This window comes from Bufo gargarizans, chromosome 3, assembly GCF_014858855.1.
Source record: "Bufo gargarizans isolate SCDJY-AF-19 chromosome 3, ASM1485885v1, whole genome shotgun sequence".
Taxonomy (NCBI): Eukaryota; Metazoa; Chordata; class Amphibia; order Anura; family Bufonidae; genus Bufo; species Bufo gargarizans.
This window is the reverse complement of record NC_058082.1, coordinates 402,284,386-402,428,564: the sequence shown is the minus strand read 5'-3', so window position 1 is coordinate 402,428,564 and position 144,179 is coordinate 402,284,386. Positions and strand designations below refer to the sequence as shown.

The 144,179-nt window shown below is 45.9% G+C and overlaps 2 protein-coding genes across 2 annotated transcripts; both read right to left on the bottom strand.

The window, feature by feature from the left end:
* Nucleotides 1-3,079: 3,079 nt before the first annotated feature.
* GPR37L1 (G protein-coupled receptor 37 like 1) lies at nucleotides 3,080-7,855 on the bottom strand. The gene is made up of 2 exons (XM_044287671.1): nucleotides 7,225-7,855; nucleotides 3,080-4,441 (listed from the first exon to the last, which is right to left on the bottom strand). The coding sequence occupies exons 1-2, from the start codon at nucleotides 7,798-7,800 to the stop codon at nucleotides 3,671-3,673; spliced, it is 1,347 nt and encodes a 448-aa protein (XP_044143606.1). The 5' UTR covers nucleotides 7,801-7,855; the 3' UTR covers nucleotides 3,080-3,670.
* Nucleotides 7,856-46,843: 38,988 nt separating this feature from the next.
* TBC1D22B (TBC1 domain family member 22B) lies at nucleotides 46,844-137,144 on the bottom strand. Its single transcript, XM_044288325.1, has 13 exons — nucleotides 136,944-137,144; nucleotides 136,063-136,107; nucleotides 124,524-124,798; nucleotides 122,097-122,276; nucleotides 120,968-121,038; nucleotides 109,859-109,987; nucleotides 102,250-102,315; nucleotides 95,616-95,730; nucleotides 82,066-82,172; nucleotides 76,714-76,789; nucleotides 69,186-69,313; nucleotides 67,456-67,551; nucleotides 46,844-47,707 (listed from the first exon to the last, which is right to left on the bottom strand). Exons 1-13 carry the CDS (start codon nucleotides 136,994-136,996, stop codon nucleotides 47,579-47,581), a joined length of 1,470 nt encoding a protein of 489 aa, XP_044144260.1. The 5' UTR covers nucleotides 136,997-137,144; the 3' UTR covers nucleotides 46,844-47,578.
* Nucleotides 137,145-144,179: the final 7,035 nt, after the last annotated feature.

The window sequence follows — 144,179 nt, the reverse complement described above, 5'->3', positions numbered from 1 at the left end:
CACCCTTAGGCCTCATTCAGACGGCCGTATGCTGTCTGCAAAAATGCGGAACATTTTTTTTTGTGGACTGGTCCTCAAAAAAACTATTTGCATTCCGCATTTTTGCAGACCCATAGACTTCAATGGGGCCACGTCCTGATTTTCACTGACAAGCATAGGACATCTTTTATTTGTTTTGTGGAGCCGTAGAACGGAATAAAAAGGGACCCATAAGGGCTCATGCCCACGAGTGTAAGCGATCAGTGCCCATGCTGCGGAGCGCAAATTGCAGTCCGCAATGCATGAGCACGACCGTGGGGCAGCCGCATGCGGATCACGGACCCATTCACTTGAATGGGGTCCATGATCCGCATCCGACTGTCCACACCGCAAAAAGTAGTGCATGCACTACTTTTTTGGCGGAACGGAAGCACAGAACCCCACGAAAGCACTCCATAGTGCTTCCGTTCCGTGGTTCTGTTCCGTTCAGTAAATGGACCCGCATCTGTGGGCATGAGCCCTAAGAGTGAATAGATTTGCATCTAATCCGCAAAAAAAAAAAAAGAAGATCAGCATCTTTGCGGACAGCATACGGCCGTCTGAATGAGCCCTAAAAGTGATAGGCCAGTTTTAAATAAATAAAGTTAAACATAATGAAATAAAATAGAAAATCGGCTTATTAGTCTTGGGCCAGCCATGTTTGATACATTTTTTTGTTCTGCCATAACTTTCGTGTTTTGTTGGACCGAGAAGGTTATATAGCTGAGCTTCCATCAATCCATGTTCAGACATTGTGGATGTATTGCGGTTCAGATTCCAATTTACAGTTAGGAAGAGCTATAGATCATTAGCTGATTGCTTCCCTCTCATTGCCTTGTGGATATTTACATCACAACTGCGCAGGGCATTAAGTGTCGAGAGCACATTACCAGTTATACAAGCAATGGAACCCTTTTTTATTGTCAAATTTCGGGGCACTATATGTATGGCACTAAATAATAAAAAAAAAACTTACACTTAATAGTCACAGCTGTTTTACGCTGGGGTTACATGGCCATCTTGGACACCACATTTAACTGAATGGCCGCAGTGCTACACAGAGATTGTTGGTTGTGTGACAGATATTGCGGTGTAGTCCCAGCCTAACCAACTTGTACCAAGCGTCTGCTCATTAAGAAAATACTTTCTGTATTGAGGAGTTAATGACCCCATAAATGCAGAACTAATGGAATTATGTGTAAATTAGGCCATATTTGCACTGTTCACAGGTGTAATCTTGCGAAGGGCCCAAAAGTACAACATCCCTTTAAATGGAGTTTACCTATAGTCAGCTATATTTAGCATATATAGCTAACGCTAAAGTAGTGCTGTGCATCCAAACTGGTAATCTACATGCACGTTACAGTACATACAGTGGGAATCGGCTTCTCAGCATGTACTGCGTGTGCACCGCACCACTGACGAGGGTGACATTTGGGTGCAGCCACTCATTAACAGAGCGGAAAGGGATCAGTGATGTTGCAGGCAGAGGGGATGGACTAAGAATTGAAGATTGAAACTGCCCAAAGTTCTTTGGCGAATGAAGCTGTAGTGCACCACGGTACTGTAGCATTAGTTATATATGGAAAATAAAGGTTAGAGGCCTCCTTTATACTGCTCTCAGCACTAACCACGTAGGGTGCTGCATTCCAAAGGATTAGCAGTATGGCACAAGTGTCATCTGAATGGCAGGAGTCTCAGAAACCTTTATTTCTAGTAGATTTGTATTCGTGTTAGGTAGATGCCTTCTACAGCACCAGATCAGATACAATATGCCCAGAATTTGCCACTTTTTAATTTATTTGCAAATTTGGCATGAGCTGAATGTGAGCATGGATTCTATTTCTCACTAACCATAGTAGTTGATAATGATGGGCTTTATTGCCTCAGTTATACGGCCACAGTACGTAGTTCAGCTGTATACAATGTCATGTAATGGGATTTTATATTTCTAAATCTGTTTAAAAACGTTGGTCAAGAGGGCTTTGCTGAATGTAAACGGAGAGTATATAAGGGTACATTCACATGCAGCAGATTGGTTGCAGAAATGTCTGTGACTGGCCCATGTATCTGAATGAGCTTTGTCTTGTGCTCGCTGTAGAAACAATCCCATTCAAAAGCATGAAACAGATTTTCAGTCACAGAAATAAAGGCAACAACTCTGACGTCTGTTAATGTACCCTTAGGCCTCTTTCATGCGGGCGTCGCGTGTGAGGGCCGGATAGGATGTGGGTGCGTGAGTACAAATCGGCATGTTTGGTACCCAGACCCGAACCCGGACTTCTTCACAGAAGTGCGGGTTTGGGTTAGGTATTCTGTAGATTTTATTATTTTCCCTTATAACATGGGTATGAGGGAAAATAATAGCATTCTTAATACAGAATGCTTAGTAAATAGGGATGGAGGGGTTAAAAAAAATTCAATAATTTAACTCACCTTAATCCACTTGTTCTCTTCTGTCTTCTTCTTTGATGACCAGGAGGAAAAGGACCTGTGGTGACGTCACTGCGCTCATCACACGGTCCATCACCATGGTGATGGACCATGTGACGGACCATGTCATGAGCACCGTGACATCACCACAGGTCCTTTTCCTCCTGGTCAACAAAGAAAAAGACAGAAGAGAAGCCGGGCTGCACAAAAAAGTGAATGAGGTGAGTTAAATTATAATTTTTTTAACCCCTCCATTCCTCTTTTACTAACCATTCTGTATTAAGAATGCTATTATTTTCCCTTATAACCATGTTATAAGGGAAAATAATAATGATCGGGTCCCCATCCCGATCGTCTCCTAGAAACCATGCGTGGAAATCGCACCGCATCCGCACTTGCTTTCGGATGCTTGCGATTTTCACGCAGCCCCATTAACTTCTATGGGGCCTGCGTTGTGTGAAAAAAACGCACAATATAGAGCATGCTGCGATCTTCATGCAACGCACAAGTGATGCGTGAAAATCACAGCTCATGTGCACAGCCCCATAGAAATGAATGGGTCCGGATTCAGTGCGGGTGCAATGCATTCACCTCACGCATTGCACCCGCGCGGAAATCTCACCCGTGTGAAAGAGACCTTAGGCTGCGTTCACATCACTTATAGGAACAGAAAAATTTAAATATCGGAAGAGCCGGAGCAATTCATGATGTAAAGAAAGAGGCACTCATTTTCTATAAGAGGGTCCATCACCCCACATCCATCATTGGACCCGACACAACAGAGCAGCATGCTGTGATGTTTTCTCTGCCATTTTACCAGAATCTGCGACTGAGACTTTTAACAGAACCTCAAATGCAGATGTGAATGAAGTCGAAGGGGTATTTTTAGTGGTCCGCTTTCTAGCGACCCCTAGTTTGTCTTGTATTGTGTCCAGCACTAACTTTGCACTTCACTTTTTTATCCCTTCAGATTAATCTAATAACAATAATAATGATACTAACCAAATACTGACCAGGTGAAAGTGTCCTAACTCTGAGAACATTCCTCACATTTTGCCCCACTGGACAAACCCCTTTATCCCCTCCCCAACATCTGCCATACATGTATGGTGAAACCTGCTTTGACTATTTTGTCTTCAGTTGTCCTCTAGTTTCCATCTACTACATATTCCCTTCTTGTTAGGACAGGACTACCAGTCTCTATATCATTTCCTTTAATTTAGCAGGGGGTGCCCAGCTGTAGTGCTGAATCACTTGCGCTGTTTGGGGGGTTAAGGGGTTCCAGTTTTGCACTGCTCTCATCCGCATTAGGTGCAGCTCCTGCTTTAGCGTCATCATCGCAGCAACAACAGCAACAATCCAGGAAAGCCTGTCCTAGTGGTTTGGAGACACATAGGAGGAGGACAGGTGTTACTGCAGACTTCAAGAATAAGAAAAACTGAGTGATAAGTGCCAAGAGATTCTCGGGCAGATCCAGACTGGTATAGGCCACCAAGATATTGGTGATATTTTCAGGGAGGATGCACACTCCGTATACAATAGCTAGACCTGCCACTATCCAGCTCAGCTGACGTTGACACTGGCTATTTTTCATGTTCTTTGTGTTCCCAACAATTCGCAGAGTCACCAGTAGCGATGTCATAGTAAAAAGGAGGGGAAGGCAAAAGTAGCAGCCAAGGAACCACCACATTCGGGCATGCTTGTATGTCAGAATTAAGGAGCGCAAAACTGGGAGCAGATCAGGAGAAGGATGCATCACACAGGAATCACTGATTAACCCTGATAATGGAGAACGCTCCTGGTTCAGCTGCCACAAAAATATCTCCGGGAGAGCAAGAGTCAAGGATCCAAGCCAGATAACTGATACCTTTCCCAGGATGGATTGGCACTGCTCCACTGGTCTTGGAGGTAACTGGGCTGAAGTTATTGACTGGAAACGATCTATACACAGTGCACACAAAGAGAATGTCGTAACCCCAAGGGAAGAAACCTGCACCAAAAGATAAAGACAAAATTAACCATTTGCCAGAAAGTTTGTTTTCAGTAGATTTTGAACCTGGGGGATAAGTATCGATCACCCTTTACATGGATGTGCGAACAGCACGGCGCTCTCTAGCAGTCAACAATGTAGGCTTCATACAAAACAATCCAGGCCTAAAGGGGTTCTGAACTATTAAAAATGACATATCCCTAGTTTAAAAGGAATCTGTCAACCTGATTTTGAACCATTAACTTCAGTGACACATGGGTACTACTGAAGATATGGAGTCTAGATCACAATTTTTTGCCTACTGCCTCCCATTCCCCCGCATTGCATTGTCAGGACTGCGGAGCATGCGCACAGGAGTCCCCTGCATTATGTTAGAGAGCACAGCAGTTCAAATTGTGTATTTCAGTGCAGCTTTGAGTGCTGACAGCGGGTGAAAGGGGGCCGTAGGAAATAAAAAAATATACTACTCATGTTTTACTGTAGATAATAGTCCAAAACTGCGGTGACAGATTCCCTTTATAGGAAAATGCAGCACAGGCAGCATACTATAGACCAGGCTTGGCCAACCTGCGGCTCTCCAGCTGTTGTAAAACTCCCACCATGCCCTGCTGTAGGCTGATAGTTGTAGACTGTCCGGGCACGATGGGAGTTGTAGTCTTGCAACAGCTGGAGAGCCTCAGGTTGGCCATCCCTGCTATAGACCAAGAGTAGCTGAACGTTTTGTAGGAAAACCTCTGCGTATTCGGGACTTAGGAGTCCAGTGGGCAGTCCTGTCCTCCCTAGTGATTCGCATAATATCTGTTCAGCTCCTTGTACTCTACAACATGCTGTCCACAGATGGGACTGCATTTTCTAAGTTACAGGTTCCATTTAAAAGATAAAAGGGCCGCATTGCTTTTAATGCACTGTGGCTGGTATTACCCCTGAGATTTATTTAAAAGGGATTGTGCCACCATTGAATGCTAATAGTAAATTTAATATAATGCAGCATGAAAAACAAGTTACTTTTGTAATTACTTTCTCTTAGAAAAATAATGCAGTTGTGAGATATTCTCTTTGATGCATTATAATGCCCCCCTTTCCCTCATGTTTAATTTGTATAGTAATCTGCAAATCCACTTACTGAGGTGGTCACACATGCTCGGATCCATCCATCAACTGCCACCATTCATATTTTAGAGGCTGTGATAGTTAAAAGGAGAGAGCTGCAACAGAAAGGAAATGCCTCTTTGGAAAGGACACACCGCCTTAGAAAGGACCCATCCTCTGGGCTGCCAGCTTAAAAAAAAATCTAGCCAGCAAGTGACTCAATAGACAATGGGGGCTCTGGTCCCAAGTGAGCTACAGGGCTGATCCTAGCTTTGATAGAAAGAAATGGCCATGTACTATATGATGTCTGACTTTGTAAAGGGGTATTCCAGTTATGAGAAGTCATCCCCTATCCACAGGATAGGTCATAACAGATCCATGAACGGAGCGGCAGATCGGGCCTGCGCATTGTCGCACCTGCTGCTCCATTCATTTCTACTGGAGTCCTGGAGACAGCCAGGTACAGTACTCTGCTATTTGCAGCACTCTCATAGAGAAGAATGGAACAGAAGTTGACATGCCCAACCTACCACTCCATTTCAGGGGGACCCAAGGGGTAGAGGGTACCCATTCTTGTGATCGGAGGGGATCCCAGTAGTAGGACACCCACCAATATAATAGTTATCCCCTATCCTGCGGATAAGAGATCATTTCTCACAGCCTGAATACCCCTTTAAGACTACTACATCCCTTTGTTTTCTTGACCTATGAGGATCTCACCAGTTTGATCCCACAGATCATACATTTATAAACATTTCCTTTGGGGTCCATTTACACATCTGCATCTTGGGTCCCGGGTGGACCCATTCATTTTCAATGGGGACGGAAAAGATGCGGACAGCACACAGTGTGGTGTCCGCATTTCCGGTCCGCAGCCCGAACTTCCGGTCCGCGGCTCCACAAAAAAATAGAACATGTCATATTCTTGTCCGCATCTGCGGACAAGAATAGGCAATCCTATTGGGGTGCCGACCTGGTGTTTTGCGGATCAGCAAAACACTGCGGATGTGTGAATGGACCCTTACATATTAGAAGACTTTTCCAGTTTCTCAATATTGATGACCTATCTTCAGGACAGGTCCTCAAACATCCATCAATTGTGAAACAGAGAATGCAAAATATCAAGCTGGCAAACTGTACAGAAGAAGTCACAACACAGCACCTGCAAAAAATGTGAGACCCAGCAGCCCAACAGCACCCCTGTCGCCAGGATTATACCCTGTGACACTGGGCCACATCAACCGACAAGCAACAACATGCACCATGTGAACTGATCACAAAAGGATCGCCTTTACATGCGGTCTCAGAAAACAGACTGGGACCAAGTACCGTAGGTATTGTTTTAAAATATCAAGGTGGCATGAAGGCACTAATAATCCAGGGGGTCTGAGATGACAAGCAGTATCTATAGGGACAACAAACAGCTTCAACCAATAAACATCTAGATTTTGTCTGAAATTTGTTTGGATGTGTTATCCCTGTTATCATTATGATCACAGCACTTAACATTTAATAAGACTATGTGTTATACAGGAATATGAATATTACATTAAGTGATTATGGCTAAGAGGATGGGAAATCGAAAAATTTACAACTATCAGAAATAAAAGTTTGTGGTTGCTGTATACAATATTACTTCTGTTGTATTGGGTTTTCTCTTTGCATATACATAAATGTAGAAGAAAATCTCTCACCTCCATGTATGGTACAATACGACACGAGAAGACCCCCAGAAGTCTTCGATGTGTGATCTCCTGGAAGACAACTACAGGCAGACAGAAGAAAAGAAGCAGAAAGTCCCACAGTGCAACACCAGCCAGGATGGAATCCCAGGCACTCTTCATAGACATGCTGTGCCACACAATGCACATGATAGACAGGTTGCCAACAATGCCCACAGCAAATACCACTAGTGATAACAGAAGCACTCCATAAGCACTGATTGAGTTCTCACTCAGAGGATACAGTGAGTTTATCAGCTTCGGTCCCCAGGTAGGTGACTGTGAGGAGTCATTTTGCATCCGATTCATGTCTGGTAATGCAGTGGTTGGTGAATAGATAAGTCTTGGGTATCCTAAATTCCTAGCATCAGTTTTGGATCCTTCTCCCTGTGACCCTCTCCTGACTCTAGGTTTGGCAGCCGCATGCTTAATCCTCTGTACAGCAGTTGTGTTTCTGGATTCTTCGATGCAATCACTGTTCTTAATATTTGAAAAATGTAAAAACAGAAAAACCAGAAAAGAATCAAATAAAACTCTTGAAAGTTTCATACTTTCGACAGGCAAAAATACTCTTCTTTAGAGGAGAGAGGAGAGGGCTGAGATCAAGCAGAGATACTGTTGAGAGAACGTCTATAGAGTAACACAAAGAAGCACTTATTCTTCTGTGAATGCTCAACAATGTCTTGCCCACATGACCTGAGACTGTGCCAGACACTTTCCTCATTCCCTATTTACATACATTGTGTACCAGCCTCGGCCTTCTGCTCTCTGGCACCTCCTAGTGGTGTAACTTAAATGAGTTGCTTGTAACCCACAGTGAGGCACTTAAACAGTATGCAAAGTAAATAAACATTATACATAGTCGACGTGCTACCGTGACACAGCAACATCTGAAATAACGAGAACAAAATGTCACGTGAAGAGTAACATAGTGTTCTAGTGTATACAGCAAACAATTAAAATGTGTTCAAGGATAAAGACAGTTATGGAAATATATGGTTATTTAGCAGAGTTAAAGAGGTTCTCTGGGAATTATTTAAAATGGCCGCCGGCAGCCTGCCCTAAAATATGAGCAGGACTGGTTGCTACCACTTGCAGATAAGATAACCCGGGGGAGGGGGTTCACCACACACTACGCTCTAGCACCCTCATATACTACATATTGGTGAGTTTTCCTGTCAGGCTGCTCAGCCATGATGAGTGAAGCGAGGCACTGCTTCCTCACTCACCTAGGCAGCTCTGCAAGTGGAGGCGACCCGTCCTGCCCACAATCTAGGACAGGTTGCACTTGAAACCCATTTAATACACTGGATACAACAATCACAGCAAGAGATGAAAGAACCACTACAAACTAGGTTGATTTGTCTCTTGGAGAAGAGGAGAGCATGCCAGTTATACATATGTAGCAGGGATAGCAATTGTTTCATTATGCTACATATCATGAAATTCACTAAAGTTGAAAACAGGAAATTGATCATACCCAGTTTTGATTGGAGCATGTATGCCACTTTTTGGACTGTTACCTCACTCATACCATGTGTGAGAACACTACCCTCTTATGTGAGGGATTTAACAAAAGTTTTTAATACAGTGGTTCAAGTTACAATATTAATTGGTTCCAGTACAATCATTGTATGTTGAAACCATTGGAACTTGAGTAATCGGTTCCAAAGCCCCAAAATGTCATCCAAGATAAAATAAAGAAGATTTAAGACAAATACGTAGATAACTAAGACAGATAAAACAAGTTCTTAAATATACAAGTCAGGAACTAGCAACTAATACATCTATCTTACCAGAGAGGTTACCTTGATTGGTTGGATCTGAGTCTAAGGCATTGTAAGTTAAGTCTAGTTTAAATTGACAATAGGTCATAAAAGACTATTGTATGTTGAAAATATTGTATCCTGAGGCCATTATATAACTACATCTGATATATCTTTTGAGGACAACATGCATGGTTGATTGCCGATGTTGAGTCCCTCTACACATGCAAGAGGAATGGGTTAGAGACAGTCATTTTTTCCCTTTCAACGCAAAATCTGTATATGCATTTGATAAAATTATTCAGGAGAGAGGGACCACAGTGGGGGTAATCTGTGCTCCATGTATGTAAACCTCGCTATAGATAGACTTATGGGAGAGGAATATTGCTAATTCAGAAATATCTGCAAATGCATCATTATATGTCTTAGTAAATTCCTTTCTGGCTGCTTAGGCCGGGTTCACATCTGCACTGTGAATTCCAGCACTCTGATCTGATCACTGTATCCAGCATATATGCTGGGTTTCAGCCGGACAAAAAATACTGCGCAAATCATTTTTTCTCCTACCAAAAGCTGATATATATACCTGAAAGCGGCTGGATCTTTGCCCGATCCCATTATAGTGAATGGGTATCTGGCAGTGTATTGTCTCTTGTGGAACGGACATACAGATACGGAAAACATATGGATGTCTAGCATGTAGAGTTGAGCGGACACCTGGATGTTCGGGTTCGAGAAGTTCGGCCGAACTTCCCGGAAATGTTCGGGTTCGGGATCCGAACCCGATTCGAACTTTGTCCCGAACCCGATTGAAGTCAATGGGGACCCGAACTTTTCGGCACTAAAAAGGCTGCAAAACAGCCCAGGAAAGGGCTAGAGGGCAAAAGGCAGCAACATGTAGGTAAATCCCCTGCAAACAAATGTGGATAGGGAAATGAATAAAAATAAAAATAAAATAAATAAAAATTAACCAATATCAATTGGAGAAAGGTCCCGTAGCAGAGAATCAGGCTTCACGTCACCCACCACTGGAACAGTCCATTCTCAAATATTTAGGCCCCGGCACCCAGGCAGAGGAGAGAGGTCCCGTAACAGAGAATCTGGCTTCATGTCAGCAGAGAATCAGTCTGCATGTCATAGCAGAGAATGAGGCTTCACGTCAGCCACCACTGCAACAGTCCATTGTCATATATTTAGGCCCAGCACCCAGGCAGAGGAGAGAGGTCCCGTAACAGAGAATCTGGCTTCATGTCAGCAGAGAATCAGTCTGCATGTCATAGCAGAGAATCAGGCTTCACGTCAGCCACCACTGCAACAGTCCATTGTCATATATTTAGGCCCAGCACCCAGGCAGAGGAGAGAGGTCCCGTAACAGAGAATCTGGCTTCATGTCAGCAGAGAATCAGTCTGCATGTCATAGCAGAGAATCAGGCTTCACGTCAGCCACCACTGCAACAGTCCATTGTCAGATATTTAGGCCCAGCACCCAGGCAGAGGAGAGAGGTCCCGTAACAGAGAATCTGGCTTCATGTCAGCAGAGAATCAGTCTGCATGTCATAGCAGAGAATCAGGCTTCACGTCACCCAACATTGGAACAGTCCATTGGCATATATTTAGGCCCAGGCACCCAGGCAGAGGAGAGAGGTCCCGTAACAGAGAATCTGTCTTCATGTCAGCAGAGAATCAGTCTGCATGTCATAGCAGAGAATCAGGCTTCACGTCAGCCACCACTGCAACAGTCCATTGTCATATATTTAGGCCCAGCACCCAGGCAGAGGAGAGAGGTCCCGTAACAGAGAATCTGGCTTCATGTCAGCAGAGAATCAGTCTGCATGTCATAGCAGAGAATCAGGCTTCACGTCAGCCACCACTGCAACAGTCCATTGTCAGATATTTAGGCCCAGCACCCAGGCAGAGGAGAGAGGTTCCGTAACAGAGGATCTGGCTTCATGTCAGCAGAGAATTAGTCTGCATGTCATAGCAGAGAATCAGGCTTCACGTCACCCAACATTGGAACAGTCCATTGGCATATATTTAGGCCCCGGCACCCAGACAGAGGAGAGGTTCATTCAACTTTGGGTAGCCTCGCAATATAATGGTAAAATGAAAATAAAAATAGGATTGAATGAGGAAGTGCCCTGGAGTACAATAATATATGGTTAAGGGGAGGTAGTTAATGTCTTGTGGGATCCATGCCTGGTTCATTTTTATGAACGTCAGCTTGTCCACATTGGCTGTAGACAGGCGGCTGCATTTGTCTGTAATGACGCCCCCTGCCGTGCTGAATACACGTTCAGACAAAACGCTGGCCGCCGGGCAGGCCAGCACCTCCAAGGCATAAAAGGCTAGCTCTGGCCACGTGGACAATTTAGAGACCCAGAAGTTGAATGGGGCCGAACCATCAGTCAGTACGTGGAGGGGTGTGCACACGTACTGTTCCACCATGTTAGTAAAATGTTGCCTCCTGCTAACACGTTGCGTATCAGGTGGTGGTGCAGTTAGCTGTGGCGTGTTGACAAAACTTTTCCACATCTCTGCCATGCTAACCCTGCCCTCAGAGGAGCTGGCCGTGACACAGCTGCCTTGGCGACCTCTTGCTCCTCCTCTGCCTTGGCCTTGGGCTTCCACTTGTTCCCCTGTGACATTTGGGAATGCTCTCAGTAGCGCGTCTACCAACGTGCGCTTGTACTCGCGCATCTTCCTATCACGCTCCAGTGCAGGAAGTAAGGTGGGCACATTGTCTTTGTACCGTGGATCCAGCAGGGTGGCAACCCAGTAGTCCGCACACGTTAAAATGTGGGCAACTCTGCTGTCGTTGCGCAGGCACTGCAGCATATAGTCGCTCATGTGTGCCAGGCTGCCCAGGGGTAAGGACAAGCTGTCCTCTGTGGGAGGCGTATCGTCATCGTCCTGCCTTTCCCCCCAGCCACGCACCAGTGATGGGCCCGAGCTGCGTTGGGTGCCACCCCACTGTGACCATGCTTCATCCTCATCCTCCTCCACCTCCTCCTCATCCTCGTCCTCCTCGTCCTCCAGTAGTGGGCCCTGGCTGGCCACATTTGTACCTGGCCTCTGCTGTTGCAAAAAACCTCCCTCTGAGTCACTTCGAAGAGACTGGCCTGAAAGTGCTAAAAATGACCCCTCTTCCTCCTCCTCCTCCTGGGCCACCTCCTCTTCCATCATCGCCCTAAGTGTTTTCTCAAGGAGACATAGAAGTGGTATTGTAACGCTGATAACGGCGTCATTGCCACTGGCCATGTTGGTGGAGTACTCGAAACAGCGGAACAGGGCACACAGGTCTCGCATGGAGGCCCAGTCATTGGTGGTGAAGTGGTGCTGTTCCGTAGTGCGACTGACCCGTGCGTGCTGCAGCTGAAACTCCACTATGGCCTGCTGCTGCTCGCACAGTCTGTCCAGCATGTGCAAGGTGGAGTTCCACCTGGTGGGCACGTCGCATATGAGGCGGTGAGCGGGAAGGCCGAAGTTACGCTGTAGCGCAGACAGGCGAGCAGCGGCAGGATGTGAACGCCGGAAGCTCTGACATGTCGGGGTAGTTGTGAATGAACTTCTGCACCACCAAATTCAGCACATGCGCCAAGCAAGGGATGTGCGTCAAACCGGCTAGTCCCAGAGCTGCAACGAGATTTCGCCCATTATCACACACCACCAGGCCGGGCTTGAGGCTCACCGGCAGCAACCACTCGTCGGTCTGTTGTTCTATACCCCGCCACAACTCCTGTGCGGTGTGGGGCCTGTCCCCCAAACATATGAGTTTCAGAATGGCCTGCTGACGTTTACCCCGGGCTGTGCTGAAGTTGGTGGTGAAGGTGTGTGGCTGACTGGATGAGCAGGTGGAAGAAGAGGAGGAGGAAGCCGAGAAGGAGGAGGTGGCAACAGGAGGCAAAGAATGTTGCCCTGCGATCCTTGGCGGCGGAAGGACGTGCGCCAAACAGCTCTCCGCCTGGGGCCCAGCTGCCACTACATTTACCCAGTGTGCAGTTAGGGAGATATAGCGTCCCTGGCCGTGCTTACTGGTCCACGTATCTGTGGTTAGGTGGACCTTGCCACAGATGGCGTTGGGCAGTGCACACTTGATTTTATCGGATACTTGGTTGTGCAGGGAAGGCACAGCTCTCTTGGAGAAGTAGTGCCGGCTAGGAACAACATACTGTGGGACAGCAAGCGACATGAGCTGTTTGAAGCTGTCTGTGTCCACCAGCCTAAATGACAGCATTTCATAGGCCAGTAGTTTAGAAATGCTGGCATTCAGGGCCAGGGATCGAGGGTGGCTAGGTGGGAATTTATGCTTTCTCTCAAATGTTTGTGAGATGGAGAGCTGAACGCTGCCGTGTGACATGGTTGAGATGCTTGGTGACAGAGGTGGTGGTGTTGGTGGTACATCCCCTGTTTGCTGGGCGGCAGGTGCCAACGTTCCTCCAGAGGCGGAGGAAGAGGCCGAGGCGGCGGCAGCAGCAGAAGAGGCCGAGGCGGCAGCAGCAGAAGAGGTAGCAGGGGGAGCCTGAGTGACTTCCTTGTTTTCAAGGTGTTTACTCCACTGCAGTTCATGCTTTGCATGCAGGTGCCTGGTCATGCAGGTTGTGCTAAGGTTCAGAACGTTAATGCCTCGCTTCAGGCTCTGATGGCACAGCGTGCAAACCACTCGGGTCTTGTCGTCAGCACATTGTTTGAAGAAGTGCCATGCCAGGGAACTCCTTGAAGCTGCCTTTGGGGTGCTCGGTCCCAGATGGCGGCGGTCAGTAGCAGGCGGAGTCTCTTGGCGGCAGGTGTTCTGCTTTTGCCCACTGCTCCCTCTTTTGCTACGCTGTTGGCTCGGTCTCACCACTGCCTCTTCCTCCGAACTGTGAAAGTCAGTGGCACGACCTTCATTCCATGTGGGGTCTAGGACCTCATCGTCCCCTGCATCGTCTTCCACCCAGTCTTGATCCCTGACCTCCTGTTCAGTCTGCACACTGCAGAAAGATGCAGCAGTTGGCACCTGTGTTTCATCATCATCAGAGACATGCTGAGGTGGTATTCCCATGTCCTCATCATCAGGAAACATAAGTGGTTGTGCGTCAGTGCATTCTATGTCTTCCACCGCTGGGGAAGGGCTGGGTGGATGCCCTTGGGAAACCCTGCCAGCGGAGTCTTCAAACAACATAAGAGACTGCTGCATAACTTGAGGCTCAGACAGTTTCCCTGGTATGCATGGGGGTGATGTGACAAACTGATGGGCTTGGTTTTCAGGCGCCATCTGTGCGCTTTCTGCAGAAGACTGGGTGGGAGATAATGTGAACGTGCTGGATCCACTGTCGGCCACCCAATTGACTAATGCCTGTACCTGCTCAGGCCTTACCATCCTTAGAACGGCATTGGGCCCCACCAAATATCGCTGTAAATTATGGCGGCTACTGGGACCTGAGGTAGTTGGTACACTAGGACGTGTGGCTGTGGCAGAACGGCCACGTCCTCTCCCAGCACCAGAGGGTCCACTAACACCACCACGACCATGTCCGCGTCCTTTACTAGATGTTTTCCTCATTGTTATCGTTCACCACAACAACAAAAATATTATTTGACCCAATGTATTGAATTCAAATTCAGGCCTTTTTTTAAAGACAACTAACACTATCTGGCTATCTATTTAGGTACCGTATTACACTAATACAGGCACAGCAGTAACCACAGATTTAGCTGACTATAAATTTGAGGCCTATTATTTAGGCGCTGGGTGACAGGTTTAGGTTTACTGACAGAATTAGACTTGGAAATGCACAGTAGCGTGTGTGTGAAGTTATTCAGAATGACCCTATGTGCACCTTGAATCTGATATACCCTTTTAGGGATAGATTTAAAATAGCTCTGATACAGCAGAAACCACTAAATTAGAAATTGCTAAATTGGGAATTGTATTTCAACCCAGAACAAAAACTATGCTTTGACGGACACTAAATAACTTGACCAGCCACACCAGTAACGACAGATTTAGCTGACTATAAATTTGAGGCCTATTCTTTAGGCGCTGGGTGACAGGTATAGGTTTACTGACAGAATTAGACTTGGAAATGCACAGTAGCGTGTGTGTGTGAAGTTATTCAGAATGACCCTATGTGCACCTTGAATCTGATATACCCTTTTAGGGATAAATTTAAAGTAGGCCTGATACAGCAGAAACCACTAAATTTTTAAATTGCTAAATTGGGAATTGTATTTCAACCCAGAACAAAAACTGTGCTTTGACGGACACTAAATAACTTGACCAGCCACACCAGTAACGATAGATTTAGCTGGATATAAACTTGAGGCCTAGTATTTAGGCGCTGGGTGACAGGTATAGGTTTACTGACAGAATTAGACTTGGAAATGCACAGTAGCGTGTGTGAAGTTATTCAGAATGACCCTATGTGCACCTTAAATCTGATATACTCTTTTAGGGATAAATTTAAAGTAGGCCTGATACAGCAGAAACCACTAAATTAGGAAATTGCTAAATTGGGAATTGTATTTCAACCCAGAACAAAAACTGTGCTTTGACGGACACTAAATAACTTGACCAGCCACACCAGTAACGACAGATTTAGCTGGATATAAACTTGAGGCCTAGTATTTAGGCGCTGGGTGACAGGTATACGTTTACTGACAGAATTAGACTGGGATATGGCCAAAAAATAACCACACTATTGATGGTTAAATGCACTTGGTGTGACAGCTTGACCAACCACACTACTGAGGGTTAAATGCACTTGGTGACAGGCGCAGCTTGCCCCTGATGTAGTATATGGCCAAAAAATAAACAGACTATTGCTGGTTAAATGCACTTGGTGTGACAGCTTCACCCTGATGTAGGATTTAGCCAAAAAACAACCACACCATTGAGGGTTAAATGCACTTGGTGACAGCTTGCCCCTGATGTAGTATATGGCCAAAAAATAAACAGACTATTGCTGGTTAAATGCACTTGGTGTGACAGCTTTACCCTGATGTAGGATTTAGCCAAAAAACAACCACACCATTGAGGGTTAAATGCACTTGGTGACAGGCTCAGCTTGCCCCTGATGTAGTATATGGCCAAAAAATAACCAGACTATTGCTGGTTAAATGCACTTGGTGTGACAGCTTCACCCTGATGTAGGATTTAGCCAAAAAACAACCACACCAGGGTTAAATGCACTTGTTGGCAGCTTGTGCTGGCACACCACAAGACACAAAATGGCCGCCGATCACCCCAGAAAAAAGTGACTGAAAAACGCTCTGGGCAGCCTAAAAACAGTGAGCAATTCAATAGCAGCAGTTCAATCACCCACAGCTGTAGATCGATCTCTGAATGAAGTCCTTTGGAGGAGTTAATCACTGCCTAATCTCGCCCTAACGTCGCAGCTGCAACCTCTCCCTATGCTGATCAGAGCAGAGTGATGTGCGGCGCTACGTGACTCCAGCTTAAATAGAGGCTGGGTCACATGGTGCTCTGGCCAATCACAGCCATGCCAATAGTAGGCATGGCTGTGACGGCCTCTTGGGGCAAGTAGTACGACGCTTGTTGATTGGTTGCTTTGCAGCCTTTCAAAAAGCGCCAAGAAAGCGACGAACACCGAACCCGAACCCGGACTTTTACGAAAATGTCCGGGTTCGGGTCCGTGTCACGGACACCCCAAAATTCGGTACGAACCCGAACTATACAGTTCGGGTTCGCTCATCCCTACTATCATGTTCTTTGCGCATCCGTATGTCCATTCTGCAAAAGGTATAAGATGTCCTACACTTTGCTGCAAAATGTGACACATGAACCCACTGAATTGGTCGCTAAATACATTAAATATAGATATGAAAATGGAAAATCCAAAATAACACCAACAAAATTATTTAAAAATATGTTAAACATAAAAGCGTGATTTTAATACTGCTAATGTGCTATTAGTATCTAAGCATTAGATATACATTACTTAGTATCTTTTTTCCATGGCTGTGACGCTCTGCGCTGTGATTGGACAGCGCTACAGCCAGGGGAGAAGGAGACGCCCACAGAGAAAGACTGCATCTCCTCCCTATTGCTCCGATGCTCAGTATTAGCATACTGACCGCAAAATTTGTGGATGGCCATAACGGGGCACAGGAGCGCTAATGTAAAATACCAGGCAGGGTGACAGAACAGCGGGGGGGTACCCCGCAAGTACAGATATTTATCTTACTTACTACAAACCCATGAAAGATCCTCTTTAAATATATGTGTGAAAGTATGTGTGAAATGAAAAGAAAATGATACATGGTTTTAAAAAAAAATTATAAATAAAAATCTGAAAAGTGTGGCATGCATTTGTATTTCAGCCCCCTGTACTCTGATACCCCTATATAAAATCCAGTGTGACTAATTGCCATTAGAAGACATCTACTGTATTTTTCGCCCTATAAGACGCACCGGCCCATAAGACACACCTGGGTTTTTGAGGAGGAAAATAAGAAAAAAAAAAAATTTGAACCAAAAGGTGTGCAGCATGCGGTCGGCGGTGTATCAGTGTAAACTGCAGCATTTGCCCCATGAGACGCACTGCCATTTCCCCCCCACTTTTTTGGGGGGGAGTGCGTCTTATAGGGCGAAAAATATGGTAATTAGTAAGTACAGTCCACCTGTGTGTAATTTATTCTCAGTATAACTGCAACTGTTTTGTGACGGCCTCAGAGGTTTGTTAGAGAACATTAGTGATCAAATAACATCAGGAAAACTAAGGAACACACCAGACAGGTCAGGGATAAAGTTGTGGAGAAATGTAAAGCAGGGTTAGGTTATAAAAATATATCCCAATCTCTGAACATCTCACGGACCACTGTTCACTCCATCAGCCGAAAATGGAAGAAGTATGTGTCACGGACGTAGCGAGACATATGGACGTCCCCGCGACAGTGAGTGGCAGGAGATCTTTGAGACTGGCAACATGGGTTTTGATTTGATATGTTTACCTTGTGAATCAATAGGCATCTGTGTTGCTTCTGGTACTGGCCACACCCTTAACCTCCAGGTCTTGCTATTGTGGTCATGTAACTTTCCCTATTTATAGTTGTTTCTCCCACAATGCTATGCAGTTTATAGCTTCAGTTGGACCTGTGGATAGATGGTGTTTGCATCTCGGCTGAGTTCTTGGTGCTGCCATAGCTTCTTGGAAGTGTTTCCTTTCCCTTTGTATTTTGGCCTTTCTGTCTGTTGCATTTCCTTGTTGTTTTGTATTAGGTCTTAGGAAGGAACAGGATGTCTCATTCCTGTCATTAGTACCAGGGTCCTTTAGGGTTAGATAGGACTTTAGGTATTCCTGTGTATGAACTCACCTACCTCTGGGTTCTTTTCATATTGGTAGTCAGTCAGGGCTTTGATTAGGGTTTTCACTAGGAGGTGTCCACTTCCTTCTCTATTCTCTAGTTTTTAGGCCTTATTTCCTTTCCCCTTTCCCTCCTATGTTTGGTGTGGGGAGCGTGACAGTATGACACAGCTGCAAACCTTCCAAGACATAGCTGACTGTCCACCTAAACTGGCAGCCCAGTCAAGGAGAGCAATAATTAGAGAAGCAGCCAAGAGGCCCATTGTCACTCTGGAGAAGCTGCAGAGATCCACAGCTCTGGTGGGAGAATCTGTCCATAGGACAACTATTAGTTGTGTACTCCACAAATCTGGCCTTTATGGAAGAGTGGTAAGAAGAAAGCTATTTTTTAAAGCAAGCCATAAAAAGTTTTGCAGTTTGCCACAAGCCATGGAGGGTACACAGCAAACACGTAGAAGAAGGTGCTCTGGTCAGATGAGATCAAAGTTTAACTTTTTGGCCTAAATGCAAAATGATATGTAGGACGGGAAACTATGACTGCACATCACCCTGAACACACCCTGAAACATGGTGGTAGCAGCATCATGTTGTGGGGATGCTTTTCCTCAGCAGGGACAGAGAAGCTGCTCTGAGTTGATGGGAAGATGGATAGAGCTAAATACAGGACAATCTTGGTGGAATACCTGTTATAGGCTGCAAAAGACTTGGGACTGAGGCCCAGGAGGACCACGACCCCAAACATACAGCCAGAGCTACAATGAAATGGTTTAGCGCTTTAGATCAAAGCATATTAATGTGTTAGAAGGTCAAGACCTAAATCCCATTAAGAATCTGTGGCAAGACTTATTAATTACTAAGTTTTAAAGACTACAATTACTGTTCACAGCCAGTTGAGAGTGCCTTCCACATGGACGAGTGGGCCCAGAGAATGCCACTAAAACATTCCTCAGACCATAACACTGCCACCACTAGCTTCCTTTCTTCCAGCAATGGTTGCAGGGTGTTTGTTCTCTGATGTTTCTCACCCTGAGATACCAATGTCTAGCCGTTCAATGGAGTAGAAATTATGGCTCATTGGGGGTCCAATTCTGATACTGCTGTGAAAACTGAAGCCTTTTCTGCTAACTTTGTTAGCAGAGGTGGAGTGACCATACGTCTGCTTTGGAGCCCCATACGCAGTAGGGTTCACTAAACTGTTGATTTAGAGACACGTCTCATTTGGCAGTGAGCTGCTCCACTGTAGGCTGTTGATCTGCCCTTGAGCACCTTCATAGCTGACGTTGATCTCTCACAAAAATGGTACATGGTGCTCTGCAGTTTCCATGTCGCTTAGGCTCACACTTCAGTTATTTGATCAGTTATTTTAAGCCAAAAACAGGAGTGAAGCCAACTCAGAAATAAAGTATAATAGAAAAATATCCACCTGTTCTGTGTTTTTGATCCACACCTAGTTTCAGCTCACAATACCTGATGGAAAAAACTGACCAAATAACTGGTGTGAACGCAGCCTTATTTACAATAGTTTCTCAACTCATGATACATTACTACTACAACAGCACACGAAAAGTTCACAAACTGCACAATTTCAGAAGTACTGCCACCCTTGGCCTGTATTGGCCTGTAAAAATCACTAATAATCCCTCTGATAAATTGCCCTTTTTACCCATGACAACAACAAAGGATATGTGTGTAGACAGCCTATTGCACACCTTATATGCTCAGCAAGCCAGCTCACGACACGTGACTTCCTTCATGAGGTATGCTATGCTGACATAGAAAGTAGAAAGTGGTCATAATAATGTGACTCGACCAGGGACGGACATACCGCATGTGCAGCCGGTTCTACGGAGGAGGAGGGGAGGAGCACTATGGAGGCCCTATTTTAAATACTGACACAAATGGGGGGCACCATGGAGGGGTTAGTACTATTGGGGCCCTATTTTATATACTGGCACACATGGGGGACACTATGAAGGGGAAGGAGCACTATGGCGGCCCTATCTTAGTTACTGGCACACATGGGGGGCACTATATAGGGGAAAGAACACTATGTGGTGCCCTATCTTATATACTGGAAGACATTGGGGGCACTATGGAGGGGGAGGAGCACTATGGGGACCCTATCTCATATACTGGCACACATGGGGGCCACTATGAAGAATGGGGGTAAAGGAGCACTATTGGGTTCATTATAAAGGGGCATTATACTGGCATACATTATGGGGGCATTTTATACTGGCACATTGTCAGTCACCATAGGGACAAGGCGAGGTGCACTTTTGGTGCACGATATAGGAGTATTTTATACTGGCGCAAATTATAGGGCACTGTGGGGGCATTGGCTCAACTGGGGGCACTAAGAGTTTTTTGGGCACACAGTAGGAGTATTGGCATAGATTATGAGGGTACTATGGGGACATTGGCTCCACAGGGGGCACAAAGAGGAGGTATTTTTTATACTGCCACAAAACAGGGCACTTTTATGTACTGGCGCACATTATAAGGGGGCATTTTTCTACTGTTACACAAAGAGTTATAAAAATAATTATTACTATCAGGGGGCATTATGGTGGGCTTTATTACAGTTGAGGGACTATGAGGAACTTGAATACTAGTATGAGCACTCTAGGAGCATTATTACTTCTGGGAAACAGTGGAAACATTATTACTGTAGGGGCACCATCACTACTACGTGTTGTCTGGTAGATAATTATTTCTATTGGTGGGATTTTAGGGAGCACTGTTACTTTGGTGGGCACCCTGGCACGGTATCAGCTTAGCACAATTATTTTTGGGGAACATTATGTTTACACTATTAGTGTCAGGGACACTGTTTCCTGGGCGCAGTTATTTTTTAGGACACTGTGTGCCAATAATTATTGAAGGGGAACTATCTGTGTGTAACTTGTATATGGAGCACAGCAGGCACAATATTAGAGGGGTGTTGATTAGGTGGGAGGATGATGGAAAACTAGGAAACTAAGATGTCTGTCTGCCAAACCCTGCAGAAAGAAGAGATGACAGAAAGAAATAATCATGGCGGTGTGGTCTGAAAGTAGAAGATGAGGACAGAGAACATCTACATCAAAGAAGACGTCACTGGATGTAAGAGGTATGTGGACCTGTATTAGGCTACCTTCACATCTAAGTTAGTGATTCTGGCAGGCTATTCCAGCAGAGAACAACCTGACGAAATGCTCTAGCAGTGCTGGATGCAGACAGAATGTCCGCCGGCCCCATTAACTATAATGGGGTCTGGCAGAGATCCGGCCACAATCTGGCAAAAATGCAGAGAATCAGCGGGAAACAAACCGCTGCATGCCTGAGTTTGTGTCCGGCCAATTCCTTGCATTCTTTGCCGAATCAGGTGGCCGAAGCGTAGTGCTGCAGGTGTTAAAGTAGCCTTAACCTGTATGTTTTGTATTGCTATAAGTAATGTTAGGACGGAATTGGTTATGTTGAGAACTTGTCTTGGAGGGGAGAGGGCCCAGCCACATTCTTTGTTCAGGGGCCCTCTGCTGTCTGTGTCCGCCCCTGGACTCGACTTTATATAAGTTATGGCTTCTGTTTCAGATTACATGGCTTACTCAAATGGTGCCTATGGATGCTAGTTCACCAATGTAATAGCCCCTTGAATTCCCATTAGATAGGCCAGTAAAAGGAATGTGCCATATGATTATCCCTTTTCCATGGGCAGAAAGAGTGGACAATGGTTGGGAAAGAGAAAGTTTATTCCCAATAATTTCCTGCACTTAAAATCTGCAATTACGGATACTGTATGGGGATGTATAATTGTCACTATGCTAGTTCATCCCCATACGTTGTTTGTTGCCAGCACATCCCAGGGAGATATGCTGCATACAAATGTGGATTTTAAGCATCACTTTTACACAGACCAATTATCAGGACCGAGCATTCCTAGGGATGTTTGTTCCTGATAATTGTTCTGATTCTCAGCCTGTGTAAAACTCTCTAAGGGTAGTTTCACACTGGTCCAGCCAGGTCCATAAATATTGGGACATCAACACATTTCAAAATATTTTGGCTCTATATACTGTGAGACAGTGGCAGGTCTCACACAGGTTAGAGGCAAGGAAGGGGTGGATAGTTCGGTCCACACCCCTATTCCACCACAGGTGAGACCAGCTGGAAGTAATCAGGCTGGCACAAAGCACCTCCCAGGGTGTCAGCAAGGGGGGAGTGTGTTGCCTGTGGACAGAGGCCTGGAGGCTCTGTGTGGTCCAAGCCAGGAGGGCTGAGAGACCACTATTCCCCCATGTGTGCTGAGGCACTGGACTGGAGGCAGTGGGCGTACTGTGCTCTGTACAGCCAGGAGGCTGTGGGACATTGGCTGAGAAAGCCGCACGTGTTCACAGGGTGTGAACAAGGACTTAGGTGAGTCAGGAAACTCTGTGTTAGTTAGAGCCTAGCCGGGCAAGTGTTTATTATTTTATGTGGATGTCACATGTGTTAGGTGAAGCTGCGACTTCATGATAACCTGAATTGGTTGGAGTGTGCACAATAAATGCACGGTTTGGACCTGAAACCTGGTGTCCTAAAGTCGTATCTGTGAGAATGACCCCCAAATAAGAGGCGATCCCTTACAATTGGTGTCGGATGCGGGCAAGTTGTCCATGAGAGAAGGGCAACGGTCGGTTGCTAGGGGCAACGCTGAGACTGCAGGTGCTGCTAAAAGATGTTTTTTGCCGTGTGTGGCGTTAAAGGAACGGAAGCTTTTTTTTGTCCAGTGGAGCAGGTGCTGCTCATAAGAGTGTGAACTATTTTGTTGTGGTGCAAGTAAAACTGCAGTGAATTAAAGAGCCAGTAGCCCAGCAAAAGTGGACTTGTGGCTGAAAGCTTTACCTGCTACCATGGGTCTCGGGGAAGAGTACGTCCGGCAGCGCTGGCGCATACAGCAGGCAGAAGAAATGGCCATAGCAATTGGCTACACTAAAAATGAATTGGCGAAATTTGATGCAGAGCGAGAGGCTTTGGAGGCACAGTTGCAGCTGGCCTTGAGAAATGGGTTCTCAACACTGTATGGACCCTGTACAAAGTTCCAAGAGGATGGTGATGTCAGAAGATCCGATACAGAAAGATCCTGCGAGTTGGTGATTGGGGGAATCCCGCTGGGGGTCACTCTAGATGTCAGATGTCACCGTGTCTCTGACCTTTATAACAGACTATGGCCCTGTGCAATGGGAGCTCTTAAAATGTGAGACCCTGGAAGTGGAGTTTGTGCTTGGCAAAGACTTCCCATTATTTTGGCAGCTGTGGAGCGGAGAAAATGCTAAAATTGTGTACCTGGAGAATCTGATGAACAGCAGATATATGGCGTTGCCAAGGGCAACCGTCGGGAAGAAAAGGAGGTGGAGAGCGGTGCGGTTCTCAGGAGTGCATATCTTCCCTGCGACTGTGTCCGGAGTCCTAGAAAGGAAGTGCGGAGGTGCAGTAAAGCAGTTGCTAGGAGCAACCACAACCTTGATGAGTCCGCGGGAGAGGATGTCACTGCTTTACCAGACTGGTTGATTACAAAGGGTAAGACTGTTCCTGTTATTAACTATGTGGCAGAGCCAGTGACAGTGAGCCGGCGGCAGGGGATATCTGCTGGGCCGGTAGGTAATAAGTCACACAGAGAAAAAACTGTGTCTGAACAGGCGGATAAGCCTGCTGTGATTGCTCCCTCGCAGAAACCTGCAGAGGAGAAGGTTTCTGTGTTACCTCAGTTGCCCATGACCAAAGCTAGTTTTGGGATGACAAGGATCCGGGATCCCATGCTTGCCCGGGTAAGAGGTAGCACAATATTGAAACCTGAGACTGGTAAAATAATAAAGGTGCTGGACAGTCGTGCGGAGAAGGACTGTCCGCTGATTTTCACTGAGCGTGAGACTCCAATGAGAACAGAGACTGATGAACTTGATGTTACAGATAAGCTTATGCATGAGGGAGTGTTGGGGTGTACTTTTCCCTTATGCTGGGAGTTGTGGAGTAATGGAGACACTTCTGCAGAGAGTGCAAAAACTCCTGCAGAACCTGTACCTGTCCCTTTAAGGGAGCTGCACTTTGACCTGCATGGGGAAAGAATATTGACCATTGGAAACAATGGTGCTGGTCAAATGCAAAGTGATGGTGACAAAAGTGCGGAAATGCATAAGGAAAATGTGATGTCATATGAAATATGTGATAATGGCATGCCTTTTCCTTTGCAGGCTGTGATTGGGGAAAAAGCTCCCCCTGTTGGTAAACATGTGTCTGATATAAAAGTGTTGATAAATGTTGAAGAAACACCGCTAGGAGACCCCATTGTAGACAATGAGGCGGGGCAAGAAGGTGTACCACACGGACCAGAGGTGGATGTGCAGTCTCCACAGGTTTCTATGATTAATAAAATGTCCCAGGTGGGGATTGACTCAGGGGTGCCCCTAGAGGCCAGGGTTAATAATGACTCGAGCAGTATAAGTGGCCTATGTGCCGTGACAGTTAGCAACTCCGAGAGTGAGACTACCCTGTCAAGACCCAGCAAAACTAAAGTGGTTACTAGTAGCGAGTCTAGCGACCAGATGACAGTTATATCTGACGAGACGAGAGTTCAGTCGGGTGACAGCCTAGTGTCTGAAGCTCATATCCTGACAGTTGTAGATGACCTGACAGGACAGTACAGCTACAAAGTTGAAGATGTTTTTGCTTGCTCTGCACAGTCCCTAGATACACTAGAGATAGGGCTAGCGGTTCTCAGAGCAACTGCAGGAATCTCCAGAGGAGTCACAGAAAGAGATGAATGAACTGAAGGAACTAGAGTCACTAATAGAAGCGGAAATTCTCCAACTTCAAGAGGAACTTGCAGCTTCTGATCGATCCAGACTTCATGCAGAGCAGGAAAGAGATGAGCTGGCTGATGAGGTTCTAAACAGCGCCTCAGAAAAATCTGCTCTTTTGGAGGAGAAAAGACATTTGGAAGCCAGGATGGCTCAACTTGATCAAGAGTTATGTGATCACAAGGTGGACCTGGACCACCAGAGACAAACTGTATCTAGATTGAAGAAGAAACAAAAGAAGTTTGACCAGCTCTTGGTTGAAGAGAAATACATATCGGCTCGATATGCCGAAGAACGTGACCGAGCGGAGGCTGATGCTCGGGAGAAAGAGTCCAAGGCCCTCTCCTTAGCTAGAGCCCTTGAAGAAGTGCTTGAGGAGCGAAATGAATTAGAGAGGCTGAACAAGCAACTCGGAGCAGAGATGGAAGCTCTCATGAGCTCAAAAGATGCCATCTATGAGGTGGAGAAGCCTAAGCGTGCTCCTGCACAGCAGGTGGAAAAAAGTGAGAAACCAGAAGAGGAAGATCCTCTGGAAGGTTCCAAGAAGTCAGAGCCTGGTAAGAGTGGGTCTGAAAATGGTGGTGCCAGGGTGCTGGCCAAGGCAGAGAAGGTGGAAAAGGTATCGGCTGAACCAGTTGATGGGGCTGATGTCGATGCAGAGGCCAAGAGTCTCATGACAGTGTGTAACCAGGACCAGGTCGCAAAAGACGTCCCCTCCGCCTACAAGGCCTTCCAAGTAGCCAGCTGCCTGCTGGGGAAGAAATATGAGGAGATGGACGACCAGTATGAAGATCCGGGCTATTACAATGGGCTGTCTCTCCTGACTCCTCCCCAAAAGGAGAACAGTGTCCTGGGTGAGCCTCTGGAGAAAATGACAGAAGACGAGAAGTCTGCTGAAGACCCTGGTGCCTCCTGCCTCGATGAGAAAGAGGGGGAGGGGTTAACAGGGCAAGTGTATGGTGCCATGTCCGAGAAGGATGAGAAGGCGGTCAAAGAGACTGGAGACTTCAAGAAGACAAAGACTGAAAAAGTTAAGGCCGATGTGTTGGTTGACGTGAAGTCCCCAGGTGCTACAGAGACCAAAGTTGAGCCAAAGGGAGCCGCGGCCGAAGTGGCAAAAGCCGCTAAAGAAGCAGAGGTCTCTAAAACTGCCATAGTAGCTGGGGTAACTACTGCTGGAAAGAAGGAAGAAGTGACCCAGATGCACGTAAAAGAAGCAAGTAGGGGCAAGCATGCTCTGCTGAAGGAGAAATGCAAAGCAAAGGAGAAAGTGTCGGGATATGCCCATGACTGGGAACAGTTCAGGCAAGAGCTGCAGCAGTCCAAGAAAGGACGTGAGGCGCATGTACAGGAGCCAGAGGATCTAAAAAGAGAAAGAGATCAAAATATACGACAGCGCATCATTATCACTCGGGAAAAAGTAGGAAAAGAGTATCTGGTCATGAGATGGGCACATGAGGCCTTTAGGCAGTTTCGGTTGGGCAAGATGTTGGTTTTGGTGATAAACCAAGCTCTGCTGGCGTGGGTCTGGCAGAACAAAGGGAAGGTACGTGTCACCGAGGTTCCTGGCTTCGGTGAAATAAGAACCGGTAATTTTCTGTGTCAGCGGCAGCTAGTGCTCGCTGACACAGTGTTACTTAGTGTGGCTGTAAAGCCAATCTGGGCCGGTTCTTATTGGGAGCAGCCAAAGAGCAGAGTGGGTGGCTGTTCCCCACGTCCAAGCCAGGTGGATGCCCTCTCACCAGCCTCCCGTGGTTATGCAGGTGTTCACCCTAACGGGCTTGAACAAAGGGGGGGGGGGGATATGTGAGACAGTGACAGGTCTCACACAGGTTAGAGGCAAGGAAGGGGTGGATAGTTCGGTCCACACCCCTATTCCTCCACAGGTGAGAACAGCTGGAAGTAATCAGGCTGGCACAAAGCACCTCCCAGGGTGTCAGCAAGGGGGGAGTGTGTTGCCTGTGGACAGAGGCCTGGAGGCTCTGTGTGGTCCAAGCCAGGAGGGCTGAGAGACCACTATTCCCCCATGTGTGCTGAGGCACTGGACTGGAGGCAGTGGGCTTACTGTGCTCTGTACAGCCAGGAGGCTGTGGGACATTGGCTGAGAAAGCCGCACGTGTTCACAGGGTGTGAACAAGGACTTAGGTGAGTCAGGAAACTCTGTGTTAGTTAGAGCCTAGCCGGGCAAGTGTTTATTATTTTATGTGGATGTCACATGTGTTAGGTGAAGCTGCGACTTCATGATAACCTGAATTGCTTGGAGTGTGCACAATAAATGCACGGTTTGGACCTGAAACCTGGTGTCCTAAAGTCGTATCTGTGAGAATGACCCCCAAATAAGAGGCGATCCCTTACAATACCATCACAATGAATTTGAAATGAAACTAACTAGATGTGCTTTAACTGCAGACTGTCAGCTTTAATGTGAGGGTATTTACATCTAAATCAGGTGAACGGTGTAGGAATTGCAACAGTTTGCATATGTGCCTCCCACTTGTTAAGGGACCAAAAGTAATGGGAAAATTGGCTTCTCAGCTGTTCCATGACCAGGTATGTGTTATTCCCTCATTATCCCCAATTACAATGAGCAGATAAAAGGTCCAGAGTTCTGTTCAAGTGTGCTTTTTGCATTTGGAATCTGTTGCTGTCAACTCTCAAGATGAGATCCAAAGAGCGGTTACTATCAGTGAAGCAAGCCATCATTAGGCTGAAAAAAAACAAAACAAACCCATCAGAGAGATAGCAAAAACATTAGGCGTGGCCAAAACAACTGTTTGGAACATTCTTAAAAAGAGCTAAGGAACACCAAAAGACCCGGAAGACCACAGAAAACAACTGCGGTGGATGACCGAATTTTTTTTTCCCTGATGAAGAAAACCCCACTTCAAAACATTTGGCCAGATCAAGAACACTCTCCAGGAGGTAGGTGTATGTGTGTTAAAGTCAACAATCAAGAGAAGACTTCACAAGAGTGAATACAGAGGGTTCACCACAAGATGTCAACCATTGATGAGCCTCAAAAACAGGAAGGCCAGATTACAGTTTGCCAAACAACATCTAAAAAAGCCTTCACAGTTCTGGAACAACATCCTATGGACAGATGAGACCAAGATCAACTTGTACCAGAGTGATGGGAAGAGAAGAGTATGGAGAAGAAAAGGAACTGCTCATGATCATAAGCATACCACCTCATCAGTGAAGCATGGTGGTGGTAGTGTCATGGCATGGGCATGTATGGCTGCCAATAGGAATGGTTCTCTTGTATTTATTGATGATGTGACTGCTGACAAAAGCAGCAGGATGAATTCTGAAGTGTTTTGGGCAATATTATCTGCTCATATTCAGCCAAATGCTTCAGAACTCATTGGACGGAGCTTCACAGTGCAGAGGGACAATGAAGCAAAGCATACTGCAAAAGCAACCAAAGAGTTTTTAAAGGGTAAGAAGTGGAATGTTACGCAATGGCCAAGTCCTGAATCCGATTGGGCATGCATTTCACTTGCTGAAGACAAAACTGAAGGGGAAATGCCCCAAGAACAAGCAGGAACTGAAGACAGTTGCGGTAGTGGCCTGGCAGAGCATCACCAGGGATGAAACCCAGCGTCTGGTGAGGTCTATGCATTCCAGACTTCAGGCTGTAATTGACTGCAAAGGATTTGCAACCAAGTATTAAAAAGTGAAAGTTTGATTTATGATTATTATCCATTACTTTGGGCCTTTAGAAAAGTGGGAGGCACATATGCAAACTGTTGTAATTCCTACACCGTTCACCTGATTTGGATGCAGATATTCCCATAAAGCAGTTAAAGCACATCTTGTTTGTTTCATTTCAAATCCATTGTGATGGTGTACAGTGCCAAAAAATAATTAGGTGTAAGGCAGCTCTCACCTGCTCCACGACACACTCTGGACACGGACACCGCTCCTGGACGTGGTAATGAATGAAATAACTTGAAAGGAGAGAAAAGTCCAGCTCAGTTCAGGTGTAAATACGTGGCTTCTTTATTTCAGAGGTTATAAAAATTCCATACAGCAAGGTGCAAAGCTGTGATGCGTTTCAGACCTCTATAACATGAGGGTCCTTCTTCATGACAAACAAAGAAAGTAATGGGAGCACCCTCTGATAAATCCCTGTCCAATCGCAGATTGATATTTATCACCTGGGAGAGGGAGGTATCAGGGGGAGGTCCCGCAATGTCCTCAATTAAAAAATACAAAAAATGGCTTGATAATTAAAATTGTGGAAGAGAATAGTGCGTTCATAGATATTTTTACATGTACAAATGTATATATCTCGATACAAATGCAGCAAACAGAAGCATAGAAAGAAACACAGTAATAAATGCGTACACAGGGCAGAAAATAATAGTTTCAGCAAATTTGGTATTGCAAGATGAGATCATGGCATTTATTAAGACCACTTGGCTGACGGGATCCCAATTGAAAGATCCAAAAGGCCTCTCTATTCAGAAGTTTTCTTCTGTGGTCACCACCTCTCGGTGGTAAAAAGACCCTCTCTATACCCTGCACTTTCAGGCCAGATGTATACCCTGCATGCAATACCGCGAAGTGTAGACTAGCAGCTGAAACGTTGTGGCTCTTATAATGAGGTATGTCAGATATATGCTATAAATCACATAAAAAAAATGCACCAAACGGATATGCCACTGACTATACTAGCTAGTCATACAAGCAGATATTAAAAGCTGAGACTTTTGCCAATATATTCCTGTCAGGAACATATCGGAGCCCATCATGCACCCCGTCACGGTCTCTCAGCATGGCAAGGGTCCTGCCACTACGCTAACTATGCTGTGAACATGGTCTGAAGGTGATGAAATCCAGCTCACAGCTAAACTTCCACACAGCCGCATAGCAGGACAACTAATGCAATGTGAACAAAGCAAGACTGTAATGCACACCCATATCAGACCGTGTGATTGAGGTTACCAGGTGCAAAAGAATGTTTAAATGCCAGGTAAAGGCACATTCAATACATGTAAAATAAAATCACAGAAAAATAATGGCAAATATGGGGGAACTGCTCAAACCCCAAACACTGTAGCGTGTTTTTCATTGGGGAAGAAGTCCCACCGCATGTGGACCGCAGCAAACGACCATCCCCAGCAAAAAATGCGTACAATGGAGGATGCCGGCGCGGTCCACATGCACCACAAAGGCATCCTACACAAAACGGAGCATTGTGCGAATGAAAATATAATTATATAAATCACAGAAAAAAATGCACCAAACGGATATGCCACTGACTATACTAGCTAGTCATACAAGCAGATATTAAAAGCTGAGACTTTTGCCAATATATTCCTGTCAGTAACATATCAGAGGCCATCATGCACCACGTCACGGTCTCTCAGCATGGCAAGGGTCCTACCACTACGCTACCTATGGTGTGAACACGGTCTGAAGGTGATGAAATCCAGCACACAGCCAAGCTTCCTCACAGCCGCATAGCAGGACAACTAATGCATAATGAAATGTGAATGAAGCAAGACTGTATGCCACACCCATATCAGACCGTGTGATGGAGGTTACCAGGGGCAAAAGAATGTTTAAATGCCAGGTAAAGTCACATTCAATACATATAAAACAAAATCACAGAAATATAGTGGCAAACTGCTCAAACCCTAAACACTGTCGCATGTTTCTCATTGGGGGAGAAGTCCCACTGCATGTGGACCGCAGAAAACAACCATCCCCAGCAAAAAATGCGTACAATGGAGGATGCCGGCGCGGTCCACATGCACCACTAAGGCATCCTACACAAAACGGAGCATTGTGCAGATGAAAATATAATTATATAAATCACAGAAGAAATGCACCAAACGGATATGCCACTGACTATACTAGCTAGTCATACAAGCAGATATTAAAAGCTGAGACTTTTGCCAATATATTCCTGTCAGTAACATATCAGAGGCCATCATGCACCACGTCACGGTCTCTCAGCATGGCAAGGGTCCTACCACTACGCTAACTATGGTGTGAACACGGTCTGAAGGTGATGAAATCCAGCACACAGCCAAGCTTCCTCACAGCCGCATAGCAGGACAACTAATGCATAATGAAATGTGAATGAAGCAAGACTGTATGCCACACCCATATCAGACCGTGTGATGGAGGTTACCAGGGGCAAAAGAATGTTTAAATGCCAGGTAAAGTCACATTCAATACATATAAAACAAAATCACAGAAATATAGTGGCAAACTGCTCAAACCCTAAACACTGTCGCATGTTTCTCATTGGGGGAGAAGTCCCACTGCATGTGGACCGCAGAAAACAACCATCCCCAGCAAAAAATGCGTACAATGGAGGATGCCGGCGCGGTCCACATGCACCACTAAGGCATCCTACACAAAACGGAGCATTGTGCGGATGAAAATATAATTATATAAATCACAGAAGAAATGCACCAAACGGATATGCCACTGACTATACTAGCTAGTCATACAAGCAGATATTAAAAGCTGAGACTTTTGCCAATATATTCCTGTCAGTAACATATCAGAGGCCATCATGCACCACGTCACGGTCTCTCAGCATGGCAAGGGTCCTACCACTACGCTAACTATGGTGTGAACACGGTCTGAAGGTGATGAAATCCAGCACACAGCCAAGCTTCCTCACAGCCGCATAGCAGGACAACTAATGCATAATGAAATGTGAATGAAGCAAGACTGTATGCCACACCCATATCAGACCGTGTGATGGAGGTTACCAGGGGCAAAAGAATGTTTAAATGCCAGGTAAAGTCACATTCAATACATATAAAACAAAATCACAGAAATATAGTGGCAAACTGCTCAAACCCTAAACACTGTCGCATGTTTCTCATTGGGGGAGAAGTCCCACTGCATGTGGACCGCAGAAAACAACCATCCCCAGCAAAAAATGCGTACAATGGAGGATGCCGGCGCGGTCCACATGCACCACTAAGGCATCCTACACAAAACGGAGCATTGTGCGGATGAAAATATAATTATATAAATCACAGAAGAAATGCACCAAACGGATATGCCACTGACTATACTAGCTAGTCATACAAGCAGATATTAAAAGCTGAGACTTTTGCCAATATATTCCTGTCAGTAACATATCAGAGGCCATCATGCACCACGTCACGGTCTCTCAGCATGGCAAGGGTCCTACCACTACGCTAACTATGGTGTGAACACGGTCTGAAGGTGATGAAATCCAGCACACAGCCAAGCTTCCTCACAGCCGCATAGCAGGACAACTAATGCATAATGAAATGTGAATGAAGCAAGACTGTATGCCACACCCATATCAGACCGTGTGATGGAGGTTACCAGGGGCAAAAGAATGTTTAAATGCCAGGTAAAGTCACATTCAATACATATAAAACAAAATCACAGAAATATAGTGGCAAACTGCTCAAACCCTAAACACTGTCGCATGTTTCTCATTGGGGGAGAAGTCCCACTGCATGTGGACCGCAGAAAACAACTATCCCCAGCAAAAAATGCGTACAATGGAGGATGCCGGCGCGGTCCACATGCACCACTAAGGCATCCTACACAAAACGGAGCATTGTGCGGATGAAAATATAATTATATAAATCACAGAAGAAATGCACCAAACGGATATGCCACTGACTATACTGGCTAGTCATACAAGCAGATATTAAAAGCTGAGACTTTTGCCAATATATTCCTGTCAGGAACATATCGGAGCCCATCATGCACCACGCCACGTCACATGTCAGAAATATGCTTGCGTATTCTGTTCTTCAGGGGATTAATTGTGCAGCCTACATACTGTAGTGAGCATATTTCACAGGTGATCAGGTATACCAGATATTTAGTATTGCAGTTAATGTATGATTGTATGTTAAATGTTTTACCATCTGCTGTGGACCTGACAACCTTATCAGTGATCATATGCTCACAACAAATGCATTTGCGGTGTCCGCATTTAAAGCTGCCTTTAAATTTAAGCCATGTTGGTTGTTTGGGTTTTTCCTCAGTGAAAAAACTTGGACTAATTAAATTACCTACAGTGGAAGCTCTTCTTGCAACACACTTTATACCATCGGATACCACATTTGTCCACTCTCCGTCGAAATTCAAAACATGAAACAATTTTTTCATGATTTTGCAGATCTCTGGAAATTCCTGACTATACTGTGTTACAAAGTAGGTGGTATGTTTGCCCGTACTGGGAGCGCTGGCACAGGCATGATCATTACGAAGCCTCGGAAACACCAATTGGTTTCTATCCATATCTGAGACAGATCTATTAGCTCTTTTTATGTTGCCAGGTGTGTATGCCCTGCGCAACAACCTAGTTTGTATTTCAGAGACTTCCTTGTTGTACGTATCGATGTCCGAACAATTGCGACGTGCCCGTATCAGCTCTCCCTTTGGAATATTACGGATAATGTGGGGTGGATGGCATGAGTGTGCACATAGCGTGGTGTTACCAGCTAGTTCTTTGCGGTATGTAGATGTATTAACCCTACCAGTTAGGCGGTTGCCCCAAAAAATGGAATTTCTGTGGTCTGAACATGAAAAATAAATTGTATGGAATCCAAACAAGAATTGAAATAAGTATCCAGCTCTGGTATGGACGCCACATCCCCAGACCATACCATAAGCAGGTCATCGATGTAACATCCATACCAGAGCAGGCAATACATAAAAGGAGAGGTGTCGATGAGGAGAAAGCAACCCTCCCACCATGCCATAAATATATTGGCAATGGAGGGAGAGAACTTAGCCCCCATCGACACCGCTGACAACTGCAGAAAAAAAGTATTATCAAATCAAAAATACTTTTTGAATTTCGATGGGGAGTGGACAAATGTGGTACCGATGGCATGAGGTGTGTTGCAAGAAGAGCTCCCACTGTAGGTAATTTAATTAGTCCGAGTTTTTTCACTGAGGAAAAACCCAAACAACCAGCATGGCTTAAATTTAAAGGCAGCTTTAAATGCGGACACCGCAAATGCATTTGTTGTGAGTATATGATCACTTATAAGGTTTTCAGGTCCACAGCAGATGGTAAAACATTTAACATACAATCATACATTAACTGCAATACTAAATATCTGGTATACCTGATCACCTGTGAAATATGCTCGCTACAGTATGTAGGCTGCACAATTAATCCCCTGAAGAACAGAATACGCAAGCATATTTCTGACATACCTCATTATAAGAGCCGCAACGTTTCAGCTGCTAGTCTACACTTCGCGTTATTGCATGCAGGGGATACATCTGGCCTGAAAGTGCAGGATATAGAGAGGGTCTTTTTACCACCGAGAGGTGGTGACCACAGAAGAAAACTTCTGACTAGAGAGGCCTTTTGGATCTTTCAATTGGGATCCCGTCAGCCAAGTGGTCTTAATAAATGCCATGATCTCCTCTTGCAATACCAAAGTTGCTGAAACTATTATTATTTTCTGCCCTGTGTACGCATTTATTACTGTGTTTCTTTCTATGTTTCTGTTTGCTGGCCTTTGTATTGAGATATATACATTTGTACATGTAAAAATATCTATGAACGCACTATTCTCTTCCACAATTTTAATTATCAAGCCATTTTTTGTATTTTTTAATTGAGGACATTGCGGGACCTCCCTCTAAAACCTCCCTCTCCCAGGTGATATATATCAATCTGCGATTGGACAGGGATTTATCAGAGGGTGCTCCCATTACTTTCTGTGTTTGTCATAAAAAAGGACCCTCATGTTATAGAGGTCTGAAACGCGTCACTGCTTTGCAATTTGCTTTATGGAAATTTTATAACCGCTGAAATAAAGAAGCCACGTATTTGCACCTGAACTGAGCTGGACTTTTCTCTCCTTTCAAGTTATTTCATAGTGCCAAAAATGTTAGAATTGTGTCGATGTCCCAATATTTATGGAACTAACTGTATATTTGTAAATATCTCCCTGCATTTTCATAGTTCAGCTTTCGTCTATTTGTTTAACCACTGTTCAATCAGTGCTTTTCATAAGATTTTTCCCAGAAAATTTACTTGGCTGTCTGAGAGGCCTTGGTTGGGGTATTATTTCTCTTTATAGAGGGCACACAGTATGCTTGAGTATTGTAAGCCAATCAGCTTTCCTCTGGGTATGACAAAAATGTATGAAATTTAGCACATCTTACATCTGCTAGCATCAGATAGGCTTAGAAAAGCTACTTTGAATATCTTTCCCAGAAACCCAGAGATACTTGGCTCTCTCTCTCTCTCTCTCTCATCCCATAGTCTTTATAGAAAAAATATAAGCCCTGGGAGACCAGAGAAAATTATATACTAATGTTCAGGGCAACTGGAGCATATTTGATTCAGGAAGAATCGATTTGTAACAGAGTAATTTTTTTTCAACAATTTGGCGAATTAGACACAAAATTAATTTCAAGAAATTTGCTCATCTCTAATGTAAATGCAACTCTTACCTCTCCTAATGAGCAGGCAATTATCAGGAAGAATGGTCCCTTCCTGATAATTGCCTGCTCAGTCAGGCAGTGTAATTCTGCTGTAAGGAGTTGCACAAGACGGATAACTTTATTTTTTTTTATAGGATTCAAAAGGTTAAAAAAAGGGTCAATGAGGTTACAAAGACTTTAATGGCAAGGGTGATAATGGTGACTGTTCTGTGCTATAACCTGTTAAGAAAAAAAAAGCAACTTGGAAATAAAAGCACATTCCACCAATGCAATATCTTGGGCAAACACATATAATCTTCCTATCGATTTTATCTTTAAAGCAGAATTTCAGAGCATACAGAATACATTAATCAGACTAACAAAGCTGTTAATATCCCATGTAGTATCCAAATGGAGCACGTTAGCACTTCATGATGGCAAAGGGGGCTGATGTGTGGGCTCCTTCTGCCCGTTTACACTCCATCTCATGTTTAGTTGGGCTTTAAAATAAAGAGCTCTGTAAGATGACAAATGCTCTTAGAGGTGTTTTCTGAGACTTTTCTGAGACGTATCCTCAGGATAGGTAATCAGTATCTGATCAGCTATTTGAGAAGGCATTGGTGCTCAGCCCCTTTCACTTCAATGGGGCTGAGCTGTGCCTAGGCCATGTGAACAATGAACGTACAGGTTTTGGACCCCCACTAATCAGATACTGATGACCTATCCAGAGGGTAGGTCATCAGTATAAAAGTCTCAGAAAACCCCTTTAAATCGATGCATACAAAGAACCCTGTAACAATATATAATTAATCAGTGTGAACTTAGGCAGGAACATGCACCACTGTGCAGATTAGAAAAGTACTGTGTTTTTCTTCCTGTTGTAGAAATATTAATAGTTGTAATCTGCTTGCATCAAACTTTGTGTAAGGCAATGTGAACCCCCTTTCCCTCAGCCGCAGTCAGCGGCAGACACAGGTGTTACCATCTTGCTTGAATTCTGAGCAACTCCTCCTTCCCCCTGCCCAGTCTGTTTCTTTAATTTACTGACAAAAGGTGTAAAAGGGGCTGGCCACAACAAGGATGCAGGAAGTGATGACATACAGGAAGTGAGACTTGTCAAAGGACAGGGGGGCCTCAACGTGGCTGAACAGTGCAATGCACACACCCCATCCCTGTATAAGGAAGGATGAGTCATGTCCATTGTCTGATCAGCCAGGTGGCCGCCCATCCCCCACCACTGTCAGCATGGATCCCATTCAATACTGCTCAAAGCGACCAGTATCGAGTGAAGATCATTCTACTGGTTCTTATAGGTTTGAGATTATCTGCGAGACATTGCTACGGCTATTGTCAGTATACGGTACGAGTATACCGACAAGGCAGATATGCATGTCTTAAAAGCAGATATGTATCCAGAAAGGGATAGCGAAGCCGCAGCAGAGGTATAATATGTATCTCTCGTTATGCAGACTTCACTTCTCTAATGTGTATAGACATTTGAAGGGAAGAAGCCCAGTGCATTGCACTTAGTGCTCACAAACCAGCAAATGCCCCCCTACACACTGAGAACATGTCTCCAAGCCCATGAGAAGGTTTTCATACTGACTGTTTTACCACTGGTCCCGATTCAACCCAAGTACCCTCTGCTAGAGCGTTCTTTGCTCCCCAGTGTCCCTCGATGAATCTCGATCTTCTTCTTGTCTACGAAAAGTCCTGAATCCATAAAACAAAACAGATGATGGAAAACAGAAAGTCAATCTTGACACGTAGCTTCTTTTCTTCGGGAGGTGACTTAGGAGGTGGCGTTTCGCATTGGTCGCCGGCTGGTTTGGGATCCTCTGCATCTGGTCCATGGTTTGGTCTTCAGGGCGTCTTGTCTGTTCGAGCTTCGGTAACTCGGTCGATTAGACATCAGGAACATCTCACTCCGGCGTATAGAAGGAATGGAAACAAAAAAAATTTCCTATTTCCTATTACATGTCCTATTTTCTTTTGCCCGGATCCAATGGAAAACCAATGAGCCCCAAGACCTCTCAAAGCTTTAAAAAGGATTCTGACCCTCACTAGTCATAGCTCCGCCTCTGCCCTGCTTCTGTCAGTATGGGCCTGACCCTTGTCAATGGTGCCTGCTAGCCAGGCATAACCGTATACCTTCCGCACAACTGGAGGATCCCCACGGGTCGCCTAGCTGCCCGGACACCCATACAGGATTAACAAGCAAGGAGCAGGAGCCAGAGCTAATATTAAACCTATAGCTGATATTACCCTCTAGGAATGTAAAACCAGTGCTATCCATAAATGTCTCCTTGTGGCCCTTGCTAGTTTGATGTGCGTTTCCCTCCCTAAACATTAAACTAAACAAATAAACAAAAGTGATACTCTTCATTCTTTGACGTAGTTGAGTAGCTTCTTGCAATGACTGGTGTGGATCCAGTTGTCTCGTCCCTCGAACTTCAGAGAGGTTGGCATCATTAGCAGCACCTGGAATGGCCCAAGATATCTCGTCTCTAGTCCCGTCCTCGGGTGTTTCTTTAGCACGACCCAATCACCTGGTTGACTAGAATCAACACTGGTTATTGAGTCTGGGTCCGGGAGAAACTCCCAAACCCGGTGGTAGACATCGGGTGATAACCCGTGGGGCTGCCTGGGGGCATACCTGATGGAAAAAAAGGGTTACAGCGGAACATTCAGGCCATGGATCGCGTTATTTTTACCTTCTTTGGAAAAATCTGACCCAAGTACCATCAAAGAAAAGGCAGTCATGACGATTCTCAACGTAATTCCCTACTAGGTTAGAAATTGATTGACATTTGAGAGGTTATAATGGTTAGTAAAAAGTTTGAAGATCGTTGTTTTCTGCACCACTTCCCCCCTTCTCATCGTCCTTAAAACCAGGACGAAGAGAAGCTGGATTAAACATGGTGCATCATCTCAAGGTTAGATGGAGAGATGAGGGAGGGATGAGAGGGAGAGATAGAGAAAGAGAAAAGCGCTTCTAATGGACTCTGCAGTCTTAGGGGGACGGGAGTACATGACAGTGTTACTTCGCACTGTCTGGCTCTTTTGAATGCCCTGCTGCTGGAGCTTGATGGATTCGTGCAGCCACAGTTATGCCTTCTGGAGGCAATCATGGCTTTGGAGTCTAGTGGGGAATTCACGGACAAACTTTTCCCAATCCAGACCTCAAAGGTCCCTTCTTTGGGGATGGTCCACTCTGAACCTACAGTCCGTTGGTGCCAATCTTTGAGGGGCTTAACAACCCCTCCTCCATAGATGGATTTTATGTACTGATTGGCTGTCCTATAGTCAGAAGTGGTACCCTTCTGTTCCCTAGATTTCCCTAAACCCATGCTTGAGCCTTCTAAAAGTAGATGTGTCCCCCTCCAGTGTCCCGCGACCTACGCTTGGACTGTCCCGCGACACATGCTTGGACGGCTGCTACTCCCCTTCGTTCGCCTCTGAGTTGCCCTAGGGCAGGCATGTCTAAACTGCGGCCCTCCAGCTGTTCCAAAACTACAACTCCCAGCATGCCTGGATAGCTTACAGCTATTAGGGCATGCTGGGAGTTGTAGTTTTGCAACAGCTGGAGGGCCGCAGTTTGGACATGCCTGCCCTAGGGTTTCTGGCACCGACACACGGACTCCGTTCACCCTAGTTAGACCTCAGGAAAAGGAGTAATCAGTGTGAGGAAAAGGGCTCTCGCCGACACACGGCGGCCCTCAGAGTCTCCTAATGAGATATACCAGCCTCGGTTTTGGCTCTGAATAGTGACCTGACCACAGGATAGGGCTTCCAATTGACCTGGAGTGGAAAAAGGGGTGCACAGAGAACACACGGTACCTTCTGTGGGGACGAGGGGGTGCACAGGAAACAAACACACAGTACTCCTGTGGGGAATGGGGTTACTCACACAGCTATTGGTAGGCCTGGGTGATAATATATCACCTTGTCTCCTTAAAAAAAAGCTCATCAACTCCCTTTCCTTTGCCGCACAAAGCCCTTTTTGCAGTGACTGATCAAAAACCTCTCGCTCAGCAGCAACCCTTGAATTCAGACAGTAGTTCCCACACAATATCATGAGACCCACAGTACTCCTAACCAAATCTACAGAGAAGAGAGAGGGAAAGAAAGAGAAAGAGAAAAGCACCAAAATATGAAAAAGGAAAAAAATTCATAATAGACTAAAAATAAAAATGGGTTGGTAAATAAGGAAAAACTGAAAAAAAAAATTCAATAAAAACCTAAAAAATAAAAATGGATTAGTAAAAGAAGAAAAATGTAAATTAATCAAAGTAATACCCCCAAAAAATAGACAAAAATAACCGAATATGAAAAAGGAAAAACTTGATTACAATAAAGAGGAAAAAAGGCCTCCCTATAATATCATAAATGAGGGCAAACAGAGAACCAATCATATAAACCTAAAAATGTTGCTAGAAAAACAACCATAGAATGCCCAATAAAAATATAAATACTTTATTAAATCATCAATTGATCAACTCACTGCACAGCCCAATGGAGAGTTAATGTGTAATAATAAAGCCCCAAATAGTAATACTCCAGAGCACATAATCACATAACATCCATTTGATAAATCCAGATGAATATGCCCCTATACAACAGATCATGAATAGCAGGCTGAAAAATAACAAACTCTTACACAGAAGTACCCACTGGGAACGTGAACATACCCACAGACATGATGAAGGGCTGAGACACCGAACACAAGGCAGACAAGAACCCCGACGCGCGTTTCGCCTCAGCTTCGTCGGGAGGTTAATGAGAATGTGGCCATGGCTCCCCCTTTATACCCCTCATGTAGCTACACATATGTAGATAATTGATATAACTCAGCTGATACCTATTAATCGAGCACTTGTGCCCGATGATGCACGCCGAGGACATTGTGGAGGCGCCGCATTCATCAGGAGGAGGGGTGGAACGCAAACGTGCGTTCCAGCCCGCCTCCCAAGGAAACACAGCGGCGTCCCTACGTGACCCGGCGCACAGCGCATCCTGGCCAAGTGCTGTATCAACTCATCCGGCAGACCTGCCATACGGCTCTGAAAGTGTCGGAGCCCATTCAAGTATATGGGAAATGGTTTTAACCCTGAATGGAGTATACATGGGGTATATAAGGTCCAGAAATGCCACAGGACCGCTGAGTATACATAGCTAATAACAAGGAGAATGAAAAAGAAGAAAATGGGGGAAAAAAGGAAGGAAGGAAAGAAAAGGAGAGATCAGCAAGAATTAAACAAAAAATCCGCACCATATGTTTAGATTATGGGTACACGTATCTATGGTCACATAGTCATGCAAAAAGTCTTATTAATGCATAAGTAATATCATGATTCTATGGAAAATTAAATACCAAGATTTCTAACAGTAACACTATAATTCCACAGTTCCATGATTTCATACAAGTTTACAAGAATTTGACATGATACATTTATACATAGAGAATAACATGATTTTATATGAATTGGATCCCATGATTTTTAGCAATAAATTTATATATCCATGACACCATGATTCCATACAAAATTATAACAATTTATCACCAACAAACATTATGTGCATGATTATGTGATATAATATATATTTCCTCTAAGACATGATGTGTGTATATCAATTATGTGTATGTATAGAAGAGAACAATAATTTTCCAAAGACAAAAGTGATATTACTCTCATACCAATATTATAAAAGACAAATTTAAGTGACCCATTCAATAATTCATTCTATAGAAGTGTAAATCCTATTAAATAGAAGTCGCGTCCTATCCAGCCCATTTAAAAGAAATCTGCATAGACCATATGGAGTTCTACTCTCACATAAATATTATCAGAGCGAATTACAGTGACCCATTCAATTAATCGCGTTTTATAAAAGATCCCACAGCCATTCAAAAGAAAAAAAATCATAATTAGTGTGGAGCATTGCAGGGGATGATCGATGGACCCGAGTGCAACTGGGTCCACCTAAACATAGTGGGTCCAGTGCAGTCGGGCCCATCGTCATACCCCAACAATACTGGACACACACATAGTCAGTTATCCCAAATCCATAATTGTGAAAAAATCACCATCTATACTCGTACAAAAGACCATAATAATCGACACAGTCTTCTAATATGGGCTGTATTGCAACCTACAGTGACATGTCCTGTGCAAAAATATTAACGGAGTGAAAACTCCAAAATCCATAATAATAAATATACATAAAACTAATAATTCATACTAAGGGGTGGTAGATGTGCCCAAATCCGGCTGGGTACCATCAATGGTGGTTATACCAGCCCAGTCAGGCACATCATCACCCAAGATGTGCAAAAATCCTTAAAAGGTATCATGTTTCAGTTACAACCTATGTGACTCTACTACCATTGAGTCAATTCATCAGAGGAGAAAAGGATCACAATAATCTAGCCCATATGTCATAGCAGATTCCTTGTCAGATAATCATGACTCTAAACACATAAATGAAAGAATACCCAGAGTATGTATATTTAAAGTCCCATATGTCCCTCCTTTCAAGTGCATATGTCATGATTCATCTTTATGTTGATGTCTTCTTTTTGATTTTTCATCATCAAATTTCTGGCCCATGTAGGAGCTGCTCCTCTACTCGCACACCTCCACTCCTCATACCATGACCACACGAAAGCTAAATAGAATAAAAAGCTGTTAAAATCACTGAAGAATTCAGTAACAGCGCTACCCTAAATAAAGGATTTGAAACTCAAAGCCTCATTTAATCCATGAGGAGTCACCGTATTGAGCAGAACCATCCACTTTGTCTCTTTTTGGAGGAGGCAGCGTTTTATGTTGCCCCCTCTAATCCCCAAACGTACACGGTCTATCCCTTTAAAGAGAATGCCCCTAGGGTTGCAGCCATGCACCTCCCTAAAATGTTTTGCCACTGGTTTTAGCTTCCTAAGCTTATCACACTCCGTAATCTCGGCAGCCGCCTTAATATCACGAATGTGTTCCAGGACTCTCGTCTTGAGTGCCCTCGTGGTCATACCTATATAGATCAGCCCACAGGGGCACTCAGCACGATGCGGCACCTGAGGGGTTAATTGTGCGGATCACAGCCCCCTGTAAGAGATCGGGTGCTGCCAGGCAGCAGTCATGTCCACAGTTCGTAGTATATTCTAAATTGAAGCGTCCCCATCACTATGGGAACGCCTCTGTTAGAATATACTGTCGGATCTGAGTTTTCACGAAATGAAAACTCAGCTCTGAAAAATCTTTTATGCAGACGGATCTTCGGATCCGTCTGTATGAAAGTAGCCTACGGACACGGATGACAATCTTGTGTGCATCCGTGTTTTTTCACTGACCCATTGACTTGAATGGGTCCGTGAACCGTTGTCCGTCCAAAAAATAGGACAGGTCCTATTTTTTTGACGGACAGGAAACACGGGTGCGGATGAACAACGGTGCATCTTCCGAGTTTTCAACTGACCCATTGAAAGTCAATGGGTCTGCAGAAAATCACAGAAAATGGACGCACACAACGGTCGTGTGCATGAGGCCTAAGGAAAAGGATATTACCATATGCCAGTTATTTTTGCTTTTTGAAAATTAAGCTGTGTCTCCTTTAAGTTCTGCTGATAACGGGAAAAAAAAATATCTTCCTAACTGTGCTCGCCATACTGTTGTAGAAATATTAATAGTTGTAATCTGCTCACATCAAACTTTGTGTAAGGCAATGTGAACCCCCTTTCCCTCAGCCGCAGTCAGAGGCAGACACAGGTGTTACCATCTTGCTTGAATTCTGAGCACTCCTCCTTCCCCCTGCCCAGTCAGTTTCTTTAATTTACTGACAAAAGGTGTAAAAGGGGCTGGCCCGCAACAAGGATGCAGGAAGTGATGACATGCAGGAAGTGATGACATACAGGAAGTGAGACTTGTCAAATGACAGGGGGGGTCCTTAACATTGCTGGACAGTGCGCTGCACACACCCCATCCCTGTATAAGGAAGGATGAGTCATGTCTAGGGCTGCACGATATGGGAATTTTGTGCGATTGCGATTAGGGCCCTAAAAATTGCGATAACGATATGCGATATTTTAAAGGAATTGTGCTAGAGGTCTATTTGCTTGGATTTTCCCATATGAGCCGCTGACGCGGCTGGGTATGACGCTGTTATATGGGGGATCTGTGGAGGACGCTGTGTTGTGGGGGATCTGTGGAGGACGCTGTGTTGTGGGGGATCTGTGGAGGACGCTGTGTTGTGGGGGATCTGTGGAGGACGCTGTTATATGGGGGATCTGTGGAGGACGCTGTTATATGGGGGATCTGTGGAGGACGCTGTTATATGGGGGATCTGTGGAGGACGCTGTTATATGGGGGATCTGTGGAGGACGCTGTTATATGGGGGATCAGTGGAGGACGCTGTGTTGTGGGGGATCAGTGGAGGACGCTGTTATATGGGGGATCAGTGGAGGACGCTGTTATATGGGGGATCAGTGGAGGACGCTGTTATATGGGGGATCAGTGGAGGACGCTGTTATATGGGGGATCAGTGGAGGACGCTGTTATATGGGGGATCAGTGGAGCACGCTGTTATATGGGGGATCAGTGGAGGACGCGGTTATATGGGGGATCAGTGGAGGACGCTGTTATATGGGGGATCAGTGGAGGACGCTGTTATATGGGGGATCTGTGGAGGGCGCTGTTATATGGGGGATCAGTGGAGGACGCTGTTATATGGGGGATCAGTGGAGGACGCTGTTATATGGGGGATCAGTGGAGGACGCTGTTATATGGGGATCAGTGGAGGGCGCTGTTATATGGGGGATCAGTGGAGGGCGCTGTTATATGGGGGATCTGTGGAGGGCGCTGTTATATGGGGGATCTGTGGAGGGCGCTGTTATATGGGAGATCTGTGGAGGGCGCTGTTATATGGGGGATCTGTGGAGGGCACTGTTATGGGGGACCTGTGGATGGCACTGTTATAGGGGATGTGTGGAGGACACATAGGGCCATGAGGGGGGCCAGCTTAAGACATATAGCATCTTATGCTGGTCCCCTCATGTGTCCTAAACTGGGCACATTACACGCAAAGGGCAGTTAAGTGTTTTACTAGTGTGTGTGTGTGGGTGAAACAATCTCTCTCCTAACAGGTCCGGCCTCTGTACTCACTATGAATGCAATGCACTGCAGCGAGCTGGCCGGCCGGCGCGTGACTGACGTCACTTAGTAACGCTCCTGCTTCCTGAAGTGGGAGGGCGCCGGCCGGCCACCTCGCTTCCGCTCGCTGCAGAGCATTGCATTCATAGTGAGTACAGAGGCCGGACCTGTTAGGAGAGAGATTGTTTCACACACACTAGTAAAACACTTTACACGCAAAAGGCAGTTATGTGCGCGGGGCCCCTTTTATATATAATCGCGGCATTTTCCGGTCGGCCAAATCGCCATATCGCATTTGCCGATTATCGCGATTCGATTATTTTTTCGATTTATCGTGCAGCCCTAGTCATGTCCATTGTCTGATCAGCCAGGTGGCCGCCCATCCCCCACCACTGTCAGCATGGATCCCATTCAATACTGCTCAAAGCGACCAGTATCGAGTGAAGATCATTCTACTTGTTGTTATAGGTTTGAGATTATCTGCGAGACATTGCTACGGCTATTGTCAGTATACGGTACGAGTATACCGACAAGGCAGATATGCATGTCTTAAAAGCAGATATGTATCCAGAAATGGATAGCGAAGCCACAGCAGAGGTATAATATGTATCTCTCGTTATGCAGACTTCACTTCTCTAATGTGTATAGAGATTTGAAGGGAAGAAGCCCAGTGCATTGCACTTAGTGCTCATAAACCGGCAAACGCCCCCCTACACACTGAGAACACGTCTCCAAGCCCATAAGAAGGTTTTCATAATGACGGTTTTACCATTGGTCCCGATTCAACCCAAGTACCCTCTGCTAGAGCGTTCTTTGGCTAAATCCGACACACGGAGACAGATGACAATCTATAAAAACACACACATCCTAAGATAAAATGTCTGCATAATAAAATTTCCACAACACATCTTAATGTGTCTGAACTGGAATACCAAAGTGAGATGAGTGTTTATTTTTTTAGTACAAGATGTTTAAAGTCATTAGCATTTATTACGAATAGTTATGCTTTCCATTTGGATAGAATAGCAACAGAGGCCTTGAAGCTAGTGTGAATAGTGCTTAAAGAGGACCTTTCATCATGTTAACTCTAGTCTAATTAGTATCCTACCTTATAGGGCGGCCCCCACTGATAGCTTGGCACACTTTTTTTTTCTTCTAATGAAGGTTCATCCGCTCTCGGCCCTGTACTTTTTGCCACCTCATATTATAATGAGGCAACTCTGTTATACTAGGCAGAGTCTATTATTTCTGCTGGGAGTAGTTATCTTCTCCCTGGCTGCGAGCACATCCAATCAGAGCGCACCACTTTTAGCCAGGGAGAAGCCTCCGGATGTCTACAAACTCAAGTTCGAGATTTTTGCAAGAACTTGAGCTCATTCTCCCTGGCTAAGAGCGGGGCACCTATAAGGTAGGATACTATTTAGACTAGAGTTAACATGATGAAAGGTCGTCTTTAATATACAATTTGGTGTCTGCATTGGAACTTATGGTGCTTTATTTTGATGATTAGCTCTACTTTACCGTTGCACCAGTTTGAGCCTACGCCATTACATTGCAAACCTGATTGTTTCCAATGGGCAACTGCTTCACTTTCCATTTGCACTAGTATGTATCATGATGATATAAAGTGTATATTTTTAACACATGAACATTCCTTAAGAAATAATTTTTCACAGCAAAATCATAGAAATAACCAATCTTTTATTAGAACTGCCCAAAGCCACTCTTTGTGAAAGCTTTAGGTAAGAAAGCCTTTATATTGCAGTGCTCAGTTGAGCTTTTGCCTGGTATCCATTTTCTTTCCATGTATTAACATGTAAGTGCCATAATCCAGAGTAATGTGTTCAAGTTGTAGGGATGTGTGTACTTTATTCATTGTCACAGTTGGAGGGTCAATGAACAAAGGCATGCATTCCAGTCTGATAACTAAATCCACTGCTTTTCCATAATTGCACTTTACTGAGCTTGAATTCTCCAGTGCCTGAACTGATAACGATGGAGAATTCTTCACTTGTCCTTCCAGTGATTTTCAAACAATGGCGATTCCTTATAAGCACAGGTACAAACAAGCACAAATGGAGTAGGCCACGGCAAAACTGACACTTGTTAGTCCACCTTATAGCAGCAAATCTACAACTGCAGTACCTCACATAAATCACAGTACAAGTTTGCACCTCTAACAGTACATAAAAACTTAATTTGATTTAAAAAAAAAATAATAATAATCATATCCTCTGCCATGTTGCTGAAACTGAAGGCTAAGCTCCCTGGTCAGAACCATGCGCAGTGATATGTGCTGCTCCAGTGACGAATATTGAAATATTCCCATTTCCCTCTATTTCTTCCTGGCTGTCCCTGAGTGATGGTCATACACTTCATATGCACATTCTAGGGACTAAATAAACAGTATCTAGGGGATGCATCAGAGAAATAGAGGAATCCCGCTACATGTGTTTGGTGGCATCTGACATAACATTCAAAACTTTAAAATGTTTGCTTTTTGCAGGAGTGTCTTTGAACTATTTTTTGTTAATAACCTTAAAATTTTGCACATTTTACACAGGAGCCACAGGTTTCAACAAAGACAAAGCATATATACTTGAATGAGATAAAGAATCACATTTTACAAATAAATTTAAATTATATACATTTCTATCCATATACATATGAAAGTCTGCTAATATACAAATAATCTGTACAGGGTTGATCACAGGTCCAGTCATTAGTCTTTTCATTAAATAGATATTTACGCACTCACACACAAATGCTTAAAAGTAGTCCAAATGAGTGAGTGAAAAGTAATGCAGGAGGCACTGGTGCAAAATGTACACGCTTCTTCCTGGTAGCGGGATTTCTGGAGTGTCCAGCCGTGGAGACAATACGTTTCATCGCCGATAGTGGTTGGGAGCATCTGCAAACATGTATTTCAGTCTGTATGCTTCTGCCAAGAGGAGGCCGATTTCCTCATTGCCCCAGTGAATTGTAGGCAGGTTCTGGAGCAGCATAAGTAATCCCTAAAAGTAAAAATAGATATGGATTGTTCATATGCAAGTCATCTCTCTGGATATATTGCATGTGCAAAACCTACACAGATCTTAGTTGGTCTTCCTCTGGTAGGATCAGCTGGGACTAAAAACATGTCCTAATGTACATGATTAATAGGCATCTGTCAGCAGATTTGTACCGATAAAAGACTAAATGTGAAGCTGCACCAATGTGTGAGATAGCCAAAGTGTGGTGCTCACAGCTGGATAGTTTCACCCACTCTACATGAAAAATGACATATAAAGTAACACCTCGGCACTCATTGACATATGGGTCAATTAAAAGCAATTTATTGACACAAATGGATAATAAATATAAAAACAGTAGAGATGGTTGAGTATGTGCAAATGTTTCGCTATACAGAGCTGAAGGTAGCGGCAATCCTATATCATAAAATCCTCCAATAATCAGGAAAGGTGATCCTTACAAAACATACAGTATACCACTACATATAAGACCATATGCCCTGTAATGGTAAAAATTCTCCAACAGTACATAGAGGCGATCCTCAATAGGTAAAAGCACACCGATTCTTCATATGTGGCCGTACATACAATTACAGTTGCTGGTATAATAGATATGATGGAAACTGTTCATGTGAGTGAGCGGCGTCCCGCTTCACAGAAATTCACTTGACGGAGCTCTTATTGCTGGTCTTACTCCTATACAGCATAAGGTAAAGTTTTTACCAGGATGTCACATGAACAGTTTCCATCATATCTATTATACCAGCAACTGTAAGGGTCCGGCGTGAACTGTAATTGTATGTACGGCCACATATGAAGAATCGGTGTACTTTTACCTTTTGAGGATCGCCTCTATGTACTGTTGGAGCTCAGGTTTGCAACTTTTTAAACATTATTACTCCTAACTCTAAGAGCAAGTGGTGTTCCTATGGTGCCCTTGTCACTTTCCCAAAAAGGGGTCATGGTGATAGAGGGGGCGGGCCAGCGGACTTGGCAAATTTATCTTCCTTTACGCCAGTTTTCTGGTGTAAAAGAAGAGTGAAATCAAGAGTAGCTCGAAGGTGTAGGACTAGGTGTGAGCCTCATCATACATAAGGCGCATCCTCTGGCAGCGCAGGGGATATCATATACGGGTGTAAAACCCCATTCTATGATAAAGTCCCCCGAATATACCAACATGTCTAAAAGGTGGTACACCTGCCTGGCGGCCACCACATCTGGCTGAGAATAAATAGAGCATGGCTAAGGGTACTTTCACACTAGCGTTTTTCTTTTCCGGTGCTGAGTTCCGTCCTAGGGGCTCAAATCCGGAAAAGAACTGATCAGTTTTATCCCCATACATTCTGAATAGAGAGCAATCCGTTCAGGATGCATCAGGATGTCTTCAGTTCAGTCTTTTTGACTGATCAGGCTTTTCAGAAAACCGTAGCATGTTATATTTTTACCTCCGGCCAAAAATCCTGAACACTTTGACTGAACGCCGGATCAGGCCTTTTTCCCATTGACTTGCATTAACGCCGGATCCGGCGCCGTGTGTTCAGTCAAACCGGATCCGGCTTTTGCATGTTAAACCCGAAAAATGTGAAAAAAAAGTTAAAGTCCATAAATGGCGGATCCGTTTTTTCCAATGCATTTTTTCATTGTGATCAAAATCCTGATCAGGATTCAAATGTAATCCGTTTTCACACGTTTTTCCGGATCCTGCGGGCAGTTCCGGTGTCGGAATTGAACGCCGGATTTAAACAACGCTAGTGTGAAAGTAGCCTTAGCTGTGCAAGTACTCCCTCTCCTTCATTCTCCATTTTGAGGTAGTGGCTAGTAGGCACTTCACAAGGTGAAGCTGGGATCAGTTCTACTGAAAAGTGGGAATCCTAGAGGGGGTTCTGAACCTTTTTATTACTGAAGATCTATCTGGCACCTGGGACCCCCTACCGGTCAGATGCTGAAGGTCTATCCACAGGATAAATCATCATTAATTAAAAAAAAAAAAAAAAAGGTACAGAACTCCTTTAAATACCAGATATTTATGGCTTATCGTGTAGGTTTGCCATAAATGTTAAAGGGTACTTTCACACTAGCGTTTTTCTTTTCCGGCGCTGAGTTCCGTCCTAGGGGCTCAAATCCGGAAAAGAACTGATCAGTTTTATCCCCATGCATTCTGAATGGAGAGTAATCCGTCCAGGATACATCAGGATGTCTTCAGTTCAGTCTTTACGACTGATCAGGCTTTTCAGAAAACCGTAGCATGCAGTATTTTTACCTCCGGTCAAAAATCCTGAACACTTTGACTGAACGGCGGATCCGGTCTTTTTCCCATTGATTTGCATTAATGCCGGATCCGGCGCCGTGTGTTCAGTCAAACCGGATCCAGCTTTTGCATGTTAAACCCCAAAAATGTGAAAAAAAAAAAGTTAGTTCATAAATGGCAGATCCGTTTTTTCCAATGCATTTTTTTCATTGTGATCAAAATCCTGATCAGGATTCAAATGTAATCCGTTTTCACACGTTTTTCCGGATCCGGCGGGCAGTTCTGGTGTCGGAATTGAACGCCGGATTTAAACAACGCTATGATGAAAGTAGCCTAAGGCTACTTTCACACTTGCGTTCGGAGCGGATCCGTCTGCACAGACGGATCCGCTCCTATAATGCAAACAATGGTATCCGTTCAGAACGGATCCGTCTGCATTATATTTCAGAAAAAAGTCTAAGTCCAATTTTTAGTCAGACGGATCTGTCCAGACTTTACATTGAAAGTCAATGGGGGACGGATCCGTTTGAAATTGCACCATATTGTGTCAACGTCAAACGGATCCGTCCCCATTGAAGCACAATTGTAGTACAGATAAAAAAAATTTCCCTGTGATTTGAACTCCCATAACAAGTCTTATACACAACTAAACAGTTTCTTGTAGGTAAATGGCCAGCTTTAAACTTTACTTAAAGGGAATGTATCATCATAAAATAACATTTTGGTGTTTTTTATTTGACTGTTCTGAAACATTGCAGTCTTCACACTGGTCGCCAGAGCAGTCTCAACAGGGTAGTGCTTCCTCTGCATCTCTTGTTAGCTTTGCTGTAGCTTGGGATGGAATGAGCAGAGTCATCTCATTATCATTAGAGGATGGGGTAATTAATAACAGCTCTATTCTACTGCTGGAGGCCTAGATAAAGGAGGATATTAACACTATACGCACTGATAACAGTCTGTATGCATCTCCGGCTCTGCTCCAGCACTTCCTGGTATAGACTTTTCTTTCACAATTGACATAACCATGCAGCTGGTGCGCTGCCTATACAGAAAAGAAATCTGTATCTTCAAGGCGGTGCTCCAGGGAACTAAAGAACATGAGACATTCCCTTTAACATCCCTTGACTTAAAATGTATGCATCATTATGACTGGGCATCTAAGAGCAACTAGAAATACCTACAAGCATAGATGTAAAAGTTCCCATACCTTGGCATTGCTGAAGACAATCTATTATGCTCTTATATCAGCCATTGCAGGCTGCATTGTCCTTCAATGTGAATGCTAACAAGAAATTAGAGGAGTCAAATGGCTTTTGAGGCTCAAGGGGAATCTAGAACGTATTTTTTTTTCTAATAAAAAGATTAATAGTAAACAACTGATTGTGAATTTCGGTTTTTAGATTGAAGGGGTTGTACAATCATCACATTTTATTTTGCTATAATTCAGCATGAAAAACAAATAGGTTATTTATTTTCTGCTCCAGTTGTTACATATTCTCTCTACTTCATTATAATGCTGCCCACTTGTGTTCAGTCCGTATAGTAATGTGCGCGTCCACCTACTAAAGGTAGGTTCACACTTGTGTTCAGTCCGTATAGTAATGTGCGCGTCCACCTACTAAAGGTAGGTTCACACTTGTGTTCAGTCCGTATAGTAATGTGCGCGTCCACCTACTAAAGGTAGGTTCACACTTGTGTTCAGTCCGTATAGTAATGTGCGCGTCCACCTACTAAAGGTAGGTTCACACTTGTGTTCAGTCCGTATAGTAATGTGCGCGTCCACCTACTAAAGGTAGGTTCACACTTGTGTTCAAGGAAAAGTCCCAGCAGTCGTGTCTTCAGTCAATCAATAGGATATTTATTTCAACAAAGAAATGTCCACAATCCTGGACGCGTTTCGGCTAGCATGCCTTCATCAACAGGTACAGATAAATAAAATGACCTAGTTTATATAAGGGAATATACTCCTCCCCTTTTGACAACCTCACCTACTCCCATTATCTACACAGGTGATGGGAGGGGTGCATAATTAACAAAGAAAATACACCCATCATTAACACTATAAGTGGGTCTGTGTCTCAGACTATATTTCACAATCACATATATGCAAGAAATAATTCAAAACCATATGTATATTTATATGTATTTATATATTTATGCCATACATTGCCGGGTATAAGATCCCTCACCGAATATTAGAAGTCTGAAAAATAAAAACATAAGTATAATGTTAGCTTACTAAATGTGCATAATCTCATAATCCCTATTAAGGCCTCTGGGATGTAAGGTATCCAACGTATGGATCCAATACACCTCTCTGCGCAACAGCAACTTCTTCAGATCACCTCCTCTCCTAGGTCTTTTGACCTGTTCCAATACTTGAAACCTCAACTGTGCTATCCCATGTTTGCACTGTTCAAAATGAAATGGGATAGGTAACAATAAATTTTTTGTGCGGATGGTAGATTTATGTTTCCCAATGCGATCCCTAATCGTTTGTGTAGTCTCCCCAATATATAATAGGCCACAAGGGCACTTTATCAAATATATCACATTGGTGGATTCACATGTGAAAAAAACCTTCAATTGAGAAAGGGCGTCCACTATGGGGATGAAAAAAAAAGTAGAACCTCGGATTATATGGGAACATTGGGAACAGTGCAAACATGGGAACGTGCCCTTACGTTGTGTCGCTAATACCGATTGCTTCAGGGTCTTCTTTGTGCTTCCAATATCTGAATGTACCAATTTATCCCTGTAACTAGAGTTCTTCTTGTTACATATCAAAGGTGGATTTTTGAACTCTTCAATAATAGGATAAGCCTTCTGCAACAGAGGCCAATGTTTCCGGATGATATTATCCAATCTCTGGTTAAAGGGATGAAATGTATGTACTAGTGCTACCCTAGATGATACATCTCTAGATGATTTATCAGATTCAGTGAGTTTTATTTGTGTTTGACTCAGGATAGAACGGGGATAACCCCTTTGTTCAAATCGCTGAGTCATCTCATTCACCCTGACAAGTTGCATGTCAGGGTCAGATACAATGCGCTTTACTCGCCGATACTGAGATTTAGGGATAGCTCTTTTCAATGCTGGTGGATGAGAGCTTGTGAAGTGGAGGATGCTGTTCCTGTCCGTATCCTTCCTAAATAAATCTGTAGATAACCTGCCGTATTGATCCTTTATCACCATCGTATCCAGAAAGCTAACTTTTTCACTATCCTGAACCAATGTAAATTTTAAACCCTCATATGCATGGTTAAGGTGGTCAAGGAAGGTCAAAAGGGTCTCATGTGGCCCCGCCCATATGCAAAAAATGTCGTCAATGAATCTTTTCCAGATAAGGACATTATTTGAATACCATACGGTGTTATATACTTTTAATTCCTCAAATTGCGACATATATGCTGTAACGGAACGCCTGGCACCCCGACCGGGTACCTCCGTCGATAGATGCTCCTAGTGCTTTCCAAGGACTCCAAGGACTCCAAGCACTCCACTTGACACCGTGCGCCCTGCAGACCCCACGAACCGCCGCAGCTTGGTTGGGGTCTCACCGTCCTCCACCCACGCTGGACCTACGACAAGGCTCCAGGCTCCAGTGGGTGAACCTCTCCTACCGCCAGAGAGCAGGAACAGCTCTTACAAGAGCTAGTAGTTAAGCAGGGGGAGTATAGCAAATCTTCAGCGTATAGCAATCCCCCAGTTTGATCAGTTATCCAAACACCAGTCTCAACATGATGAAGGATAAAACAGGAACACTTTATTGAGGGCTACCCGCCCGTATTTATGCAGGTCCCCATCTGGTGGCCACGCTCCCAGGGGACCAGAATGGAGACTGCGACACACCGAATAGATACAACACATCCCCACAATGCATCATGGTTTCCTCCTCTCTGCCCCAGAGACAACCGAGGGATAATCCAATTATCTCTCAGGACAAAGGGGAGATCGCCAATACACATGTGGGGACAACAGGACAGAAATCACCATTTAAACACACAATGTCACACCCTCCCAGCAACCACAGACATTTAACATATTCCCAGATAGCTCAAGTCTGAGTGCATATCATTAGGCGAATGGCACTCAGACCACACGAATACAATTAAACTAGCCATCTGGGTACCCTCACATGACAAAATACAATTCCAAAGACAGATTTAAGCTGTGCAGCCGGCCTGTCTTCTTTAAAGTTAGTATGGGCCATAATCCTGAGGCAGGAGGCTGGCAACCAGCCCCCTCCAAAACACCGTGGCGAGGTTGGTTTCGTCACATATGCATTTGCATAGGGCGGGGCCACATTAGACCCCATCGCGGTTCCCCGCCTTTGTAGGTAAAAGTCATCTTCAAACATAAAATAGTTTTCATATAATACTAATTTCAATAGCTGCAACAAAAATTCCTGTTCATCATTGGTATATTGACTTCCACCTAATAATTATTTCACTGCTTCAACACCAGTAGCATGGTCTATAGAGGTGTACAGACTTACCACGTCTATAGTTACTAAGAGACTGTCAGGTGGAACTGTTTCCAAATCGGCTATTGTGTTGAGAAAATGCTGTGTATCAGATAAAAAGGATTTTGTATCTTTACTCAAAGGAGTCAAAGCCCTTTCCAACACAATAGCCAATGGTGATAATATAGAGCCAACAGAAGCCACAATTGGTCGCCCTGGGGGGTCAATTAAGGTCTTATGTACCTTGGGCAAAATATAGAAAACCGGGGTAATCGGTGTATGATTGATCAAAAAAGTATGTAGGGGTTATTGATGGAAAATTACATACTTTTTTGATCAATCATACACCGATTACCCCGGTTTTCTATATTTTGCCCAAGGTACATAAGACCTTAATTGACCCCCCAGGGCGACCAATTGTGGCTTCTGTTGGCTCTATATTATCACCATTGGCTATTGTGTTGGAAAGGGCTTTGACTCCTTTGAGTAAAGATACAAAATCCTTTTTATCTGATACACAGCATTTTCTCAACACAATAGCCGATTTGGAAACAGTTCCACCTGACAGTCTCTTAGTAACTATAGACGTGGTAAGTCTGTACACCTCTATAGACCATGCTACTGGTGTTGAAGCAGTGAAATCATTATTAGGTGGAAGTCAATATACCAATGATGAACAGGAATTTTTGTTGCAGCTATTGAAATTAGTATTATATGAAAACTATTTTATGTTTGAAGATGACTTTTACCTACAAAGGCGGGGAACCGCGATGGGGTCTAATGTGGCCCCGCCCTATGCAAATGCATATATGTCGCAATTTGAGGAATTAAAAGTATATAACACCGTATGGTATTCAAATAATGTCCTTATCTGGAAAAGATTCATTGACGACATTTTTTGCATATGGGCGGGGCCACATGAGACCCTTTTGACCTTCCTTGACCACCTTAACCATGCATATGAGGGTTTAAAATTTACATTGGTTCAGGATAGTGAAAAAGTTAGCTTTCTGGATACGATGGTGATAAAGGATCAATACGGCAGGTTATCTACAGATTTATTTAGGAAGGATACGGACAGGAACAGCATCCTCCACTTCACAAGCTCTCATCCACCAGAATTGAAAAGAGCTATCCCTAAATCTCAGTATCAGCGAGTAAAGCGCATTGTATCTGACCCTGACATGCAACTTGTCAGGATGAATGAGATGACTCAGCGATTTGAACAAAGGGGTTATCCCCATTCTATCCTTAGTCAAACACAAATAAAACTCACTGAATCTGATAAATCATCTAGAGATGTATCATCTAGGGTAGCACTAGTACATACATTTCATCCCTTTAACCAGAGATTGGATAATATCATCCGGAAACATTGGCCTCTGTTGCAGAAGGCTTATCCTATTATTGAAGAGTTCAAAAATCCACCTTTGATATGTAACAAGAAGAACTCTAGTTACAGGGATAAATTGGTACATTCAGATATTGGAAGCACAAAGAAGACCCTGAAGCAATCGGTATTAGCGACACAACGTAAGGGCACGTTCCCATGTTTGCACTGTTCCCAATGTTCCCATATAATCCGAGGTTCTACATTTTTTTTCATCCCCATAGTGGACGCCCTTTCTCAATTGAAGGTTTTTTCACATGTGAATCCACCAATGTGATATATTTGATAAAGTGCCCTTGTGGCCTATTATATATTGGGGAGACTACACAAACGATTAGGGATCGCATTGGGAAACATAAATCTACCATCCGCACAAAAAATTTATTGTTACCTATCCCATTTCATTTTGAACAGTGCAAACATGGGATAGCACAGTTGAGGTTTCAAGTATTGGAACAGGTCAAAAGACCTAGGAGAGGAGGTGATCTGAAGAAGTTGCTGTTGCGCAGAGAGGTGTATTGGATCCATACGTTGGATACCTTACATCCCAGAGGCCTTAATAGGGATTATGAGATTATGCACATTTAGTAAGCTAACATTATACTTATGTTTTTATTTTTATTTTTCAGACTTCTAATATTCGGTGAGGGATCTTATACCCGGCAATGTATGGCATAAATATATAAATACATATAAATATACATATGGTTTTGAATTATTTCTTGCATATATGTGATTGTGAAATATAGTCTGAGACACAGACCCACTTATAGTGTTAATGATGGGTGTATTTTCTTTGTTAATTATGCACCCCTCCCATCACCTGTGTAGATAATGGGAGTAGGTGAGGTTGTCAAAAGGGGAGGAGTATATTCCCTTATATAAACTAGGTCATTTTATTTATCTGTACCTGTTGATGAAGGCATGCTAGCCGAAACGCGTCCAGGATTGTGGACATTTCTTTGTTGAAATAAATATCCTATTGATTGACTGAAGACACGACTGCTGGGACTTTTCCTTGAATATACGTGGATCTAATCCTATCCCGTGCAACGTGCAAAACAGAGTGAGTGCCGACTATTTTCTCTTGCACACTTGTGTTCAGTCTGTACAGTAATGTGCGCGTCCACCTACTAAAGGTAGGTTCACACTTGGGTTCAGTCTGTATAGTAATGTGCACGACCACCTACTAAAGGTAGGTTCACACTTGTGTTGAACAGATCTGGCAGCTTGTCGGAGTTCACCAGATCCAGTTGGATACTGCCGTTCACTGCCAGATCCCAATGATTATAATGGGATCCAGTCTCTTTCTGGCTGGGTTTTGGCAGGACAAACACTGGTGCAAATAGTGAGGTATGGCAGTATCTGGCTTGGCCGGATTTGGTTAACAGCCTGCTGGATCCGTTCAACCCAAGTGTGAACTTACCCTAATCTGAATGGCCAGTTCACACATGTTCAGTTCCATCCTTAAACTGTCAATAGTCAGGTCAAGTCGTGACAGTTAGACCTCATTCAGAGAGCTGTTTTGTGGATCAGCAAAACACGAATACCGGCCGTGTGCGTTCTGAAATTTGCAGACTGCACATGGCCGCAACAGTAATAGAAAATGCCTATATTTGTCCGCTCTATCCTTTGCGGAGCCATCTTTTGCAGCCCCATTGAAATGAACGGGTCCGCACCTGTTCTGCAAAAATTGCGGAACGGGTGCGGACTCGTTCATATGGCCTTCTGAATGAAAAAGCTGTAACAGAAAGGACCCACTCCCTGAGAAGAGACATGATCCCTAAGCTGCCTAGCACAGCATTCAATAGGGAGATTTCTAGATCTATGTGGGGTACAAGGCTGGTTCTAGCTTTATTAGAAAGAGATTGCTACACACTATATTATGCCTGACTTTCATTTTTTTTACATTAATCATTAGATAACCCCTTTAATGCTTAAAGGGGATGTGTAGTGCTAGTAGATAATGACCTATCCTCAAGATAGATTATCAACATGAGATTGGCAGGACTCAGATTCCCGACACCCAAGCTGATCAGCCTTTAAAGGTTTACGTTCACAAGCTGTACATAGCTAATACTTTGTGACATTAACAGCCTGCACCCCATACTGATACATTATAGCAAACTATCAATGAGATTTGGGGAACTGCTCATGTAGTCAAGGTTTTATTCACCTCTCCACTGGATGCTGCATTGCAGCAAACTGTGCTACTTGATCCAGTAAAATGATTGATACCATGATGGAAACCCATCAGACCCCATTACAGTCAGTGAGATGCGTTGGACACCACTGGTTTCTGTCTCTTATGATGGATCCTGCATCACCACTGTTTTCTTTGTTCCGTTATGACGGAAAGAACAGAGGTGTGAAGCCAGCCTTAGTCACTAAGTAGTGTTGAACGAGCACCGTCATGCTCGGGCCAAACACATTGGGATGTTCAGGTGCTCGACAGAGCACCCGAGTATAATGGAAGTCAATGGGAGAACCCAAGCATTAAACCAGGTACCCCCTGTTCTGAAGAGGGGAGGGTGCCTGGTTCATAGGAAAAATGTCAGAAATTGATGGAAATTTATGGAAACGCCACCGAAATGCTTTTGGAACAGCATGGGGAGGATGTCTGGATGCATCTTGGACTCCCAGGTCGCTGCTGGGAACGATGTTGTCCGAGTAGTACGCCACTTTTACAGACTGACAATAATATGCACAAAACCATTCTTTCCTGTATATTTACTTGTATATAAAGTGCTGCCAAAAATTACAAGGAAGAGGCACTCCGATACAACCTTTATATAACATAAAGGAGGGCTTCATTCACATTGTGGTACAATTGTTCAGGAGTGGGACTCCTACACTCATAAAGCCTATGCACTAAGTGAAAGGGCTGCCAAAAATTACAAGGAACCGACACTCCAAAACACCCTTTGTTACATATAAAGTAGGGCATCATACACACCCTTGAAAAATTATGATTGGTGACTCTCAAAAACATTTTCAGCAAGGCCCTGCTGATCGGACCATCTAAAACCTTAGGGGCGAGGGCCTGCTGCCGCATTAGTGACTCTAGATAACCTCTGGGCGATTGCACATCCCCGTGACGGCGACTATCCATTCGGATGTCTGCCCTATCAACTTTCGAGGTTCTTTTCTGCACCTACCATGGTGATCACGGGTAACAGGGAATCGGGGTTCGATTACCCACTCCCGACTTCGGGAGGTAGTGACAATAAATAACAACAACAACAACAACAGGGTGCTGCTGCATTCCTCTTTTTTTTCTGCTTTCAGCCATGGCAGCGTGCACCTGCACATTGGGAGGTGCTGACTAACCCCCTTTTTCTTTGTAGATTTACAGTGCTGGAGGTGTGGCACTCCAGATAGTCGTGCACTCCTGACTAGCCTGTCTGCCCCATAGGCTGATTTTAATTAGTCTCAGTATAAAGCTGTGGCCTCCTCTTATTATATTTATTGGAAGCTATCTGGCACAACGAAAAGGTATGGAGTGGGCGCTCGGCATGCATGTTGGTACCTGCATCCCTTGTAAGTAATGGAGCCCAATTTGGCACCAAAAAATTGTAAAAGGCAGAGTGGATCCAGCATGCATGTGGATCAAACACTTCCTGAACTTTATGGCGGCCATTTTGGAGCATAACAGGTAGTATTTAGTGTTAGGACTCGTCTTACAGAGATTGACGTCCGGCAGACTAATATTTTTGACTATGGCATTATTGTACTTTATCTGATTTGCAGTTTTTTTTTTCAGTTTTTAGCCATAGCAGCGTGCACCTGCACATTGGGAGGTGCTGACTAACCCCCCTTTTCTTAATAAATAACAATACAGCACTCCTAAGCGGCCCCGTTATTGGAATGAGTACACTTTCCGTTAACGAGGATCTAGTGGAGGGCAACTCTGGTGTCAGCAGCCAACTTGCACCCGGCCTCCACAACGTTCACCCAGTGTGTCATCATGGTGAGGATTGTGTTGACCAGACTCTTGGCTACTGAGACTGGACTTGTAGGTGAGGGCCTGCAGCCGCTTTGTTGGCTCTAGTTAACTTCTAGGCGATCGCACGTCCCTTTGACGGCAATGATCCATTTGGATGTCTGCCCTATCAACTTTGGAGCAATTGGAGCAACAAGGACCTTCTGGTATAGCACCGTTTTGCTTGTCCTCTCCACCAGAGGAATGAGAGATGAGAAGTTCTCTTTGTAGCGAGTTCAAGAAGGGTGAACACCCAGTAATACGTGTTGTCTAAAATGCCTATAATGCACGGGTCGTGGGAAAGGCAGCCAATTAAGTCAGCCATGTGAGCCAGAGTACAAACAGGCAAGACTTCGCTGTCATCAGAAGGTGAGCTGACCCTGTAAAAGATTGTAGGTGAGGGCCTGCAGGCGAGCTGATCCTGTAAAAACATTATATGCGAGGGCATGCCGGTGAGCTGACCCTGTAAAACATTATATGCGAGGGCCTGCAGGTGAGCGGACCCTGTAAAACATTATATGCGAGGGCCTGCAGTTGAGCTGACCCTGTAAAACATTATATGCAAGGGCCTGCAGGTGAGCTGACCCTGTAAAATATTATATGTGAGGGCCTGCAGTTGAGCTGACCCTGTAAAACATTTTATGCGAGGGCCTGCATTTGAGCTGACCCTGTAAAAAATGATATGCGTGGGCATAATATGCGACAAATAAGCATGTTGATATGATGACAGAGGAGGAGGAGGATGAGAAAAGGAAGATTTAACCATATACCCTTTTTTGTGGTGGAAGGGGTGCATGGGAATACAGTGCATTGAGTACATTAAACAACACATTTAAAATGCCTTGTTCATCTGCTTTCCTCTAGTGGAGTTGAGAAGTCTGGGGCAATCCAGGCCTTGTTCATTTTTATGAGTCAACCTGTCAGCATTTTCAGTTGACAGGCGGATACGCTTATCTGTTATGATGCCACCAGCAGCACTAAATACCCGCTCAGACAAAACGCTGGCGGCAGGGCAGGCCAGCACCTCCAAGGCGTAGAGCGCCAGTTCGTGTCATGTGCCCAGCTTGGACACCCAGTAGTTGTAAGGCACTGAGGGATCACTGAGGACGCTGACACGGTCTGCTACGTACTCCTTCACCATCTTCCAAAACTTTTCCCTCCTTGTGACACTAGGCCGCGCATCAGGGCGGGGTGTCATGAAACTGTCCCAGGCCTTGGAGAGTGTTGCCCTGCCTCTGATGGAACTGCTGTGTGTTCCCCTTGTCTCCCCTACTCGGTTGGCCAATGAAGTACGGACTCGGCAGCATTGTCAGATGGAAATTTTTGGAGCAATTTTTCAACAAGGACCTTCTGGTATTGCACCGTTTTGCTTGTCCTCTCCACCTGAGGAATAAGAGATGAGAAGTTCTCTTTGTAGTGGAAGTCTAGAAGGATGAACACCCAGTAATCTGTGTTGTCTAAAATGCGTATAATGGCCCTGTTATTAGAATGAGAACACTTTCCGTTAACAAGGATTTATTGGAGGGCAAGTCTGGTGCCAGCAGCCAACTTGCTCCCAGCCTCCACAACGTTCACCCAGTGTGCCATCATGGTGAGGATTGTGTTGACCAGACTCTTGGCTACTAAGACTGGACTTGTAGGTGAGGACCTGCAGCCGCTTTGCTGACTCTAGATAACTTCTAGGCGATCGCACGTCCCTGTGAAGGCAACGATCCATTTGGATGTCTGCCCTTTCAAATTTGGAGCAATTGGAGCAACAAGGACCTTCTGGTATAGCACCGTTTTGCTTGTCCTCTCCACCAGAGGAATGAGAGATTAGGAGTTCTCTTTGTAGTGGGGTTCAAGAAGGGTGAACACACAGTAATCAGTGTTGTCTAAAATGCGTATAACACGCGGGTCGTGGGAAAGGCAGCCAAACGTGAAGTCAAGTCAGCCATGTGTGCCAGGCAAGACTTTGCTGTTGTCATCAGGAGGATCACTCTCAATCTCCTCATCCTCTTCTGCCCACCCACCAGGGGCGGGCTGGGCCGGGGGGCAGAGAGGCAATTGCCCCCCAGGCCGCCATAAAAAAACGGCTGCTGGGCCGCCTGTCTTTATAAAAATTATTTTTATTTCTCATTCTTCAGGGCCGCACCGCCAATCACCACAGGCGGCGCGGCCCTGGATGTAATTTCGGCGGCTGTGTGCTGTGGGGCCGGGGAGGGAGAGGCGTGTCCCTCCCCTGTTCTTCTGATAGGCCGCAGGCACTAATGCCTGCAGCCCATCAGAAGCCGGCTCAGGCAGCGAAAGGACGTCATTATCATCGCGCCGCCTGAGTCGGGCAGCACACAGCAGGGACACAGGCCGGAAGAGGCCTGCATCGCTGCTGATGAAGGTAAGTATTAGTGTTTTTTTTTGTGGGGGGAACTGGCACTATGGAGGGGAGCTGGCAGCCTGGTACTATGGGGGGGGGGGGGGGGGGGGCTGGCACTATAGGGGGAAGAGGGCTGGCACTATGGGGGCATTTCTTACTGGCACATTATGGGGGGGCACCATGGGGGAGAGGAGCACTATGGGGGTATCTGGGGGCTCTAAAGGGGCTTTTTTTTATTATTGGCACAATATGGGGGCACTATAGGGGTGAGAGGCTCCATGGGGCATCTGGTGTCACTATAGGGGCATTATTTGGGGGCACTATGGGGAAGTGGGGGCTCTAAAGGGGCCTTTTTTATTGGCACATTATGGGGGCACTATGGCATTTGGGGGCACTAAGGGGGCATTTTGTACTGGCACATTATGGGAGAGCGGCACTATGGGGGAGTGGAGCACTATTGGGGCATATAGTGGCACTAAGAAGGGGCATTTTTTTACTGGCACATTATGGGGGAGAGGAGCACTTTAGGGACATCTGCTGAGGGCACTACGAAGGGGCATTTTTTTACTGGCATATTATGGGGGACACTATGGGAAAGGGGGAGAGGAGCACTATGAGGGCATTTACTGGGGCACTATATAGGGGTATTTTATACTGGCATACATTATGGGGACATTAGCTCAACTGCGGGGGGCACTGTGTGCCAATAATTAATGAAGGGGGCACTATCTGTGTGGTAGTAGTAGTATTTCCAGGGGGACTGTTTCTGCAATATAGTATTGGGGGTGGCAGGAAAGGGTGTTCAGAAGATGTGAAGATGATGGAAATGTGGGAAACTAATGTCTGTTTGTCAATCTCTGCAGAGATGGGAGATGGCTGAAAAATCATCATGGCGGTCTGGTCTAAATGGAGAAGATGAGGAAAGAGAACGTCTACAACAAAGGTCACATCACTGGATGTAAGAGGTATGTTGTGCTATGTAGGAGAGGAGAGGAGATGCTCCGGCTCCTCCCCCTGCCATTTGCAGAAGGAGGATTCAGAGCTGGGTGAGGACAGCCAAAGGGGGCAGCAGGCCATGGGCGGGTGGCAGATGGTGGGGGGAACCACAGGCCTTGAGCAGGATCTGGGGATGGAGGAGCTTCCTGGCTGTAGCCTGCTGTTTATTGTACAATGTGAAGCAGGCAGTGCAGCCAGGACAGGCCCTCCCCTCTCAGTATGATGTTTAGAGACAGGCCTCAACTATAGAATGTCAGCTATATGGTGTTTGTTGGAAGTGGCCTATTATATGTAGGAGGGGCTTTTAATAATGGGTGGGGATAAAAATGGGCCACTTGACTGGATTTGCCCCCCCAGGACTAAGGCTGCCAGCCCTCCCCTGCGGCACCCACCCTGAACAGATGGAATTAAACTTCCATGGGTACTAACCTCTGTAGCGGAGGCAACCGTCTCCTGTTCCTCCTTATCGTCCAATTCACGCTAAGAAGATGGATGGAGGGTGGTCTGGCCATTACCCTGTGTAATGTCTTCTTCCCCCGTTTTCACCTCTTCCACATGCAAAGCGTCGTCCTTAATTGTAAGCAGCAAGCGTTGGAGTAGAGACAGAAGTGGGATGGTGATGCTGATAATAGAGTTATCGCCGCTGACCATTCTTAAAATGTCACAGAGGTCAGACATCCATGCCCACTCCTTGCTTCTGATTAGCAGATGCTGACTGGAAAGGCGACGACCATGTTGCAGCTGGTATTCAACTACTGCCCTCTGCTGCTCACAAAGCCTGGCCAACGTGTGGAATGTGGAGTTCCAGCGCGTGCTCACGTCGCACAACAGCCGGTGAGCTGGCAAATTAAAGCGCTGCTGCAGCGTTGACCGACTGAAGCTGTCGATGACTTGCGGAAATGTGCACACACGCAGCACACCTTCGCCAGTAGCTCAGGGAAATTGGGGTAGGTTTTGAGAAACCGCTGAAAGACTAAGTTTAAGACGTGGGCTAGGGATGTGTGTGAGCTTGCCGAGCTCCAAAGCCGCCACCAAATTACGGCCATTATTACACACAACCATGCCTGGTTCTAGGTTAAGTGGCGAGAGCCACAGCTCAGTCTGGTCTCTTATCCCCTGCAACAGCTCTGCGGCGGTGTGTTGTCTGTCCCCTAAGCATATCAGCTTTAGCACGGCCTGTTGACGCTTCCCCACTGCAGTGCTACACTGCTTCCAGCTAATTTGGAGGTGGAAGTGGAGGAGGAGAAGTGGGGGTTGGAGCCACTAACGTAGGTGCTTAGGGAAACCCTGATCGACGTAGAGCCCGCAATTCTGTGCCATCCCAGGGTGTGACTTGCTCCCAGCCTCCACAACGTTCACCCAGTGTGCCGTCAGGGAAATGTAGTGTCCCTGGCCAAATGCACTTGTCTATGTGTCCGTGGTTAAGTGGACCTTCCCAGTAACTGCGTTGGTCAGGGCACGGGTGACGTTTCGGGACACATGTTGGTGTAAGGCGGGCACGGCACACCTTGAAAAATTGTGGCGGCTGGGGACAGAGTACCGCGTGATGGCCGCAGACATCAGGATGCGGAAGGCCTCAGTGTCCACAAGCCTAAATGGCAACATTTCCAGGGCCAGTAATTTTGAAAGGTGCACATTTAGTGCTAAGGCCTGTGGGTGGCTGGGTATTTGCGCTTACGTTCAAATGCCTGGGGTAATGACATAAGGGCGCTGCGCTGTGACAGGGAAGTGGATATGGTCGCTGATGGTGCTTGCAAAAGTCCAGGTGCAGGGCAAGAGGCATCCTCACCTGCGCCTTCGACAGGCAATTGGCCAGCACGTACCATAGGGGAAGAGGAGTCAGTGGTGTGCCCCGCAGACACAGATTGTGGACCCAGGCGTTCGTCCAACTTACTACAGGGCTTGGATGCCATGTGGTGGGGAGGTTGCTAGTGTTCACGCCCCAGGCTCAATTTGGTGTGGCACAGGTTTCAAACTATTATTCTTTTGTCGTCCGCACTTTCCTAAAAAAAGCGCCATACTGCGGAACACCTACACCGTGGCAAGGGAGATTTACGCAAGGGGGTGCTCTGCGGAACAGTTGCGGGCCCATTTGGTGTGGCCCACCTTCTCCCTTTTGCAACCCCACTGTCTCTTCCAGCCCGTTGCGGTGCTGCAGATTCTTCCCCCTCTATACAGCGGTCCTCGCTCGGCTTTCCACCTTCCCAGGTTGGGTCAGTGACCTCATCGTCCACCACCTCCTCTTCCTCACTCTGATCATCCTCTTGATTTGTTGACCTAACCACAACCTCAGTGATTGACAACTGTGTCTCATCCTCATCCACCTCATTAAACACTAATTGCCGTTCCCCACCATCATGTTCTTGTGACTGTGGATGCTCAAGAGGTTGGGAATCCGGGCACAAGATCAAGTGAGACAAGTAATTGCGGTTGACTCATTGGCAACTGTGTCTCATCATCATCCACCTCATTAAACACTAATTGCCGTTCCCCACCATCATGTTCTTGTGACTGTGGATGCTCAAGAGGTTGGGAATCCGGGCACAAGATCTCATGTCCCTCTTCAAGTGTGCTTGGCGAGAGGGCCAAATCAAGTAATGGTATGTTTGGCCATACTCTCCATGGTGGGAGGAAGGAGGATCAGGGAGAGGATTCTCTTGACCAGACTCTTGGCTATTGAGACTGGACTTTGTGGAAGACAGGGTGGTGCTTAACAGACTGGAAGCATTATCTGCTGCAATCCAACCGACCACCTGGTCGCACTGGTCTGACTTCAAGAGTTTTGTCCTGTGATGCTCTGCAAACTGGGATATGAAGCTAAGTATCGTGGATAATTGTTTTTCTTGTGCTCTGGCAACAGGCACAGTTTCAACGCGCCCAGGGCTACGGCCTCTGCGTGAACCATCAGCATCACAGCCACTATCCCCGTCCCTTACTGCTCGCCTGGCGCATATTAAATGTTATATGCACGCTTGACACACAAGATGTGGCACAGAAGTCACAGTTCACAGCAAGCACAGTATATGGAAAAAGTACATAAAAGTATGGAAAAAGGAAAATAGATTTCAGTTATATTTCTCCAATTTCTAGCCCTGACACACAGTATGTATTTGAGAGATGTCTCTAGTCACTGCAGACACCCTCTATATGAAAAGTATTGAAAATGATGGAAAAATATATATATTAATGTTCAGTTATATTTCTCCAATTTCAGGCCCTGACACACAGAAGGTATTGGACAGATGTCAAAAGTGACTGCAGATACCCTCTATAGAAAGTATTGAAAACGATGGAAAAAAATATAGTAGTTTTCACTTATATTTCTCCAATCTCTGTCCCTGACACACAGAATGTATTTGACAGATGTCTCTAGTCACTGCAGACACCCTCTATATGAAAAAGTATTGAAAACGCTGCAAAAAAAAATAAAAAATTGTACTGTAGCTATAAAATACTGCCAGCCTGCCACCACACACAATAGTCCTTAAAAGGACTTTTGGGTCTTTGAAACGTTTTTCTACTAAATTGATTGCGATCAGACTCCCGACACTCTCTGTCCCTTCCGAAGCGCAGCTCTCCCTGACTACAAATGAGCCGAACACGCGTCATCGGGTGCTATTTAGCACCCGATGACGTGTTCCGGCCATCCAATCACTGTAATGCCAGTAGCCAACATGGCCACTGGTATTACAGTGAGGGCAGTACTTACCTGCCCGTTTATTGACTGCATAGCAGCAGCAAAACGTGCGGTGAGGAGACTCTAGCATGGCGCTTGAGCACATGCGGTACTCGGCCGAGTACCGCCATGTGCCGAGCATAGCGATGCTTGAGCAGAACAGCAGTTCGGCCGAGCATGCTCGCTCAACACTATCACTGAGCATTGCCTACACTGCATACAAATGTACCCACTTCTCAGCTGAGAATAGGATGGGCTGTGGAGAAATCTGCTGTGACTTGATGTAAATATGAACGCTCTAATTCACTGACTGCACACTAATAACTTGAAAATGATGAGGAATTAAAACGTGAAGCGATTTGGAATGTTAAATGTATATTTTTATAAATTTATAAGTGATTAAGCTTTATTTATATAAAACTGGAAAACCCCTTTACCATTGAGCAGGGGAAGGTAATGTAGACCGAAGAGGAGGGAACTGTATCTAAAGTGCAAATGTCATGGCCGATAATTTGGCTGATCATCTGCAAGCACTTTTAATGACTTCACCAGTTTAACTGACCCAATAAATACATGTGATGTATGTACTTTATAGATAAATAACAAGCAAACCCATCTGAACGGCAGTCAGTACGTACCTGAAAATCTACTTCATCTAAAATTTCTTTGCGCCATTTAATTAGAAAAGCAGAACAAACATAAAGGTGGAAATGTGAAAAGCCTTCAGGTTCTGCCTGTGAAAACAGAAGATTCCAGGTTACCAATATGGAAAAATGGTTTTGCTTCTACCTGAACAAAAACATAGTTAAAGGGATTCTGTCACCAGTTTTAACCCCCTCCAGATAAAAATATAGTTATGTTCAGGGAGCTTTACTGATTCCTAATGTGGTCTTATAAATGTAATCTGTAGGGTCATTTTGCCTAAAAAACGCTATTACTAACCTGTCATTCATAAAAATAAGGTGCCCAAGGGGATGTAAATGGCTCCAAGCTGCTGCCCGCACCCGCCGACGTTCGTGCCCAGCTCCGCCTTTCCTGACCTCAGTGCAGCCTCATAATCCTGTGTGACGCCTCCGGCTCTCCCTCCCCCCTACTTCTGCTCTAACATCTCGCGCGTGCGCACAGGCCTCTGCCTGATGCGCCCGTGCGGACTTCTCCGTTCGGCTTCATGGAGCGAAGTGTGCATGCGCCGGCACTTCGCTCAACCTCCCGATGACCTGCACACTCGCTCCATGAAGCCGAACGGAGAAGTCCGCACGGGCGCATCAGGCAGAGGCCTGTGCACACGCGTGAGATGTTAGAGCAGAAGGAGGGGGGAGGGAGAGCCGGAGGCGTCACACAGGATTATGAGGCGGCGCTGAGGTCAGGAAAGGCGTCACTGGGCACGAACGGCGGCGGGTGCAGGCGGCAGCTTGGATCCATTTACATCCCCTTGGGCACCTTATTTGTATGAATGACAGGTTAGTAATAGCGTTTTTTAGGCAAAATGACCCTACAGATTACATTTATAAGACCACATTAGGAATCAGTAAAGCTCCCTGAACATAACCATATTTTTATCTGGAGGGGGTTAAAACTGGTGACAGAATCCCTTTAAATAACAAATACAAAGTTAAAATATGGATCACACCTTATATTTCCACTGTGATATGCCACACCTTTTTTTCTGCATAACCACAAAAGGAATTGGTGTTACATAAAAAAACATAAGTGCCCCCACCAAAAGAAACAAGACATACAAAAAAAAAAGCAACCTGTATGAAAAAAGTAATGTAGGGTAAGTGAAATAGCTTATAGTGTAGCAAACTTACCAAAACTGGTGGGTTAGAGCTGAACCCGGAAATATCACTATCTACACCCCTCCGACCCCCTGGCATTTTTATGCTCCGATGCTCTCCCTTGCCATGCGCTGGATCACACAAGTGAAGGGCTTTTTTGTTTACAATAGCACACTGCTAGGCGGAGGCTTCCGCCTAGCAGTGTTCCCAGGGATGTCACTGGCTCTGATAGGAGGGCTTTAGCGCTGCCCTAGCTGTTTTACAGGTTAGATCAGTGCTAAAGCCTGGCCATTAGTGTCAGTGACCTCTCCGGGCTCACTTCTAGGAGGAAGCCGCCGCCTATTTTATCTACCTGGTAGTCACCGGATCTCCTAAAAATATATTTGCTCCTGCGCGATTCAGTCCAGGGTAAAGGAGAGCATCGGATCATGAAATGCTCTGATGCTCATATCAGGGTGGCTGGAGGGGTGAAGATAGTGATATGTCCCCTTTAAGAAGGTCTCCAGAATTAATAAAAACAAGCTTATGGAATTTAGAGTACGGACAGTGAGCAATACACACATGAAAAGCATAGCAACAAATCTCGGTACCTGGTAAGTATCCCACAATCGTATAGTACATCTTAAAGGAAGTTCCCTCATTAGCAGATTATTCATCCATCGAAAAGCAAATTGGAGATATTCAACGTCATATTTTCGAAGATGACTATGTACCTTACCTAATGTAAAAGTAAATATAAGATAAAGGAATGTGAGAATGGGGATGTAAAGCTACACAAACAAACAATCTAAAACTATAGATTATCCTCTCAGTGCCAACCCCCAACTGCATGCCAGCCACTGCTGTCTCCACCTATCAAGAGCAGTGGTTCATCAATATATCCTATGGCCTGAATATGGTGCATCACTCGAAGGAATGTTACACTGTCTTTGTAGGAGAGGCAAACAGAGCCACAGAACAGCCCAAAACGCAGTTGTACTTGCTTGGGGGTGGTAGTCCTTACATTTTCAAATGAATACTGTGGGTCAACCAGTGGGTTGTGACTATGAATTTGGCTACCCCCTGCTTTAAGAAGTATAAGTGCTGTCAGACCTTCCCAGAGGCTTATGTTGGGCAAGGAGGTGAACATACTGGAGTTTTTTTCTTTTCTATTTCCAAAATGTCTATAATTTATAAAGTTGTTCATGTATGTGCCATATGCTTTTCTAGGGGTTCATTTACAAAAGCAGATTCTGCCTAAAGAGGTACTCTGGTTTTAATGATCACATTTATTTCTTTAGACAACAGGATGTCAAACAACTTTCTAATTTAGGCTACTTTCACACTAGCGTTCGGGTTTCCGTTTGTGAGCTCCGTTTGAAGGAGCTCACGAGCGGACCCCGAACGCAGCCGTCCAGCCCTGATGCAGTCTGAATGGAGGCGGATCCGCTCAGACTGCATCAGTCTGGCGGCGTTCAGCCTCCGCTCCGCTCGCCTCCGCACGGACAGGCGGACAGCTGAACGCTGCTTGCAGCGTTCGGGTGTCCGCCTGGCCGTTCGGAGGCGTGCGGATCCGTGCGGATCCGTCCAGACTTTCAATGTAAGTCAATGGGGACGGATCCGTTTGAAGATGCCACAATGTGGCTCAATCTTCAAGCGGATCCGTCCCCCATTGACTTTACATTGAAAGTCTGGACGGATCCGTACTAGGCTATTTTCACACTTAGCTGTTCTATGCTAAAAATAATGCAGACGGATCCGTTCTGAACGGAGCCTCCGTCTGCATTATTATGAGCGGATCCGTTCAGAACGGATCCGCCCGAACGCTAGTGTGAAAGTAGCCTTACATCTATTTAAAATTTTGCTCACAGACCTTTATTATATCTGTGCATTTGCCTCTCCTTAACCCTTTCAAACCATTTTTCGTTTTTTTACTCTCAGCCCTCCCAAAGCCAAACGTATATACAGTACTACTACCTGCAGCAGCACAGCAGTCAGTTTCTGTGTGGAAACTGTTATTTACAATATGCCTCTTGTTTATGGATGTTAAGACTTAACTTTTATTACATAGTCGATTAAAATTAAATTAATGCCAGATCTGGCATTCCGGCAACTGATCTGGAATTTTGGACGGAGGTAATACCGCAGCATGTTCAGTGACTGAACTGATGACATCCTGAACTGATTGCTCTCCATTCAGAATGCATGGGGATAAAACTGATCAGTTATTTTCCGGTATTGAGCCCCTATGACGGAACTCGATGCCGGAAAATAAAAATGTTAGTGTGAAAGTACTCTTAGGACCTAATAAATCAATTTAAAACCCTCAGTTGTGTTGCATCCTTTTTCTTATTCGTTAAGTAGCAGTTATTTTCACAGCGCTCCTATTATAGCAGTGGATCGTGGCTGGGTGGTAGCTGCGTGCTGCTACCAGCCTCCCCTATGGTCTCTGTCCCTTGCTATTAGTGAATTTAGACCTCCACTTATAACCATAGGATGTTATGCTCCTGTTCCTAAAATTCCATTAAACTCTGCCCCCCGACATGTTTCACCAGTTACACTGACGTCTTCAGGGGAATGGGCAGTGATTCTTCGTCATCTCAACAAGGTGCGTCAATAAAAAAAACAATACTATGACACCGATAACACCTTTTTTAGTACCAGGGATTTAATTTAGCGAACGGGACAAGTGGGGGTATTAGCAAAAAACATAACCACTGACCAACGCGATATTGAGATGCAGATTTATCTAAAATAACACTGAAACCAGAACATAAAAAGCTTGATACGAGAGGGCTTATCATTCACGTCAGCACCTTACTTTGATTGTTTTACGTGGCTGAAAGACATTAATCTATTCGCTAGCAAACTAGCACTACACAAAGAATTCAAAAAGAAAAAAAGAAAAAGATCCAAACCAAACGTCTAAAAAAAAAAAAAAGGAGGAAAAAAGGCAATCCAAATATTAGAACTGCAAAAGGAACATAGAGGTGAGCCTATAACCCCGAGTGCGCCTTTTAGTACGCTAACCCCCCAATCAAAATTCACTCCCCCTTTTACTAAATATGCAAATATACAAGCCTTTGTAGTGACGGTCGATCTCTAAAAAATAAAACTAGAAAAACGACAATCGGACATAACTTGAGTATAAAGGAAAGAGAGGCAATGCAAGCACTTATGGATAACAACGATTTAGAGATTAAGCCTTCAGATAAAAGGGGGGAAATGCAGTACTAATGGACAAAACAGATTACAAGTTGATGGTGATGGCAATTTTGAAAGATAGTAATACATAAACAACTGGCCAAGAATCGAACTGTAAAGTTTTTTTTTTTTTTTTTTGTGTAAAAAGACATACCGATATCGGCAAAAGAACGTAAAAGGGAATATAAAGTTCTACTTAATCCTAGACCTACAATAGCGACCTTTAATACCATTCCAAAAGGTACATAAAAACGGGAACACGATCCCAGGAAGACCCATAGTATCAGGGAACCAAAGCCTGTGTGAAGGTATCAGTAATTATGTTGATCAAGTTATGTCCCCATTTGTACCCCGTCTCTCATCTTATCTTAAAGATACGAAGGACGTTCTCGTCAAACTCCAGGGTATACAAGTTAGGCCTCATGCACACGACCGTTGTGTGCATCCATGGCCGCTGTGCCGTTTTCAGTTTTTTTTTTCACGGACCCATTGATTTTCAATGGGTCCGTGGAAAAATCGGAAAATGCACCGTTTTGCAGACGAGACCGTGATCCGTGTATCCCGTCAGTCAAAAAAATATGACCTGTCCTATTTTTTTGACGGACAACGGTTCACTGACCCATTCAAGTCAATGGGTCTGTGAAAGAACACGGATGCACACAAGATTGGCATCCGTGTCCGTGATCCGTGGCCGTAGGTTACTTTCATACAGACGGATCCGAAGATCAGTCTGCATAAAAGCTTTTTCAGAGCTGAGTTTTCACTTTGTGAAAACTCAGATCCGACAGTATATTCTAACACAGAGGCGTTCCCATAGTGATGGGGACGCTTCTAGTTAGAATATACAATGAACTGTGTACATGACTGCACCCTGCTGCCTGGCAGCACCCGATCTCTTACAGGGGGCTGTGATCAGCACAATTAACCCTTCAGGTGCCGCCCCCCGATCATTGGTGGCAGCGGAGTTCCGATCGGAGTCCCAGTTTAATCGCTGGGGCTCCGATCGGTAACCATGGCAACCAGGATGCTACTGCAGTCCTGGTTGCCATGATTACTTAGCAATAGTAGAAGCATCATACTTACCTGCTGGCTGCTGCGATGTCTGTGTCCGGCCGGGAGCTCCTCCTACTAGTGACAGTTCATTTAGCAATGCGCCGCACAGACCTGTCACTTACCAGTAGGAGGAGCTCCCGGCCGGACATGATGTTTCTACTATTGCTAAGTAACCATGGCAACCAGGACTGCAGTAGCGTCCTGGTTGCCATAGTTACCGATCGGAGCCCCAATGATTAAACTGGGACTCCGATCGGAACTCCGCTGCCACCAATGATCGGGGGTGGGGGAGAGGGGAGGCCGCACACTGGCCACCAATGTTCTTATTACAATAGAGGGAGGGGGGCTGGGGGAGGCCGCACACTGGCCACCAATGTTCTTATTGCAATAGAGGAAGGGAGGGAGGGGGGGCCGGGGGAGGGCGCACACTGGCCACCAATGTTCTTATTACAATAGAGGGAGGGCCGCACACTGGCTACCAATGTTCTTATTACAATAGAGGGAGGGAGGGGGGGCACCTGAGGGGTTAATTGTGCTGATCACGGCCCCCTGTAAGAGATCGCGTGCTGCCAGGCAGCAGTCATGTACACAGTTTGTAGTATATTCTAACTAGAAGCGTCCCCATCACCATGGGAACACCTCTGTGTTAGAATATACTGTCGGATATGAGTTTTCACAATGTAACTCATATCCGACAGTATATTCTAACATAGAGGCGTTCCCATGGTGATGGGGACGCTTCAAGTTAAAATATACCATCGGATTGGAGAAAACTCTGATCCGGTGGTATAAAAGGGACTCCAGACTTTACATTGAAAGTCAATGTGGACGGATCAGTTTGCAATTGCACCATATTGTGTCAACGTCAAACGGATCCGTCCCCATTGACTTGCATTGTAATTCAGGATGGATCCGTTTGGCTCCGCACGGCCAGGCGGACACCAAAACATCCGTGGATCCTCCAAAAATCAAGGAAGACCCACGGACGAAAAACGGTCACGGATCACGGACCAACGGAACCCCGTTTTGCGGACCGTGAAAAAATACTGACGTGTGCATGAGGCCTTAGTGAGACTACAATGATTGCAAGCCTCGATGTGGAGGCATTGTATACCAGTATCCAACACCATTTAGGACTGAAAGCAATTAGTCATTATTTTAGCACAAGAGGGATACAATTTCACAAACACAATTCCTTAGTTCTCACTTTATTACGATTTTTTTTTACTCAGAATTATTTTATTTTCGATGGGAACAATTAGTTACAAATTACCGGGACCGCAATGGGCACAATACGCACACCAACTTTTGCTAATTTATTTTTAGGGTGGTGGGAAAAAAGAATTGTATTCATGGAAAAGCACATTGATTTCCCAAAAGCACGTTACTTTTGGGGTCGGTATAGATGATGTATTGATGTTGTGGGAAGGCACGGAAAGACACTTTACTCAATTTGTAGCAGTCGTGAATGATAACACAGTTGGTTTCAAATTTACTGCGGAGATACACAAAAAATGGTTGAATTTTCGAGACCTGCTCATGCTCAACCTGCGGCCCTCCAGCTGTTGTAAAACTACAACTCCTACAATGTCCTGCTGTAGGCTGTTCGGGAGTTGTAGTTTTGCAACAGCTGGAGGGCCGCAGGTTGAGCATGTCTGTTCTAGACCTAACTATTGCCCTGGAGTCTGATGACAACGTCTACTGAAGTCTATAGGAAAACCATGTCAACAAATAGCCTTCTCCAGTGAGAGTTATCACCCACCGGCCCTTAGGAGAGGTATTTCTGTAGGCCAATACTTACGAGCAAGAAGGAATTGCTCGAGTATTGAAGCATTTGAGCGAGAAAGTGAACTTCTCTACGAAAGATCCATGATCTATACCAGTGTAACACTGTACTGCGGCGGCAGCAGGAAGCGCAACGCGTCATAGCAACCAATGACGCAGTGCGCTCCGGCACTCAGAAGAAATCCAGGCCGGTATCACGCGGTCCGTGTTTCACGGACGTGTGCATGAGGCTTAAGATGAAGGAGACGGACATTCTAAGTTCAAAGACTTGCGCTGTGCTGACTGACAGAGGGGAGGTACGGAGGGGTGAGTGCGTCACAAGAGAAAGGAGGAGGCTCGTCCGTATTTCTATAATAAACCATAGACTAATATATGAATAGTAGGTCCGTGGTGATGGGGCGCACATGTTGTGATGTCAGACTCTGAGGCATTAAAAGAACCATCCCGCCGACCCCAAACAATCACTGCAGATTCCCCTGAAGACGTCACTGTAACTGGCGAAACATGTCGGGGGGCAGAGTTTAAGGGAATTTTAGGAACAGGAGCATAGCATCCTATGGTTATAAGTGGAGGTCTAAATTCACTAATAGCAAGGGAGGGACAGAGACCATAGGGGAGGCTGGTAGCAGCGCGCAGCTACCACCCAGCCACGATCCACTGCTAGGAGCGCTGTGAAAAGAACTGCTACCTAACAAATAATAGAAGGTATGCAACACAACTGAGAGTTTTAAATAGATTTATTAGGTCCTAAGAGTACTTTCACACTAACATTTTTATTTTCCGGCATCGAGTTCCGACATAGGGGCTCAATACCGGAAAATAACTGATCAGTTTTATCCCCATGCATTCTGAATGGAGAGCAATCAGTTCAGGATGCATCAGGATGTCATCAGTTCAGTCACTGAACATGCTGCGGTATTACCTCCGTCCAAAATTCCAGATCAGTTGCCGGAATGCCAGATCTGGCATTAATTTACATTGAAATGCATTAGTGCCGGATCCGGCATTAAAAATACTGCAATGCCAGATCTGTCCTTCCAGTCTGCGCATGCGCAGACCGGTAAAAATGTGAAAAAGTATATATAACGGATCCGTTTCTCTGGATGACATCCGGAGAGAGGAATTCGTTCTTGCAATGCATTTGTAAGACGGATCAGCATCCGGATCAGTCTACAAATGCTGTCCGTTTGCATGCAGAACTGCTTGCCGGATCACTCTGCCGCAAGACTCAGTCTTAACAACAATAAACAAGAGGCATATGTCAAAAATTATTAGTCCAAAAGACTATTTATAAATAGGTATATAAAGTGCATATATATATGTATATATGTCTTGGGTCAAACTATTATAGCTGATTTGTGTAGTAACAGATCTCACTTAGAGAGGGGCGGCCATTTTACAAATCACTACAGACAGGTACACAAAGTTACTGTAATAGCCACAATAAATATAATGATCCCACCACCAGACCTATCACATGAATGTGTTCTGTGTGCTGACCCAGTAGATGTATGTCATGTAACACTGCTTATTGAATGGCAGGGTGTAAAGTGTGTCTGATGCCATGGATACATTACACAGGACTATACCATCCTTCTGCATAACGGGGTCAACTGGCTGATATAAGAAAGGCATGTATGCAGAATTTTAAAGACGTGTATATTAGAAAATTGTATGATTTCCTATTATATAAACTTAAAATTTAAACTGGAATACCCATTTTAAGGGTACTTTCACACTAGCGGCAAGGAACTCCAGCTGGCGTAGTTTTATTCCGGCCGCATCTCGGCATGTTTGTTGTGCTGCCGCCGGAATTCCGGCCCGCCGCCATTATAGTTAATGGGGCCGGAGCGGTAGTCCGGGGGCACCCGTGCACTAGCAGCAGCACGGATCCGACAGGCTGTTCACCCGCCGGAATAGCCTGTCAGAGTTCCTTGCCGCTAGTGTGAAACTAGCCTAATTATTTAGGGATTTTTTTTCCCACGGGGATCCAATTCCTTAGACCATGTGAGATGAGGTGCAAGCAACTAAAGGGGATAAAGCTGAATACAGACAAATGTTCTTTTCACAAGTAAGCAAGCAATAATATGAACAGACCGTCAATTCGGCTCACAAGTTCTTCAAGGGCCTTCACATTTTTCTGAATTCCAGGTTGAGCAAATGTGTAGTTATCCTTAGGAGAAAAAACAACCAGGTTAATCATGCTGATGCATCTAAATGAGGAGCAGTGATAAAAAAATAATGGAGCCCAAGGGATGTCAAATTTGAGGAAGAAAAGTTTGACAGCTTCTAGCTGAAACACTTCATAGGGCAGCTGAACAATTGTTTCAAAGTAGTAGATGGCCTGAAAAAATGGCAGAGAGAGAGAGCCATGAGCTCTATGTGCCTATTAAAGAGGTTGTTCACCTTTATGTTTTTACAGAGCTCACAATATGGCCAGACACTCAGTGGTGATCATACCTTCCTGATCCCCGACGCCGGATTCTGGTTCCGTCTCTGCTCTGATATGTCACTGCTGCAGGCCAGTGATTGGTTGCAGTGATCACATGGCCAGTGTCAAAACAGATAACGACACAGAGACCCAAGACATGCAAAGCAGATGGGGCAGCGATGGGGATCAGGAAAATATGATCACGACTGTGGGGTTGGACACTCTGTTGGGTCTGTACATAACATCATAAAGGCGATTAACCCTTAAAGCCATGTTCAAACTGGGGGATATTTACTATTCAAAATGTGTCAGAATTCCGGTTGAATGTGTGCCAAAAAACTGCTTTATCTAATCTGCATCACATTTATCAACTGTGTTAGACATTTTCTACACTTTAAAGAGGGCCTCTAACCACTCCTGACATGCCTGTTTTTATAGCTTCATACATTCCCCATGTAATAACAGTTCTGGAACATCTATTATTATGGCTCTATGTTGTGCCATTCCTTTATTATTTCTACTAGAAGTTATAAATTAATTGCCATTAGCCTTCATTAAGGGTACATAGAGGAGGTAACCAGTTAGGGGGGTGTACCTGCACAGTCTGACTCTATCCAAACAGTGACTGTGCAAAGTTATGAATGAATTGATATTAGCCTTCCGTAAGGGCACAGAGGGGAGGTAACCAGTTGGGGGGGGGGGGGGGGTTACCTCCCCTCTGTGCCCTTACGGAAGGCTAATATCAATTCATTCATAACTTCTAGTAGAAATAATAAAGGAATGACACATCATAGAGCCATAATAGATGTTCCAGAATTGTTATTACATGGGGAATGCATTGAGATATCAAAAACAGGCATGTCAGGAGGGGTGACAGGTCCTCTTTAACCGCCTCCAGACCGCCTAACGCAGGATCGCGTTCCGGAGGCGGCAGCTCTGCGCACAGTCACGCATATACGCGTCATCTCACGAGACGCAAGATTTCCTGTGAACGCGCGCACACAGGATCGGAAGGTAAGCGAGTGGATCTCCAGCCTGCCAGCGGCGATCGTTCGCTGGCAGGCTGGAGATGCGATTTTTTTAACCCCTAACAGGTATATTAGGTTTTGATAACAGCGTCTAATATACCTGCTACCTGGTCCTCTGGTTGGATCGACCAGAGGACACAGGCAGCTCAGTAATAAGTAGCACCAAACACCACTACACCAAACACCATTTTTACGGATCCAGAGATACATGGATCGGACCCGCAAAACACATACGGACGTCTGAATGGAGCCTTACAGGGGGGTGATCAATGACAGGGGGGTGATTACCCATATAGACTCCCTGATCACCCCCCTGTCATTGATCACCCCCCTGTAACGCTCCATTCAGACGTACGTATGATTTTTACGGATCCACTGATACATGGATCGGATCCGCAAAACACATACGGACGTCTGAATGGAGCCTTACAGGGGGTGATCAATGACAGGGGGGGTGATCACTCAGGGAGTCTATATGGGTGATCACCCCCCTGTCATTGATCACCCCCCTGTAAGGCTCCATTCAGACATTTTTTTGGCCCAAGTTAGCGGAATTTATATATTTTTTTTTTCTTACAAAGTCTCATATTCCACTAACTTGTGTCAAAAAATAAAATCTCACATGAACTCACCATACCCCTCACGGAATCCAAATGCGTAATTTTTTTTTGACATTTATATTCCAGACTTCTTCTCACACTTTAGGGCCCCTAAAATGCCAGGGCAGTATAAATACCCCACATGTGACCCCATTTCGTAAAGTAGACACCCCAAGGTATTCCGTGAGGGGCATATTGAGTCCATGAAAGATTGAAATTTTTGTCCCAAGTTAGCAGAAAGGGAGACTTTGTGAGAAAAAACCAAAAACAAAGAAATCAATTTCCGCTAAGTTGTGCCCAAAAAAAAATTATTTCTATGAACTCGCCATGCCCCTCATTGAATACCTTGGGGTGTCTTCTTTCCAAAATGGGGTCACATGTGGGGTATTTATACTGCCCTGGCATTTTAGGGGCCCGAAAGCGTGAGAAGAAGTCTGGGATCCAAATGTCTAAAAATGCCCTCCTAAAAGGAATTTGGGCCGCTTTGCGCATCTAGGCTGCAAAAAAGTGTCACACGTGTGGTATCGCCGTACTCAGGAGAAGTTGGGGAATGTGTTTTGGGGTGTCATTTTACATATACCCATGCTGGGTGAGAGAAATATCTTGGTCAAATGCCAACTTTGTATAAAAAAATGGGAAAAGTTGTCTTTTGCCAAGATATTTCTCTCACCCAGCATGGGTATATGTAAAATGACACCCCAAAACACATTCCCTAACTTCTCCTGAGTACGGCGATACCAAATGTGTGACACTTTTTTTGCAGCCTAGGTGGGCAAAGGGGCACACATTCCAAAGAGCACCTTTCGGATTTCACAGATTTTGATTTCAAACTACTTCTCACGCATTTGGGCCCCTAAAATGCCAGGGCAGTATAACTAACCCACAAGTGACCCCATTTTGGAAAGAAGATACCCCAAGGTATTTCGTGATGGGCATAGTGAGTTCATGAAAGTTTTTATTTTTTGTCACAAGTTAGTGGAATATGAGACTTTGTAAGAAAAATAAAAATAAAAAAATAAATCATCATTTTCCGCTAACTTGTGACAAAAAAGAAAAAGTTCTATGAACTCACTATGCCCATCAGTGAATACCTTAGGGTGTCTACTGTCCGAAATGGGGTCATTTGTGGGGTGTTTGTACTGTCTGGGCATTGTAGAACCTCAGGAAACATGACAGGTGCTCAGAAAGTCAGAGCTGCTTCAAAAAGCGGAAATTCACATTTTTGTACCATAGTTTGTAAACGCTATAACTTTTACCCAAACCATTTTTTTTTTTATCAGACATGTAGAACAATAAATTTTGTGAAAAGAGTATATATGGATGTCGTTTTTTTTGCAACATTTTACAACTGAAAAATTTCATTTTTTTGAAAAAAATCGTTAAATTTCGATTAATAACAAAAAAAGTAAAAAATTTCCACAGCATAAAAATACCACCAAATGAGAGCTCTATTAGTGAGAAGAAAAGGAGGTAAAATTCATTTGGGTGGTAAGTTGCATGACCGAGCAATAAACGGTGAAAGTAGTGTAGTGCAGAAGTGTAAAAAGTGGCCTGGTCATTAAGGGTGTTTCAGCTAGGGGGGTTGAAGTGGTTAAGCAACTCTTTCGACAAGAGGCCATGGCGTAGTGTAAAGGAATGTGGCTTTGTGGGAAAGGGCTTGGTTTAGATGTAGACATCATGCTCCAAAAACAGTCCAGGAAGTTGTATAAACCGCAAGGTGAGGCAGTATGGGGAGGAGATGTATAGGGAGGCAATCACTGCTAATAGATGTGCTGATGCTAGAAGCTGCTTCTGCTGCATCCACAAGATAAGTCTGTTCCTTTATTTCTGTTTTCCTGTGGTCTTGATCCTAGGTGACCCTGACTCCCTCCGCATTTAGTGTAGGGAGCCGGTGGTCGTGTCCCCTCACTATTTTATGGTGTTCAGGTGTCATACAGTCGAGGAACGAGGGTATGCAATTATCTACCATAGAGATTTTTGCATAGGCTGAGCAGTAAGGGAGAGTGCTAGGGGTGTTACAGGGCTTACCCTCTTGTTCCTTAGTTTTGGATCAAGTCAGTCGGATCTTAATTTGTGTCTTCTAGTTTTCTGCAACACCATCCGTGACACTGTCTCAGTTGAGACAATATCAGTAAATCTGTCCCACTGCGCGTGTATACACCAGAAGATGCTCCCAGTATACAATATCCATAGACTTAAAGGGGTTGTCTCACCTTGCAAGTTCAGGGCTGCTGCTGAACTTCCTGCCGTGTACGGGGGCATTGGCTAGGAGCTTGATTGATGGGGAACGCGCTCACACAGGCAAGAGGTGATGTCATCATCGTAGCACAGTTCGCCTCTGCAAGCGCGTTCCTGAGCAGGCGCTGATATGAGGACATCAGTGAAACAGCTGTATACAACAGCTCCAGGGCTACAGCACATGCACTTCCGCTATCCCGGCCACCAGAGAGGCCGGATCAATTTTCCACAGTGAGCAAGCGTGGCCCGACCGGTGCCGTTTTGCAATGGTGGCCGTAACCCCTGACAACAATCTATAATGGGGTGGAAAATAGAATAAACACTGACAAAAGGGCAATTTGGACAATTGGATTACATTAGTAAGTAATTTGTATTAATGTTTTAAGCAGCATAAGGGCCATTTGATGAGGTGAGACAACCCCTTTAAATGGAGCTGATATACATTAGGAGTGCCTTTGTCGCATATGCCCGAGTCTGTGTCAGCAGAACTATTTTTGTTTACTGATATTGTCAAGCCCAGAAAGCAGTAATACATCCCATTATATCTTCCTCTACTTGGATCTTAATATTTTAATTATAAAAAGGTAAAAAATCTTTAAAAAATTAATTTATATATGGATGTAATCAATTTTGTAAGGCAGGAGCCCCGCTGCTATAACTGCAATACGAGCCCAGGCAGGTAGTGTCCCATCCCTTCTCTTTGGAGCAGCTCTGCTTAAAGGGGTATTCCCACTTCATTAAATAGGGTTACATTAAATCATTGCCCCCCACTGAACATTTCTTATTATACATGTAATTTAAAAAAACATAACATTCGGCATAAAAATGCTCCTTTCACTCCCTGTGTTTATGCTGGTATCCAATGGATACGGCCACATCTCGCCGGCCGAGCCTGCGCACCACATCCTAACCTATCCAGCGGCCGGCCTATGCTGCAAAACGTGAACGCGCACGTCTTCAGCAGTATCGGGCGGCCAGTCAGTGGAAGTAGAGATGGGAAGTTCGGACCTGTACACACAGAGCTCCGCTACATGCTATACTATGTTATTTCATGATAAATCATACAGTATGTAACGAGACAGCAGTAATGGATTGCTATTGTGATTTCAGTAATACGGCACTGATTGTATGGACCATACATAGTCTAACATACCTGAATGCCATCTAGCAGTTTACTCATTGACCAGAAACTATCTGCTTCAATGTTCTTCAATGTTTCTGGCAACAACGTACTGACATCAAAGTTTTCAACATCATCTTCTAAAATCATGAGCAAAAAGATCTACAAGTTAGTGCAGAATAAACATAAAACTGTACACTTGGAGAAGAAGTGCTCGATTTACGCACTGATTTAAAAATCATACAATAGTTTATTTATAGGCTATGATAAAGGCCATGGGGACCCCTGGAGCCATTTTGTATTATTGACTTTACATGTTTTTGAGCTACAAACATTAATAGATGTTTATGAAAGGTTTTTTTTCACGACTCCTATATTGATGAACTTTGCTCAATATTTCATCAGTGGGGGTCCGACCCCTGGTAATCCTGCTGATCAGCCCTTTGCAGAGGCCACAGTGCTCATACAATAGTTTATTTATAGGCTATGATAAAGGCCATGGGGACCCCTGGAGCCATTTTGTATTATTGACTTTACATGTTTTTGAGCTACAAACATTAATAGATGTTTATGAAAGGTTTTTTTTCACGACTCCTATATTGATGAACTTTGCTCAATATTTCATCAGTGGGGGTCCGACCCCTGGTAATCCTGCTGATCAGCCCTTTGTAGAGGCCACAGTGCCTGTGCTTGGTAATGAAGCTCGGGCCCATTCACTAAAATGAGAATGAGCTGCACATAGGCCATGTGATAGATGAACGTGACATCACTGGCCTAGGAAGAGGCTGTAGTGCTCATTGGATCGCCATCTACAAACAGCTGACCAGCAGGGGTCTGGAAGTTTGACCCCACTGATAACCTATCCTAGGAATAGGTCATCAACATATGAATCTTGGAAAAACCCTTATTTGCGCTGTTTGGCTTCTCTGGTGGGTCATTTTTACATTGTATTGGCTGTATTATTGGCTAAAAAACTTTTGCAATTGGCTTTTATTAAAAATGTTGTACCATTTCTCCTGCAGCTTACCTGCAGGAGCCAATACATTCTAATACTGTATGGAGCGCTCGCTCCGTACAGTATTGAAACAAAGTTATATGTGAATTGACTTTGGATGTCTCATCCCTAATCACAATAAATAGCAGCTGCTTGATGCCTCCGACGGCTTGGTCACCAGATGTCTAAAAGCTCGGTTTGACAGAATCATATTTGACTTGATCAGAATAAGTGTTCAGAACACAAAGGGCTGAAGACTGAGCGGTCAGAAAACAGGACTGAGCAGCTTGCTAGGAATTAACACATGAAAACTGCAGGAGAAAAACTGTGCAAAGCTTTTAACCACTTAAGGACCACAGGTTTATACCCCCCTAGTGACCAGGCCCTTTTTTACAAATCGGCACTCCACAACTTTAGCGGTTTATTGCACGGTCATGCAACTTACCACCCAAATGAATTTTACCTCCTTTTCTTCTCACTAATGGAGCTTTCATTTGGTGGTATTTTATTGCCGCTGACATTTTTACTTTTTTTGTTATTAATCGAAATTTAACGATTTTTTTGCAAAAAAATGACATTTTTCACTTTCAGCTGTAAAATTTTGCAAAAAAAACGACATCCATATATACATTTTTCGCCAAATTTATTGTTCTACATGTCTTTGATAAAAAAAAAATGTTTGGGCAAAAAAAAAAAATGGTTTGGGTAAAAGTTATAGCATTTGCAAACTATGGTACAAAAATGTGAATTTCCGCTTTTTGAAACAGCTCTGACTTTCTGAGCACCTGTCATGTTTCCTGAGGTTCTACAATGCCCAAACAGTAGAAAAACCCCACAAATGACCCCATTTCGGAAAGTAGACACCCTAAGGTATTCGCTGATGGGCATAGTGAGTTCATAGAACTTTTTATTTTTTGTCACAAGTTAGCGGAAAATGATGATGATTTTTATTTTTATTTTTTTTCTTACAAAGTCTCATATTCCACTAACTTGCGACAAAAAATAAAAAATTCTAGGAACTCGCCATGCCCCTCACGGAATACCTTGGGGTGTCTTCTTTCCAAAATGGGGTCACTTGTGGGGTAGTTATACTGCCCTGGCAATTTAGGGGCCCAAATGTGTGAGAAGAACTTTGCAATCAAAATGTGTAAAAAATGACCGGTGAAATCCGAAAGGTGCACTTTGGAATATGTGCCCCTTTGCCCACCTTGGCTGCAAAAAAGTGTCACACATCTGGTATCGCCGTACTCAGGAGAAGTTGGGGAATGTGTTTTGGGGTGTCATTTTACATATACCCATGCTGGGTGACAAAAATATCTTGGTCAAATGCCAACTTTGTATAAAAAAATGGGAAAAGTTGTCTTTTGCCAAGATATTTCTCTCACCCAGCATGGGTATATGTAAAATGACACCCCAAAACACATTCCCCAACTTCTCCTGAGTACGGCGATACCAGATGTGTGACACTTTTTTGCAGCCAAGGTGGGCAAAGGGGCACATATTCCAAAGTGCACCTTTCAGATTTTGCAGGCCATTTTTTACACATTTTGATTGCAAGGTACTTCTCACACATTTGGGCCCCTAAATTGCCAGGGCAGTATAACTACGCCACAAGTGACCCAATTTTGGAAAGAAGACACCCCAAGGTATTCCGTGAGGGGCATGGCGAGTTCCTAGAATTTTTTATTTTTTGTCGCAAGTTAGTGGAATATGAGACTTTGTAAGGAAAAAAGAAAAAAAAAGAAAAATCATCATTTTCCGCTAACTTGTGACAAAAAATAAAAAATTCTAGGAACTCGCCGTGCCCCTCACGGAATACCTTGGGGTGTCTTCTTTCCAAAATGGGGTCACTTGTGGGGTAGTTATACTGCCCTGGCAATTTAGGGGCCCAAATGTGTGAGAAGAACTTTGCAATCAAAATGTGTAAAAAATGACCGGTGAAATCCGAAAGGTGCACTTTGGAATATGTGCCCCTTTGCCCACCTTGGCTGCAAAAAAGTGTCACACATCTGGTATCGCCGTACTCAGGAGAAGTTGGGGAATGTGTTTTGGGGTGTCATTTTACATATACCCATGCTGGGTGACAAAAATATCTTGGTCAAATGCCAACTTTGTATAAAAAAATGGGAAAAGTTGTCTTTTGCCAAGATATTTCTCTCACCCAGCATGGGTATATGTAAAATGACACCCCAAAACACATTCCCCAACTTCTCCTGAGTACGGCGATACCACATGTGTGACACTTTTTTGCAGCCTAGATGCGCAAAGGGGCCCAAATTCCTTTTAGGAGGGCATTTTTAGACATTTGGATCCCAGACTTCTTCTCACACTTTCGGGCCCCTAAAAAGCCAGGGCAGTATAAATACCCCACATGTGACCCCATTTCGGAAAGAAGACACCCCAAGGTATTCCGTGAGGGGCATATTGAGTCCATGAAAGATTGAAATTTTTGTCCTAAGTTAGCGGAAAGTGAGACTTTGTGAGGAAAAAAACAAAAAAAAATCAATATCCGCTAACTTATGCAAAAAAAATAATAATTCTAGGAACTCGCCAGGCCCCTCATTGAATACCTTGGGGTGTCTTCTTTCCAAAGTGGGGTCACATGTGGGGTATTTATACTGCCCTGGCTTTTTAGGGGCCCGAAAGTGTGAGAAGAAGTCTGGGATCCAAATGTCTAAAAATGCCCTCCTAAAAGGAATTTGGGCCCCTTTGCGCATCTAGGCTGCAAAAAAGTGTCACACATGTGGTATCGCCGTACTCAGGAGAAGTTGGGGAATGTGTTTTGGGGTGTCATTTTACATATACCCATGCTGGGTGAGAGAAATATCTTGGCAAAAGACAACTTTTCCCATTTTTTTATACAAAGTTGGCATTTGACCAAGATATTTTTGTCACCCAGCATGGGTATATGTAAAATGACACCCCAAAACACATTCCCCAACTTCTCCTGAGTACGGCGATACCACATGTGTGACACTTTTTTGCAGCCTAGATGCGCAAAGGGGCCCAAATTCCTTTTAGGAGGGCATTTTTAGACATTTGGATCCCAGACTTCTTCTCACACTTTCGGGCCCCTAAAAAGCCAGGGCAGTATAAATACCCCACATGTGACCCCACTTTGGAAAGAAGACACCCCAAGGTATTCAATGAGGGGCCTGGCGAGTTCCTAGAATTATTATTTTTTTTGCATAAGTTAGCGGATATTGATTTTTTTTTGTTTTTTTCCTCACAAAGTCTCACTTTCCGCTAACTTAGGACAAAAATTTCAATCTTTCATGGACTCAATATGCCCCTCACGGAATACCTTGGGGTGTCTTCTTTCCGAAATGGGGTCACATGTGGGGTATTTATACTGCCCTGGCTTTTTAGGGGCCCTAAAGCGTGAGAAGAAGTCTGGAATATAAATGTCTAAAAATGTTTACGCATTTGGATTCCGTGAGGGGTATGGTGCGTCCATGTGAGATTTTATTTTTTGACACAAGTTAGTGGAATATGAGACTTTGTAAGAAAAAACAAAAACAAACAAAAAATTTCCGCTAACTTGTGCCAAAAAAAATGTCTGAATGGAGCCTTACCAGGGGGGGGGGGGGGGGGGGGGGTGATCAATGACAGGGGGGTGATCAATGACAGGGGGGTGATCACCCATATAGACTCCCTGATCACCCCCCTGTCACTGATCACCCCCCCTGTAAGGCTCCATTCAGACATCCGCATGATTTTTTACGGATCCATGGATACATGTATCGGATCCACAGAACGCATGCGGACGTCTGAATGGAGCCTTACAGGGGGGTTATCAATGACAGGGGGTGATCAGGGTAATCAGGGTGATCACCCCCCTGTCACTGATCACCCCCCCTGTAAAGCTCCATTCAGACATCCGCATGATTTTTTACGGATCCATGGATACATGGATCGGATCCACAGAACGCATGCGGACGTCTGAATGGAGCCTTACAGGGGGGTTATCAATGACAGGGGGTGATCAGGGTAATCAGGGTGATCACCCCCCTGTCACTGATCACCCCCCCTGTAAGGCTCCATTCAGACATCCGCATGATTTTTTACGGATCCATGGATACATGGATCGGATCCACAAAACGCATGCGGACGTCTGAATGGAGCCTTACAGGGGGGTTATCAATGACAGGGGGTGATCAGGGTAATCAGGGTGATCACCCCCCTGTCACTGATCACCCCCCCTGTAAGGCTCCATTCAGACATCCGCATGATTTTTTACGGATCCATGGATACATGGATCGGATCCACAGAACGCATGCGGACGTCTGAATGGAGCCTTACAGGGGGGTTATCAATGACAGGGGGGTGATCACCCATATAGACTCCCTGATCACCCCCCTGTCACTGATCACCCCCCCTGTAAGGCTCCATTCAGACATCCGCATGATTTTTTACGGATCCATGGATACATGTATCGGATCCACAGAACGCATGCGGACGTCTGAATGGAGCCTTACAGGGGGGTTATCAATGACAGGGGGTGATCAGGGTAATCAGGGTGATCACCCCCCTGTCACTGATCACCCCCCCTGTAAAGCTCCATTCAGACATCCGCATGATTTTTTACGGATCCATGGATACATGGATCGGATCCACAGAACGCATGCGGACGTCTGAATGGAGCCTTACAGGGGGGTTATCAATGACAGGGGGTGATCAGGGTAATCAGGGTGATCACCCCCCTGTCACTGATCACCCCCCCTGTAAGGCTCCATTCAGACATCCGCATGATTTTTTACGGATCCATGGATACATGGATCGGATCCACAAAACGCATGCGGACGTCTGAATGGAGCCTTACAGGGGGGTTATCAATGACAGGGGGTGATCAGGGTAATCAGGGTGATCACCCCCCTGTCACTGATCACCCCCCCTGTAAAGCTCCATTCAGACATCCGCATGATTTTTTACGGATCCATGGATACATGTATCGGATCCACAGAACGCATGCGGACGTCTGAATGGAGCCTTACAGGGGGGTTATCAATGACAGGGGGTGATCAGGGTAATCACCCCCCTGTCACTGATCACCCCCCCTGTAAGGCTCCATTCAGACATCCGCATGATTTTTTACGGATCCATGGATACATGGATCGGATCCACAAAACGCATGCGGACGTCTGAATGGAGCCTTACAGGGGGGTTATCAATGACAGGGGGTGATCAGGGTAATCAGGGTGATCACCCCCCTGTCACTGATCACCCCCCCTGTAAGGCTCCATTCAGACATCCGCATGTGTTTTGTGGATCCGATCCATGTATCCATGGATCCGTAAAAAATCATGCGGATGTCTGAATGGAGCCTTACAGGGGGGGTGATCAATGACAGGGGGTGATCAGGGAGTGTATATGGGTGATCACCCGCCTGTCATTGATCACCCCCCTGTCATTGATCACCCCCCTGTAAGGCTCCATTCAGACATCCGCATGATTTTTTACGGATCCATGGATCGGATGCACAAAACGCATGCTGACGTCTGAATGGAGCCTTACAGGGGGGTTATCAATGACAGGGGGTGATCAGGGTAATCAGGGTGATCACCCCCCTGTCACTGATCACCCCCCCTGTAAGGCTCCATTCAGACATCCGCATGATTTTTTACGGATCCATGGATACATGGATCGGATCCACAAAACGCATGCTGACGTCTGAATGGAGCCTTACAGGGGGGTTATCAATGACAGGGGGTGATCAGGGTAATCACCCCCCTGTCACTGATCACCCCCCCTGTAAGGCTCCATTCAGACATCCGCATGATTTTTTACGGATCCATGGATCGGATCCACAAAACGCATGCGGACGTCTGAATGGAGCCTTACAGGGGGGTTATCAATGACAGGGGGGTGATCAGGGAGTGTATATGGGTGATCACCCGCCTGTCATTGATCACCCCCTGTAAGGCTCCATTCAGACGTCCGTATGCTTTTTGCGGATCCGATCCATGTATCCGTGGATCCGTAAAAATCATACGGACGTCTGAACGGAGCCTGACAGGGGGGGTGATCAATGACAGGGCGGTGATCAATGACAGGGGGGTGATCAGGGAGTTTATATGGGGTGATCAGGGGTTTATAAGGGGTTAATAAGTGACGGGGGGGGGGGGGTGTAGTGTAGTTTTTGGTGCGACTGTACTGACCTACCTGAGTCCTCTGGTGGTCGATCCTAACAAAAGGGACCACCAGAGGACCAGGTAGGAGGTATATTAGACGCTGTTATGAAAACAGCGTCTAATATACCTGTTAGGGGTTAAAAAATTCGGATCTCCAGCCTGCCAGCGAGCGATCGCCGCTGGCAGGCTGGAGATCCACTCGCTTACCTTCCGTTCCTGTGAGCGCGCGCGCCTGTGTGCGCGCGTTCACAGGAAATCTCGGCTCACGCGAGATGACGCCAATCGGCGTTAGTGTGACCTGGCAGCGCCGCAGCATTGACGCCTTTCGGCGTTAGTGTGACGGCAGAAGGTTAAAGGGGTTGTCCGAGTTATTTTTTTTGTTCTATGTTCCTAACTAGGCAAATCTAACAACTTTACAATTAAACTCACTTTATCTGCAGTGCCTGGTTTATCAGATTTGACTGAGGGTCACATGACCTGAGATTGTTGTTATTGCATGTAAACAAAAGGCCAGAAGAGAACCAGGGAAATGAGGAAAACGAGATTTTTGTATAACTTACCAGTAAAATCTCTTTCTCGCTCTTTCCTTGGGGGACACAGAAGACCTTGGGTATAGCTCATCTCCATAGGAGGCGTGACACTAAGTGAAAACTGTTAAGCCCCTCCTCCATCAGCTATACCCTCAGCCTGGAGAGAGAGACTGCCAGTTGCGTGTCCAAGCAGTGAGAAAAGGCAAAGTCCAACAAGGAACCAACAAGCCAACTACCCAACGGGTAACAAAAACTCGGAAAACGCACAGAGAAAAAACAATTAATGGGTGGGTGCTGTGTCCCCCAAGGAAAGAGCGAGAAAGAGATTTTACTGGTAAGTTATACAAAAATCTCGTTTTCTCGCCCAGTTTCCTTGGGGGACACAGAAGACCTTGGGACGTTCAAAAGCAGTCCAAAAGGGGGAGGGACCACAACACCAAGGCGAAGCACCCGAAAGGCATCAATGAACCGCCGCCTGCAAACCCAGGCGGAGTAAGGCAGCATCTGCCAAAGTCAGAGTATGCACCCTGTAGAACTCAGAAAGGCGTGCAAGGCAGACCTGTGGCCACCGTGCCCAAATGCACGGCCGAAGCCCAATGCCTCCGGCCCAGGAGGCACCGACCGCTCTGGTGAAAGGAACGGTGACACCAAAGACAGAATCCTGCCCTAGGTGCGGTAACCTCAGCAATAGCCAACCTGATCAAGCGGAGGAAAACCACCCTGGAGTCTGCCAACCCTATGCACAGACCTCCTGGAAACCCAAGAGGCCGAACGACTGCAAGAGTCGGAGATCTCCAAGTAAACAACGGCCAGGCCCAAACAACGTCCAAATAGGTGAGGTGTTGAAGCGAAGGCAACACCACCTTCAGAAGGAAGGAAGGAAGGAAGAAACGAGATGCAGAACAGCCCTGTCCTGGAAAGGACAGAAAACTCATAACAAAAAAAGGGGCCATGCCGGCACCCGTCAGAGACACGACTGATACGGAACACAACCGTACAGGACAGAAGGATAGAGTGAACTCCTGTAACAGCTCCAAGGGCAAGATTGGAGCGCCGAGAGCTCTGGATATAGTCCCCAGGGCGGTACCGAAGGACAGCACAGAGGAACCAAAGAGCCACTCCGAGGAAGAAGGTCTTGGCAGGCCCAGAGGGTCGGGAACGCTGGAAGAGGAAGAACAGCGCCGACACTTGACACCTCAACCAAAAGACAGAACCATGGGGAAAGAACTTCAGAGTGGGGAATGCACAGCTTTCCACAGAACCCCAGACAAAAAACCCTAAATCTTACGACAGAACCTGGACGAGACACAGCCAGGAGTGGACAGCAGTGAACCCGCTGGAGTCGCCTGGCAAGCAGGCGAAACCCAATGAGAACAGGCGCAGACCAGTAACACGGGCAGAAGGGCCGACAAAACTAGCCCCGTCGGCCCCGAACAACGTTGACCCGCATCCACCCGAATGGGGAGCAGAAGGACAGATGCAAAGACCCAAAAGGATCCGCCAGACGCCAGGAGAAGGCAGGCTAAAGACCATGCTGATGTAACCACGTTGAACAGCCCCTGTGTGGGTTCAAAGGACAATCTGAACCGAAAAGGTAGTCCCCCCAAGTTACCGAGAAGGTAAGTCTACATCAGGACCATCGTCTTAGAACGGGCCACGCAATCTGCACCCAGCGGGAGGACAGAACGCGGTAGACTCGGTAAATAAGCACACAGCTAATACAGCCAGCGCGAACAAGGGAGACAGTACGAGGCCAAAAGGAACACCGGAACCATCCACAGGAACAACCAGGCTCACCCCAGAGGGGAGGACAGTGAAAACACAGCCTCCGTAGTCTTGTGGGAAGCCACATCGGAGTGATCTGTATAGAGCGGGAGCCAAACAAAGCCGGCGAAAAGAGGCAGTCGAGACAGAGGCCGACATAACACCCTCCAACCGAAAGGAGGAGGAGTGGGCAACAGGGAAGCCATAAGACAGCTCAAAAACAGAACCCACTACACTGTGAGACGCCCGGTCCACCGCCTCGCAGAAGGCGAATACCTTGAAGAACCCAAGGCGGAGGTCCTCCGGACCTGGGTAATCCAGCACCCAAGAGAAGTTGGGTGACCGTCCCGAGAAGAGCAGCCCGAACCCGGCAGCAGATCAGACAGAAAGCGTAGAGGCGCCAAGAGGAAGGACTCATACCACACTGCATCCGAAGAGGAGGAAATTGCGGCAGGCAAGGGAACCGCAGTCCTGACAGCGCCAATGAAGAATTCGAGAGGCCCCGCAGACAACAGCACTCTCGACCATGGGACCACTAGCGCAGGGAAGCAATGCTGCAGAAGGACGCAAAGGGCATGCATCTAGGACCCACGAACACTCCCTGGAATGAAAGGCCAACTAAATGAATGAGCACCACCCAGCTCGGTGCAGCAGAGAGAAATAGAGCCTGTCCGGTCAAGAGGACAGAAGGAACTCCCTAGGGACGAGTGCAAGGCTGGCGGCAAGCATCGGCTCCCAAGAAACAAAGGTATGCCGCAGGAAGCAGGTGAGGCATACGAACGAGCAGCCCGCAAGCAGCGAGAAGGCCAACCCACCTAGAAAAAAGGGGGGCTCGTCCCAGAGCGCCACAGCATGTACGGAATCGCAAAGTGCAACCTGAAAGGGAGTTATGCACAAAACCAGTATAGCATGCGACGGAACGCAATCAGTCCACCCCGAAAGGGGGGAAATTGTACCTGGCCAACTACAGTTGGCAAGAGTGCAAAGACCGGTCCCAAAAGGGAGTGATGCCTAAGGCCGAACCTACTTCAGAGAAGCAGGACATACCCTATAAACCAGCAGGAATGCAGGAGGTCCATCTAGTGAAAGGGGAACATGCACAGGGTATCCTAGCATTAAATGAGTGTGCAATAATACACCCAACACTGAACTCAGCGAGAGAGTAACTACTCTGCCAATGAATGGGGACATGTACAAGTCCAGCCCAGCCACATAAGGACAGCCGTGAATCCCAGGAGCGTGCCAAATTCTGCCCTTGAAGTGAGAAGTGGTCACGCACAAGGCCAGCACCGTATCCAATGGAAGTGCAAGCGTTCCACCCATGATAGAGGGCCATTCTCATGGCCAGCAATGTATCCGGTGAGTGTAGCACACCGCCCAGAAAAAGGGGGTAAAGCACATGGCCAGCATCTCCTCCAGGGAGAGTGCGAGCACACCGCCATGCATGGGAGTCATACACATGGCCAGCAACGTACTGGCGAGAGACAACCACAGTCACTAAGAACGCGTGCATGTCGCCTGAGGAAGGAAGGCATGCCCCTGGCTGGCAGCGAATCCAGCAAGAGTGCGTACACTGCCTACGGAAGAGGAGTCATGCCCATGGCCGACAGCGGATCCAGCGAGAGTGCAAGCACCCTGCCATGTATGGGGTACATGCACGTGGCCAGCAACGTACCTGCGAGGAAACACCCAAAGACAGAGGGATGTATGTATGCTGTCTGAGGGAAGGAGGCATACCTAAGGCCGGCAGGGAATCCAATGAGAGTGCAGCATACCGCCTAAGAAAAGGCCGGCAGCGCAATCAGTGAGAGTGCAGCACAATAACATAGTACATAAGTACATCATAGCACATCAGCGAGAGTGCAGCATAATAACATAGTACATAAGTACATCATAGCACATCAGCGCCGCCTGGAAGGGGGTCGTGCACACAGCCAGTACCGTATCCGGTGAAAGTGCAGTATCCCGCCTAAAAAAAGGGGGGATGCACATGATCGGCATCAGATCCAGTGAGAGTGCTGCGTTCCGCCCAGGAAGGGGGTCACGCACATGGCCGGCAGCGAATCCAGTGAGTGCAGCGTTCCGCCCACGGAAGGGGGTCACGCACATGGCCGGCAGCAAATCCAGAGAGTGCAGCGTTCCACCTATGGAAGGGGGTCGTGCAGAAGGCCAGCACCGTATCCGGTGAAGGTGCAGCATTCCGCCCAAGATGGGGGTCATGCACATGGCCAGCCAGGGAGAGTGCAGTAGCCCGCCTAGGAGGGGGGGGGGGAATGCACATGGCAGGCACCATAACTGGAGAGACGATGAATGCTGCCTACAGAGGGCCGAATGCACTTGGCCAGCGCCGTATCCTGGAAGAGGCAAGAAAACCGCCTAAAAGGGGAAATGCCCTAGCAGCGACGCAGGCTGGGAGCGCAACACCATGCCGCCTGTGGAAGGAGGTCATGCAGACATGCAGCATTACTGATGAGGCTGCAGCGTCAAGCGCAGCCCAATAGAAATCATGATCTATTATTTTTATTTCATTTATTTTTTTTTTTTTTTTCTTCTTTCAACTCAGCCTCTGAGGCTAAAGGGGAGCCACCATATAGGGGCCCTGAGAAAAAAATGGGGGCCAACTATACAGACCCAATTTTGGGAGCCGGCCTGCACCCAAAGGGTTAACAGGGATCCGGCCTGGAGGGCGGCGTGCGATCCCCTGGGGGCGGAGGAACCTCCAGGCGGGAAAATTCGCGCCTGGAGAAGTTCCCGCCCCCTCCACCAGAGACCGGAAGATTGCGGCCTAGTAGGCCGCGAAGCCGGGGGCTAAATTGCGGCCCCCGGCCCGTCATACCGCCGGGACCTGGGGCGGAACGGCGCTTCAAACCGGCCGCGGGAGCCCACCCCGCGGGCCGGTCGGGATTACGGCACAGCAGGCCGAAGCCTGGGACCAAGTAGCGGAGCCCCGCCGACCGCCACCTGCTGGGCATAGCCCAATGCCGGCCGCGGGAGCCCACCCCGCCGGCCAGAAGAGATAGGGGCCCGGAATGGCGGTTCGCCGGCGCGGGAGCCCACCCGGCCGGCCGGAGAGACAGGACTGGAATGGTGGCTCGCTGGCCGCGGGAGCCCACCCCGCCTGCCGGAAGTAAGGAGGCCTGGAATGGCGGACCGCCGCGGGAGCCGCGGAACCTAAAATCTTTTGCGGCGCCCGGCCGCACCGGAATAGTAGTGCTGACCGGACCGGAGCCCGTGATGGACCAGGGGCAGCAAGGCGCGGGCCCTGTGGCCCTGAAGCAGTGGCCGGTAAGAGGGAGGGGGACCCTGAGACCGGGTCTGTGAGGGTGGGAATCCTGCCTAACCCCTACGTCAGGGGCAGCTAGGTCTGCAGCTCCCCAGGCATTCTTCTTGCAGGAAGAAGGGTGCCATGTCCTATGGGAGCAAAATGTCGCCCTGTGGCAGCCAGGGGCCAGCCTAGGGCTAGCAGGGACAAAAGGGTCCAGAGGCCCTGTCAGTATGGGAGTCAGGCACGCAGGAGACCGGGGTGGGGTGAGGGGTGAGGGGGGAGAAGCCAATCTCTCACCATAGCCGTCTTCACCCTCGGTCCGTTCCAGCAGGGTCGCCCCTTCAGCTACTGGCACCGTAGTGGCAGGACGCTGGAAGAGGGACTTGGCGTGCGGGCGACCCTTGTGCTGGCGGGATGTAGGGGAGCTGGGCTGCCCTGATCCACCTTGCCTTCTGTGGGGGAGGCAGCAGTGCGGATGACCGGCACTGGCGCAGCTCGACCCCGGGAGAAACAGAGAGGTCTAGTGCGTCTCTGTTGTCCCTGATGATCTGGAACAAAAAGAAAAGAAAAAAGTAAAAATCAAAATTTAAAACAAGGAGAAAAGAGCCCTGCAGAGCAGGGAGTGTCTTGCCTCCTTGGACACTAAGCAAAAAACTGGCAGTCTCTCTCTCCAGGCTGAGGGTATAGCTGATGGAGGAGGGGCTTAACAGTTTTCACTTAGTGTCACGCCTCCTATGGAGATGAGCTATACCCAAGGTCTTCTGTGTCCCCCAAGGAAACTGGGCGAGAAATATATATTTATTTTTTTAGCCCATAATACAATATAAATGGCCCAAAGGAGTGCATAACCTTTAACACAAAACATACAAGCATGAGAAAGATAATTAACATAGCCTCACCAACGTGCTCAGACAAAAATACCACAAAGAATGGGGTGACCAGATCGTTTATTCCCTGGACATATCCACTTGCAGGGTGCCGGATGGCCCAGATAAACAAGATTCTCTCAAAGATCTGTTATAAGAGGAGCACATAAAATGCATATGCTTATTTTAAAAATAGTATAAAAATGCATATATCAATCAATAAGAATCAATAAGCCGAAAGAAAGTAAACCCATGTAATGTTCTGCTATCAGTAATCATGTAGGGCACCACAGTTGATCCAAAAGCTCAACCTACAGATGTTAAGACTAAACAGTTCTAAAGTTGTGACAGAGTTATCATCCAACATCCACTACTGCGATAAATCTGGCGCAGTTTAAAGGGAACCTGTCACCGGGATTTTGGGTATAGAGCTGAGGACATGGGCTGCTAGATGGCCGCTAGCACATCCGCAATACCCAGTCCCCATAGCTCTGTGTGCTTTTATTGTGTAAAAAACCTGATTTGATACATATGCAAATTAACCTGAAATGAGTCCTGTCCCTGACTTATCTCACATACAGGACTCATCTCAGGTTAATTTGCATATGTATCAAATCTGGTTTTTTACACAATAAAAGCACACAGAGCTATGGGGACTGGGTATTGCGGATGTGCTAGCGGCCATCTAGCAACCCGTGTCCTCAGCTCTATACACAAAATCCCGGTGACAGGTTCCCTTTAAAGAGGACCTTTCATCTGTTTAGCCCTAGTCTAATTAGGGTCTTACTGATGTCATCACACTGGCTATAAGCGGTGTTCTCTGATTTAATGTGCTCACAGCCAGGGAGAAGAGAACCGCTCCAGTCTCCACCTAGTATAACCAAGTCAGCTGATTATAATATAAAAATAATAATAAAAAAAAGGGCGATGACATCCGTGGGGGCCGCCCTATAAGGTAAGACCTTAATTAGACTAGGGTTAAACAGATGAAAGTTCCTCTTTAAGACAAGTTTAACCCCTTAGAGATCGGGCTGAATTTACCCCTTAAAGGGAAGCTGTCACCTGGATTTTGGGTATAGAGCTGAGGCCATGGGTTGCTAGATGGCCGCTAGCACATCCGCAATACCCAGTGTGCTTTTTTTGTGCAAAAAAAACGATTTAATACATATGCAAATTAACATAAGAGTCATATCTTACTTGTGTGACCCGAGAAGAGTCATATTTTCAAGCTCTGACTCATCTCAGGTTAATTTGCATATGTATCAAATCAGTTTTTTTTACACAATAAAAGCACACAGAGCTATGGGGACTGGGTATTGCGGATGTGCTAGTGGCCATCTAGCAACCCATGTCCTTAGCTCTATACACAAAATCCCGGTGACAGATTCCCTTTAAGGACCAGGCCATTTTTTTGAAAATCTGACCAAATGTGGTGATAGCTTGGATAAGTCAAAGCGTTTTAAAGTTATTGAGATCGTTTTTTCGTCACATATAGTACTCCAGGACACTGGTAAAATGGAGTAAAAAAAATACAAAATTTACCAAAAATTTGCAAATTTCCGAGTTTTAATTTCTCCACTTCTATAATACATAGTAATACCTCTAAAAATTATTATTAATTTACATTCCCCATATGTCTACTTCATGTTTGGATCATTTTGGGAATTACATTTTATTGTATTATTTATGGGGACGTTACAAGGCTTAGAAGTTTAGAAGCAAATCTTCAAATTCTTCAGAAATTTGCAAAAACCCATTTTTTAAGGACCAGTTCAGGTCTGAAGTCACTTTGTGAGGCTTACATAATAGAAATCACCCAAAAATGACCGCATTCTAGAAACTACACCCCTCAAAGTATTCAAAACGGATTTTATAAACTTTGTTAACCCTTTAGGTGTTCCACAAGAATTGATGGAAAATAGAGATACAATTTCAAAATTTCACTTTTTTGGCAGATTTTCCATCTTAATTTTTTCCCAGTTACCTAAGCAAGGGTTAACAGCCAAACAAAACTCAATATTCATGGCTCTGATTCTGTAGCTTACAGAAACACCCCATATGTGGTCGCAAACTGCTGTACCGGCACACGGGAGGGCACAGAAGGAAAGGAATGCCATACAGTTTTTCGAAGGCAGATTTTTCTGGACAGGTTTTTTGACACCATGTCCCATTTGAAGACCCCCTGATGCACCCCTAGAGTAGAAACTCCAAAAAAGTTACCCCATTTTAGAAACTATGGGATAGGGTGGCAGTTTTGTTGGTACTAGTTTAGGGTACATATGATTTTTGGTAACAATAAATAGCTGTTTTGGCACAGTTTTTATTTTTTGTTATTTACAACATTCATCTGATAGGTTAGATCATGTGGTATTTTTATAGACCAGGTTGTCACGGACACGGCAATACCTAATATGTATACTATTTTTCTATTTATGTAAGTTTTACACAATGATTTCATTTTTAAAACAAAAAAAATAAAAATCATGTTTTTGTGTTTCCATAGTCTGAGAACCATAGTATTTTGGCGATTATCTTGGGTAGGGTATGATTTTTGCGGGATGAGATGACGGTTTGATTGGCACTATTTTAGGATATGTATGACTTTTTGATCGCTTGCTATTACACTTTTTGTGATGCAAGGTGACAAAAAATTGCTTTTTTACACTGTTTTTATTTTTTTACGGTGTTCACCTGAGGGGTTAGGTCATGTGATATTTTTATAGAGCAGGTTATTACGGACGCAGCGATACCTAATATGTATACTTTTTAAATTTACTTAAGTTTTACACAACAGCTTTTTTTAAAACAAAAATAAATTATGTTTTAGTGTCTCTATATTCTGAGCCATAGTTTTTTTTTTGTTTTTGGGCGATTGTCTTAGGTAGGGGCTAATTTTTTGCAGGATGAGGTGACGGTTAGATTGGTACTATTTTGGTGGGCATACGCCTTTTTGATCGCTTGCGGTTGTACTTTTTGTGATGTAAGGTGACCAAAAAAAAATTGTTTATTCAGCAGTTTTTATTTTTTATGGTGTTCATCTGAGGGGTTAGGTCATGTGATATGTTTATAGAGCCGGTCGATACGGACGTGGCGATACCTAATATGTATACTTTTTTTTTTATTTACTTAAGTTTTACACAATAACAGCTTCTTTAAAACAAATTTTTTTTTTTACTTTATTTGGGGAAAATGACGTTTTTGTTTAGTTTTACTTGAAACTAAAAAATTATTGGGGAAAACTTTTTTTTTTCACTTTATTTTTTGTCCCACTTTCGGACTTCAACTTTTGGGGGTCTAATCCCCTTTACAATGCATTCCAATACTTCTGTCACGGGACCCCCCCGCGCATTGTCCCAGGGTGCCTGCTCAATGGTTTGAGCAGGCACCTTGATCCGATCACTACACACGTAGTGATCGGAACTACACACGTCATGTGTCCTTAAAGGGGTTGTCCCACTTTGCTTTTTTCATCTTACCAGCAGTAGATGTCCTGATAACTTCCTGGTTCGGCTCCTGTAGTTGAGTGAAGGCTGGCCACGCCTCCTCATGACTCACCCCGAGAGCTCAGTCCTTGCGTGCTCGTTCATGTGGATGAGTCATCCACATGGAGCCGTATGTGAGGTCCCGCCCCCCCCCCCAGTATAATAAACATTGAGTGCGGCCCCCCCCAGTATAATATACATTTAGTGCGCCCCCCCCAGTATAATATACATTTAGTGCGCCCCCCCCAGTATAATATACATTGAGTGCGCCCCCCCAGTATAATATACATTTAGTGCGCCCCCCCCCAGTATAATATACATTGAGTGCGCCCCCCCCAGTATAATATACATTGAGTGCGGCCACCCCCCCCAGTATAATATACATTGAGTGCGCCCCTCCCCCTCAGTATAATATACATTGAGTGCGGGCCCCTCACAGTATAATAAACATTGAGAGTGCCCCCCCAGTATAATATACATTTAGTGCGCCCCCCCCAGTATAATATACATTGAGTGCGGCCACCCCCCCCCCCCAGTATAATATACATTGAGTGCGCCCCTCCCCCCCCAGTATAATATACATTATTATACTGGGAGGGGCCCGCACTCAAACATTGGTGGCGCAGTGGGAAGTGCCAATGAGGGTTAAAAAAATAAATAAAAAATTAACTCACCTCCACCTATTGATCGCGCAGCTGCCGGTCTCCTGTTCTTGCTTCAGGACCTGTGGTGACGTCACTGAGCTAATCACATGGTCCATTACCATGGTGATGGATCATATGATGTACCATGTGATGACCACAGTGATGTCACCACAGGTCCTTTCACAGGTCCTAAAGAAAGAACAGGAGACCGGCATCTACGCGATCAATTGGAGGAGGTGAGTTAATTTTTTATTTTATTTTTTTAACCCTCATTGGCACTTCCCACTGCGCCACCAATGTTTATTATACTGGGGGGGGGGGGTGGCCGCACTCAATGTATATTATACTGGGGGGGGGGCGCACTGCGCCACCAATGTTAATACAAATGCAGGAGGTGGGTGCCGGAGTGAAATAGCCGGCACCCGACCTCTATGATAGGGGGCTACGATCAGCGGCAGTTAACCCCTAAGGTCCCGCTCCCCGTCATAGAGGTCGGGTGCCGGCTATTTGATTCCGGCACCCGCCTGCTGTATTTGCGCATGCGCGTACTTGTAGGAATGGAGAGGCGGCCCGAGTACTTGTTCAGCTGTTGTGCGCAGGCGCGGCACAGCGATGCGGCCGGATGAAAGAGGCCGTATCCATGGGATACAGGAAACAAAGGAATCGCTTTACATGATTTTTTGAATGAAAGGTAGCTTTTGGATAATAACATGGATAGGAAGATATGTTGTGTGGGGGTAAATAGATTAGATAAAACCTATTTTTATGAAGTGGGACAACCCCTTTAAGTACCAGGACATCATGACTTACCGGTACGTCATATGTCCCCAACAGGTTAAAAGGTCTTTTTATTTTTTTACAGTATTAGACAACTCTAAGATACCTAACAATATAGGATTTTTTTTTCTAAATAAAGATGTTACATATAGGAGAGTTCATTTCCATAAGTAATTCCCGTCCTAATTTTTGAGGACAGTCTTGTACATTATAAACACCGTTTCTGTAACAGATGTTCACTGAGGCCACTAGAGTGTGGCCACCGGCTGTGGTCTCAGCGCTGTTCCTAGTGATGTAACCCATGGCAACATACGAGGAGTTTATAATAAGTTATTTAACTGAATAGGAAATGAACTTTTCAGTGTAATCCCCCTTGAATTCAACGAGCTTATTCCACCTGGCCTCCAATGATCGGATGCCCTTAAAATAAGAGACATCTTGCTGCTGCAGGAACTGCTACTGCCTCTTTGACCGCATTATCATCAGGAAATCATTGCCCACACAGAAATTTCTTCAGGTTCCAAAAGAGAAAGTAATCACAGCCAGGTCTGGACTGTAGGGAGGAACGGTTAAGCTCCATAAAGCCGCATTCCTTAATAGCAGCTTGTGAATTGCAAGACCTATGAACTGATGCATTGTCATGAAACAGAAACACACCTGCTGACAACTTCCCACAGCGTTTCTCTTTAATTGCCTCACATACCGCCTTTATTGTTGAAGCATAGCAGTCTTCAGTAATTGTTGTCTTGTGTGGCATAAATTCTAGTAAGAGAACGCCTTCTGTTTCCCAAAATCTGCTGCCATGATCTGCACACAAAATTTCTTTGGATTTGGTGACCCCTTGTGCTTCCATTCCATGGACTCTTGTTCGGTCTCAGGGTCATGGTGGTGGACCCATGTTTCATCACCAGTAATAATTCGTGAATAGAAGCCTCCTAGATTTTCTCTAAGCAGGTCTAAATTCTCCTGGCTAAATTGCTAGTGACAAGTTTTTTGCTCAGGCGTCAATATTCTTGGAACACACCAGGAACTGACCATTGACATCATCAAAACATCATGAAGGATACTTGAAACTGTCAATTGAAATGCCTAATTCATGAGCTATAACACGGACTTTGACCTGACGATCTTCCAAAATCATGGTCTCCACTTTACGGCACATTTCCTCTGAAGATACTTTGACAGGTCACCCTGAACGATGGTCATATTCAAACTGCTTGACCCAAAACTTTACTTGGTAGTAGAAAGGTGCATAATCAACATATACAGCAATCATCCTTTCATGGACTTCTTTAGGCTTCTTTTCTTCCTTTTTAAGGAATTTAATCGCAGAACAAAGCTCCAAATCCCTCACTTTCTTTGTAGACCCACACTGTACTGCACTTGCCATTCTGTCACTTCCAGTGCTTTCATCAAACTGAACTGCTACTGTGTGCATTGCACATCCAGACATACCTGCACAGACAAGCTCCGCTCTCTAAATTGACAGAACATGCTGGGGTAGATAACTTATTGAACACCCCTCGTAGCAGGACACCTCTTCCATAGCATGCTGAAAAAAAGAAGTGTTGATCACTCATTCTGGTTTATAGGGGGAGACTTAATAAGGGGAACCACTTCTATGATGCTTATATACCATGATAGGGCATTTGGACAAGAGCTACCTTTACAAGACAACCTCTTTAGTAACTTGTCTAAGACAATATGTACTTTTTGTCTCCAACGGCTGGAATAGTATGATTGTAATAAATAGTTCACACTCACTTCTTGAACTAATGGTTGCTGAAACAATGGTATTAGAGGATTTGTCCTTGGTATGTCAATATGAATCTACAAGACAAAAGTGCAGATATTATAGAAATGAAAACATTGCAGGGGAGTCACATCTATGTGGTTAATAAATATACCTTGTGTAGAAACCAAACATTAGAATATAGACTATTCTTATTTGCAGTAACGAATCACCAAATGACAGCAGCAGAGCATCAGTGCAAGCAGTTATAAGGATGAATCTGCTTCATAAGTCACACTTACACCCTTTTGCACAGACACGCTTCTATACTGTTCGTATTGTGTATGCAATGTAAGTAGGGAGTAGAGCTGTTGCGATACCAAATTTTTGATTCGATTTCGATACCATAAAAAAAGTATTGCGATACTCCATACCATGCAAAAAAAAGAAACCAAAAAAGCCACGTGCATTCCGCATTTTTCAAAAATGGTGAATCGCATATATATATATATATATATATATATATATATATATTTATTTTTTTCTGTTCCGGCATTCACTGCAAAAGGAGATTTTTGTATAACTTACCAGTAAAATCTCTTTCTCGCTCTTCATTGGGGGACACAGAGACCTTGGGTATAGCTATGTCCTCTAGGAGGCGTTGACACTAGATAAAGCTGTTAGCTCCTCCCCTGGTAGCTATACCCCCTCCAGCCTGGAGAGAGAGCTTCAGTTTGTGAGAAGCAGTAGGAGAAGCAAGCTAAGAAAAAACACAGAACACCAACCATGGCAAGGACCCAACAGGCTCAAACCATCAACTGCCACAACTGTGACCAAACAACAATACTGGGTGGGTGCTGTGTCCCCCAATGAAGAGCGAGAAAGAGATTTTACTGGTAAGTTATACAAAAATCTCCTTTTCTCGCCCATATTCATTGGGGGACACAGAGACCTTGGGACGTCCAAGAGCAGTCCACAAGGGGGGGGGAAGAAAACACAGACCCATGGAGCCATCGCCCCTGCAGGCAACAGAAAACTGCTGCCTGCAAGACCAAGCTTCCAGAGGCGGTGCCCGCCGATGCATAAGTATGCACTTGGCAAATATTTGTGAATGAGCGGAGGAGGGCAGTAGCCGCCCCGCACAACTGCGGCTGAACCTTGAACCATCCGAGCCCAAGAGCGCTAACCCCTCTGGTGAAAGGAGCCGCAACACTGAAGGGTGGAACCCTGCCCCGGGGACAGAAGTTCAAACAAATGCAGACGTGCAATTGACACCCTGGAGGCCGCCAATGTTATGCGAGGACCCTCCGGAAAGACAAAACCAAGGCGAGCACGTACGCCGGAAGGAACTGGAGGCTGACAAATAAACAGTCAGAGCCCTGACAACGGCCAAACGACCCAACACCTGTTCCTGAGGGTGTGAAGGGGAGGTACGCAGTAATAGAAGGCCAGATTCTTCATTGAGATGAAAATCAGAGATCACCGTCGGGAGAAAGGAAGAACGGCCCCAGGGAAGCTCCTACCCCTGGCAAAACCAGGACAGGTTCAAGGGGAGAATTCCGGAGTGCTAAAAAGACCAAGGTCTGATCCCAAGGCGGTAAAAGGAGGACGGCATGGAGGAACCGTACGGCTATTCCCAGTAGGAAGGAATTGAGGACCCTGGGTGGGTCAGAGGACGCTGGAAGGCCACACAGTGCCGAACCTACCCAGCTAAGAACCAAAGCCCAAGCAAAAAACCCCGGATCCACCCCTGCTAAGGGGAAGCGCTCCACGGAAACGGAAGTGGTCCACCAATGTCCCCCCGAGCCGACCAGGTGTGACGGGAGACTGAGAAGCTGCCTGAATGAGGCATGCCCAACCGCAAGCCAGGAATCAACACATTGGATAGTCAAAAGGTAGTGACGATATGAGAATCATTGACGGAAGAACTCCGTTAGCGACCGTGTATCGACGGTGTAGCAAAACCGCTTGACGGAAGCAAACAACCAAACCAAGATTAGAGAAAAACTTCTGCCTTAAGGAGGAAGAAGAGAAGGGGTGTCCCGTTCCAGGAACAAAACTCCATCAACAGACGCGACAGCACCCCCGCACATCCTGGCGTGGGGAGTCTCATAGTCTAGTCACGGAATGCGTAGCGAAAAGGCATGACTACATCGGACAGACATGCCGACACCAGTCAAGTATCGAGAGGTAGAGGTACACACCGGTAGCGCGCCCAGGACCAACGGTAGGAGTCACCTGTAGAAGGAGGAATACAGGAACGCCACAGGCCAACAGTCGGTCCGGAACGAGACCGAAAGAAAAAGAAAAAAAAAAAACCACAGAACCAAAAACCCTGCATCACATAGATGAGGGGGAGTAGCAACAGAGGAACCACCAAGGTTTGCGGAATGGCCGTGAACCCCGAGCCAGAGAAGGAAGAACGGAAAGAGAAGGGGGAAGGACGAAGTCCGTTCCCCATCCGAGACTAGCAGTATACAGAAGTAGCCACCGGATGAAGCAGGGATGCCATACCCCGCCAAGGAGGAGCCTATGCAGCGTACGCCACCGAATACGGAGACAGAAGAATCCGTCAACTGACGAAGGAGCCGTACAGGAGGAGCCAGATTACGCAATGGCTACTACAGGACCCCCATACCGTAGAGGAATCCGGTAGAAGCCACGGTACCATACCGCCCCAGGGAAGGAGAGCTAACTTTAAACGCTCCACCCGGGAAGGGCGCTGAACAGGAACAACTGCCCAGCAAGCGTCAGGGTAGAACCCCTACCTGATAGAATGCCCCACTGTAGCGACTGCGAACGCTAGTACCCGCACAGGCTGAATAGGCTGCAAAGCTAAACCAGAGTGCCAACCCAAACACTTCCCACATCAGGAATGGTGGAAGAGAGTAAGGAGTCAGTGTAACACTTGGCCCGTCGGCACGCAAACCAGATATGTGCAATGGTGTACGCACCACTACTGATGCGGACAACACCGTTTCCGATTGGGACAATGGAAACCCATAGAGATGGGAGCCCCTAGGACACAAGTGGGTTTGGGCAGGAGTTATAATCCTGCCCAAAACCAGCTCCAAGGAACACAATGAGGAATAGCCACGTATGCACTGGCGGAACTCATATAGTACTAGAGTAAGTGTACCGAGCACCGTCAAGTACCGACTGTCGCCACGCCCCCAATGAAATAAGCGCAGGCACCTAGAGCCGTGGAATTGCAGAATCTGAAGATGTACAGATACTCCCCCTCTAGTGATCACTAGCGAAAGAGGGTAAGGCAAGTAGTAAGAACAATGACGCGCAACACTCCGCCTAAGGAAGGATAGTGCGACAGTCGGACCGTATCCAAACTGGTGCCACAGGCAGACACCCCACCAGAAGGGGGGTTAATATCCACGGTGAAAACTAGTGCATATGGCAATCCTGTACCCTATGGGAGAGCAATTAGCACCCGAGACAGGAGGTAATGGATACAGTACCCCTTGTGACCAGTGAGAATGGAATCGCTCCACCAATGGAAGGAGCTAATGAACACGGCAGGTAAGAACCCAGTGGAGGTACAATTCCGCCACCTACAGAAGGGGGAATGCACTGAAAATAGTGTTATTGTACCTAGTCCACCCATGGCAGGGGACAAAGTATAAAGGTGAACACCGTATCGTAGTGGTGCAACTATACCGCCTAAGGAAGGGGGTAATGCCCACGACAAGTGCCACTGGCCACCGTAGACGCAACCTAAGGAGATTGATTCGGATTCACGTCAAGGCCCGAATCAGTGATTCTCCTCACCCCCCACTTCGGGCGGACCCACTCCCGTGAGAGAGGGTGCACCCGAGCGTGACCCTGGGAGGAAGGGAGGGGGTGTGGAGATATCGAGGAGAAGTCGACCTGCTGTGGTCCGCTTGCGCGCAGGTATATGCATTAGAAAATCGCCCCTAGCAGTCGCGGACTGCGCAGTTGGGGCTTATCAACCAAACTACCTGGGGGTGGATTGGGAACAGAGGTCCCGTATACAAAAGAAACCCGCGGAAAATGATCAACCCAACAACCCTAGAGGGTGGATTGGGAATTTCCAGTCTTTTCCCCCCACTGGAATCGCGCAGGTGGGGAATTATCAACCAAACGACCCCATGGGGTGGATTGGGAATTCCAGAGGTTCTCCACAGTATGGCTCAGGTAGAGAATATCGACCAAACGGCACCGGAGGATGGATTGGGATCCCGCAGAGATCCTTAACTGAATTGCGCAGGTGGAGAATTACGGGAATACTTCAGCTGTCCTCCTGTGAGTTGCGAAGGTGGAGAGTTATCAACCAAACGACCCCGGAGGGTGGAATGGGAATTCCAGAGGTTCTCCGCTGTATTGAGCAGGCAGAGAATTATCAACCAAACAACCCCGGAGGGTGGATTAGGAATTGTGGAGGCTCTCCGCTGTATCGAACAGGTGGAGAACTACCAACCAAACGACCCCGGAGGGTGGAATGGGAATTCCAGAGGTTCTCCACTGTATTGAGCCGGTGGAGAATTATCAACCAAACGACCCCGGAGGGTGAATTGGGAATTGCGGAGGCTCTCCACTGTATTGAACAGGTGGAGAATTATCAACCAAACTACCCCGGAGGGTGGAATGGGAGTTCCAGAGGCTCTCCGCTGTATTGAGCAGGTGGAGAATCATGACCAATGACCCCGGAGGGTGGATTGGTAACTGCAGCGGTCCTCAACTGCATTGCACCGGTGGAAAGAATCAACCAAGCTTCCCCTGAGGGTGGGTTGGGAACTGTCAGAGGTCCTCCACTGGACTACGCAGGTGGAGGATTATCAACCAAACGGCCCAGAGGGCGGAGTGGGAAACTACGGTAAGAGAGGTCGTCACATGTCCGGGGCAGGACACGGGCCCATTTTTGTGCCGCACAGTCAGAGTGGACATGACTGAGGGGAGTAGGGCCTGAATGGAGGTAGACATTTATTTCCAGCTTCATTTAACCTCTTTTTTTTTTTTTTTTTTTTTTTTTTTAAACTGGTCTGCCTAGCCTCAAGTGGATAAGAGGCAGGAAGGGGTTAACAGTGCAATAAGCAATTTTATGTTTCCCAGGCCATCCAACCCCTGATAATCCGGAGCTGGCCCAACAGAAGTGGCTGGCCGGAAAGGGTTAACCAATAACGACATTAGGTCCAGGGGCGGTGCTGATGGGGGCGGGGCAGCGGCAGCCAGGCGGGAAGAATTCGCGCCAGCCCGCCACCCTCCCCCTCTGAGTCGCGGCCTAGCAGGTCGCGAAACCAGGGCCTAAAGTACCGATGCACAGCCACCCCGGACCCTCCCCCTCTGTACTGAAGTCAGCCGGAGGGTGGAGGGACCCGGAGCGGAGCGCGACACACATCCCGCCTGAGAAGCCGCACCGCGGCCGGGATGACAACAGGGGAAGGAAGCCTATAGGCCCCAAGAGAAGCCGGGGCCTAAATTTGCAGCGGCGCCCGGAGGACCGGGATGTTCACCCCGCGGCCGGAATCGTGACAGCTGGAGGTCCATGTTAAGTAAGTGCCCCTCGGCGCGAGACTACCGCAAGGGGTCAGATGTCCGCGAACAGCCAGGGGCGTTAACCCTTTCGGAGCTGCGTGCGTGACGCCTGCTCCCGAAAGAGTAAATTAAAGGATACTGCAGCCAGTGGAGACGGACTGCGCCCAGTCTTTCGCCGGAGGTGCCCGGGGAGAAGATACATTAACCCTCTAAGAGCCGGAAACAGTCGGCCTAGAGGGCAAGTGAAAGGGGGACCGCGTGTCGCATGGCGCCCGCCGGATTAACCCCTTCTCTCTTTTAGGGGTCTTGTCATAGTTGATTAAAGCCCCCTGGCCGTTAACCATAGGGCGACCCAGACTGTCAAAGATGGAGGGAGGGGGAAGAGGTCTTCATACTCACCTAGTCCCATGTACTCACCTCTCTCATCCTCTTCTCTTCACCCTCCCGAAGTGGACCCTCAAGGTCACCTTTTCCAGCAGGGTCACCTCCTCAGCAGCTGGCACCGGAGTGGCAGGCGTCTGGTATGGCGGGAGGGTCTTCTCTTTGGCGGACCTAGGTGACCCCTTGGCTGGCGGGATGCAGGGGAGCGAGGCTGCCCTGGTCCACTTTGTCTTCTGTGGGGGAGGCAGCAGTGCGGAATCGGCACTGGCGCAACTCGACCCCGGGAGAACAGGGAGGCGAGGCGACCACTGTTGTCCCATCTGAAAAGGAAGGAAAAAAATAAAATCTTCAGGAGATCCCTGCAGAGCAGGGAGGTCTTGCCTCCTATTGACACTAGAGAAAACTGAAGCTCTCTCTCCAGGCTGGAGGGGGTATAGCTACCAGGGGAGGAGCTAACAGCTTTATCTAGTGTCAACGCCTCCTAGAGGACATAGCTATACCCAAGGTCTCTGTGTCCCCCAATGAATATGGGCGAGAAAGATTTTTTTCTATTTTAATAGTTTGGACTTTTCGGACGTGGCAATATGTGATATGTTTATTTATTTATGGTTTATATTTTTTATATGTAATTTATACTTAATATTTTGGTGGGGTTTTTTTTTTTTTTCTTTTACTTTTTATTTAATAACTATTTTCCCCTAGGGAAATAGGGGCTAGAACCTAGGATTTTTTCATCCCTTGTCCTATTCCCCCTGACAGATCTCTATCAGGGTGAATAGGACTCTGTGCTCTGAACACAGCAGCAGGGAGCCGACTATGGCAGCCAGGGCTTTAGTAGCATCCTGGCTGCCATGGTAACTGATTGGAGCCCCAGGCTTACACTGCTGGGGCTCTGATCAGAACTGCCACTGCCACCAATAAAGAGGAGGGGACTCTGTGGCCACTGCCACCAACGTTTTTAATACTGGGGGGGTTGAGGGGGGGCAGGCGCACTGCGCCACCAATGATAATTAACCTTTAAGACAGAAGGCGGGTACTGGCAGCAAATCAGTGGCAGTTAACCCCTCAGATGCCGCACCTGAAGGGTTAACTGCCGCTGATTGCAGCTCCCTGTGAAAGGCAGGGTGCGGGCAATGTGATTCTGCTGCCGGCACCCACCTCCTGTATTAAAAGTTAAAGATAACCTTTCATGGGTTCGGACTTAGTTAAGTTACCAGGCTACATAGAGCGGCGCCCAGGGATCTCCCTGCACCTACTATTATTCCTGGGGGCGCCGCTCTGTTAGCCCGGTGTGCCCTAGTTACAGTCTCCTGCTCCGTATGCTAATTACTACTAACTGGGGCAGAGCGGGCGAACAGAGCGGCACCCAGGAATAATAGTAAGTGCAGGGAGATCCCTGGGTCGCCGAGCTATGTAGCCTGGTAACTTAACTAAGTCTGAACCCATAAAAAAGGACGTCCTATCATTGATAGCGCAGTGCGCCCGTCCCTCCTCCGCCCCTCTTATCCCATTGGTGGCAGCGGCACAGGGGGGAGAGAGAGACTGCTTCCTTCTCCCCTGTGCTGCTGAGGGAATCATGTCCTGTGATACTAGACTGCGCAGCAGTGCAGGCCAGTATCGAAAAAATGGAAATCCCATACGATACTGGGACAAAAGTAACGCTTGGGTATCAAATCTTCGATACCCGTAACAACCCTAGTAGGGAGGGCACAGAGATGGCAATGGAGAATAGGTAGAGTCAACAATTCGTACCTGTCGGTATGTATCCTGATGATGCTCTTCATTTCGAGAATCATAATACTGTTCAATAAAACCAAAATATTCTGCACGTTTCCTCTCAAGTGTCATTTGGCGCCTTTCTGTATTAGCAGGAAGATAACCCTGTAAATAGTAAAACAAATAACTGAAACAACTACCTGTAGAACAACATATGACGGGAACTGTGGAGATTTCAAAATGGTCCAAAAACTAGCATACATGCTTTGCAATACATGTAGTATGTGTTTTACAGAGTTCTAGAGACGTTTTACAACTTGTGTGACAAAAGGGCATGGCTTCATTTAAAGGGGCATGGCTTAAAATGGGACATTGTGCTCTGAAAAATGCCCCAAAAACCTGCAGTATATTTTGGCAGAAGCCAACAAATAAGTGGTGTAAACTTAGACTAGACAGTAAGAAGATGTGCCAGATTTATCATGCAGCATCAGCCAGTGTGATAAACCTGGTGTATTACACAGGCCGATGATCGCTAATAAACGTTCGTAGTAACGCTGGTTAACGATGATCTGGCAGTGTAATGCTGCTGCCAATTACCCGATGTATGAGCAAACGTTTGTTCATCGGGCAATCCAAATCTTTCAACAGGCTTAAAGATCATCGTTTGCAGGCGGCAGATCGTGGTGTGTGATCAGCACTCTGCTGCCGGCAAACGATGAATTAGTATGGAGAAGAGGGATGGCATAACGATCACTCCTCCCTATACTTGGATCTGCCCCTGCCGGCAGTGACTGATCCGACAGGCTGATCCCGGCCAAAATAGCCTGTCGGATCTGTTTCACACATTTAGATTGCGTTCCACTCTGCATTAGACAACCACGTCACTTCCAGTTAATGGCGTAGAGCACGAGGAGACAATACAATGTATTAGCATTTCTTTGGTTAGTTTAACAGGTGTTTTTTTTTTTTATGTTTACAGGGAGTGCAGAATTATTAGGCAAGTTGTATTTTTGAGGATTAATTTTATTATTGAACAACAACCATGTTCTCAATGAACCCAAAAAACTCATTAATATCAAAGCTGAATATTTTTGGAAGTAGTTTTTAGTTTGTTTTTAGTTTTAGCTATTTTAGGGGGATATCTGTGTGTGCAGGTGACTATTACTGTACATAATTATTAGGCAACTTAACAAAAAACAAATATATACCCATTTCAATTATTTATTTTTACCAGTGAAACCAATATAACATCTCAACATTCACAAATATACATTTCTGACATTCAAAAACAAAACAAAAACAAATCAGTGACCAATATAGCCACCTTTCTTTGCAAGGACACTCAAAAACCTGCCATCCATGGATTCTGTCAGTGTTTTGATCTGTTCACCATCAACATTGCGTGCAGCAGCAACCACAGCCTCCCAGACACTGTTCAGAGAGGTGTACTGTTTTCCCTCCTTGTAAATCTCACATTTGATGGACCACAGGTTCTCAATGGGGTTCAGATCAGGTGAACAAGGAGGCCATGTCATTAGATTTTCTTCTTTTATACCCTTTCTTGCCAGCCACGTTGTGGAGTACTTGGACGCGTGTGATGGAGCATTGTCCTGCATGAAAATCATGTTTTTCTTACCTTGCAGACTTCTTCCTGTACCACTGCTTGAAGAAGGTGTCTTCCAGAAACTGGCAGTAGGACTGGGAGTTGAGCTTGACTCCATCCTCAACCCAAAAAGGCCCCACAAGCTCATCTTTGATGATACCAGCCCAAACCAGTACTCCACCTCCACCTTGCTGGCGTCTGAGTCGGACTGGAGCTCTCTGCCCTTTACCAATCCAGCCACGGGCCCATCCATCTGGCCCATCAAGACTCACTCTCATTTCATCAGTCCATAAAACCTTAGAAAAATCAGTCTTGAGATATTTCTTGGCCCAGTCTTGACGTTTCAGCTTGTGTGTCTTGTTCAGTGGTGGTCGTCTTTCAGCCTTTCTTACCTTGGCCATGTCTCTGAGTATTGCACACCTTGTGCTTTTGGGCACTCCAGTGATGTTGCAGCTCTGAAATATGGCCAAACTGGTGGCAAGTGGCATCTTGGCAGCTGCACGCTTGACTTTTCTCAGTTCATGGGCAGTTATTTTGCGCCTTGGTTTTTCCACACGCTTCTTGCGACCCTGTTGACTATTTTGAATGAAACGCTTGATTGTTCGATGATCACGCTTCAGAAGCTTTGCAATTTTAAGAGTGCTGCATCCCTCTGCAAGATATCTCACCATTTTTGACTTTTCTGAGCCTGTCAAGTCCTTCTTTTGACCCATTTTGCCAAAGGAAAGGAAGTTGCCTAATAATTATGCACACCTGATATAGGGTGTTGATGTCATTAGACCACACCCCTTCTCATTACAGAGATGCACATCACCTAATATGCTTAATTGGTAGTAGGCTTTCGAGCCTATACAGCTTGGAGTAAGACAACATGCATAAAGAGGATGATGTGATCAAAATACTCATTTGCCTAATAATTCTGCACTCCCTGTATTGTGATTACATTGATATATAAGCACCCCATTTCCACCATGCTTTACCCGGGGGGTGCAGGGTTCTTCCGGTCGATATGGTAACTTCACGATTTGTACTATACGCTGTTTTACCTGGCAACTTTATGGGCGTTTTTTTTATTGAGCCCATGATTATTTGCTTGTGTGTTTAGTTTCTCTGCACTTGCACTTTATGAGTCACAATTCTAGTTTTATATCATTTGGCTAGGTTTACTACCTGACATTGAATATCTGTTATATTACCTCTCCGTCCGTGTATGTCCCCTGCTTCGGCCATTGGTCTTATGTATTCTATGTACCACCATGGATTAAAGTGTGTGTTTTAATTGTAATTATGGAATAAAGATATATTGATTTATTAAATCCCGGTTTTTGCTATTTTTTGGGTTTCGATATCTTGTGGGTAATCCCGGGTAGATGGTGTTCTATTTTGCGTAACTTGTTTATTGGTGTGTATTGTCTAATCTATGTTGACACAGTACAAGCGGTCCCTCAACTTTCTTTGATGAGGACAGCTTCTTCAGGGTCCTGTACTGTACACAAAGTGTGTAAAAAAAATAAAACTGGATTGCCCTCATCTGACATCCATAAGAGCTACTCATCCTGGCACAGAAAGCGAGCAGTACCGCACTGTATTGTAAATAAGAGCCGCTAGACAACCAATACAGGTTCTTTACCACAGAAATGGCCATGTTGTTTGGTTAGAGCTGAGGAAAGCGGTCCAAAGTTCTGTGCTGGTAATTTGGAACTGTATCTTTTGTCTGTTACTGTAGACAAAATAAAATGCTAAGATTATGGCTACCTTCTGCTATCACAGAATTAGCTCACTGCATAAAGATGTACACAGCTCTCCGTGAGTTTACTCTGTATACGGTAAGCTAGGCAATCAGAAATGTATCAGAGTGGTTTACCATGGCACAGGGCTCTTTATAAATATTATTATTAAAGCGCCATGCATTCCATAGTGCTGTACATACATAATACAGACAATTGCACTAAGCAAATAACAAGACAACTTACAAACTGGTACAGAAGGAGAGAGAGCCCTGCCCGTGAGGGCTTACAATCTACTAGGTATGGGAGAAGGACACAGTAGGTGAGGGTAAAGCTGGTCATGGCGGTATAGAGGCAGCAGGGTCACTGGTTGTAGGCTTGTCTGAAGAGGTGGGTTTTAAGATTTTTTTATTAGAGAGTTTTATTTTAGGAAAACTCCTTAGTGAACAGCCCAGCAATGGTTTTGGCTGACATACTGCAAGGCGAGCTGAACATTAACGCACCATACAGCAAACCTAAGGAACTCAGACGTGATGTTGACAGTTGACACTTTGCTGCGATGGCCAAGATTGGTACTAGCGCCAATCCCAGCCGTTTAAATCCTTAAAGAGGACCTTTCATGGGTCCAAACTTTATAAACTAAGTATCGAGGGCATACAGTGGGGATCTAATAGCGCTTACAATTTTTTCTGGGCGCCACTCCGTTCACCCGCTGTGGCCCCCGTTAAATTGTCCCGAAGGTGAGGTTTTTCTCCCTGGCTGTGACGCTCTCCACTGCGATTGGACAGCTCACAGCCAGGGAGAAGGAGACGCCCATTGAGAAACAGGGCAGTCTCCTCCTCCCTGTACCAATGCAAAAATTTGCATACAGGGCAGGAGATTTTAACGGGGGCCACAGCAGGCAAACAGAACGGCGGCGAGAAAAAAAATAAAAAAAATCGCCATTAGGTCCCCGCTGTGTGCCCTACATACCCTGATACTTAGTTTATAAAGTCTGGACCCATGAAAGGTCCTCTTTAAAGGCTATGTACACCTTTGGGGGCCATTTTTTTTATTATTACATTTTACTTATTTTGAGCTAAAAATCTTTAGTGGTTTACAGAGGGAGGGAGCTCCCTCTCTCCGCCACTGGGGGCTTTACAAAGGGTCTGCCAAGTATCGTACCAGCAACTGAACCACTGTATCTGTTTGGAGCTAAAACAATGTACTATTGGAAACAGATTTGACCTGTGGGGTCAAAACCAGCAATACACCCCTAACTGAAATCCTTGGGGATGTAGTTTTAAAAATGGGGTTATTTCTTGGGATTCCCATTGTACTGGTACCTCAGGGGTGTTGCCAGTTTGATATGGCACCCAACCCCATTCCAGTAAAATCTGTGTTTTCAAAGCCAAATGGCGCCACTTCCATTCTTAGTACCATCATGTGCCCAAACAGCAGGTCAAGACCACATATCAGGTACTGCCATACTTGGAAAAAAAAAAAAAAAAAAAATTGGGGTGATTTTTCTGCTGTTCAGGGCTTGTGAACACGGCCGTGTTTTGAGGTCCATAAAGATCCACGCAACCTGGATCCTGGCCAAGGGCATGCCACCATTTATTTATTAAGAAGAAGTGAATGCAAAAATCGGATGTAGATAGAAACTAGGGTCATGTGCATGAGGCCTTACCCTTGTAAAAATGCTGAAACTAGATACTATTATTATTATTAACAGGTGATTTTTCATTTTCATGACCCAATGCTAATAAATTCTATGAAACAGCTGTGGGGTTAAAATGCTCAATAGACTCCTATATTAATTCCTTGGAGGTGTAGTTTTCAAAATGGAGCCTTCAAGTAGCACTCTAGAGCCACATATAGGATATTTCTAAAAAACTGCAGAATCTGAGTAATACATTTGAAGTATTAGTTAAATTCCCCCCCAAAAAATGGATTAAAATTGAAAACTCTATTGTGGATTAATTCCTGTGAAGCAGTTAACGGGTTAAACTTTCCAAATGCCATTTTGAATAAGTCCTCTTTCACACTTGCATTGTCCGGATGCGGCGTATACTCCACTTGCCGGAATTACACGCCGGATCCGGAAGAAACGCAAGTGTACTGAAAGCATTTGAAGACTGATACGTCTTCAAAATGCGTTCAGTGTTACTATGGCACCCAGGACGCTATCAATGTCCTGGTTGCCATAGTAGGAGCGGGGAGCGGTATACTTACAGTCCGCGCGGCTCCCGGGGCGCTCCAGAGTGACGTCAGAGCGCCCCATGCGCATTGATGACGTGCCATGTGATCACGTGATCCATGCGCTTGGGCGCCCTGATGTCACTCTGGAGTGCCCCGGGAGCCGCACGGACGGTAAGTATGCTGCTCCCACGCTCCCCGCTACACTTTACCATGGCTGCCAGGACTTTAGCGTCCCGGCAGCCATGGTAACCATTCAGAAAAAGCTAAACGTCGGATCCGGCAATGAGCCGAAACCACGTTTAGCTTAAGGCTGGATCCGGATCAATGCCTTTCAATGGGCATTAATTCCGGACCTGGCCTTGCGGCAAGTCTTCAGGATTTTTGGCCGGAGCAAAAAGCGCAGCATGCTGCGGTATTTTCTCCGGCCAAAAAACGTTCCGTTCCGGAAATGAAGACATCCTGAATGGATTTCTCTCCATTCAGAATGCATTAGGATAAAAATGATCAGGATTCTTCCGGCATAGAGCCCCGACGACGGAACTCTATGCCGGAAGAAAAGAACGCAGGTGTGAAAGAGCCCTAACTTGGGTTTCTAATATAAAGGACTCACAAAGCCAATTCATAACTGAATTGGTTCATAAAAAATAGAATTTGGAATTTTTCTTGAAAAATTTTAAAATTAATGGTACACTTACTGTATAAACCCTTCAACTGCTCAAAAAAAAAATCTAAAAAATTTAAAAGACAATTGAACAATGATGCGAAAAAAAATATACGGTAACTATTAAATAGTCTATGAGCAAGGACTATCTGTCTTAAAATTTGGAAAATTGCTAAATTGATTAAGTTATCATTAAATTTGGGATTTTTTTATAAAAAAGTAAATTGATTACAATTTGTCACAAACAAAGTACAATATGTCACAAGAAAACAGGCTTAATATCACTTGGATATGTAAAAGCATTCCAAGGTTATTACCACATAGTGACAGGTCAGGGATTATAGGGATTACATTTTATTCTATTTGCAGACTGTCACTTTCTGTTTACTCTGATTGCTCATGTAGAGCTCTAATCTCTGATCTTCTGACCGCAAACACTAATTAAAGGAAACCTGTCATCACTTTCTAAGCCTATTTATCCACTCCCTTTTATATCAATACTTTTTAATACATTAATAATTATATTAAAATCAGAGAAAGACCTAAAATAAATGTTCCTGCCATATATCTAAATGCACCTTAGATGAGTCCTGTCTTCTCCATGCATCAGAGATGAGTCCAGCGTTCTCTGACTCTTGGAGTGCAGCCATGCCTACAAACGAATAAGGCTCCATTCACACGTCCGCAAATGGGTCCGCATCTGTTCCGCAATTTTGCGGAACGGGTGTGGACCCATTCATTCTCTATGGGGACAGAAAAGATGCAGACAGCACACGGTGTGCTATTTCCGTGCCGTGGCTCCGCAAAAAATAGAACACGTCCTATTTTTGTCCGCAATTGCGGACAAGAATAGGCAGTTCTATGGGGGGTGCCAGCGGGTGTATTGCGGATCCGCAATACACTACGGACATGTGAATGGACCCCAAGACACACCCTCTACGATTTCTCATCTCCACCCCTTCTCTTCCAAATATCGCAGCTGCGCAGTATGCATTATATGATCAGTGTGAGATGAGGAGTGAGGTGACTGGTTCTGCACATGCGCAGGATTTGGGACGTGAGTTTGGGAGGAGGATAGGATCTTTAGATTCTGTCACTCATGTAACGGGAGGTGGGGTTAGGAATGGGAAGTCATGAGGTAAGCATTTAATATAATTTACATAACTTGAAAAAAGTGAAAGTGCACTGTAAAAGAAGTACTTGGAGGTGTTTAACCCTTTCACCCCCGGTGGTTTTTTTTATTTTATTTTTTGCATTTTCGTTTTGCGCTCCCTGCCTTCCACGAGCCTTAACTTTTTAGTGGTTTCAACTCTATAGGTACCTCAGGGTCTCTTCAAATGTGACATGGTTCCAAAGAACCATTCCAGCAAAATGTGCCCTCTAAAAACCACATGGCACTTCCTCCCTTCTGAGCCCTGCAGTGTGCCCATACATTTCGGAATTTTACCTCCATTTTTCTATAATTCCTGTGAAACATGTAAAGAGTTAGGCCCCTTTCACACGGGCGAGTATTCCGCGCGGATGCGATGTGAGAGTTGAACGCATTGCACCCGCACTGAATCCTGACCTATTCATTTCTATGGGGCTGTGCACATGAGCGGTGATTTTCACGCATCACTTGTGCGTTGCGTGAAAATCGCAGCATGCTCCCCTTTGTGCGTTTTTCACGTAACGCAGGCCCCATAGAAATGAATAGGTTGCGTGAAAATCGCAAGCATCTGCAAGCAAATGCGGATGCGGTGCGATTTTCACGCACGGTTTCTAGGAGACAATCGGGATGGAGACCCGATCAATATTATTTTCCCTTATAACAACATGGTTATAAAGGGAAAATAATAGCATTCTGAATACAGAATGCATAGTACAATAGCGCTGGAGGGGTTAAAAAAAAATAATTCGAAAATAATTTAACTCACCTTAATCCACTTGATCGCGCAGCCCGGCATCTCTTCTGTCTTCTTTGCTTTGTGCAGGAAATGGACCTGTGGTGACGTCACTCCGGTCATTACATGATCCATCACCATGTTAAAAGATCATGTGGCGAACCATGTGATGACCGGAGTGACGTCACCACAGGGCCTTTTCCTGCACACAGCAAAGAAGAAGACAGAAGAGATGTCGGCTGCGCGATCAAGTGGATTAAGGTAAGTTAAATTATTTTTTTTAACCCCTCTAGTGCTATTGTACTATGCATTCAGAATGCTATTATTTTCCCTTATAACCATGTTATAAGGGAAAATAATACAATCTACAGAACACTGATCCCAAGCCCGATCTTCTGTGAAGAAGTTCGGGTTTGGGTACCAAACATGTTGATTTTTTTCTCACGCAAGTGCAAAACGCATTACAATGTTTTGCACTCGCACTGAAAAATCGCGCATGTTCCCGCAACGCACCCGCACCTTTTCCCGCAACGCCCGTGTGAAAGAGGCCTTAACGTGTGTAAAATCAGTTTTGAATAATTTGAGGGGTATAGGTTTTAAAATAGGTCATTTATGGGTGAGTTCCACTATGTAAGCCCCATAAAGTGGGGGTAATTGCCAGTCATATTAGAGCGACGACATATTCAGTTATCATATCATGCAGGATGATGTTTTCTATTTTTTTCCGTGATTTTGGACTGCAGGAAAAATCAAAGGCTTCCCGCTAATGAACAAGCACCAAGGACCTTAATAACACTGATAATCAACTTTTCTGTAGAATATTACATGGATCCAAGCATGTACTGTATTTCCAGCACAATAAGAAGCACTTTTTCCACCAAAAGTGGGGAAAAAAATGGTAGAATTTCTTATGAAGCAAATACTAGTGAGCGCTTCCATTATTGTGAACACAGTGCTCCTTGTGCTTGCTGTACTCACTACTCCCTGATCTTCACGCTGTGACCTTAAGTCGCACAGCGTAAGGGTGCACTATGACCTGACGTTGTGCAACGAGGTGTTGGCAGAAGACCATGGAACTGAGTAAAGGAATGGCAGCGCCGTATGGAGCAGGAGAGGCAAGTTCATTTATTTAGTTTACTGTCTGGTCTGAGGTGTGATGAGAAATAGGGGTCTAATCTGAGGTGTGATGAGGAATTGGGGTCTAATCGGAGGTGTGATGAGGAATGGGGGTCTAATCGGAGGTGTGATGAGGAATGGGGGTCTAAATCGGAGGTCAGAGGAGGAATGGGGGGTCTAATATGAGGTCAGAGGAGGAATGGGGGGTCTAATGTGAGGAGGAATGGGGGGTCTAATGTGAGGAGGAATGGAGGGTCTAATGTGAGGAGGAATGGAGGGTCTAATGTGAGGAGGAATGGGGGGTCTAATGTGAGGAGGAATGGGGGGTCTAATGTAGGGCTGCAACGATTAATCGATGTAATCGATTATATTCGATAACTGGATTCGTTGTCGACGAATCCAGTTATCGAATAATCGCCGATTCGTTGCTATGCGGGCGGGCGGTCCCTGCATCTTTATTTTACCTTTTTACAATGACGCTCCTGTAACAGCCAGGCAGAGCGGACGGCGGCGTAACGTCACTCACTCACGTGACACGCCTGCTCCGCCTCCTTCATTCATGAGGTGGGCGGAGCAGGTGCGTCACGTGAGTGAGTGACGTTACGTCGCCGTCCGCTCTGCCTGGCTGTTACAGGAGCGTCATTGTAAAAAGGTAAAATAAAGATGCAGACGTGATTAGTCCGACTTATAAGCATCGGGGCCGGGGCTGTTATGGGGAGGATCTGTCTATGGCACTGCTATGGGGAGGGGGGTCTGTGTATAGCACTGCTATGGGGAGGGGGGAGGATCTGTCTATGGCACTGCTATGGGGAGGGGGGGGTCTGTGTATAGCACTGCTATGGGGAGGGGGGGGGTCTGTGTATAGCACTGCTATGGGGAGGAGGGGGGTCTGTTTATGGCACTGCTATGGGAAGGGGGATCTGTGCACTGTTATGAGGAAAGGGATCTGTGCACTGTTATGCCCATAACAGTGCACATATCCCCCTCTCCATAACTACGCCACCCACAGATCCCCCTCTCCATAACTGCGCCACCCACAGATCCCTCTCCATAACTGCGCCGCCCACAGATCCCCCTCTCCATAACTGCGCCGCCCACAGATCCCCCTCTCCATAACTGCGCCGCCCACAGATCCCCCTCTCCATAACTGCGCCGCCCACAGATCCCCTCTCCATAACTGCGCCGCCCACAGATCCCCCTCTCCATAACTGCGCCGCAAGTAAGATCATATAAACCTCTGTTTTGTAATTTTGTCGTTTTTGCCGATTAATCGTAGAAATTAATCGGCAACTAATCGATTATTCAAATAATCGTTAGCTGCAGCCCTAGTCTAATGTGAGGAGGAATGGGGGGTCTAATGTGAGGAGGAATGGGGGTCTAATGTGAGGAGGAATGGGGGTCTAATCTGAGGAGGAATGGGGGTCTAATCTGAGGAGGAATGGGGGTCTAATCTGAGGAGGAATGGGGGTCTAATCTGAGGAGGAATGGGGGTCTAATCTGAGGAGGAATGGGGGTCTAATCTGAGGAGGAATGGGGGTCTAATCTGAGGAGGAATGGGGGTCTAATCTGAGGAGGAATGGGGGTCTAATCTGAGGAGGAATGGGGGTCTAATCTGAGGAGGAATGGGGGTCTAAATCTGAGGTTTGAGGAGGAATGGGGGTCTAAATCTGAGGTTTGAGGAGGAATGGGGGTCTAAATCTGAGGTCTGAGGAGGAATGGGGGTCTAAATCTGAGGAGGAATGGGGGTCTAAATCTGAGGAGGAATGGGGGTCTAAATCTGAGGAGGAATGGGGGGTCAAATCTGGGGTCTGATGAAAAACCTTGGTGCATCTTATGGTGTGGGTTATACAGCAGTTAAACAAAGAAAGAAAAATAATTTTGGAATTTGAGCTATACTATAGAAATATAAGAAATCTGGAAATCAAAAAATCCTGATAAATCAGAGAGATGGGATGTGAGTAGAGGTAGAATTACCGATAGAAGTCTCCATGTGATGGGTCGTACATCTCGTGGGATCCCAGGCCAGCTACATTTTCTTAGTTCATCTGAAGAAGAAGAAAATTGTCACTAATGGCAGGCACAAACCCCATTTTCGTACAAAAAAATGAGATGGCAGCAGTATCATGGAGAAGGCTAACAAAAATAACTAGTGCTGCTTTGCAAAATGTAATCATAGCCCACCCATCCAGGCTCCAGCGAAACATCTGTGGGCGATCCTGCTCCTTGTGGTCTTAGACGTGCAGTTGCTTTGCACCTGTCTCCCTTCTTCCTGTCCAGAAGCTACCTTGTAGTTCTCCTGCTCGTTGGCACTGGTTTTCCAGGGCAAAGTGGAGCCAGAAGGTAATGGGATTCAGACAGCCTATTAAGAGAGCCCTCCTGCCACTGGATGCCACCTGGTGACAGAGGCAGACCTTGCTATCTAATTTGGCAGTGCCATTGTTATTAGTCTTGTTGCTCATCTTGGTATTCCTTTTGCTTTTCTCTGTGGATCCAGAGAAAGGCATTCATTTCATATATGTATTTGGCTACCTGCTGATGACTCCTGGCTAGCCCCAGACTATGTTTCCCCACAGACTGTGCTAGCGCTGCCATTCCAAGACTACTGGGACATGGAGATCCCTGTGCAGGGGTTAAAAAGTAGACTCCATGCCTTTTGTTTAGCTGCCGCCGATAGAATTAATGCAGAGCGGGTACACTAACATTACTAGCGCAACTGCCACTATATCATTTGCAGGAGGTCCACTACACTAATCATAGCAAATACTGGCTGTAAGTAATGTGAATGTACTAGGACAGAAAATACACCTGAGGGATGATAATTATGTGACTCCCACATATTCACAAAGAGTTTTTCCTCTTAACATAAGGGACTGTCTTGCCATTTTCTGTAGTGATTCTCCATTCTACTTTCTGTATCATCAGAGGTCATGCTGAATCTAGTATTGCACAGCGTCCATGCAATTTACTGTGAAACCATGTAATACGTGGTCAGTCCCAGATTACCAGAGCCCCTCTCCACCAAGATGACTGAATTACTTCCTAAATTGAATCTCTTATCATCTAAAGTTTCCATTAAAGCATCCATGTAAAGTTAACATCTCACCGAGGTCTGTGTTTGAACAGGAAAGCAGCTGTCTGAATTTTTCAAGGCGTGTTTTTTCACGGAGTGTTACAGAAGGTGCCCCAGAGGCGTTCTGATCCGATATCCTGGCAACCAGTGGAATGATCGGGCGGAAGGGATGGGACTGCAGTTTTTGGAGTGGCTTCCTCTGCATAGAGGCATCTAGAAGCAAAGTTGCAAAACGTTTAGACACTGATCAAAAGATGGAAAACAGCAAAGCTTATAAGTTTATGTTCCAGCCATCTTGATGATATGCAGCTTTTTATAGAGCTAAGCAGACCGATATATAGTTTGGTTGCAAAAGAGTCTGAGTTCAAGACGGCCCATTGGGCCATTATCCATGATTGTTAGCATTCTCTGTGCAAGTGTATACAGAGATACCCACCAGTCACTGATATGATGGCTCCCATGTACAAGTAAGCTCAGAAAAAGCTAATATTTACATGCATGAATAACAAGTTTTATAGAATATTTTCCCACAAAATTATATATATCAATCTGCTCAGCTTCTCCTTCTCTATAATATGCTGCCTGCAGATCGCAATGAATGTAATGGCGACAGGGCTGTATGCTTTGTTCCAGCCCTGCAGTACCTCTGCCTACTATGGTACACGCACCTGCAACATGCACAGCTCCGACACTTGCCACTTCAAGGACCTAGTGTCATGAGAGCAGAGCACATGGTGCCGTAGATGGAGGAGATGTAGGGCTTTGACATAAGCACAGGTCAGTGTTAACTGATTGTGGAAGTGCAATCGTGTAATAGTTTGTTTGCCAGGCAAACAGTTGCATTTCCAGCCACTGTGGCACCGTCGATGCTGTAAACGATACCCGTTTCCACTTGTGGAAATCTGAACGACAAGCAATGATTTAGATGTCTCCATCAGTGATCGCAAGAACAACAAACTAAATGATGATCGTTCAATGCTCTGACACTGCTCAATAATTGATTCCTTTCTTCAAACGATTATCTACTTGTGTAAAGCGGCCTTCGGCTTATAATAATAAATACATAAATAATATGACAATAGCAATAATCAAAAGGGAACTAAAAAGGTTTTTCTGAGATTTTAATACTGATGACCTATCCTCAGGGTAGGTCATCAGTATCGGATCGGTGGCGGTTCAGCTGTTTGTCTCAGCTGGTGCCTTCTCATTACCGCAGCTTACTAAGCACAGCGCCATACACTGTACAGTGACTGTGCTTGGTATTGCGCTCATTTCTAGGCCATGTGACCGATGAATGTGACGTCACTGGCCTAAGAAAAGTTGAGAACTCAAGATACAAATAATTTATTATAAAGAATACAACTGGAAACTTCTCAAAGTATCGTAAATAACATCTTATTGCAGTACAGGATTTTAAAAAATAAAGTGGTTTTCCAACCCAATGACATTTCTTTTTCAATATTTGGCAACGTACAAGTAATAAAAAAAACTCACCTTACCAGCCATCTGCTGCTTTCATGCCAAGGCTTCCCTGATCCTTCGCTAGTCTATATTCACCTGGCTTCAGCAATGTGGTGTCAAATGACATGCAGCCAACTGCAGCTATGACTTCAGCAGTGTCAACACGTCACTGCTGCAGCCAGTTACTGACTGCAGTGGCCATGTGTCAACACTCCATCACGGCAGCCTAGCAAACAGAGACTGAACAGGAACCAGGGAAGTGTCAGCATGGAAAAGGCAGGGGGAGGGTATGGTTAGGATTCCTCATTTTGTTATTTTATACCATTGTCAGCTGTTGGCAAAAAAAAAATGTCATGGGGTTAGAAAACTTCTTTAAGTATGAAATTTAAATGTTACTAATTTTTTGTTCTTATGCACTAACAATAGTTTAAATTGGATTGTTGAGGGTTTTTTCCCCTTGCACATGCCCCTTGTATACATTGTGCCAAATGACCGCACTCCAGCACAAACACCATCAATACATAATAAGTATAAAGGACGGCCTGACAACTGCAGGTCGATATTAATATCCGCTGTCATGGTGCAGACTGTGTATACATGTCTACCTTCCACCGCAGGGCGTGGGGGATGCAATGCTATCTGGCAGAGTGGATTTGCCACAATATGAGAAAGGACATTTATTAGGACGCTTAGTCCAGCAAATTGAGTCAGTTAGGAGAAGAGAGGAATCGCAGCGTCTCTGGGTATACCTCCATGCTTGTCTTAAGAATGACCATATGTACGAAGAATCGTTGCTTTGCTGCATGACCTGATCTCCTCTAACCTAGCACGTGTCTGTACCCATCTGGTTGGATCAAACTCCTGACTCAAGGTTGCCTGCTACAGAGGACAAGAACTGGAAAAACATGTTACCGTCAGGAAATCCATATACAAATCTGGCATTGAAAGACTTTTTTGGGGAAGAACCTCAAACATATAAAAAAGCACAGCCATTCCCACCTGTAGTGACCAGGTGCAGCTGGTCTTCACTGGCAGATGTCACAATGGTCTGGCTGGAATTTTCTTCAGGTCTTTTAAAGTTAGGTGTGATTTCTACCTCTGTATCAATAATCTTCGGGCTGAGGGCCTGGTAGGATACCGAATGTAAAATGTCTTCACTCTCATCATCATCGATATCCCATGCGTCACTTGTGCTTCTTGCAAACTCATGGAAACTGGAGGCTTTTCTATTTTTCGGATGACTTAAGTGTATTCGTGGGTGACTGGATGAGAAACTGCGGAGAAAAAAAAAACATTAAATTAATTCCCCGAATCACCTGTAAAGAGGCACCATTCAGAAAGGTTAGGTTTACTCTGTGCAGTGGGGTCAGCATAGGAGTCCAGTGGGTGGTCCTACTTAGTGATTGACAGCTCTCTCTGTATGTACACATGTACAGGGAAGGCTGTTAATCACTTAGTAGGACCGCCCACTGGACTCCTAAACCCAGAATGAGCAGAGAGACTTATACGAGCTAATTAAAGGTCATACTGAATCTTCTCCCACAAAACTAGAGATCAATCTGCTCTGCTACTCCTGCGCCATCTAAAACATTTGGTCCACAGATCAGACATCATGCTCAATCTGACATTTCCCCTTTAAAGAGAAAGTCAACCGCAGACACTATTAGCAATAACGTTTCACCTCTTGAAGGGGATGTTCACCATCGGAGGCAGCATGCTAGTAACTTAGAAAACATGCTTTAAAGCAGGAGGATACTGTAAGCTGCTACAATGAGAAAGGGGAACCTCATCACAAAGATTTTTGCTAGAATAAAGGGTGCCGCAGATCACCCAAGTGAGGTGTGGATACCTCAATCATCGTTTTTGGGCAGCAGATTGTGCGATCAGCAGTCTGCTGAACAGAAACCGCAATTCTGTATGGACATGAGTGATAGCAGTATCCATTGCTCCTCCTCATACTGCGGAGGCGATCGCCGTGTGTAAATGCCAGCTTCACCTCCACTAACAAGCACCGATTGCTGCTTCCTTCTCGACAATTGTGTGCTTGATCGCTGAATGTAAATGCAGCATTACATGTGGATTTGCAGATAGCAAAATGTGTGGAAAGAGATTATTTTGCATGCAATAAGTTGTAATAAGGCAGGCCTTGGTTTGCTGATTTAGGACCGGTTTAAAGTCAGACGTACAAATGATACTTTTGTATTATGCCAAGAATGGCAAGTTCAGCCGACACAATAGGCTACTTTCACACTTGCGTTCGGGGTTCCGCTTGTGAGTTCCGTTTGAAGGCTCTCACAAGCGGCCCCGAACGGATCCGTACTGCCCCAATGCATTCTGAGTGGATGCGGATCCGCTCAGAATGCATCTGTATGGCTCCGTTTGTCCTCCGTTTCGCTCAGCAGGCGGACACCCGAACGCAGCTTGCAGCGTTTTGGTGTCCGCCTGCCCGTGCAGAGCCAAACTGATCCGTCCTGACTTACAATGCAAGTCAATGGGAACGGATCCGTTTGACGTTGACACAATATGGTGCAATTGCAAACGGATCCGTCCCCCATTGACTTTCAATGTAAAGTCAGGAGTCCCTATTAATATACCATCGGATCAGAGTTTTCTCCAATCCGATGGTATATTTTAACTTGAAGCGTCCCCATAACCATGGGAACGCCTCTATGTTAGAATATACCATCGGATTTGAGTTCGATTGTGAAAACTCTGATCAGACAGTATATTCTAACACAGAGGCGTTCCCATGGTGATGGAGACGCTTCAAGTTAGAATATACTAAGAACTGTGTATATGACTGCCCCCTGCTGCCTGGCACCACCCGATCTCTTACATGGGGCTGTGATCCGCACAATTAACCCCTCAGGTGCCGCACCTGAGGGGTTAATTGTGCGTATCGTAGCCCCCTGTAAGAGATCAGGTGCTGCCAGGCAGCAGGGGCCAGACCCCCCCTCCCCCAGCTTTAAATTCATTGATGGCCAGTGCTGCCCCCCCCTCTCTCCCTCGTATTAAATTCATTGGTGGCCAGTGCGGCAACCCCCCTCCCTCCCCTGTATTAAATTCATTGGTGGCCAGTGCGGCCTCCCCAGTATTAAATTCATTGGTATAAGCAATGCGCCGCACAGACCTTTCACTTACCAGTAAGAGGAGCGCCCGGCCGGCCACAGACAGCGCAGGTAAGTATAATGCTTCTAAAATTGCTAAGTAACCATGGCAGCCAGGACTGCAGTAGCGTCCTGGCTGCCAAGGTAACCGATCGGAGCCCCAGCGATGAAACTGGGACTCCAATCGGAACTCTACGCTGCCACCAATGATGGGGGTGATTTTAATTAGGGGGGGGGGGAGAGGGGAGGCCGCACTGGCCACCAATGAATTTAATACTGGGGAGGGCGCCGCACTGGCCACCAATGAATTTAAAACTGGGGAGGGAGGGGGGTGCGGCCCCTGAGGGGTTAATTGTGCGGATCACAGCCCCCTGTAAGAGATCGGGTGCTGCCAGGCAGCAGTCATGTACACAGTACACCATGGGAACGCCTCTATGTTAGAATATACTGTCGGATCTGAGTTTTCACAATGTGAAAACTCAGATCTAAAAAAGCTGTTATGCAGACGGATCAGTTCTGAACGGATGCAAGCGTTTGCATTATAGGTGCGGATCCGTCTGTGCAGATACCAGACGGATCTGCACTGAACGCAAGTGTGAAAGTAGCCTAACGTGTGAGGGGTGCTCCTGGCTCCAGATTAAGCTTGTAGCACACGTTAGCAGACAGTGGAGGATGCGTAGCATATGGGCGCTGCATCGGCATATGCCCAGGGTTACTTAACATACTTCTGGGCCGTGTTTGCGCCAGAAGGTGTCCACCCAATAGGCGGATGGAAGTTCTTCCTACTGCTGAACTGTGTTTTTCTCCCCAGACAGATGAGGTCGAGGAGACAAGGATATGGCGGAATGAATATTTTCACATGATCATTTTGTTCTCACAGGAGATAAGCCACCACCAGAACTGTCTGGCAAGCGGCTCCCTCCTCTCTTACTATGGCATAAACAGACATGTTCAGCTGAGCGGAACGTGTATGGGGAAATCAGATAGCGGTCAGCCGGCTAGCTATTGAATGTGTAAGGGTAGCTTAAAGTATAACTGTCATATATATTTTTTGGGAGTATTGGATTGTGGTGATTAATATCTCCTTGGTGGCCCTATTTCAACTTTTCACTGTGTATTCAATTACCCCTTAATTCCACATTTTTGTTCCCTGTACTGCCTACTTACCTGTGCTTAAAATAGGGTTGCTAGGCATGGTCCGTCTATCTGTTGAAGGATGGAGGACGCAGAAGCAGGCTACGTGCAAGGGACTGTAGGTAAATGATTAAAGCCAGGTCCTCCCCAGCAGCTGATAACAGTGCCTGGGCTGTGTGCACTTCTCCCTGTCCCTGCACTTGGCAGACGCTCCCTCACTCAGCAGACTGGGACAATGCAGGGCCGAATCAGCGCAGACCAGGGAAGGAGATCTGCCATCTGCTCAGTGTATACATGAAAGCAACATGTGGTAAGAGGACCCCTTTGTGCTGCAGGAGATTAACCCTTTAGGGGGGGAGGGCTCTGGTTACTGACACTTTTGGGGGGCTATTGTTACTGGCTAGTGAGGGCAGACTGGTTGCTAAGGGCTGAATCTTATTAAATATGGGGTAAGTCAGTCTAATAGTAACTGATTCTGGAATATCATGTTATTAGTAACTACATATATGAAAATTGAAATTAGGGTCTAAGTGTGACCGTTACCCTTTAAAAGGGTTTTCCTAGACTTTTATACTGATGACCTACCCTCTGGTGGGGTCCGACACCCGGGACCTTCACGGATCAGCTGTTTGAGAAGGCAGCGACACTCCTGTGAGTGCCTCGGCCTTCTCGCAGCATTCCAAGCACAGTACATTGAATAGTTGCAGCTCAGCCCATTCACTTCGATGGTGCCGAGTCTACGTGATCGATGAACGTGACTTCACTGGCCTATGGAAAGCTGAGAGAAGGTCGCAGCGATCACAGGAGTGCCGCTGCCTTCACAAACAGTTGATCGGCGGAGGTCCCAGGTGTTGATCGGCGGAGGTCCCCCTTTAATAGTGCAAACAGCATATTGACTAAAGGAATAGGACCACATGGCAGCTTGTGGCAGTGCGACATAGGATCACAGTGTCCTAATGATGCTGCAGCTAGTGAACATGGTGGCACTGAAACCCAGCAGGTATTGCAATGTTATACTGCACAGCTTTAGTTGCCATGTAGCCCTAACTTAAAGGGGTATTCCAGTTATTTGATCTAACCATTAGAACGCTAGAGTTTTCGTTTTTTTACTTCCTGCCTTCCCAGAGCCTTAAAGAGGACCTTTCACCGATTATTACTCTGTGAACTAAGTATACAGACATGGAGAGCGGCGCCCAGGGATCTCGCTGCACTTACTATTATCCCTGGGCGCCGCTCCGTTCTCCCGCTATTCCCTCCGGTATCTCCGGCCACTAAGTTATAGTAGGCGGAGATTTCGGTCACTAAGTTATGGTAGGCGGAGTCTGCCCTTGTTCTGCTCTAGCGCTGGCCAATCGCAGCGTAGAGCTCACAGCCTGGGAGGTTATTTTCTCCCAGGCTGTGAGCTCTGCAATGCCAGCGCTAGAGCAGAACAAGGGCAGACTCCGCCTACTATAACTTAGTGACCGGAGATACCGGAGGGCATAGTGGGAGAATGCAGCGGCGCCTGGGGATAATAGTAAGTGCAGTGAGATCCCCGGGCACCGCTCTCCATGTCTGTATTCTTAGTTTACAGTGTAATAATCGGTTAAAGGTCCTCTTTAACATTTTTCTGTACACATAGCTGTATGGGGGTTTGTGCTTTGCAATGGAAAAATGAATCCAGCCAGCAAAGGATACAATAAGGATAATAACAATACATTAGTAAGTGCCTTGTATAAACTTCCTCTACATGATAAATGCCACTTGCTGAAGTGACACAACCCCTTTAAATTAGGGCCAGGAGAAGAAGTTCTGTTAGTGTTAGGTACCCATCTGCAGAAGCCACCTTGACGTTAGTAGATGGGCCCAACACAGGTTTGATCAAAAATGCACACAAAGAGCTTCCATTTTTCATGTAAAGTAGGTATAATACCACTTTAATGCAGAATAATCCCTAATCCCTAGTTCTTTTGTTTGCATGTGTAACAGTGTACTGCCATACATTTTTTGTTTGCTGTCTACATATTAGCTTTATGGATGTGCACCTGTAAAAAAATAGGACGTGAAAGTTACAATTTTCTTGCAGACTATCCTTCAGACATCCCCACCAATCTGGTGAGTGATGCAGGCTCCCGGCAGCTTTCCAAGAACAACGATGTACATCCTATACTGGCAGTGCTTGGTATTGCAGCTCAGCCTCATTGACTTGAATGGGGCTGAGCTGAAACTAGGCCACATGACTGATAATGTCTCTGGCCTAGGAAGAGGCTGTAGCACTCAACAGCTGATTGGCAGGGGTCCCATATGTCAAACCCCTGCAGAACTGATACTGATAACCTATCATGAGGATAAGTCATAAATATCTTTTCCTGGATAACCTCTTTAAAAGGGGTTATCCAACTCCTATAAAGCCCCCCAAAATGCCCGGGCACCTCATACAGGTTATTCTTACCCTGTTCCAAGGCACCCACATCGCTCCTGATGCCCGCGAGGCCGCCGCTGCTTCTCCCCGTCGTGCGAATCAAAACATCCAGCGATGGGGTAGTGGTTGGGGCAGCCAATAGCAGGTGGTGGCGGGGACAATCCTCACCAGTGGCAGCTGTTCAGGCATCAGGAGCGATGCGGGTGCCGGGAAGAGGGATAAGTAAGAAACTGAGATAGGGCAATATCACTGTTTCTTAATTACCACCGTATTTTAGTGATGCCATAGGGGTGGTTGCACTTGATAGCACTGAAAATGTGTACCATGTAGGCACATACTGATGCTTTATGTGCGCCGGCACACAGTACACGCCAGTACACTGCACAAGTCAGTATGTGTTGCAGCACATGTTACACAAGAGGACCAGGGAGCTCAGACTAAGGCCTCTTGCACAGGACCGTATATACACAGGACCGTGTGCATTCCGTATTTTGGGGAACGGAACAGTTGGCCCGTCACAGAACAGTACTATTCGTGTCCGTAATGTGGACAATAATAGGACATGTTCTATTTTTTTGCGGAACAGAAATACGGACATACGGAAATGGAATGCACACGGAGTAACTTCAGTTTTTTTTTGCGGACTGATTGAAGTGAATGTTTCTGCATACGGTCCGCAAAAATGGAACGGAAAGAAAATACGTTTGTGTGCAGGAGGCCTAAGGGGCCATTCACACGTCTGCAAAATAGGTCCGCATCCGTACTTCCGCACACAGTGTGCAGCCACGGACAAGAAAAGGCATTTCTATTATAGTGCCGGCCATGTGCGGAACGCACATGGCCGATGTCCGTGTTTTGCAGATCTGCGATTTGAGGACCGCAAAACAGTTGCGGACGTGTGAATGGACCCTAAGAGGGGTGACGCTGGTGAGTGAAAGCCCTGTTCACCATTCGCTCCCTGGCCTCATTACATGGTGTGGGACAGTGCAGCCACAAGGAGACATTATAGTAATGTATGTCTCCTTGTGGCCCCCCCATACAGTATAATGTCTCCTTGTGGCCCCCCCATACAGTATAATGTCTCCTTGTGGCCCCCCCATACAGTATAATGTCTCCTTGTGGCCCCCCCATACAGTATAATGTCTCCTTGTGGCCCCCCCATACAGTATAATGTCTCCTTGTGGCCCCCCCATACAGTATAATGTCTCCTTGTGGCCCCCCCATACAGTATGTCTCCTTGTGGCCCCCCCATACAGTATAATGTCTCCTTGTGGCCCCCCCATACAGTATAATGTCTCCTTGTGGCCCCCCCATACAGTATAATGTCTCCTTGTGGCCCCCCCATACAGTATAATGTCTCCTTGTAGCCTTTATAGGACAGCATGCCTGGGCTGGAGGGTTGTGGGCTGCCTGAGGACCCGACAGAACAGTGGAAGTGTCCATCATCCGGAACAGGTTATGTAAATGTAGGGGGTAATCTATCAAACTGGTGTAAAGTAGAACTGGCTTAGTTGTTCATAGCAACCAATCAGATTCCACCTTTCATTTTCCAAAGGAGCTGTCCAAAATTTAGCGCCAACTTTTCACCACAATTCTAGCATAAACTTCTGACTCAAACTAAGCAGTTCCTTCCCGACAATCACCTGCTCGTTAGTGGAGGAGAGCACTGCTATTACATGCAGCAATCTCCTCCACAATACTAGGAGCAGCAATCACTAATCCCATTGCTTGTCTCTGCAGCCAGGAAAATAGGATTTTTTGTGCTTACCTGAAAAATCCTTTTCTCGCTGAATTCATTGGGGGACACAGAAGACAATGGCTATAGCTGCTGCCACTAGGAGGCGACACTAAGCAAAAAAAGTGTCAGCGCCTCCTCTCAGCAATATCCCTCCTGCAGACACTGAGCTAATCAGTTAGTACAAAAGCAGTAGGAGCAGCAAGGAGAAGCAAAAAAAAAAAAAAAACACGATAAAAAGGAAGAAAACCGGAGATGGGTCATCATCAAGAACCAGAAGGACCCATCTAGGAGAACCAGCAATGTACATACAGGGTGGGAGCAGTGTCCCCCAATGAATTCAGCGAGAAAAGGATTTTACAGGTAAGCACATACAAATCCTATTTTCTCGCTTGTATCATTGGGGGACACACAAGACCATGGGACGTTAAAGAGCAGTACCATGGGGAGGGAGCAAGAACAGAACGAATCCAAGGCAGGTCATAAGGCCCAGCATAAAAATGCGGGGGAAAGACACACCAGGAACCCTGAAAAGGGACAGGAAGACCCATTCCCTGGAAGGCCAGCCAGAGAGCGGCTGAATACGCAGAGGCTCCGGCTGGGCAGAAGAAAGAACAGCCCAGAAAATATAAGTCATGGCTTAGGAGACTTCAGAAGAAGTGGAGAGCAAACAGAATATCCACAAGGTGGACAAGAATGAGGACAAGACATCACCAAAAGCAACGGAGCGATTGCGGAAGATACAGGAGAGAAATACGTAGCCTGGATCCAGAGGAAGAAGACAAACTGAAAATGGCGTCTGGATATCAAGGGCCAAAGAGCTGCAGATTATTATTATTTATTATTAAAGCGCCATTCATTCCATAGCGCTGTACATATGATAAGGGGTATACATACATACATACATAAATAATACAGACAATTGCACTAAACAAGACAAGTTACAGACTGGTACAGAAGGAGAGGGGGCCCTGCCCGTGAGGGATTACAAGCTACATGAGATGTGACAAAACTTGCCCCCCATGGGGGAAGAAGTAGGGATGCCCAAAGGCAAAGGGCCCACACACCATACCAGACTGCCAGAAGAGAAGAACACTCCAGCGGGACCATCACGAACAAGTCAGGGCTACAGAACCTGGAAGTCAGGCATGAGAATGGCCCACAAGAAAAAAATTCCAGAACAAAACAGGAGAGAAGCTGTCTGATACTCCACGGAAGGCTGCCTGAACTGGCAGACCTAATGGGAAGCTGCAGACAGGAACCAGGGAGTGTAGACCCCGAACGCCACAAAGTCCCAGAAAAAAACTGGTAACAGGACCAACACCACCCGCACAGGAACCCCACAGCAGAAAGGGGGCATACAAGAACCCAATGGTTCTGAACACTGGCCAAGCAGGCAGTAACTGTATGTGGGGGAGCGCAACTACTCGCCCTGCAGAAGGGGAGAAGTAGAAGCAGCCGATGCGGCTTAGGCTACATTCACACTAGAGTTGTTTGAATCCGGCGTTCCATTCCGACACCGGAACTGCCCGCCGGATCCGGAAAAACGTGTGAAAACTGATTACATTTGAATCCTGATCAGGCTTTCGATCACAATGGAAAAATGCATTGGAAAAAACGGATCCGCCATTTATGGACTTTAACTTTTTTTTCCTATTTTTCGGGTTTAACATGCAAAAGCCGGATCCGTTTTGACTGAACACACGGCGCCGGATCCGGAGTTAATGCAAGTCAATGGGAAAAAGGCCTGATCCGGCGTTCAGTCAAAGTGTTCAGGATTTTTGGCCGGAGGTAAAAATACAACATGCTACGGTTTTCTGAAAAGCCTGATCAGTCAAAAAGACTGAACAGAAGACATCCTGATGCATCCTGAGGGACGGACTCTCCATTCAGAATGCATTAGGATAAAACTGATCAGTTCTTTTCCGGATTTGAGCCCCTAGGACGGAACTCAGCGCCGGAAAAGAAAAACGCTAGTGTGAAAGTAGCCTTAGTAGAAAACCAGCACTTAGAGGACACAACAAGGACAATACGACCGCTCGACCCGGTGAGGGGAGCCATGTAGACAACTCACATATGCAAACTGAATAAGTGCATATCCAAACTCCTCAAGGAGGGAACACTGATGCTGTCACCGTAGTAATGCTGTACATGTAAAGGGAACAAGGCGCTAAGATAGCATTATAGAAATTGGTAGGGTATACCAGGTACAGAAAACGTATTATCGCCCAGCAGAAGTGAGAAAACCCCTCAGCCGCAGCGTGTCATGGCAGAACATAAGCAAAGTGCCCCCTGTGGAAGAAGGAAATGTAGACGTGATCCCAACTACAACTACCGAGAAGGCACCATTCCTAGAAGGAGCCGATACTCCATAAATGTGGTGTCCCCCGCCCATGCGTCATGTAAGCTGCAGTTGAAGGAGGAACACACAAATTCCCCCTGGGAAGGATTCACACAGTAGCCACAGAACCGGAGTAGCCAGAATATCTATGAGCAGCGCAAAGACTGCCTCACAGGGGGCAGGCTATAGCAACAACTATGGCCTCTAGAGGAGAGACTGCCCCTGAAAATGAGGACAACAGCAATAGCCGCCAAGAGTTGGTGCTAGCGCAACACTCCACCTGAGAAGGAAGAAAACTGGCAATCAGAGCAGACCTTCCACCTACGGAAAGAGTGAAGACGAAGGGCGTGCCAATGACAATCAACCAAATGATATTGCCCTACACAGGGACACAAGGCACGAGGAAAGGTATGAGATATACCAACGGCCTGTTAGCGTTACAGGCCGACCTGGAAGACCAAGGCTGCCACGTAGGCGCCAGAAACCAATCCAAACTAAGACTACTTGAGGAAGGGGGTAGTGTGAAGCAGGCACAGTATCCAGCAGTAGTGCCAAAATACCACCTATGACAGGAGATAAGGCGATTGTAGGTACAGTGTCTAGCCAATAGGCCACCCATGGAACGGGATGCCATGCAACAGGAACAAATGAGAGTAGTCGCGGTAGACAATGTTGAAGCAATTACTGTACCCAAGAAAGACGGATAATGTAATAGAAGGAACAGTTTCCAGTGGTAGTGGAATTACTCCGCTGACGGAAAGAGGGGAACCGAAAAGATGTACAGTGTCCACTGGTAGTGCAAGCACTACTGGTTGTGCAACTACTCCGTCAATGGGGGGAGGGTAATGCTACAGTATCTTTAACATGCAATTGCGGTGCAACTAAGGGGGAAAGCTGACAGAACAGATAATATCCAGTTTGAGAGTAATTACTCTGCCTGCTGAGGGGTTAATGCAACCGGACGTATGGTATCCGGTGGAAGGGCAATACTCCGCCTAAGGAAGGAGGGTAATGCGACAGTCTGTCCAGGATCCACTAAAAAAGAAGAAAATCAGGAGACCTGCAAAGCAGGGAGGTCTGCCTCCTACGGACACTAAGCTAAAACTGATTAGCTCAGTGTCTGCAGGAGGGATATAGCTGAGAGGAGGAGCTGACACTTTTTTTGCTTAGTGTCTCTTCCTAGTGGCAGCAGCTAAACCCATGGTCTTCTGTGTCCCCCAATACTAGCGAGAAACAACAATTTATGTGTCCGCACGATCTTATTACCTGATGAACAAGCGTTTCCCTTATTCATCAGGTAATCGGCGGCACCCTTACACTGCTATTCGTATGAACACTCGTTAGCGATAATCTGCTTGAACATTGGGCAGTCTAAAGGGGGTCTCGGCCTTTTTCTTACTGATGATCTATCCTTTGGATAGGTCATCAGCATCTGATCGGTGGGGTCCAACACCTGGAACCCCTGCCGATCAGCTGCTTGAGAAGTCAGTGGCGCTTGCGGTAGTGCCGTGGCCTACTAGTTGCTTCTCCCAGACCAATGACATCACGACGATGACATAAATAGGGTCAAGCTGCGCCCAGGCTACGTGATCCAAATTTGTGACGTCACTGGCCTGCGAGGTTGTGGCGCTACTGCCTTCTCAAACAGCTGATTAGTGGGTGTCCTGGGTGTCAGACTCCCGCCAATCAGATGCTGATGACCTATCCAAAGGATAGATCATCACTAAGAAAAAGGCAGAGACCCCCTTTAAGTGTACACCATCTACAGGATTAGTAAACCTGCTATTTCAGCATAAGACCATGAATACAAGAGATCTCACCTCTTCTCCAGTGGTGGCTGCTGGGCACCATATACGGGTTGGATACTGTGGAAACCAAAAGCAAGAAAATAGAATTAACTATTGTATTCTCAGTACTTTGCTAAATCTTCCTATTTTATTATATTGAGAAACAAGAGGTTCAGACGAGCCTAGGGATGCTGGCCACTGATCAGGAAGGCTCTATCCGTCTGGTGACGGGAGGGGGTCACTGACTGACAGGTCCCCCTCAGGAAGCTCCTCCTGGCTGCCCATTCAACGTGCAGTTATCAGAAAGACAAGGGCACCATGGCTGGTACCTTGAGGACCCACTAGCTTAAAGGAGTATACCTCATTATACCTCTATGGACTAACCACAGGGACCTACCTGGTGGGTAGCCGCAGGCCACAAGATCCAGGTGGAGAATATGAATACAGAGGGGACCAAGTGCATTTTTGTTTCCACAACTCCCATAGAAGTGAATGGTGAGATAGGATCATATGTGCGGCCGCCTCGCCATTCATTGTCCGCCTGGTTGTGGTGGCCTGTGACTGTCTCCCCCAGGGGGCAGGTGTTGGGAGACCCCCGCTCTGGACACAGTTGACACGCACCTGTAAATATTGGTGAAATGATTAAGGTGGGAGTACCCCCTTAACACTAGGTGGGCAGGACCGAACCTCAGCTCTGTAGATATGGGACACACAGCTGAGGTCATGAGGCAGACATGTTTTGGACTTGTCAGCAGTTCTATGGAAGACCAGGGCAGGGAGCTCCCCAGCCTGAGGTGGCCGATGACAGGCAGCAATATACTGGGTTTTACCAGGTGGCCATTAAGGGTCAGTGCCATGCAGCTGGCATCATGGTGTGCACTACACAAGCACTTTTCCACTGCGCCTCCACCAACCTGCCCGGTAGTTTGGAACTTCTCTTCCAGAACTGCCGCCTATTCTCTGCCATCCCGGTGGCCTTGTCAGATCCTCCCTGTTATAAACTCTCATCCACTTCCACCACAGCAGCTTGGTTAATTCAGCAGCGCCTTCCAGACGCAGCCAATCAGCAGTAGCAATGCTAGCGGGTCACTTCCAACAAGAAGGGTAGCGGCTAGTTCCTATCCTCTACTAGGACCTTGATGACGTCCTGGTCACATGACTGTGATGCCAGCGCACCACGTGACCGGGCGCTGGAGAGCGTTCACAGGCGAGTGGGAGATTCGAATGCAACACCGGTTCCCGCACGTCATTATCGCCAAGTGTAAACGGTCCTCCTGGAAGCAGCTCACATGTCTTCTGTGGCAGGGCTGTTATTGCGGAGAGAAGCTGCCATTGGTATCGATGTACAGAGTCCTCCTCTTAGGCCATGTGGACAGAGGTTGTGAGGATGAGAAGACCCTTAACAGTGTGGGCATCAGCTATACAGGGTCCCCAAGCCTGTGTTTGTCACTGTCAGATGGGATGGCAGTGCCATGTGGGTGCAGCTGGCCAGGCACTAGAAGTGGGCACACATTGGGAGCGGGGTATAGTGGTAGGCTCACATATCAAAATGTGGCCCGATGTGTATGAGGTGAGGGCTATGCTGTGGAAGATGTATGAGGTGAGGGCTATGCTGTGGAAGATGTATGAGGTGAGGGCTATGCTGTGGAAGATGTATGAGGTGAGGGCTATGCTGTGGAAGATGTATGAGGTGAGGGCTATGCTGTGGAAGATGTATGAGGTGAGGGCTATGCTGTGGAAGATGTATGAGGTGAGGGCTATGCTGTGGAAGATGTATGAGGTGAGGGCTATGCTGTGGAAGATGTATGAGGTGAGGGCTATGCTGTGGAAGATGTATGAGGTGAGGGCTATGCTGTGGAAGATGTATGAGGTGAGGGCTATGCTGTGGAAGATGTATGAGGTGAGGGCTATGCTGTGGAAGATGTATGAGGTGAGGGCTATGCTGTGGAAGATGTATGAGGAGGCGAGGGTTATGCCGTGGAAGACGTATGAGGAGGCGAGGGCTATGCCGTGGAAGATGTATGAGGAGGTGAGGGTTATGCCGTGGAAGACGTATGAGGAGGCGAGGGCTATGCCGTGGAAGACGTATGAGGAGGCGAGGGCTATGCCGTGGAAGACGTATGAGGAGGCGAGGGCTATGCCGTGGAAGACGTATGAGGAGGCGAGGGCTATGCCGTGGAAGACGTATGAGGAGGCGAGGGCTATGCCGTGGAAGACGTATGAGGAGGCGAGGGCTATGCCGTGGAAGACGTATGAGGAGGCGAGGGCTATGCCGTGGAAGACGTATGAGGAGGCGAGGGCTATGCCGTGGAAGACGTATGAGGAGGCGAGGGCTATGCCGTGGAAGACGTATGAGGAGGCGAGGGCTATGCCGTGGAAGACGTATGAGGAGGCGAGGGCTATGCCGTGGAAGACGTATGAGGAGGCGAGGGCTATGCCGTGGAAGACGTATGAGGAGGCGAGGGCTATGCCGTGGAAGACGTATGAGGAGGCGAGGGCTATGCCGTGGAAGACGTATGAGGAGGCGAGGGCTATGCCGTGGAAGACGTATGAGGAGGCGAGGGCTATGCCGTGGAAGACGTATGAGGAGGCGAGGGCTATGCCGTGGAAGACGTATGAGGAGGCGAGGGCTATGCCGTGGAAGACGTATGAGGAGGCGAGGGCTATGCCGTGGAAGATGTTTAGGGGCTTGCAGGCCTATATATATTTCAATGTCAGATCTGGAGCGGTCCACGTCCAGGCACAGTGGTATCCATATCAGTGCCTGGTCAGGGTGCATTCTGAGACCATATGTATGTATGTTGAAGATCCGCAAAAAATCCAGATGACGTCCATGTTACGTCTCTTTCCGTGTTGCGTCTTTTTATTATTTTGCTGACTAACAATTAGACATGAGAGAATCGACCTTCAGATCTTAGCTCCAAAGTCGCTTTGTTCAATTACTTGTGTTTCTGTACAGCATTAAATCGTATTGGCTCCAGGGAGCCAAAGTTCTTGCCCGCGCAAGACTACAGTGAATTCCTATTATGGTCTTATCTGCATATTTAAAAAAAAAACTATTTAAAATGGCAATCTGAAGTGGGCTTTGGTAGCCAGTACCAAAAACCCACTTCAGATTGCTATTTGAAACCGTTTTTTTTTTAAAATATGCAGATATGAACATTGTAGGATTTCACCAACATCTTGGGCTCCACTGAGCCAATACATTTTAATACTGTACTGATACAGCATTAAAACTGAAGTATGGGAGCGAATCCATTTCGGATCTATGATCAAGCCTAGTAACTATGCCTATTGTCCGCTAAACGGACACTAATAGTACATGTTCTATCTTTTTTGTGGGACGGCAGAAGGACATACGGATGCGGACAGTACACAGTATGCTGTCTGCATTTTTGTGGCCCTATAAAAATGAATGGTGCCATGTCTGATCCGAATTTTTTTGGAGCAAAAATACGGTTGTGTGAATGGGGTCTTATTTGTGGGTGAGAGCTGCAGTAAAGGCCTGTTCACATCAGCCTCAGAGATTCGGCTTGGGGCCTCCAAAACCAAGACAAAAAAGTTCTGCATGCATGAATGGAAACCGAATGGACCCCCATATTCAGGAAGTTCTGATTGGCTTTGCTGAATCCGCCACTTCCGTTACTTTCATTGTTCTGCTGCGTTAATGGAGAAGAGTAGTGTGGAGCGAAGCAGGTTCAGACTGCTCAGTCCGACCCAATTCATGCTTTCCGTACAACATTACAATGTATGGGCTCCGCTGAGGCAATCTTCTTATTGCCCCCAGTAAAGTGAGACTTGCTTAGTCTCGTGCCTGGGCCGTTCCAGTTAGTTTCTGCGCATACATTAATGTTTCAAAATCCGAATTTGAACTTGGGTTTGTTAATGACTTTGGCGCAAGCCACAATCCCAAATTCAGATTTTGAAACCTTTAAAGAGGTTTTCCCATCGCAGACAATGGGGAAATATCATTAGGAGATGCCCCCATTGTCAGATAGGTATGGGGCTCAGGGCTCGTTCACACAAGTTTTTTGCGCTCCGTATATGAAAGCATTCATTTCAATGGGTCCGCAAAAAAAACAATGTACTTCGTATACTTTTTGTTCCGTTGAAAGATAGAACATGTCCTATTATTGCCCGCAAATCGCATTCCATGGCTCCATTCAAGTCAATGGGTCCGCAAAAAAAAAGGAACACATACGGACTGCATCCGTATGTCTTCCGTATCCATTCTGATTTTACTGAACCATCTATTGAAAATGTTATGCCTAGCCCAATTCTTTCTATGTAATTACTGTATATGCCATATGGAAAAACGGAACAGAAACACTACTGAAAAAAGAAACGGATCCAGGAAAAACTGCCTGAAAAACACTGAAAAAGACATACGGTCATGTGAACGAGCCCTTATGCTGAGAACGGAGTGGTGGCTGGAGGTCTTAGGGTCCAGCCACCGCCAAGTGCTCTCCCCATACAAGTGAATAGGAGCACACCGCACTTGCGCAGCCACCGTTCCCATAAATTTCTATGGGGCACTCGGCTATTTTTGTCGGCCCCGTATAAATGAATGAATGGAGGGTGGCTGTGCACTCCACCACATTTACCAATTCCGTTCTCTCTCCTATCGACATGCCCCCACTGTCTGTTATGGGAAACCAGTGCCACCTTTAATGTATGCGCAGTAACTAAGGCCCCTTTCACATAAGCGAGTATTCCGTGCGGGTGCAATGCGTGATGCGAACGGATTGTGCCCGCACGGAATCCAGACCCGTTAATTCCAATAGGGCTGTGTACATGTGCGTTGGTTTTCACGCATCACTTGTGCATTGCGTGAAAATCGCAGCATGTTCTATATTCTGCGATTTTCATGAAACGCTGGCCCCATAGAAGGAATGGAGCTACGTGAAAATTGCATCGCATCTGCAAGAAAGTGCGGATGCTATGTGTTTTTCACAGATGGATGGTAGGAGATGTTTGTATACCTTCAGTTTTTTATCACGCGTGTGCAAAACGCATTGAATCTCATTGAGCCCATGTGATAAAAACTGAACGCAATCGCAGACAAAACTGAATGACTTTGACCTCACGGACATTGTTCTGGTCCACATCTGAGCCGCAGTTTTTGCGGCTCGGGCGTGGACCCATTCACTTCAATGTGAATGTGTGCTGTCCGCATCCGTTGCTCCATTGCGTGGCCCCTCAAAAAAAAAAATATAACGTCCTATTCTTGTCCGTTTTGCGGACAAGAATTGGTGTTTCTACAATGGACCGCCTGTTCCGTTCTGCAAATAGCGGAAGGTACACGGGCTTCTTCCGTGTTTTGCGGACCGCAAAAAAACTAAACGATCGTGTGCATGAGGCCTTTGTGAAATCGCGCATTTTTCACTGAACGCATTCGCAACGCATCTGGACCTAATCCGCACATGCTCGTCTGCAAGGGGCCTAACTGTAGCGGTCCAGGCACTAGACTAAGCAAGTCTTGCGTTACTGGTGGCGATAAGAAGATTGCCTCAGCGGAGCCCATACATTGTAATGCTGTACAGAGCTCATATTAGGAATGAATCGGGTTCGGATAGAGCAGTCCAAACCTGCTTTGCTCAACAATAGAGAAGCGCAATGGCACTCGATAGCTCCGGTGTGAAAGGAGCTGTGCCTGTTTCTGGCGCACTGCAGCTGCTGCAAATCCCGCCAATCTGATATTGATTGATCCTAAGATTGCATTGCATTTCGCTCATGTTGGCCGAAAGTAGTTTTTGCATCTGGTCTTTATTTCTGAGAGGCAAGTGTTAAGGAATCTTTTACACGGGCGTTGCGGAAAAAGATGCGGGTGCAAAGCATTTTAATGCATTTTGCATGCGCATGATAAAAATCGGCATGTTTGGTACCCAGACCCATGGGATCGGTGTTGTGTGGAGCTTATTATTTTTCCTTATAACATGGTTACAAGGGAAAATAATAGCATTCTTAATACCGAATGCATAGTAAATTAAGGATGAGGGGTTAAAAAATAAAATAAATTAAACTCGCCTTATCCACTTGTTCGCGAAGCCCGACTCGTCTTCTTTCTTCTTCTTTGAGGACCCGGGAGGAAAAGGATCTTCACTGTGCTCATCACATGGTCCATCAACATGGTGATGTCGTCAAAGGTCCTTTTCCTCCCAGGTCCTCAAAGAAGAAGAAAGAAGACGAGCGGGACTTCGTGAACAAGTGAATGAGGTGAGTTGAATTTTTTTAACCCCTCCATTCCTCTTTTACTATGCATTCTGTATTCAGAATGCTATTATTTTCCCTAATAACCATGTTATAAGGGAAAATAATAATTAACGGGTCCCCATCCTGATCGTCTCCTAGCAACCATGTGTGAAAATCGCACCGCATCCGCACTTGCTCGCAGATGCTTACGATTTTCACGCAGCCCCATTCACTTTTGTGGGGCCTGCGTTGTGTGAAAAATGCACAATATAGAGCATGCTGTGATTTTCACGCAACGCACAAGTGATGCGTGAATATCGCCGCTCATGTGCACAGCCCCATTGGAGTGAATGGGTCTGTATTCAGTGCAGGTGCAATGTGTTCACCTCGCCATTGCACCCGCACGGAATTCTCGCCTGTGTGAAAGGGTCCTTAGGCTGCATGCATCTGTTTAGAACGGATCAGTTTGTATTATCTGTAACATGGCCAACACCATTGAAAGTCAATAGGGGACAGATCCGTTTTATATTGTCAGTGAAAACACATCCGCTCCCATTGACTTACATTGTGTGTCAGAACGGATCCGTTTGGCTCAGTTTCGTCAGATGGACATCAAAACGCTGCAAGCATTGTTGTGGTGTCCGACTCCAAAGTGGAATGGAAACGGAACGGATGCATTCTGGGCGGATCCTTTTCCATTCAGAATGCATTAGGGCAAAACTGATCCGTTTTGGATCGCTTGTGAGATCCCTGAACGGAAATCAAAACGCCAGTGTGAAAGTAGCCTTAAACCAGCAGTCTGATTGCAGGCAGTCAGTTCTGCTTTCTGTGGCTCTTATCTCTGACCCCCTGACCTCATAAACACATTTAAGCCATACTCTTATCAGTTTGATATTGGATTGAGCTATAATGTTTAGGAGGTCAGAGATAAGAGCCTACAGAAAACAGAAGGGACTGCAATCGGGCTGGTGTTTTACAGGGAACCTGTCACCATTGAAGATGGTATCGTTATAGAGCAGGAGGAGCTGAGCACATTTCTATATAGTTTAATGGGAAAAGATTTAGTATAACTTGTCATTTATACTTTTATATCTGTCCTAATTCTGGGCTTTTATGTCAAGGGGGCCATGCTATCAGTGATTGACAGCTATCTCTGTATACACCAGGGGTAGGCAACCTCCGGCACTCCAGCTGTTGTGAAACTGCAACTCCCAGCATGCATGCATGCATGCATACTTGCTCTGCTCTTCTCAGAACTCCCACAGAAATGGATGGAGCATGCTGGGAATTGTAGTTTCACAACAGCTGGAGTGCCGAAGGTTGCTGACCATTGGTATACACAGTCATAGAGGGAAGGCTGTCAATCACTGATAGGACCCCCTTGACTTCAAAACCTAGAATGAGCAGGAATTTAAAGGGCATCTGTCAGCAGATTTGTACCTATGAAACTGGCTGGCCTATTACATATGCACTTGGCAGCTGAAGGCATCTGTGTTAGTCCCATGTTCATATGTATCCATATTGCTGAGAAAAATGAAGTTTTAATATATGCAAATGAGACTCTAGGGGCAACTGAAGATTACACCTAGAGGCTCACGTTTTCGCTGCCTGGTCCTGTCAGTGGAGAGGGTGGGATAGTTGCAGAGAGAGCAGAGCTTCTATGACAGGTGTATTGGCAACTGCTCCATTGCTCCTAAAAGTTCATTTAATATAGTAAAACGTAATCTTTCCCAGCAATGCGGGCACATAAGGCCTCACACGACTGCGGTCCACAAAAAATACAGATGACGTACATGTACATTCCATATTTTGTGGAACAGCTGGCCTCTAATAGAACAGTACTTTCCTTGTCCATAATGCGGACAATAATAGTTCTATTTTTTTCGCATAACGGACATACAGAAACGAAATGCACACAGAGTATCTTCCGTTTTTTTTTTTTTTTTTTGCAAACCCAT

What these genes read in the sequence shown, in the direction of transcription:
- GPR37L1 (XM_044287671.1), bottom strand. Translation starts at nt 7,800, where the DNA reads ATGAAACTTTCAAGAGTTTTATTTGATTCTTTTCTGGTTTTTCTGTTT. An exon ending in GTATTGTACCATACATGGAG is followed by an intron (nt 4,442 to 7,224) that starts GTGAGAGATTTT and finishes CTTTTGGTGCAG; the next exon opens with GTTTCTTCCCTTGGGGTTAC.
- TBC1D22B (XM_044288325.1), bottom strand. Translation starts at nt 136,996, where the DNA reads ATGGCAGAGAATAGGCGGCAGTTCTGGAAGAGAAGTTCCAAACTACCG. An exon ending in ATTTTTGTCTGAGCACGTTG is followed by an intron (nt 82,173 to 95,615) that starts GTGAGGCTATGT and finishes TCATGATTTTAG; the next exon opens with AAGATGATGTTGAAAACTTT. An exon ending in ACTTGTGAGCCGAATTGACG is followed by an intron (nt 69,314 to 76,713) that starts GTCTGTTCATAT and finishes CTTTTACATTAG; the next exon opens with GTAAGGTACATAGTCATCTT.